At 41.1% G+C, this 144179-nt stretch overlaps 3 protein-coding genes across 5 annotated transcripts; all 3 read right to left on the reverse strand.

The window, feature by feature from the left end:
* Positions 1–21619: 21619 nt before the first annotated feature.
* On the reverse strand, positions 21620–81159 carry lrrk1 (leucine-rich repeat kinase 1). 2 transcript variants are annotated; one of them, XM_062390607.1, is made up of 38 exons: positions 80678–81159; positions 79358–79486; positions 72348–72538; positions 71714–71885; positions 69918–70097; positions 68799–68935; positions 68233–68459; positions 66819–66946; positions 65860–66023; positions 64805–64942; positions 62709–62821; positions 58375–58445; positions 57557–57686; positions 56529–56641; positions 55309–55523; positions 54535–54699; positions 53375–53547; positions 53148–53268; positions 52790–52949; positions 51718–51896; positions 51486–51583; positions 51030–51201; positions 50772–50941; positions 50126–50265; positions 47304–47619; positions 42856–43025; positions 41735–41938; positions 41509–41648; positions 41085–41222; positions 35439–35633; positions 34662–34813; positions 33043–33160; positions 32188–32304; positions 30718–30915; positions 30396–30610; positions 26538–26981; positions 25528–25629; positions 21620–24021 (listed from the first exon to the last, which is right to left on the reverse strand). In XM_062390607.1, the coding sequence occupies exons 2-38, from the start codon at positions 79425–79427 to the stop codon at positions 23844–23846; spliced, it is 6114 nt and encodes a 2037-aa protein (XP_062246591.1). In that variant the 5' UTR covers positions 79428–79486; positions 80678–81159; the 3' UTR covers positions 21620–23843. The 2 variants fall into 2 exon arrangements, with proteins under 2 accessions (XP_062246591.1, XP_062246581.1); XM_062390597.1 differs by having other exon boundaries at positions 55291–55523.
* A 6545-nt stretch (positions 81160–87704) lies between these two features.
* Positions 87705–108697, reverse strand: aldh1a3 (aldehyde dehydrogenase 1 family, member A3). Its single transcript, XM_062390620.1, has 13 exons — positions 108582–108697; positions 108370–108474; positions 107565–107705; positions 105492–105621; positions 103637–103698; positions 98531–98659; positions 97922–98035; positions 95372–95474; positions 93819–94003; positions 91044–91208; positions 90723–90880; positions 89550–89624; positions 87705–89448 (listed from the first exon to the last, which is right to left on the reverse strand). Exons 1-13 carry the CDS (start codon positions 108672–108674, stop codon positions 89379–89381), a joined length of 1530 nt encoding a protein of 509 aa, XP_062246604.1. The 5' UTR covers positions 108675–108697; the 3' UTR covers positions 87705–89378.
* A 22568-nt stretch (positions 108698–131265) lies between these two features.
* asb7 (ankyrin repeat and SOCS box containing 7) lies at positions 131266–140578 on the reverse strand. Of its 2 annotated transcripts, none has more exons than XM_062390632.1 (5): positions 140347–140578; positions 139509–139628; positions 136924–137135; positions 135631–136236; positions 131266–132647 (listed from the first exon to the last, which is right to left on the reverse strand). In XM_062390632.1, the coding sequence occupies exons 2-5, from the start codon at positions 139544–139546 to the stop codon at positions 132508–132510; spliced, it is 996 nt and encodes a 331-aa protein (XP_062246616.1). In that variant the 5' UTR covers positions 139547–139628; positions 140347–140578; the 3' UTR covers positions 131266–132507. The 2 variants fall into 2 exon arrangements, with proteins under 2 accessions (XP_062246616.1, XP_062246625.1); XM_062390641.1 differs by having other exon boundaries at positions 136924–137176; positions 140347–140366.
* Positions 140579–144179: the final 3601 nt, after the last annotated feature.

The raw sequence follows: 144179 nt of genomic DNA on the forward strand, positions 1-144179 counted from the left end.
CTTTCTAGATTATGCTGTGGTGAAACTACTGGATTTGAATGATCTTCTACCCCTTGTGAAGGATGGTCCATTGTTTCCTATGCTAAGGAGATAAGACAGGAAGCACTGCAGCTCCTCTCCTTGGCATCTCAAGAATTCATTAAGCCCTTTTCAAAAACTTCCGGCTCATTTCACTTTAGGAACCCCACTGAGCAAAAACAATGATTAGGCCACAGGCCAGGTGTAAGTGCAGGAGACATCTCAGGACCTTGCTCATGATGGGGGGTGGGTGCATAGTGAATGACCTGGAGGGGCCCTAAGTCCTAAGAGCCCATGAGGTCCTGTTCAAACCTGGTATTAACATTCATCCTGACAGATGTGATCACAAGGGAAAAGGGTTAACTTTGTGTGTGTGGGGCCTGGAGCACTTGCCCACTTCCCTTGATAGTATTCCAGCTCCAGGGACATTCCTGCACTGGTATTCATAACTCACAAACACTCCCCAGTTGTTCAAGGTTGAGCTATTAATTTGAACAATAATCATTATACGGAATATATATAGCTGTGAGAGGATTGTGAGGGAGGGTGGTCAGTAGTTGATCTGAAGCTTGATCCAGGTTGTGTGTACTCTGTGTGATCCCCAGTCCCCTGAAAGACACAGAGCAGCATTGTGCAGCGTATTGACACAAAGCTCTTCTGCTGTGGTCAGCTGTGCTCAGGGAAAGAGTGGAGGGAGGCCGGCTCTCCACTATCAGGAAGCCCCTGCAGGGACAATAAAACAAGTGCTGGGATAAGTCAATACTCTGCTGCGGAGCAGGGAAGCCCGACGGGGCAGGGGGAGTGGGGTGTGGGATGGGGAGGTCAGCAGGGTTTCAACTGAACCCCACTGTAGGGGAAGTTTGATTCATTACAATCATCCTCACTTCTTATCTTGGATGTGACTGCAAATGGTAAATGTATTTATATAGCACTATTCTAGTCTTAATGACCACTCAAAGTTTGTTCCATTCACCTATTCACAGACACATTGAAACAGTGCATCTATGTGCAGCACTTTCTCCGTCACACATCACACATAAACTGTCATCACATCCATCAGCTGCAACTTGGAGATCAGAATCTTTCCTAAGGACTGTTTGGCATCCTTCTGGTTAGAGGACATCTCTCCTCCTGAGCCACAGCCGCCCCAACATTTCTGAATTTCCCTCGGGATTAATAAAGTATCCATCTATCTATCTATCTATCTAACATGCATATTTATTTATTTTCTTACTTGTACATGAGACGTCTCCCCAGTTTTTTTACAAAATATTATTCCTTCATTAATTAACTGAGGTATGAATACATCCTTCTTAAGCAAATCGTTTGTAATGGCTTTTCAAAAGTGCGCAAACACAACACACACACATTGGGTGGCTGTGGCTCAGGAGGTCGGGGGTTCAATCCCTGTTTCCCCATTCTGCGTGCCAAAGTGTCCTTGGGCAAGACACTGAACCCCATATTACCAATGATGGTCGTGTTAGCAGTGTGTGAGTGATGTCTTCAAGAGAAACTACTGCACATAGCTGCACTGTATGGATGTGTGTGTTTGTGAATGGGTTGATAGCAAACCTGTGAAAGACTATGAACAGACCCTTTAGACCGTTACACACAAGCAGTGTATGTGTGTTTGTAATAGAGTTAGAATCAATTTAATTATTCAATATATTGTACTACAGTTGACAGCATCCTAATGTTTTAAATTCAAATGTTTGAAAGCACGGCTCTAAAGGCTTTCAAATGAAGGCCCTCTCTGATCAACACTCTGAGAAACTGACACCTGTCAGCAACAATCTAACACGATCACAGTTTGTTACAGGACTTCTGTCATACACTAAATGAGCACGTCCACTAGTTTGTCCTGCTCTCTCTTTGTTATTAGAACCTGGAAGAGAAACCCATGCTGTGATAATATTCATTTGAAAATGAACAAACTGATCGTCAGTGTTTCACTGGTGAACATGAAAACAGCAGTTAACGGATCAGTCACAGTTCTAGGTTGGTTCAGTCGCTGCAGCTGCTCAGTATTTAAATACAGGGAAATGTAACATCACTGGGGGATTCCTGTAAACAATAATAATCAGTTCTGTAATAAACATATAATGTAATCATATAGAACATATAATCAATCAAACAGCATCACAAACACCACTGAACATAACATGGTTCTCTGAATACAGTAAACCAATAACAATGTTCTCACTCTCTGACAGTAAGAGTAAACAGGCTTCAGCACCTTGTTCTCCCTCAAATGCCATGTCTACATATCGTACCTAATATGAGTGATGATGATGATGATGATGATGATGATGATGGTTTGGTCCCTTCTGGACACCCCTGGAAAGAAGGAAACCCCGTAGCCAGACACATCGCCTTAAAGGCTGTCTCAGACCTGAGCTCATTGAAGTATCACAGAGACAAAGCCACGCATTTTATTCTCTATGTTTTTTAATAAATGATACATATGAACCTCGTCTTAGTAGTAATAATATTAATAAAAAAAAAATTAATATAGCTTCACACTAATATGGCATCATTTATGACAGGAAAGATGTGACCCATTCTAAAATAAGGAATACAATTTCTATCAGACATTAATATAGCATTTACTAGTCTAAAAATCACTTGAAGTAGGCTACTTTGCATTACTGGCCACGTTCACCCGTATCATATCTTATTCAGCTTTTCAAAGGGATTATCTGTCAATCATACATTCACCTACAGTACAATTCGAGTTACAGTGTCTTAGTCAAGGACACTTCAAGATGCAGACTGGAGAAATAGGGGGTCGACCCACAGCCTCTCATGAAGACCAATCGATGGGGTCTATCGCACAGTTAACAGGTGATCATGTCATGTTGAAGACACGCCTGAGTGAAGACTTAAGATATTCCTCTGTGTTTCTGGACAGAGATGCTTGTTTAATTGCTGCAAAACTGAAATAACTCCAGATTCAAACCAGGAGAGCTTTTTCTGCAGCACTTAAGTCTGCAGAGCGGAGCACAGAGAGAACACAGTGGTGAGTAGAAACGTGAGCAAGAACCATGGTTTTATGTGCATCTCTAATTAGACTGACAGAAGCCAGATGAGACCACAGAGGGCTTCACTGTAGCTGCCTGCTGTGCAACTACATCACTAACAAGAGCTTCATCTTTTATTTGTCATTATCCATGGATCAAAACATGCACACACAGACGCACACACGTTTGATACATCTATTTTCTCATCTGACTTAGATGATTTACTTTAAAGACCCCAGATCATCCACGCCATGTCTTCACTTTGAGTCCTCGGCTATGCTTAATCTGCTCCATGAAAACTGCTTTTTAATGGAAACCATGCTCTAACTCTAACTCTGCAGGATCCAGCATCATTCTGTGTTGATGTCCCAACACATTAAGGAGCAGACCAGGCTGACACTATTTTATTGTCTGTCCACCAGAACAAAGGAGACGATGTGTGAAGCATGCATGAATATCATTGTATTAACATAGTGTATTTTTTTTGTCAATCTCATCTCTAGTGGTTTTCGTGACCAGCTTATTTTGCCACATTTCTGCCAAGAGTACCTGAAACATAAGAGTGAGGGGGGAAATTACTCAGCTAAATGTAGGTTACAGTTGAAGAGTTCAACATGATCTTCACAATGACAGAGCATGGAGAACATCTCTAAGCAGTCTAAACTGACCAATCACTGTTCTTGCAATCTGACATTTTTCAGTTACACTTTCCTGGAACATAGCCATCATGTCCTGGTGGAGTTGTAGTAAGACTCTAGTGACCCTAGATACTAGTGAAAAGTGAAAGTATTCAGTCCGACTAATAAACTCTCTTCCTCTATCTAGGCTGTTGTTACAGGATGAAAATGGGTGAAAAACCGCCTATATGTAGTCAAAAGACATACATTACCTCTCAGTCAAAGACACTTAGTTACAACAAAGTATTAGGACCACATTGAAGCCCAACATTTTTTTTAAGTGATATTTTGAGTATTAAGTCATAATATTACAAGAATAAAGTTGTATATGTTATTTCAGAAAAGCAGCGAACACCTCTGTTGAAAGCGTGGAGCATCTTTTAAAACCACACTTCAATATAGGTTTCACAAATAACGAAATACTGAATCTTTTTGGCATAAGCACTACATTATCTTAAGTAACTGTACTATCAAAAGATTGCGTAAGAAACTAGCTCTATTCAGATGAAATAACCACATGGACCAGACAGAAATTGCCTCTTTTGTGGAGCAGGAAGTAGCTGGTATAGTGGTGGACTGTTAGGTGTTTGTTAAAAAATATGAGTCTTACAACAGCAGTTGGCAGAAGCAGGCAGTAAACTGTCCTCTCACCTATTGTATTTCTCTCAAATGTTATGATTTAATTCCCCAATATTTATTCAGGTAACAGTACGACGCTATACTTTTAATATTATGAATTTTTCCTCATCAAAAAATAATTTTGTTCTCGTTATATTAGTCTACAACTTTATTCTTGTACTATTACCAATTTAATCTAGTAATATGACTTTGTTCTCGAAATGTCGAAAAAACCTGTTTAACATAGCCCTAATACTGTTTGTATATTAAATGGTTGTGCAGTCCCTGCTCTATCAGGGAGGTCTCAGTGACTCAAAGCAGCAAAGAGGATTCTTCTGAGGAACAAAAGTCTTGGTAACAAATGGTAACAAAGACTGAAGCACATTTGGAGGCTGGAGTGTGTGACCTGCAGCAGCAAATTACTTATAGCAGAGTAATAATGAGAACTGCCAGCTTAGAAAATGCACTGCACACTTGCATGAAAATAATGGGAATGTTACAGGCTGGCGGCAAAGCAGCTGACACAAGCACAACTTTAGTGCTCTGCTGGAAGTAATGTTACAGAAGGTCTGCGGGCTCTCTAGAAGGACTCGGGCCATCACTGGCTGAGGGCTGGTAGGAAAATCTGATTTGACCTTTGATCCAATTCATTAATAGCCAAACAACCCAGCATCTGTCACACACTCCTAAAGGCCACTTGTGTCACAGAGCCTGTTATCATCTCTAATGGAAGAGGAAATGGAACTGAGTAACAAAATGGATTCAGGTAAGCACAGAGAGAGTTGTGTTGACTGGACTTCATCAATGTGTAGCATCTACATTAAGCGGAGGCCCATGTGAAGATGGGAGGGATTTACAAATAGTTACAGGGGAGATAGCAAATTTTCACACGTAATGCATGAAAAAATCTAACTGTAATCAAATCAAACTGTTATCAATCACAGCGATAATGAGCCATGATAAAGGAACAGTTTGATAGGATGTACGATGTAAAAGGGGCACAGAGCGAGAGAATAGTAGAGCTGAAGAGATGATGCTGTGCTGTGAAGGCTAGAGGTCATGGAAGGCCGGAGGACTGATGCTAGTGTGATGTAGGATGGAAGCTGTCAAAGGCCTGAGGAGAAAGTAAGACAGATGTTAGCATGCTACCAAAGTTAGAGGCCGAGAAGGCAATTGATCCTGAACAATAAATGTGTGAGTGTCTGTGTCTGTCTGTGTCTGTGTGTATGTCTGAGTCTGTCTGAGTGTGTGTCTGTGTGTGTGCGTGTGCGTGTGCGTGTGCGTGTGCGTGTGTGTGTGTGTGAACTGGAATATTTTGCGATGTAACTAATGCAAAACAATTTGGACAAAGGAAAAGCGAATGAGATAGTCATGCAGCGACCGTCAGACAGCGAACTGCAGATAATCTCCTGACATTCTAAGGAAGGACTATATGTGTGAACACAAATGAGTGGGAGGCTCTGGACCATCTCAGGAGTGTCTCTGGCCAGCCCCCATGGTAAAGTCTCTGGAGAATGTCCGTACGAGCCGGAGTGACTTATAGATACCAAAGAGAACGAGAAGGAGAAGAAAAGAGATGGTTTCAGAGTGACAAGCCAAAAGACTGTAGTGAATATCGGACCATATTTCAATCGTTGGTCAGAGCTAAAAGAGGCCAAGGAAAGGAGGGATTCTGGATTCCGGTTCAAAACACTAGTCCTTGCGTACCATGCTGTGAACGGATCAGGTCCAATCTACATCCAGGACATGGTCAAACGTTACACCCCAGCACGTTCACTCCACTCTGCTTCGGCCAATCGGCTTGTTGCTCCCACACTGCAAGCTAAACACTCATCAAAATCATGACTGTTTGCTGTCCTTGCACCTAAATGGTGGAATGAGCTCCCCATCGACATCCGTACATCAGAAAGTTTACACATCTTCCGCCGAATACTAAAAACACATCTCTTCCGACTATACCTTGAATAAAATAATAAAAAAAATACTAATAACTTCTTGAAACTAACACTTTAGTAGCACTTAAATGGCACTTACTTATAGCACTTTGTAGTTTTGCTTTATTTTGAAGAAATGTACTTTCTTGATTCTTGTCGTCCTGGGTCTGTACCCTCGGGGTTGAATGCATTTATCGTAAGTAGCTTTGGATAAAAGAGTTGTAATGGTGTTGTTGTTACAGTAAGTCAGAACTTTGATGGTTTGCTTTGTCTTGTGCCATTTGGATAGAGGTTTGGCAATCCCATGTGATTTGATACATATGCTCGGACATAAACAGCTACTTGCTTGCTGTTTTAGCTTGTTTGCCTGTCCACTGTTCAAAAGTCAACTGCCAGACTCCAAACACTGTGTGAGCATGGTTATGTATCTTAGTTACATTAAATGCCATTTGGCAGACACTTTTATCCAAAGCGTCTTACAATTAGTGTATTCAACATCTATGAGGGGCCATTGAGGCGTTCAGTATCTTTCCCAAGGACACTTCAGAATGCAGATGGAGAAGACTGAGGGTCTTCTTGTTGGAGGATGACCACTCTACCCCCTCTGCCACAGCTGGTAGTTACATTTTTTTTTCAAGACATATATTTAACAAAAGCTATGAGGACTCTGCTTCTGAAGCTGCTGCTTTCTCCTCCAGCAGCTTGTCAACAAATGCGTGTGTGTACAGCTGTGTGCATGCGGAGGTTAGGCTCGCAACTCGTATTTATCACCATACATTTCGCACCCCACATCTATCTGAAGCCCGAGTAAAGCCGAGGGAATTGTGTTGCTTTAATGTTGAATATGCATTTGCCATCAAACATCTTTATCAAACGAGGGGCTGAAAAGGACGACAGGAGAGGTGCTGGCGGGCCTGAGGTTCACTGGCCAGCACCTTGAAGGTTGTCAGAGCACCGTCTTGAAGGGATGAGGAACAAGCCAGAGAAAGATATGACAAGGAGAGCGCCAAGGCTGAATGCTCTCTGTTCATGTTGTCAGGCCTCAACTGTAAATGGTTTTGTATTTATATAGCACTTTTCTAGTCTTGATGACACTCAAAGCGCTTTACAGTACAGTTTTACATTCACACACATATTCATACAGTGCAACTATTAACTATTGTTGTTCTATGAGGGCCAAGTCAGGGTTCAGCATCTTCCCCAAGGACATTTCGTCACGCTGATGGGGAAGACTGGGGATCGAACTACGACCGCTCTACCCCTCAGCCACAGCCACCCTGTGAGATATTGAACTCGAGACCAAATCTGGATCTATGTTTAGAGCTGTTTTACAAGGTGCCCTGGGGCGACATGAACCTAAATACCACTGCCTCCAAAAACCCCCCCAGAATCAGAACCAACTAAAAAGATGAGTAGCAGAGCATGAGGTGTTTAAAACCATTATGACACAAATAATAGGTCTGAAAAACAGACAGACCGAAGTGCAATGAGATTTAAAGCATCCAGTTATTTATCAACTAAGGTTTGCAGATAGATTACAGTAAGCGATATTGCTATTGTTACTAAAGGGTTTTGACAGCATGACAAAGAGAAAGGGATAACCACAGTAGATCTGGAGTATATACCAACATTAACCCGTGGAGGAACGTAGCAGAATGTTATGGAGTAGATATTTCTTCCTGAACTCTCACTGTAGCTTCATTTAAAGAAAACAAAATGCAATTGGATGTGTTACTGGGCTGTTTTCTGATACAACAAACTGCTGCTGGAACCATGAGGATGAATGTCAACTGCTCGGCTTTACCCTTGTCGGTGCCATGGTCTGGTGCTACTGTCGCCAGAGGATTTGTTTTTTGACATTTCACGACATTTGTCCCTCTTTGCCTACATTTCTGCCCAAGTGAGTTAATTTCCTCAAAATAAAGGAGCCTCTCCCTACCGTCTACCTCAACATCCAACTCACCGCTACGCTCATATATATTTTCTAGCCAAACTCAAAATCAGTGTGGTATCAATCATAACCAAACTAAATTGGTTGATTTCTAATGTTTGATTTGTCTTTTCTGAGCTACTGTAGAAACATGGCCGTGCAACATGGAGAGAACCGGCACTTGGTGTAGATAGGACTCATCCAATTCTGACCTGCAGGTCAGAGACAGACTTACAGCATCTGAAGAACAACACTACGCTCACTAACTCAGTGCTGTAAACAAGAGCAGTTCTCAGGTATCAGGACTTTACTTTGGTATTTCAAATGTTTTCCTTGAATCATTTCTCATAGAGAAATCGATTATTTCAACTATAGATTGTTTGTTGTGTTTGGACAACCCCTCAGATTTACCTGGGGTAGAATTGACATGAAATAATGCAATAAATCTGTATGTGTGTATGTTGTTAAATCTTTTACTCACCTGTGTGCTGTAAACAACAATGAATATCTGTAATCAAAGTTACAGTGTGACTTACTGTAACAGGATCAGATGGCGAGGATGGGAGACAGGGCTGGGGGGGTTGTTATGCTGGTTGGTAATGTTATGAAAATAAACACCCCATAGCAGGACAATGCCTCTCTTGTTTACCACATTTGCTTTTTGTTCAGTGTTTCAAGGAGATTTGGCTCACTCATAAGAATAGCCTTTGCACGATACACTGTGTGGGTGTGTGTGTGTGTGTGTGTGTGTGTGTGTGTGTGTGTGCCGTGTGTGCTGTGTGTGGCTGCTTTTGATTATGATAAATCTCTTCAGGTCTAAAATTCTGAGACCATAGTGATACACTCTGTGTGCTTTTACTGCATAGTAAGAGCAAAGCCAAGTTAACCCTGAGCAATATTGCTACAGTGTTAAATATAACATTGCTTACCATAATTATGCAGATGACACACAAGTCTACATAGCAGTGTAGCCAGGTAGCTGCATTCCATAACATGCACTGGATAAGTGATCTGTACAACAACTGAAATAATATTTGGCCCCAAGAATAAAAGTCAGAGCTTATCTTCAAACCATGACACTAAAATCTCAAAGAAAACACATATATTTTGATGAAATAATACACTTAAATTATAAATTTAAGTTGCACACAATATGGTTGTCTTTAAATCACTTTAATGGCTTCAAATGAACGACTAATACACTTCAAACTCCGGTTACTTTTCTATAATACATGAAATTCAAGCATTCTGACCTTCAAACTGATCATGATGTTCCCAATATCAAAACAAGCAAATTGAAGAAGCTTTTTGTTTCTATGCTTTCAAACCTTTATGAAACAAGCTTCCTGAATATCTACAGTCTGTCAAAACTGTCAGTTTATTTAAATCAGGACTTAGACCAGTATTGTTGCAACCTCTTTAAAACTTATTTATCTAATTTGTGTGTCTTTGCTTATGTTTTTGTTGCCTTTACAATGTAAGTTTAAGGTCTTCCTATTGTTTCATTGGAGATGTTTTTAATTATTCCATGTCTCTGCAAAGCACTTTGGAATGTCTTGTTGTATTATCTTTCAAATGTAATTCATTGTCTTCTTAAAGCCTTATTGGTCTAGTGGTGGAAACTTGGACTATGGGCAGGTTTCGTCTCTGGTTCGACTCCACGGAGAGACAACAAAAGACGAACCTGGATTGATCTGTCCAAAAATCCAAGAGTCTCCCTACCCTGTCTAGTGCCCCTGAGCAAGGCACCTTACTCCCGCAACATCTGCTCCCCGAGCGCCGTACATGGTCGCTCACTGCTCTGTGTCTCCTGCACCAGATGGGTCAAAAGCAGAGGTTAAATTTCCCTACCTGCATGAGTGTGCCTTTGCATGTCTGTGCATGTGTTTGGGACTAATAAATGCATCTTAATCATCTTAATGCTTGTGTAAAGCACTTTGAATTGCTTTGTGTCTGAATGGTGCTACATAAATAACGTTGCCGTGCCTCATAATTAAAAAAACAGGTTGGAAATTGGCCCAAAGTAGAACCTTAATGAAACAGAATGACTTTATCCTTGGAAAAACTTTTAAATAACGTATACAGACTTTTATCCTGAGTTAAGTCTCATGCACCGTGACTCCACATGGAAAGTAATAAGAGTGAGAACATCTGTAGGCTACTGAACATTAACTGAAACACAGCAGCAGCAGTGGTTAGGAGGAATAGGAATAATTATTATAATATAAGGGGCAGTAACCATCCTCAAAGAACGACTCCAAGCATGATTCATAATTAAAAAAACCTTTGATCGAAAAGACAGACTTTCTGACTTGGTGCAGGAATGATCTGTTTCAGTCACTGATTACAGTGAGGGACACAGAATGGAGTCAAACTATGATTCCAAGACAGCAAAACAAACAGGGGTAGAAAGTGATGAATTCTGGCAGCACATCCTTTGGTCATCTGAAACCAAAATACATTTGTTTGGATCAGATGAGGTCCAGCATGTTTGGTCTGGACACTTGGTAGAATGTTTAACACACAGTGATGATAGAGCTCCAAAACACACTGAGAGTGAAAAACTGAACAAGTGAAAACACACACACACACACACACACACACGAACAGACGTACCGTACAATTATGTCTCTATGACTTCAGAGGACATGACTTTGATTTACATTACTTCTGGAGACCTACAACCTTGACATTAGATACGACTTGCCTAACCCCAATCCAAATCTTAGCTTAACCTAAATCTAAAATTTTAACATTGGAACACAATAGAACTATTTACATTATGGAGTTTTTTCGTTAACGGAGCAAGATAGGAGGTGATAGGTAACTAAGTCAAGTGAGTAGACACCTGCCACTGAGCCGTCACTCTCTACACTGCATGTGACAGGAACCATTGAGGAAGAGGAAGGAACTCGTCTTACATTATCATATCTGTTCACTTCCTGTCGATAGTCTTCCTGTCCTGGATCGAGCAGTGAGGAAGCTGATAGGCTGTTCAGATAGCTATCCTGTCTGGTGATATGTGCACGTCTCAGATGCCTCATGGACTCAGTGGGTCAGCAGCTTTATCAGCATTCGGGTGCAGCGAGGTCACTTTTCAGGTGTCCCCATACATTGACAGTGAGAGAGACTGAGAGAGTTTAAATGCGCAAGAAATAAAAAAAAATAAGTATTTTTGTGTCGCTGTAAACAACAAAGGGATTTAAGGGTCTGTGTCCACTGGTCATCAGGGTAATGTTGAGTTGGGTTCATAACAGAATGGCTACTGTATAAAAAGAAGATGTTGGGTTTAAAGTAATTTACCTGAATGGATGGATTTACTCCATCAAAAGCATGCAGTTTGTTGCAGTATGGGAAATGTAAAATCATTTTAAAGGTGTCTCATGAGAGTGCCAAATTAAATGGATGGTTTAATAGAAGAGCAGATGGAGTACACCTGCATGTTGTTTATGGCGTTACATTTACAACGAAATAGAGAAGCAATAGACTGATAAAAACTCGTTTTGAACTAACTCTGGAAAAATAAACCAACAAAACATCACCATTTATCTCCCATGTATTAACATGTCTCAAACTGTAACAATGAGAAGATGTCGTAATAACCCTGATTATGATCACACTTCTCAGCCTCCCTGGTAAAGTCTACTCCAAGGTGCTGGAAAGGAGGGTTCGGCCGATCGTCGAACCTCAGATTGAAGAGGAACAATGCGGTTTTCGCCCCGGACGTGGAACTACGGACCAGCTCTTCACTCTCGCAAGGATCCTGGAGGGGGCCTGGGAGTATGCCCATCCGGCCCACTTGTGTTTTGTGGATCTGGAGAAGGCGTATGACCGGGTCCCCCGGGAGAAACTGTGGGAGGTGCTGCGGGAGTATGGGGTAAGGGGGTCTCTCCTCAGGGCCATCCAATCTCTGTACTCCCAAAGCGAGAGCTGTGTTCGGGTCCTCGGCAGCCAGTCAGTTTCGTTCTCAGTGGGTGCTGGTCTCCGCCAGGGCTGCTCCTTGTCACCAATCCTGTTTGTGATATACATGGACAGGATATCGAGGCGTAGTCGTGGTGGGGAGGGGTTGCAGTTCGGTGGTCTGAGGATCTCGTCACTGCTTTTTGCAGATGACGTGGTCCTCATTGGATCATCGGCTTGTGACCTTCAGCACTCACTGGATCGGCTGGCGGCCGAGTGTGAAGCGGCTGGGATGAGGATCAGCACCGCTAAATCTGAGGCCATGACTCTTAGCAGGAAACCGATGGATTACTTACTCCGGGTAGGAAGTGAGTCCTTAGCCCAAGTGAAGGAGTTCAAGTACCTCAGGGTCTTGTTCGCGAGTGAGGGTACTATGGAGCATGAGATTGGCCGGAGAATAGGAGCAACGGGGGCGGTATTGCGTTTGCTTTACCGCACCGTTGTAACGAAAAGAGAGCTGAGCCCCAAGGCAAAGCTCTCGATCTACCGGTCGATCTTCGTTCCTATCCTCACCTATGGTCATGAGGGCTGGGTGATGACCGAAAGGACGAGATCGCGGGTACAAGCAGCCGAGATGAGTTTTCTCAGAAGGGTGGCTGGCGTCTCCCTTAGGGATAGGGTGAGAAGCTCAGTCATCTGTGAGGAACTCGGATTAGAGCCGCTGCTCCTTTACTTAGAAAGGAGTCAGCTGAGGTGGTTCGGGCATCTGGTAAGGATGCCCACTGGGCGCCTCCCTTGGGAGGTTTTTCAGGCACGTCCAGTGGGGAGGAGACCTCGGGGAAGACCCAGGACTAGGTGGAGAGATTATATCTCAACACTGGCCTGGGAACGCCTCGGGATCCCCCCGTCAGAGCTGGTCAATGTGGCCCGGGAAAGGGAAGTCTGGGGCCCCCTGCTTGAGCTGCTCCCCCCGCGACCCGACCCCGGATAAGCGGATGACGATGAAGATGATGATGAAGGATGATCACAGACCTATTATGAGAAAGATAAACTCACAGAACTGAAGAGGAAAAGAGAAACGCTTCAGAACAGTGACAGCAGCAATGAAACCAGGAACCAGCAAGTCTTCTCTCTACTGCCCTCTGCTGTCTGATGGTCCGAGGACAAACCCACATGTACAACCATGAACCATTCATCCATGTGACAAGCATTTAATGGGTTTTCGCAGAGTAACACAGAGATGAGTTCATCCTGTGTGTGTTACAGATGCAGTTGGCCGGCAGTGATCATAATGAATGTGACCCTGGCCTGAGCAGAGCTGGTAGAGTGTGAGCAGCTTCTGGTCAGGGTGCGAGGCCTCATGGGCCCCGCTGTGGGACTTCTGGCCTGAGGAGAGGTTAAACTAGAGCAGCCGCGGACTGAGCATGATTTATTCATATCAGTCCGACTGAGGGCCAAGTCTTCCTAAATGACAAGAGCGTCATTCATGATATTTGCAGTGCCACCGTGTTGGCTGCTGAATAAACTCCTGGCACCAGCGCTGTCATCTTATTTACAGCAGGGCTTGTATGCACGTCCACAAAGATTTCTGTGGATTTTTGTCTTCTCAGGACCCAGGATCATTTCAGGTCTCAGAGTTAAAGCTAAGATTAGTCACTGTATGTTTCCTCATGATTAAATTGGCTCAAACTGATTGAGTTCAGAAACATGTAAGCAGTGCTACTGTATATACAGGAAACCAGCGTAATTAGCGCAGTTGACATGCAACTGGTTATCAATTGGATTTCTGTCTTTCTGGGCCATTGTCAGTGTTGAACTTTCTTGATAACATAAAAACACACTTATCTTATAACTTAGCCTAGCCATGGTTAGCTATTCCACCCCTAATGATGTCATCAGGGTGAAAGCGTCAGTGCACTTTAGATGAGCAGAGTTTGAAGCCCCCGGACCAGTGCATCTGATAGACGAAACAATGACGGCAGGTTTTTCACTGGGCCTCTGAGTGTGTGCCTAGCCTTTATTAAAGGGTTGCACTGGTTTGATTCAAACCTACCCCTCGAGATGAGCTCCACCTTTGATACACTGCACAGAAGTTTGAGCCTACATTACAGGCAGGAGGAATGGAGGAGAAGAGAACACCCTGCCCTCAGGAGAGAAGAAGACCTCACCGTCCATTTGCATTTACTTGATGAAGATTGTAGTGGTTTTTCTGTTAGTGAAAAAGTGTAATAAAACTTTATTTGTCAAAGATGTTGATATTAATAATGACATAATCCAAATATTCTCTTATTGGATTAATCTTCATTGACCCACAGAGTTACCATGAACACAGCAGCAACTGAATCAGTCTAGACCCTGCTACAGAACAAAAGTTAATCATGAGCTATCGTGAGTTCTGCTGTATAGGCTGTATAATATAACTGGGATCAGCTTTCAACACACTTAAAGTGTTGGCCTGTGTCGTCCCACTCGCTGAACTGAAACAGCCCAATGGTGAATTCTCCTCCTGATCCTCCCACTCCTGAACTGGAAGTGCTGTGGCTGTGACAAATACATCAAACTCGACACATTTTAAGAATAGCTGAGCTACAGTTCAGTATCAACCCTTAAATCTCCTGTACCTGATTCATGTGCTTTGACATGCTAACCATCACTCAGCACTTCACGTCTGACATGGTACATTCTACGAGAACAGGTGTTTGGGCTACAGGGAGGGAATGAAGGAGGCACCATTCTTCCCACGACAAGTCAGAGTACTATTAAAAGCAACCCAGTCTCATCAGAAAACGTTCAGTGGCAACGTTGGTCCACTTGGAACGACGTTACCATCTCACAATCTGGCCTCTCAGAGTGTGAGATGGTAACATTTTGTCCTCCCAATGTTTTGCATTGGCGTGTTCTCACGTCACGTGACTCACAAGCTCCCGTCTGCGGAGAGGAAAACATGGCGGATATTCCTTGCTTTTTCAGATCAAAATATAATTTTGTAACTTAGTTTGGGCATAAAAATTCATTCTGACACCATTTCTAGCGAGAAATGTGCTCTTTGCTTCCACAGTCTTCAGCCAGTTCGTGCTTATGATAAATATTTTAGTAGTTATTAGAATGTTTTTAGCGTTGCTATGAGGGTTGCTATGACGCTCTCATGCGGAAGACCAGGTCACAGCGTGGTGTTTAAATCACTGTCCCTGCGTTGTGTCCTTCAGTGATCGTGAATGTTATTCATGTTATATAATATTAATATTTGAGGATGGATTACACCTCTAATGCGAAGGATCCTGCGAGTCTGTTCATACAGAGGCGGGTCCGAGTTCGCCGACGGACCGAGAGCTCGAGCGGACATGACGTGTGGCTTGTAAACAAAACATTCGGTCCATTTAACTCAGCGCTCCGTCATAGCTGGAGCGCTTCCTTCTGTCAGGTAAGTAGTTTATTGTTTTTAAAGATCGTTACGATCTAGGTTTACAGTCCGAGTGCTGAGACAGCGGATGCGGAGTCCGTTGATACACACAATGGATGCTATTCTTCAGCTAATACGCCATTGTTAGCCACATGCTACAGCCCACGGTAGCCTGTGCTACCTGGGAGGTGAATACATGGTTGTGGAAACCAGTTCAAGACGCTTAGCTCATCATTGAGGGACGCTACAATATAAATATAAACATGAATTTGATTTATGAATGCTTTAGATTAATGAGTGTATTTCTCTACCATTACTCCACAATATTAGGTCAATTTGGTTTAATGTATAGTATGCAATATGACAATAATGTTTCCATGGTATGGAGTTGCGATTCATTTTATAAAACAATTGCTATGTTCTGTTTTTTAATCAAGGAGGATCCAAGTGAAGCGACAGGAGTTTCATTAACGTCAATCACTTGGACCGACCAGTTTGTTTTGCTTGATGAAGAGCAGGAAGGGCAGCCTGGAGAGAAAGAGAAGCCGGGTTGAGCCCACTACCATCATCCACGTACCACGAGGAAGATGAGGGAGAGAAATGATCCTACCATTAAAGAGGTACTTTTAAGTTACATACCAGAAACACCATTTTATATAATGTGCCAAATATACATTTTTATTAAATCCCCAAAGTACGCTTGCTGACATACAAGTTAATATCACACTGAAAGAAGTTTGATCAATCATGCTTCCCTGCTGTGATTGTTTAACTGGGAAAACAACTTTTTCCACAGGAAGGCAAGTAAATATAAAGAATACATGTGCAAGTTTTGCTCTGTTATGTATAATGATGAGCCCCATCAAACATAATGTTAGCAATCTTTACACCTTTTAATTTATTCTGATTATTTCTGTCTACATGTGTGAATTTGCCTTCATTAGTTTCAGAAAAGAGCGATGATGTATCGGTCAGTGGGCGCCGGCGGCAGCACGAGACTCTGCAAACTAGTCTGTAAGCAAAGTAGACGAAGGCATCGAGGTTGCGGCCTGCCATCATTGTTATTTTGCTTAAGGGACTGAATATGTTTCATGTAGAAATATTAGCATTTCCCTTATATCTACCAAAACTGCTTGTTTCACAGACTGCAGTTTTGTTTTGATCCGATGTGGTGTGCAAATACAACCGTATCTGCAATGGGTTGTGGGGCATTAACATTTGTAACTCTAATTTTGTTTTGACAGACTGTGAAAAGAGCGTTGAGAACATCACCACTCTACAGGAAGACACAGTCCAGTAATGGGTGTCAGAAGTTCAGTAGTGAACGACAGGTACTCTGGAAAAATGTGTGTCATTGTTGTACAATGTCCTTTGACTCTGTTTACACAAGGTTAACACAAAAAGGTTTGATTGTAATCTGATATTGGTGAGATAACCCTTGATTCATTCATTGTAGTATTAATGTGTTTGAATAAGTCAGGCTGCCGATTACCAGCTACTGATTTGAGTCAAACATCTTTTGCTAACCTCTGTGTTCATTTCTTTAATGTTAAGAATATTTCTCATAAGACCTTATCAGATTGCATTGTGAAACATCTGGGTCACCTAATTTTAGTGTATTTTGGACTGATACACAAACTTGATGTTACACATCTTAAACAATATGATATGGGTGTCCCTAGACAACCAGACCTGTGTGCTTTCCTGTGACTATAAATGACTGGAACCTCAGATAAAGAAATTTATTTTCTGACTTCAATAACTGAGGCATTCTCTAAAGAATGTAATGGGCCCATTCTACTTCAGATCCATTGGATCATTGTGTGTTTATGTTGCTTAAAGCAGAGCATTCACTGCTTTAATGTAATCAGCATCTTATCTGCCGATATCATTGTGTAGAAGTGCAAGGAAATACCAATATGTTATGATCAATGTCATTTATTGTACACAAACATTACTTTAAGGCATCTGCTGGAAATGTTATGATCAACAATTCTCATGCAAATAAGACTTTAAAAACGACACAAATAGTGTTTTGGAGAGGGGGGTTTCAGAGGGAGGGGGCAGCTCTGGAGAAAGGTCTGTCAATCCAGGTCTGCTGCTTGGTGTGATGGAGACATGAGGTTAGCATCAGGAGCGGACGCTGCAGGAGGGACCGTGGAGCTGAGGCACACCTGTACTGCTTCTCTTGAGAAGAACTGAAGGACACACAAACAAACCATAGGGTTAAATTATGAAGATGTTTCCCTCTGATTTTTTTAAAAACATAAACGTCAGACAGGCCGCTAAAAACAAAAAATGCTGAAGCTAACAGCTACCCAACAGCAAGCTAATGCCTTCCTAAGGCTGCCAGGGAGTAGCAAGAGTAGCCTTGTAGCAAGAGAGTGTAGCTAATCACAGCCCTCACAGTTCTTCATCAGTGGAGAAGTACCTCGCCATGTTTTCCTCTTCAGAGGAGTCATCCAAAGACTGTGCTGCTGTTCCGGAATATGTCAGGCCCGCTGCAGCCAGCTGGGATTGAACTCTGAGCATGCAGAGTAGGCCCTCACGTCCCGTCTCAGTCAATACCTCAGTGCTGCCTGAGAATATATGATAAAAAACAAAACGTCTCAATAGTGTGTATACAAACACACATACAGGGCTTTCTTTTCTACAGAAATCTTTTTCCTGAGTTGATGTCTCTGCTTATTGACATCTAGAATGTGAAACCAAATATATTTTTTGGTGTACCCATACAAGATTTCCAATGTAACACCATCAAATCCAATCTACTACACTAACGTTTTAATGCCTCTGCAATAGTGAGTCGTCGGAGGCATTACTGTATGTTTTCGGATTGTCTAACTGTGTATTTGTCTTAAAGTCAAAAGGTCAAGGCCACACTGACCTCATCTTATGGTTTCAGTTGTCAAGAGATTACAGTGTCATTTATATGAGAGAAAATATGTAGAAATATGTAGACGGACACTGCACTGGTTAGCGGAGTCATACAACGCAGTGCGGTAGTTCTAGTGTAGGTTTTTTTAAATAAATGGGTTATCTTTTTTTACAATCTACAAAAAGTTATCTATACATTTGGTCACAGAATGTTACCCAAATAAATTGGCATTAAAGTTGGCATCTTGCTGTCTGGCCAGTCTGACGATGCATCTGAAGCGTCCATCAAGGGCGTTCTGCAGGTAATTTGGATTGTTTGTTTCTTGTGAAGAGGAGAATAACATGAATTCATACCAATATCAGATTACAATCAAACCTTTTTGTGTTAACCTTGTGTAAACAGAGTCAAAGGACATTGTACAACAATGACACACATTTTTCCAGAGTACCTGTCGTTCACTACTGAACTTCTGACACCCATTACTGGACTGTGTCTTCCTGTAGAGTGGTGATGTTCTCAACGCTCTTTTCACAGTCTGTCAAAACAAAATTAGAGTTACAAATGTTAATGCCCCACAACCCATTGCAGATACGGTTGTATTTGCACACCACATCGGATCAAAACAAAACTGCAGTCTGTGAAACAAGCAGTTTTGGTAGATATAAGGGAAATGCTAATATTTCTACATGAAACATATTCAGTCCCTTAAGCAAAATAACAATGATGGCAGGCCGCAACCTCGATGCCTTTCGTCTACTTTGCTTACAGACTAGTTTGCGGAGTCTCGTGCTGCCGCCCCCTGACCGATACATCATCGCTCTTTTCTGAAACTAATGAAGGCAAATTCACACATGTAAAATTAGAGTTACAAATGTTAATGCCCCACAACCCATTGCAGATACGGTTGTATTTGCACACCACATCGGATCAAAACAAAACTGCAGTCTGTGAAACAAGCAGTTTTTTGACCGATACATCATCGCTCTATTCTGAAACTAATGAAGGCAAATTCACACATGTAGACAGAAATAATCATAATAAATTAAAAGGTGTAAAGATTGCTAACATTATGTTTGATGGGGCTCATCATTATACATAACAGAGCAAAACTTGCACATGTATTCTTTATATTTACTTGCCTTCCTGTGGAAAAAGTTGTTTTCCCAGTTAAACAATCACAGCGGGGAAGCATGATTGATCAAACTTCTTTCAGTGTGATATTAACTTGTATGTCAGCAAGCGTACTTTGGGGATTTAATAAAAATGTATATTTGGCACATTATATAAAATGGTGTTTCTGGTATGTAACTTAAAAGTACCTCTTTAATGGTAGGATCATTTCTCTCCCTCATCTTCCTCGTGGTACGTGGATGATGGTAGTGGGCTCAACCCGGCTTCTCTTTCTCTCCAGGCTGCCCTTCCTGCTCTTCATCAAGCAAAACAAACTGGTCGGTCCAAGTGATTGACGTTAATGAAACTCCTGTTGCTTCACTTGGATCCTCCTTGATTAAAAAACAGAACATAGCAATTGTTTTATAAAATGAATCGCAACTCCATACCATGGAAACATTATTATCATATTGCATACTATACATTAAACCAAATTGATCTAATATTGTGGAGTAATGGTAGAGAAATACACTCCTTATTAATCTAAAGCATTCATAAATCAAATTCATGTTTATATTTATATTGTAGCGTCCCTCAATGATGAGCTAAGCGTCTTGAACTGGTTTCCACAACCATGTATTCACCTCCCAGGTAGCACAGGCTACCGTGGGCTGTAGCATGTGGCTAACAATGGCGTATTAGCTGAAGAATAGCATCCATTGTGTGTATCAACGGACTCCGCATCCGCTGTCTCAGCACTCGGACTGTAAACCTAGATCGTAACGATCTTTAAAAACAATAAACTACTTACCTGACAGAAGGAAGCGGTCCAGCTATGACGGAGCGCTGAGTTAAATGGACCGAATGTTTTGTTTAAAAGCCACACGTCATGTCCGCTCGAGCTCTCGGTCCGTCGGCGAACTCGGACCCGCCTCTGTATGAACAGACTCGCAGGATCCTTCGCATTAGAGGTGTAATCCATCCTCAAATATTAATATTATATAACGTGAAACACCACGCTGTGACCTGGTCTTCCGCATGAGAGCGTCATAGCAACCCTCATAGCAACGCTAAAAACATTCTAATAACTACTAAAATATGTATCATAAGCACGAACTGGCTGAAGACTGTGGAAGCAAAGAGCACATTTCTCGCTAGAAATGATGTCAGAATGAATTTTTATGCCCAAACTAAGTTACAAAATCATATTTTGATCTGAAAAAGCAAGGAATATCCGCCATGTTTTCCTCTCCGCAGACGGGAGCTTGTGAGTCACGTGACGTGAGAACACGCCAATGCAAAACAATGGGAGGACAAAATGTTACCATCTCACACTCTGAGAGACCAGATTGTGAGATGGTAACGATGTTCCAAGTGGACCAACGTTGCCACTGAACGTTTTCTGATGAGACTGGGTTGCAACCGTTAAAAGCCATTATTTCTGGAGTTTTAGAAGCAAAGACATATTAATCTTAGTCATATCATCTCAGTGTAGTCCCCTTTGAACATGGAGAGCTTAGTAAAAAAAAAAACAGCATGATAAGTATAAGGCTTGTTTAGAGCTTGAATAAATCTGTTGGACAGTAGCCGGCAGTGTAGACGTGTATTGTGTGCAAAGTGTACAACCTTTATTAAACATAATAACAGATGAGTTTTATACAACACCTTTGTGACACAGTTCTGACTTAACTGACCAATATAATAGATGCTTGGTGCAGGCATGCTGTACACAGATGTTTTCAGTTGTGTAGTTTTCTGTTCATCTGCAGAAAGTTAAGATCATGCATCACATAACTCGTTTTGTAAGAGCTGGGTTATAGATGTGTTGATTTGCTTAATTGTTTTCTCCTCTTTCATGTCTGAGTGAATTGCTGAAATTAATAACATCAGTGGCTACATGTTGAACACATTTCCAGGCATCAGGCTGAAAGCTGGGCCAGGTTTCAGTTCAGGAGGCAGCCTCTTCTGTTGCTCATACCAAGCAGGAGCCATGCTATCAGCTTCCTTCTCCCATCTGTCATCATCCCTCCATCAGAGGTCTCTCTCTCTCTCTCTCTCTGCGTACAGTGCATGAACGCAGAGGAACAGATCAGTAACGTTTCCATATGTCTAAACTCTTCAAACAAAGCACAGATTCATTATAAGAACTTTATTCAGTACTGAATTGTACAGAGATTTGTAACATCTTCTATAGCAATAGACTTTCATTATACATTCTGATTAATAAATACGGTCGGCCTCACTCTGAGGCTGGTACGGACTATATACACTTCTTGACTGGCCACTGTAGAACCGTGAATGTTCCACAAGTCAACAAAACTATTAGGTGAAAAAAATCCCTAAACATTTAAATACATAAAAACAATGTGGGGAGTAATGATCTGCCAGGGTGGTGTTCACACTGGAACCACACAATTAAACAAAAAGTTCAATCAAAGCTCTGTTGTTAGTGGAGCCCTGTGATTTTAATGCTGCCACCAGCAAAATATTAACATTAATATATCCCAAAACAGACCTCGTCTGATCACATTTGCATTAGTCCTGTGTGCTTCATCCTTCCAGGTTAATTTCCCTTCCTCATGTCTTCCTGTGTTGCTTGTTTCACTTGCAGACAGGAGCTGCAGCAGACAATAGCTCAGCAGCAATTGTCTGTTACAGCATCTTATGTGTTAGTCATCTTTGGCCATAATCCTGATGTTTTCATCTGTTTAACTGACGTCATCCCTGTGAGCAGATGTGGTGTTACATTGTACTTTTGCCTGGTGGTGGGTGAACAGATCAGGAAGCAAGAGGAGAGAAGCAATACAATATTTTACAGGTCTTTGACTCGTTCAGCTATAGAAGCAGTTATCAGCAAGCTTCTATAGACATTAAGACCCCCCCCCCTGTTGTGACAGGGACTCCTTTTCTCTAACATCTGTAACACAGTGGGTTTTTCCACAGCAGGTTTCTTTCATTAATGTTTCTGAAAAGCCCAGATGTTCCATGGTGGTATAATCTGATGTTTAATGTCAAACACCATCTCATGGATGAATTTTGGAGATTTCAACATCAAAATGATAGTCTACAAACACTGATGGTGGCTGCAGTAAATTGAAGTCATGCTGATTGTTGTGGTTGAGTTGTTGACACTTGTGGTCCCTAAAGGAGACAGCATGTGTATTTTCTATTCTTTGGATTGAATTGTATCGACCGCCGAGGGGGGCCGACACCTTTTGGACAGTTAGTCTGGCAGAAATATAACTGAATCGAGCAACTGGTGCATCTGTTCATGGCCAAACAAATCAACCACAACATGTTGTTTTAATAAAGAAGAACAGTCCAACATGGCAACACTGAGTTAGTGTTATTTTCTACATTATGTAAAATGTGAACATGCACCAGCCTCTTTCTTCTTCTTCTAAAAACTAATATTTACTAGAGGGACATTTTCAGGATTGGTTGTCCACTGAATATGATGCCAAAGGAACAGAGGAACACACAGGGTCTGATGAGAACCAGCAGCTTTGTTTAAAAGAAAGTGTTGAAACTGAAAGAAGCTGCAAACGACTGGTGTGTTGCATCATGTTACCCAGAATCCAGATGTGAGTTTTCTGCTCACAGGCCACTCTGGTGACAGTGGGAGCTGCGGCTGGCATTCAGATTCATATGGCACAGTTTAAGGCTAAAATATACTGGAAAAGAGAGAAACACTGTGTTCTGATTGTGTGAGTGTCATCCATCCATCAGCTGCTGTCTGTTTCTACTACACAGCTGTTTACCAGCAGTTTAATCCCAGCTCATTATAAAACAGAGAGTACTTGTCCCATAAGAATGTCCCCGACATCCGGTGTCCAGGCAAAGAACATTACGCTGCAGACTAGAGTAGTTAAAAGAAGAAAGACTGAAATAGACACAAAGAATGAAGAACAGAACTGCAGCAGCTGGAATAAGACTCAAACAGTCCAAAACATGTTCAACTGAAATCATAGTCATATTGCCAGACAGCAAATACATCTCGAATCATGACAATGCAACATTAAAACCACTGTGATGAAGCAGAGTCTGTATGAAGGTTTTGTTGTGTGACTCAGCTCAACGCTCTCTCACGTGTGCTCGGAAATGACAGATTTTCCTAATACAGTACTGGTGCTGAGGTATGTAGTGAGGGGATATAACCACTGTGCACAGCTTGAGGCTCAGCCCTTACGGCAGACCTCCTTTACCTCCTCCACCTCCTCCCCCTCCTGCGTTTCACTGATGTCAGCATTCGGCCACCCCCCCTGCTCTGAACACTGGCAGTCTGTCGGCGTGTATTCCCCTCAGCTCGCCCTCCATACAGAGCTGTGATTCTGTGCCTGGCCGTCGCAGCACAACAGCTACCTTCTTTTCCTCATGCTGGTCTCCAAGCGGCCCAGTTCCTCGTAGGACTGGTAGAAGACTTCCAGTTCGTGGCAGCCCCAGCCCCTCCAGACACACAGGCACCACTCCATGTTTTCCTTATGAAAGCCACATACAACTGTGTCCTTTGCCACCACTGCTGCCACCTCCAGGATCCTGAGAGAAAGGGAGAGAAGTAGGGAGGGAGTGAGGGATGCGAAAAAAGAGATCGATCTGCGAGGGGAAAGAGAGAGTGATGCAGAGCGGAGAGGGAGCTTAAGCTGGTGGGACATCTCCGTGCACTGTAATTATCGTTTCCTGGAAACTAGAGGGCAGTTCAAGGAAGCGGCTCGTAGGAAATCCACGAAGGATTCTGAATATACTGTCAGCACTGAAGTTTCTGTTTGTTCAAGAGCTGGTTACGAACTAAACTCCTTCTCTGTTCAAAGGTTCAAAGAACAAGGTTATACACTGTACATGGCACAAGCCTTCTTTTGAACTGAGTCTAATTTATGAAGGCTCTGACACAAAGCATTCTGGGAGGCTTCTGGTGACCCTTTATCCTGAGCCCAGCCACCCATGTATTATACAGAACAACCCTGAATTATGTTCTTCCGTTGTTGTTTCATCTTTCTGAGGTGTGTCATTATCCTTTTCAGCTCTGTGATATACAGCCACGTGATCAGCGCCACAGGCCGGCGAGGCTGTGCGATGTCACAAGGGGCTGGAGGAGACGTCGAGGCCACACGTAAACCAACAAACACATTAAACCATAATGTTACACTTGTATTGGAGTAACACAGCTCAGTCAGAGTGGTGAGGCAGTGTGATGTCAGAACAACATCAGCAGCCATGAACCATAAAGAAGGCCCACAGGCCTCATGACCCCTCCCTTGACCTCCACTATGACCTCTCCACATGTCGCCTCTGTTACAGGTGCACCATGTAATAACTGCTTATTAAGGTCCAAATCTTTTATTGCCAGTTGCTAAAAGGCAGGGCCTCTTTGTTGCGGCTCACACAGAAGTCCTTTCTGCACAGGACCAGCTGCTGGCTGCTTTACAGGAATAATTACAGGCCCAACGAAGCACCATAAGTACATGATGAAGGATCTTTCTAGGCTTTATTGAGGCTGCATCAGTAAATGAACATATAGATCTTTGGCCGCCCTTCCCCAGGGGTGAAGGGCTTTCAGCAGAGCTCTAAGTGGGCTCCAACGCAGGTGGAGGAAAGCTCTCACTCACCTCTAATGTGAATACAGAAGTAACATGGAGCCTGACAACCATAAACAGCAAAACAATCTTAAATGTTATTTGGACATAGAAGGTATTCTTAATGGATCAAATCCATCTCATTAAAGTAAAAGAAGAATAACATATTAAAATATTAAAAACATCATACATAGAGTAGTTAGGTAGTTGGATATCAATAACCAGATTACCTGTATAATCTGTTTAAAGCAAGAAGAGGGCGACTGCAGCACCACTGGGGGTCTAATTCATTTACTAATTCAAAGAGTAAAATCAAGACAGAGATATTGGAAGAATTCATTCCTAAATAGATGGGAAAAGAGTACTTGGCTCAATCAAAAAAAGAGTTGATATTATTAGGGACTTTACTGATTCAAGCCTGTGCAACAATAACTTGAATCCCTTTTCCCGTTTGGACTGTGAATGAACTCACCCTAAAGAGGAACATCCAGGAGGACTGAGGACTGCGATGACACGCCCCGTCAGCTGATCGCCATGTGACTGCATCTCTATGACAATCACATCACCTCCACGCCTGGTGGACAACAAATCACACAGCTCAGAAACACACATACAACTTTTTATTGCATTTAAGTAACAGTGGGTGAAGGACCTGAAGACGCTGCAACAGCAGTTTGATGAATTTAACTTAGTTAATGAGGTAACAGTTTAAGGGTCATGGGACTGTTAAGTATCCTATTTTAATAAAGCTTCTTTTAGTTTTGAGTTAAGTGATGTTGTGTTTATGTTCTGACTATGTTTATGTTTATTTTTCTGTATCTCAGTCTACATTGTACCACCCGAGCCTGCAACCTGATATCTCTTAAAACAATACAACATATTAAAAATTACAGTAAAAATGAAGTCAGTCATGTTATATTAATAGCTCAGTGTATGAATACTGTATAACAGTAAAATATACAAACACATGAGTATCCTCAGCTCAAATTTGTTATAACTGAAAGTTTGGGTTATAGCTCATTACAGTGCAGTGATGTCCTATAAATAGTGATTATTGCTTTTGATTAAGTGGCTCTACAAATGATTACTATCAAGTGACTGAAACGTTGGAAAAATGTTTACAGAAGAGATAAATTCCTCAAGTTTTAAAGGTGCAAGAACAGGAATGTTTCGCTCTCTGTTGATCAGCTTATGTAAATTATTTCACAGCACATATTATTATATCCAGTAAACACAGAACCAGTTTGTATATTTTTCAGTATGTGTTTATGCATTTATTTCACGACTAACACAGTGTACAAGGCTAAGTCTGTAGCTTGTTTACTAAGCCTTAAAAACTCTGATGCTGTAGATGTGTGGTATTAATACCTTTATTTGCCATGTCCTCATTTACACTGCATCATATTTATATTCACTTGCTGCTATAACTCTAAATCGGAGCTGCTGTCTGTCTGGTGTTTAGTAGGTGTTCACTGTTTGTACCTGGGGATCCACAGAGTCCCATTGACAGGCAGCACACTGAAGGCTTGCAGCTGAGGCACTGTGGGGTTCACAGTCTCTGCTGAGTCCGGATCAGGATTGGTGGATGCCTGCTGGTCCTTGGCACCGCCTGTCCCTTCCTGGTCAGCCGACGATGCCACACTGCTGTGGGTGGCTGACGAGCCGAGGTCGACGGTGCTGGAATGGTCTGAACCCGGTGGCTCCAGTGAGCAGTTGGATAATATGGAGCAGTAGTCTGTCAGGGAGTCCTGGTGCTGGATGATCTGAGTGCCCGCCTCCTCACTGTAGATCAATGTCACTTCTCCATTAGTCCATTCCACGTTATCTTCTTGGTCCATGGTCTTTAGGTCAGTGGCCGTCACTGTGGTAACCCCTGCAGGATGCTGCACAGTGAACACATCTCGGAGAGGATTGTTGTCGCTGCAGCTGAAAAAAAACACAGCAAATCAAAACTCTATTATATTTCAATAAAATATAATGTTTCGGAAAACAGAGAATACATATGGAAAATGACGACTCACTGAACATCATTAGTCAGAGTGCAACTTATTCATGAGCATTAGCCAACGTGAAGTAACAGAGCGATAGTTTTACTTGAATTATTCATAGAATAGGATGATAGAGACTGCTAAAGAAACGTCAGTCACTGGGAGGATAACTCAACCAGCCCAGTATCATACAGTGTGTGGACCATCATCAGGAATGTGTCTAAATGTGACATAACTTCTTTAACACATAGGGAGAGCTGGAGAAACTACTAAGAAAGACACAGAGCTGGACTTCATGTAGTAATGTTGTGTGGTGCCCCGTGGGGGCTTGGGTGGTGCTTTTGGATTCATTGTTACAGGGACAGAACCAGTCTATAAAATTCCTCCTCCCTGCTGCACTGTGGAGTGAAGATGAGTCTCTTTATAGAAACTGTTTACATCACATACTGACATTGAATGTACTTATCTTGTAATGAAAGGTTGAGGCCACATTTGTTTATATATTTAATATTAAGTATCTGCATAGTATGCATGTGCTTATTGCCAGAGGTGGGACCAAGTCATTTTTTTGCAAGTCCCAAGTAAGTCTCAAGTCTTTGCCCTCAAGTCCCGAGTCAAGTCCCAAGTCAAGACAGGCAAGTCCCGAGTCAAGTCCAAAGTCAAGACTGACAAGTCTCAAGTCAAGTCCAAGTCCTGCAGTTTGAGTTTCGAGTCTTTTCGAGTCCTTTTGATCACTGAGTAATAATATATTTACACAGATCATGTATGCTTTAAAAATCTGTAATTATTTATTTATTTATTAAAACAAGTGCAATTGAAATTACAGAAAAAAATTGTGCCAACATTGCACTTCCCTATTGCACAATTAACCAGTCATTTTTAACATTTAACTCATATTTTGCAAGAATATTCTTCATTTTAAACCACTCCTACAGAATGAACACATTTGAAAAAACAAGTGCAACTGTAATTATTTGTACAAAAGTGCTAACAACATTGTCCTGTCCTGTGTTTATCTCACCTCATATTGTCTGTGTGTGTGTGTACATGTGAGAAACATAACAAATACTTGAACACAACAATGAACAGGGTTGTGCTTTTTATATGTCAGGGCCCTATGCTGAATTGCATTTGCAAAAGACCAAATTGGCCAAAAGTCTGTCAGTCATTTGTGCACGATGGGGACGTAGTATGATTCCACAAAGTGCACCATTTTGGTGCCCTAAGCATAACTCCTCTATGATTACATTAAATAATCATGAATAAGTACAAACAAGAATAGTCAATCTTTTTTAACTTTTTTTGAGCAATTTAATATATCTCTTGTTCTGCCTTTTTTGTGATATACATGTCTAAAAGGTATCTAATATTTCTATACTGAAATAATATCGGCATTATAATTGTAAGCTAATTTATTTAATGACGTTATTGTTGAGGGTTGATTTGTATTTCCGGTTTTAAGTGGGTTGTTGGTAGTGACTCTTATTTTGAAAGTGGGTTTTAAAGGAAGTGGGTGCTGTGATGAGTGAAGTTGTAAAATGAACGGAGAATAAACGGGTGTGCTGTCCCGAGCGCATGACCTGCTCTCGTGTCCTTTGTCGGCTGAAGCCGGACTTATGATACAACCAAACGCTCGGCTACATAATTATTATAACTATGATGATTTTTCAGTTGCTTTTTTTTTGGTTCCCCCTCAGGACTTGGTGCCCAACGCACAGCGCGTAGTGGGCGTTTTGGGAGCGGCGGCGCTGCACACACACACACAGACGCACACAAACACGATGACAGATACAGAGCGCTCCTTAATAACATACTTTTGAATCTTTGTGTTTTGGGGAAAAGAGCAAGTCTTATCAAGTCAAACGGCTCAAGTCCAAGTGAAGTCACGAGTCATTGATGTTGAAGTCCAAGTCGAGTTGCAAGTCTCTTTACAGTTTGTCAAGCCGAGTCTAAAGTCATCAAATTAATGACTCGAGTCTGACTCGAGTCCAAGTCATGTGACTCGAGTCCACACCTCTGCTTATTGCAATGAAATAATAATAATTGAATAGACAACTTCTTCCATTTCTGGAATTTTCTCTTTGTGTAAATACTTTAAACTCTTTAATGATACACGATACATCATGTTGTTCCCTGTCTTTTATCATCAATTTTGTAAATGTTGTAATTTTGTTAATGTTCTCTGCTACACATGTCATCGATATTTTGTTTCCCCAGTTAAGAGAATTTTTTAAAAGTCATAATAAGAAACTGCTATTCTCTCTTTAAACGTCACTAAATAAAATTTAATAAAATTGAAAAAAGATATACATTTATGTAACATGCTTTTCACTGCATTAATTAAGTAAAAAAAAATGCTGATCATCTTTTTGTATCACCATGAAATAAATAACCTAGTTTTGTCAGTTACTTATTGTAAGTCGCTTTGTATAAAAGCGTCAGCTAAATGAAATGAAATGTAATAGTATAAGATGGTTCATGTCACCAGTGCAGTGCTTGAATCCAGAATCTCCCAATAGCAAACTGAACAAAAAAAGCTTCTCTAAGCCTACTCTTTGAAACACCAGGACCAACTCAGGAGTTGCTTTTTGGAGTCTTAGCTTGTCCCACTCGCAACCCTAATGTTGACGATACCTTTATCACATTTACACTAATAATGTGGATCCATGCTGCACTCACAAACCAGGAGACAGTCTCTTGAACAATGACTGCGCTGATGCCTGATGCATTAGTATTGCAAAAATATAAATAAGAAGATGATGGAAAGACGTGACTGAGGCGGCTCATTCTGACTAGCTGATGCAGGGCTGTTTAAAACTGTGGACAACATTGGATTTATGACACTGATACACTTTTTAGTTGTATGGTGCCAGTGTATTTAATGTAATGTGCTTTGAATGGTGCAAACAGATTACTACTGCAGAGGCTGGTTATAGTCTGGATATTAAAATAAGGGAGGAACGATGGCAGCACAAACCCTAAATCACTACTGTGTGTTTAAAAAAATTACAATTACCAACATGTACATGCAGCCCTCTATTGTACTACATGGAACAATTTCAGAGTAAAATCAAGGATCTGCTAACTCTGGTTCACAGACTATGTAACATAGAGAGTTTCTAAATGACCTGACACATATCTTTGGTATTTCTGCTTTGACATTATTATTAATGAACTAATATACTGATATTGTGAGCTAATCCTGATATATGAAATGGTTGAAAATGACTATGGAGTCACTGGTCTCCAGGAAATTATCTTCATAAAGTCAAAGTATTCATTTAATTTGATCTTCCATCTCAGAACCTGCACCAGATGAGGTGGTAGCCCTGTACGTTAAAGCTTCACTCACCAGTACTTGGCACAGAGCTCATAGGAGGCCGCGTGGTAGAGCAGCAGGGTGTTGATGTGGTCATCAAGGATCCACACGGCCTCCTCTCCCCAAAGACTAAGGCTTGTTGCCATGCATACGATGGAAGACGGCGGGTCGTAGGGTTCCAACCTGTGAACTGCCTGAAGACTCAGACAGTCGATGACCAACAAACCAGGACCATTGGAAAACCATAACTGATAAACACATGGACAGAGACGGGAACAGCAGTTTATTCAGCAACGTAGTGACTTATCAAACTTAATGTCACGTTCAAAAGATTCCTCACTGAAAACTTGCTCACCTGGGAGCCACTGCTGACCAGAGCAATGCTCCTGACTGCGTAGGGTCTCTGCCTGGGATCTGAGTCCTTCAGACCAAACACAGTTTTGTTGATGGTGTGTGAACACAGGTAGGTTTCCCCCTCCAGAGGAAGGTCGTCCACCAGGCTGTACACTGCCACCAGCCCATCGGACATCCCAGCAAACACTCTGCCCAGGCTCTAAAGAGGTGAGGAATAAATATATTTACATGAACCTTTAAACAGTTTTTGCCCTTCATTACTCTTGTCAAGGATAGATGATGTCACACTTTGTGGAGCCCAATAAGGTAACTTGTGAAAATGGGCTATACAATTAAAATTTGATTGATTGATTGAATAGTAAGCTTACAGTCCGAGGTTTACTCAATATAATGTCTTTTGCCTCATTATGTTACTGAGCATTTGTTTACATTAATTTGATTTCCTTCTTCTTTAAACTAATTGCTGTATTAATGTGACATGTAAATTCCAACCAATTGCATTTTACTGTGAAAAACGACAATGCAGTATCATTTAGCCATATCATATCATGGCTAAATTTAGCCTTATCAGTTTGAAGATGTTATTACATTTTATTACTGTCTGGCTCATTAAAATAAACTCCAAGATATCAAACAATCATACAGAATGAGGCGATCACAATACATTGCACTCGTGATACCAGTCATTACAGTTCGGACAGTTGACCCCCTGTAGCACCACCGGCCCTGATAACACCTGGATTCAATCTGGTACACTTCAAAAGGTAACCAGGGTGCAGCAGTTACGACTGGGAGCAGGACTACAGGTCAGAGGGGGCGTGGCAGCACAGACCATAAAACAACTTTTCCCACAAAAGTATTCTGTGGTGCCTCGCACTCACAGTCGTGCTACTGGCAATTAGCTCTTTTAGGGTAATTATGAGTGACAGGTAAGCTTTTACTTCTCAGGGTGGGTGGTGGGGTGGGGGGAGGGCGGTGGTGGTGCTCTGATATGGATGCACAAGTTTATAAGGTGGCCTCTTTTGCAGATTTGAGTAAAAACGATAATAAAAATAAACTCAACAACTTCAAATATCTCACCCAACGGTTTAATAAAATAAATCTTTATTTAATGTCTTTATTGATTGACAGTGTTCAGTTCTGACCTTTGCTAAGCTGGAGGAGTCACAGCTACCTTTATGGAAATGGGAATTTTGATTTTATTCAGACCGACATGAATAATCACAACAATGCAAGCCAGTGCAAAGCAGCATATCATCACTGCTCACAACTGAGATGCTGTAATTCTGCTGCACAAATAAATGACATATGTTTTAGGATGATAATGTGTTCTTTGTTTGCACAAAAATTATCCAATTGAGGCCATTTGTTTTACTTAGATTACTTATTTATGTGCACATTTAGCAAACGACGCAAGTGTGTGTGTGTGTGTGTGTGTGTGTGTGTGTGTGTGTGTGTGAGAACAGCTGACCTGTTCTCCTTCTGGTACAGGGAACAGGCAGGTGATGATGGCAGGACAGGAGAACTGTTTCTGGGGTTGACTGAGTGGGCACATGTCCTTCAGACTGAAGATGAAAACCTCCTGCTCCTGTGGTACAAACACATGCCAGAGAACAATAAAAAAACACTTAAAGTAAATATGTTGTTCATCTTATGTGTAATTTTGTGATCGTTCCTAAAACCATTCTCTGCCATCAAAATCAATGAGATCATCTGTGAACCTTTATATTGAAGTCATGAGTATGTAAGTAAAGTTCTGGGTTACCTGTGATAGGACAACATGGACATAAATGACATAGTACGTTCGAGGGACATCCTTTCAAACTCCCAGAGAAACTAGCTTTTGTGCACAGCCTGGTTCCTGCTGTGAGGAGTGTTTTTCAGCCAACAATCTGCAGCTGCTACACATGCACTACAGAACCAGTCTGTGCACTACTGTCTCTGGGGCTCATTTTTAATCAAAACTTTGGTTCAAAGTTTTTCATGAAATATTTATGTGACAATAACGATCTCTTAAAAGAAGAAAGGTTCTCTACATATCAGACAATTTATCCAAAAGCAAATGTGCACAAATGAGTGAGTTAAATGTGTTCATGTGATTTTAAGTGTATCACACACAATGTCAGCACCCAGCTGTGTGTGGTTAGAAAAAACTCTGTGCTGGCTTCCTAACAGTTCATAAAACAACTGGCTTCCATATGAATAGACAGATAAATAAAACCAAATAATTACAACGAAATCTCCTGGGAAGCTAAATTAAGAAGATATTTGTGCCACAGTCTAACGTTTAGAGGAGCAAGTGTTGGTTCTACGACATGGTGTGTACCTCGGTGGCCATCCACAGAGTGTTGCACATCTTCATCTGACAGCTGATCCTGCCACCTGGACACGACATCCTCTTTACCGCCACCTCGCCCTTCTCCACGTTCACCACACTGTAGTTCCTGCTCAACACACACAGCATCTGGTATGATCAGGCACTGGTTTCAGCTTCTTTGAAACTGTCTATCTCATTGGATTTTCACACACAGCAGTGTTTATACTCAGAATCAACTAGTCAGTTCTGCAGATCAAACATGTCAGGGAATTTTTTTACTGTTTGCATTAATCATCCAGTAGATGTGTCCAGAACTTATGCTTTTGTGGTGAGAGTGGTCAGAGGAGAGAGACCAGACTGGTTGGAGCTCACAGAAAGGCTACAGTCCCTCAAATAACCACAAGATGTTAGGGGGGTGGAGTAATGAATGTATTTCATGTCACACTCTGAGTCTTTAACAACGATCAATCATGGTTTAAATGTCACAGTTCATCGTGCGAGTTCATCTGATTATTTTGACTGACCATGTTCATCCCTTTAAAGCCACAGTTTATTGTCTTCTAATGGTAATTTTAAGCAGGATAATGCTCCATGTTACAAGGTATCATGAACACGACATTTTCAGTGAACATCATTGTCCTCCTCAGTCACCACATGTAATTCAGTAGAACCTTTGCGATGTGGTAGAATAGTAGAATGACAGCATTAATGTGCAGTTGACAAATTATGTTAAACCCGGTTTAAGAGAAACCGCTCGGACAGGACGTTCTGAAGGATACGGAATTGAGGCAGGGATGATTCCATTGGTTGGCCAGTGGTCAACAGTACACCTGGCCTACTATTGGTCTGGAATTTTGACAGGGCTGTTGCACATAAAATTGAACAAAAAATTCAAGAGCACAGGAGAAATCTGAGAGCAGACGATTACAATAGCACAGAAAGCAACACAAGTGCGGAAAAGGGCTGAAGGTGGAGTACAGGAAATCTGTGAGAACTACAAAATATCAGGGTGCAAGCACACAGTTTGAGCAGGAGCAGAGAACAAATGTAAGTGCAAACAGTGGCTTTTTGAGTGCAAGGGCAGGAATTTGATGAAACGTAATACACAATCTGAACATAAATTCAACAAGTCATGCTTTCAAACTGAAAGACCACGCTCTTGAATAAAGAAAGGAACAAAAGCTCCGTAAAAAATCTGCAGAAATGATATGATGCAGTCATGTAAACATTGAACAGAGCCTCAAAAGAAAGTAGTATGGTGTGGTGTTCCTAAGAACCTATATTGGTCAGTGCATATCTACTACTTGCTACTCCTACATTTCTGATGTTTAATAGAGTTTAAATATTCTTAGAGTTCCTGAATTTCACAATGGAAATCAGAGTCCTGGGGAAGAGTCCTTCTGAGGAGGTCCAAGTGAAGTGCAGTTATCCTCATCCCAGTTAATGAGCTGGAGCGAGAGGCTGAGCTGAGGGTTAATGCTCTGAGGGATAAGATCACTATGCAGCCAGCACTGAAGGATTGAATGTAAATATTCAAAACCATAGCAGTAAATAATGGATCTGAGAAGATATGGTACAGATATTATCCACACTGTGATTAGCATATTTACTACATGGTTGAGACAAACCTGTCATCCTTGTCTCCGCTCCAGAACACAGCGCTGTATCCCTGCAGCTGGGACATGAAGAGCTGCGAGTTGCTGTCACAGGACAACACAAACCTGAGGCAGGGGAAGCTGGGCTCCTGCATCTGCCTCACACACTGCATAGCCACCGGCCTCTGCACAAGCACACACACACACACACACAGATAGAATCACAATTTGAACTAGAAACTCCGGATACCAATGCTATGATCAATCATTTCTGTTACCTGGGGAAAGCTACCAATAACTGCAGGGGGAAATTTAAAAGCCCAACGTATTTTTCCACGAAAGTCTAATACCGGAGGCAGTGAAAACTGCATAATAACAGAAAACCTTACAGGGAACTTATCTACTACTCCAGTGGTATTATCATTCTATAGGAATTACATTGTGCAATATACATTTACTTGATAATGATAAGCAGCAATTGATTTACTGTTGACCTATGAGGGGCTGCAGACAAAATTAATACCTCTTTGGTATTGGAGGCACCTTTTCCACTGAATAGGGAGGATTTACTGCTGGGAGTTTCACAATGTCTTTGCATGACAACACTCATAATCCTTTGTTTTCACAACAACATACAACCAAGCTGTAGGTGATGACCCTGCTTCCATGTTCTGGTGAATGATAATTATTCTGGTATGTTTATTATGTCTTTTTAATGGGTTTCCGGCTTCACCGCTATCCTAACCAAACATAGCACAAAGTCTGATCGATTAGTGTCCACAAAAACAAAAAAAAGGCAGGGACACTCACTTTCTCGGGCTTAGTGTCCCAGCATTCAGTCAGCATGCTGTGGAGGCAGGTGAACTGAACCTCCTCTGGACTGCCCAGCACCGGTCGTATGCCCTTAGAAAGTTTCTTGGCTATCTGAAGCTGGTGCTGTCCCAATGCCGGCCTTCGTCCTGACAGCAGCTCATACAGCACCATGCCATAGGAGAACATGTCCACCTTCAGACAGCAATGATGAGGAGAGGGAAAAAAGAAGGAATGTCAAGGTTTGGTTACAGAAGTTCATCACAGGAGGTCGTTGAAACCTCCAGTCAAATATGTATGCAATGTTTTCACACATGAAACACAGCCTTGGGTTGAAATGATGTATGGCTTGGGGTAGGTTATGTAACACATGTCAGGAATGTTGATGTGAAACCAGTGGCGTTTCAACATCAGGGGCACGTTGATGGCACTGTTGTGCAGAAAGCTCAATACATCTGTACTTTGTGGCAAAATATATTTTATTTTATTTTATTTGCATTTTAAGAGCAGCTGTTTAAAGTAGTATTACGTATCCTAAAGGTCTTTATTCAGAGTATTGATGTTGACGTTGATGTGAAGCTATGTGTCTGTATAGGCTAAACAAACACTACATAGTCAAATCATAGCAAACCAAGATGGAACAGAAACAGATACAATATACTGTACTTGTACCAAGAAATTGGGCGACTTTGAGCCTCCACTAATCAGCAGTAGAATACATGGCAGTGGATACATGAAAATGGAAACACTGATTGACAAATAAACAACAGCAACACAACTCTCTTCTTTTTTTCCTATTGTTTGTAGTGGCCCTTGACTCAAATACAAATATTTTATATTATATCCTTAGAATCTATTATCTGAGGCCTGAAATACCCCTGTGGATTCCTGCCCCGAGTGGTCATAGATAGTGACTGCGGGAGTCAGCTTCTCTGGAAATTCACAGAATAACTGTAGAGGTAAACAGTTGTGCAATGCCAAAAACACACAGCTGCTTTTGAGGTGACATCACTTGGTCGTGGCTCCAGATACACTTGAGGTCTGTGGTGTGGTATGGTATGGCGTCACAGGGGCTACTGATAACAATAACATAGTCATAAAAGGACCTTCTCCTGACCTTAGTTTGATTAGTCTAAAATCTTTTCACTGTTAATTTGGCAGACAACGAGACCTTGAACAATATATCTGAAATTCCTGTACTACATAAGCTGCATATTTTCTTCAGATTTTGATTTAGATTTAGCCTTATTAACTTATGTGGCATGATAACATACTGTATTATACCGAGGACAGAAGCTGAGTAGTGGAGTAGATAATCATCACTAGTGCAAAGCTTGAGGTGCCACCGAATTATTTCAGGAGTAGGGATCATAAAATGGATGCACCACTGCTGAATAATCAACAAACTGTACAAATAATTAATATTTGAAAAGGCATCTACGTCCTTTCCCCACTCTCCTATTCACTTGAACATTATTAAAGCCTGAGCCACTGAGCCCTTTTCCTTGTGTTGTTACATAATGGAGCATCTACTCATGGCCAGAACAGATATGAGGAGTTCTTGCATGTGAGGATGGTATAAATATGAACTTGGATCAGAAACCCTGTTATGTTTCACCGAGCCATAGGGCCAAACATTGGCCAATCATAAAAGGGCTGGTTCTTTGACTATCATGTTGTTTTTTTAACAATAAGAGAAAACTATTGCTCAGATATTGAAATTACCTCGATCAACATTAAAAGTCTCTGATGCATTTTAAGACCCAGGGTAACTGGATGATAAGTATGAGGATTGTTTAAGATGGATGACATATGTCAATCTTAACTTGTTAAACCAGGTCTGATGAATGGAGCCCTAACTGCATGATAAATGTTTTCTCTTTGTTCTCAAAAAGGCTGTTAAATGTTGGTATATAGCTTTTCAATTATTTCTAGAACCTAGGGCGACCACAGTTGGTTCGTTGTGGATAAAGACCAACGTACAAATACTTTCATTTCTTTTCACCCGGCAGTCACAGCTGGTTGGCAAGTTACCAGCCATAAAGCTGCTTGTCATTTAGTTTCCTTTTATCCTCAAGTCTTTCCTGCTTGCTCCATCATTATTCTTTCTTCAGCCTTGTCAGCATCTCATTAAAATAGTCAAACCTCATCAAAAAGTAAAATTAACACTCAGGAGAAGAGAGAGGTGTTTGACTGGCTGAGGTCAGCCGACTCAGTGAGAGGGTAAAGGGCTGATGATGGCTTATGGGTAGTTGGTCTGCTCTTTGAAAGCTTCCTCTCCAAAGGCAGGTAGCAGTGAAACTGTAAACCCCAGTGAAGCTAACTACCCTGGGGAGAGGAGAAGCTAAGGACAGTCGGGGTCAGCCATGTCACACAGACAACATTTAATTCTGCCAAAATCTGTTACAAAAAAATTGACTTTGTCAAATGACCGAAAAGTTCTAATCAATTTATTAATTCATTATTAAAGTACTTAAGAAAATGTTAATAATTTATAATATTATTTTGCTTCTGCTTTCTCCAATCACTCAATTTCTTTTTTAATCATTGCAAACTAGATACGTTTTTACATTTTGAAATCTTGTTCAGACAAAACTAGACATTTGAAGACTTTTGGGGCTCTTGTCATAGTTAATTATAGACTATTACCAACAGTACCAATGTGTTTTTAGAATGTGTTCGTAGATAATTCAAAATAAAACTGAAAGCTAGCATCATATATATATTTTTTTCTTTGTTTAGATATTTCCTGTTCCAGTTCAACGGTTGGATTTTTAGGAGTAAAAACTTTTAGCAGCTGAGAGCTCTGGCTGCTGTGTCATATGAAAAAAAAAGGTTCAGGATAATAAGACTGTAAAGGTACAGCAGCCATCATAAAACCTGCATGGGTCTATGGTTTTTCTTCTTCCTTTGCCATTAAAGCAGACATGTGGTACTAATCAGACAGTAAGGCAACATGCTGCAGAGAGGAAGCAGCCAGTCAAAACAATTAGCCCACTAACTGTAAATCCTCTGGCTTGATAAGTACCATTCACAGTGTAGCTGTTTCAATCCTAACACCTTCCGCACAAACATGAGACGGCACATCATCAGATCACAGTCTAGACAGATTCCTGCTGCACTGTAATACTCCTACATGCTGTACTTACACTGCAGTGAGTGGGTTAAACTAATTGGACCATTTCAAAGATCACTCTCTGATATAAATTCTGCATGTGCCCCATGCTAGGATCAAGTGTCTCTATAAAGACTTCCACGCACAGAGCGAGTGGCAGGATGGAGGCTGTGTTGGCAATGATGAGCCCTTTGCAATAAACCCCAGTCGGGTTTATTTTGAGTTAATCCTCCCATCTTCAGTTTGGAATGCAGACCATGTGAGGCATGGACCTAATATAAATATAATGTCTCATGGAAAACGGGGACATTATCAACACTGCCACTAGCAAAGTGCTTAAGTGCAAAAGTAAGTGGACACTTGGCTGATAAAAGTTGCTCTGTGTTGTCTCAACATCAGCTCCTGAGCTCAATCAGGGTTGACTGAGAGTTTACATTAAGATTGTGGTGGCGTCTTCTCTCAGTATGAGGAGTAAGTAGGTGACCATGAAAGTGAAGATGATAATTATGATTTTAAGTTTAAAACATTTTTCAAACTGAAGATTTAAGACATGAAGAAAAGATGATAAAGGTTGATTTGACAAAATCAAGCGTTGGGCCCACTCTGAAAAGGAGGTTTGCATAGGAAAAGTACAACATGTACAAGAAAGCTGGTCCAGAAGAAAGAGTTCTGTGGATGATAAGAAATGATTTGCACCGCAGAAGAAGAGGAAAAACTCAACAATGCTCCCCAGCACGTATGTAGACATGTTGCCAAGAGACCCTTCCCTGATTCCTTGTCAGATTTGGCTGCGGATACCCACATGAAACCAACATACAAGGGGGGGTCCGACCCGTCTTGGAACACAGACCTAGGAGTGTGACGCATGCATTGAAAGTGAAAGGTGAGGGCGGTCGCGCACCGGCTGAGGTGGGATTCCAGCCTCATTGGGCTCCGTGCACACTACCGCGTACCCCCTGAACCACTTTGCGTACCCTGTACTCCAGTTTGGTTTTTGAACACTGTGTCTTGTTTGAGACTAACCGGCAGCATCACAGAACGAGTTCTGATCTCACTGTGCGTCTCTCTATGCGAATGAGTGGGGGCGGAGGCCCGGTACCTGAGTGTGTGTGCTGTCTGGGGACACACACATATTTGCCGCTCCTGGTATTTCATGCTGGCCTTATACGATGATGATTTAACAAATTAACCTGAACAAGAGTTCACTGTTCGTGAAAAATATTCGCGACATGCACAACACTGTACAGGGCGCGGCTGCAGAGCGGCGGATGGCGATCCCTGGCTAGGAAAGATGGCGAAATAACGATTTGTTTACAGTTTCACCGTTAAAGAGATGCGGACGTCAAAACATTAGTTCCGCCTCACATTTCCCCTCCCGGTCGCGCGCCTCACCTGTTATGCCTCTGAGCATAACATTACATTACATGTAATGTAATGTAAATGTAATGAGCCCCACCAGTTTGAGAATCACTGGCAAAGAGTAAGATGGCGGTTTGATTATAATTTTTTTTATTTCAAACTAAATTTTTTCTATTTTTAATTAATCTTCTTTTTTTTATTTAGAACATGCCTTGCATCCGGCGGGCCGAGCTGGACCCCCTGGCGGGCCGTATCCGCCCCTCGGTCCGTATGATTGACATCCCTGCTCTAGACAATGTTTAAAAAAAATAAAGCCTGGGCTGAAATAACTGAGGCGGTGAGTGCTTTGTCCCCTGATGTTTGGACGAGTCATGTACCTGCGTCCCACTTACAGGAGAACAGACCAAAGCAGAGGGGAAAGAGGTTTCAGAGAGAAGCCCCAAGGAGGATAAAAAGTGTTTTTAAAGGGTTGCATGTCCACACACAGTTCTTCCTATAGTGACGTAATTTTATAAAAATTTAGGATGATAGTTTTATCTTGTATCCATTATTATATTTCACATTGAATTTGCTGAAGCTCAAAGTCTAGGGGGAACAAAGATCAGTGACTGTCCAAATGTCTTGATCTATGCAGCTCCTCGTTTATGGAATACTCTTGCAGAAATCAAGGTCAGTTTATCAGCCAATATAAATTGTACAGTGCACGGTCAATAGAAATCAGAGTTAAAATTAGGTCCTAGATATCTAGGACCCTGACCTTTGGCAACCAAAATGAAATCAGGCCTCAACGGAATGTTTGTGCCAAATGTGGAAGTATTCCCTCAAAGCGTTTGAGAGATATCACCTTCACTAGGCAAACATTGTACTTTGTGAGGTCACTGTGACCTTTACCACAAAAAAAGTTAATGTGTGAGTCCAATTCAATATTTGGACCAAATTTGAAGACATTCCCTAAAGGCGTTCATGAGATATCGTGTTCAGGAAAAAGGTATGGACGGACGGACAACCAAAAAACATAATGCCTCCGGCCAATAGGTGTCGCATTTACATAAAAACTCAGGCATATTTAGGGGCCGATAACTGTGTGCCATTGTTGAAACTTGATTGATTTACAGGCTACGTAAAGACATACCATTGAGCACCTGTCAAATAACATGAGTTAGGGTCAGTACCTTCTCGTCATACACAATGCCTGGTCGGATCTCAGGAGCCTGGTAACCTGGAGTCCCCTCAACGCCCAGAGCCCCCTCATGGAAGGATTGTCGAGAAATACCATAGTCAGAGAGTTTAATGTTGATAGGATCCTGCACCTGGAGGAGGGCAAAGGAATGATTAAAACCTAAATTGATAGAAACAAAGTCTATCTGCGACTTTAAACAAATCCTCTTTGTTCAAAGGATTCACTTTCAGATCTCAAATGTCTCTGTCTCGAAGATTTAAAAACTCGGGAGAGCAAATCAAATAGTTTCCGGACTTTACTGTTCTACTCCTGACAAAGTCTGACAAGATGACATGTTATCTGATAAATAGCATACGGTGTATCTGAACATTTTTAATAAACTAAAATAAAAATGTTTTTCTAATTAACACACAGACCTGCAGAGACCACACCAGGATGTTGTCAGATTTAAGGTCACAGAAGATGATGCTCTTCTTGTGAAGGTACGCCAATCCTGCTGCAATCTGATATGCCACTCTGAAGGTTAGCATGTGACCAAGGGGCATGTACTTGGAGCCTACAAATAAAAAACAAATGTTCCACTGGTAAAGAAACAGGCAAACTTCAAGAGGGAAACCACATGATGAATATCCCTGCACGTACCATTGCCTTTGTGCTTCTCCTTCAGCACAGTGTTGAGGCTGCCCAGAGGGGCTAACTGCAGGGCAAAGCAGAGCGGATGGATGCTGATGCCCACCAAGGAAACGATACAGGGATGCTGGAGAGAGTGCAACATACTGGCCTCCTGGCGAAATTCAGAAAAGCTCCGGCAGACATCTGCAGACTGCAGGTGTTTCACCATGGTGTCTAACACAATGAGAAAATGCTGTCCTCAATAACGCAACTAGTTACGCAGGTGTATAAGAAGTCAAAAAGCTACTTGATAAAAAACATTCGGGGTCTGATAGCAGACAAATATTAATTCCTATGATTTCTGCAAGTATGTCATAGATATTATTGCAGTTGGCAGTTTGCAGTTTGAACTTTAATATAAAACTAGGTAAAGTACAGACATAAGGTAGAGTTAACCCTACCTGCTCTGTGAGGTTGTACTTGAGCTAAATGTTTTTTTAGGTATTTTAATGTTGTGTTCACATGTTAGAATTTGCCAATAGGAACTCAAAAGAAAGTTCGGTTGATGGGACCATCATTAGTTTTGCAAGTATTTTTACTTATTATTCTAATGTTTCTTGTTGCATTTAGTAAAAGCTACAGATAGTTTTATTTATTTTTTCTCCAGGCGACCTTATTTATTGATGGCCATCAGGACGTGATCAGTATTTTAACAATTAATGTAAAAAGTGTTTCAGACACAACTAAATTTAAATGTTGATCAATTATGTTTATGAAACAATGAAAATATTACGGCAACCTCCATCCAATAAACTTTTGTTTTCATGAGATTCTTAACTGGAATTGACAAACTACTGAAACAGAGGAAACGATCCACTTGAGGCAAAGACGGCGGGACACATGAGATCTGTACAATGGATACTAAGAATCAAGTCTGTACAAAAATACTCAGCAATCCCTCCAAATTCAGGTTCTGACTGTTTGTCTGGTGTTCTATGGGAAACTCTTCCCACTAAGTTTAACATGTATATAAAATCCTTAAAGGTAGAAGTACGAGGTGTGTAATACTGACTTTTCTTCTGGGATCTTCTTTGCATCAGCTTTTGACAGCAGCTTCTAAAATATTAAAAGAGAAGAACATGCCTTTGTACCTGTGTCGCTGCTAATGGTCTGCTGTCGACACTTCTTGAAGTGAAAGCGTTTGATGGCCACTGGCTGGTCACAATATCGGGCTCGGTAGATGATAGCGCCACTGCCACCCTGGCCGAGGATGTTGCTCTCCTCCTCAGAGTACTCAAGCTGGGCCTTCTCCAGAAACAGCCTAAGACACGCATAAAGTGACACACAAACACAAAAAAAAACACTCTTCATTTCTGAAGTCCCACATCTGGAGTACTGACATTTTGGTCACTTTTTGTTTGCTCTCTCAACCACAGTTGAGGAAATATCCGAGATGGAGTAACAAGAAAAGGTAAGTAGAATTAGACTTGTCCGAAAATATACATGAAGTTAAAATTCTGAACAAACACAAGAACCACAAGACCTCTGAAGACTTACAGTCAAGAATTGTTGATTTACATGAAATTGGAAAGGATGAGGAAGTAAGTTCAAATTTTCATCTGTCACTGTTACACTAACAGTCTATAAAATTAGATGATTCTCTACCTAGAATTTAGTTCCCAACTAAGACGAATAGTGAGATAAAAACAGCAAAAGGCCTTAAGGAATTATTTGACCTATTTAACAGAAGTCTCCTAAAACTATCAATGTGCACTGAAGGTTTGACAGTGCACCTTGATATTCCACAAGGCTTTGAATTCACCATAGTCATCATTGCTGACAAACATCGTGGGGATTTCCAAGAGAAGAACAAACCCAAAATGTTGCGCTTTGCAGAAGAAATTAGCAAATCATTGTGTGTCTAGTTTGTGAGGACTTGCTCACAGTGATGAAGAAGAACAGTCTCAGTGCATCACAGCTGGAAACATGGAGCTACACTGGATGAGTTACAAGGACAAATTCTCTCTCACAAAGTTAACACTCTTCAATGCCATAGCAACTTTCACAAGCAAAATCTGAGACAATGTTACAACGGTAAGTTGAGTGAGCATATAATGAACAAGTTGAAAACTAAAAGAATCTGTTTACACTGTGGAGTTGCTGGAACCAGTAAAAGTTAAGATGTTCCAAAGTGTCAGTTTGTGGCAAAGAACTGTGACGGAGCAGATTACTGATACGGCACAAGATAGTGAAAAAACACTTAATGACGGTTTCAATTGCAACACATTTGCAATTGCACTTAGGCAAATATTTGGAGGAGCTGTTTAACTCTAAAATAGCACAGGCCCATGGAAATGTTTGCTGCAACAGAGAGAGATGTGCTTGCGCAACTGACCGCCGAGCCAACAACCCCCACCCGTAACCCCACATACAGTGTTTCAGAGTGCTACTTTGTGTATGTGTGTATGTATGTGTGTATGTATGTGTGTATGTGTGTGTGTGTGTGTGTGTGTGTGTGTGTGTGTGTGTGTGTGTGTGTGTGTGTGTAGGACACTGAGGCAGATACAATGTTTACTCAAATAGCTGAAGGAGTGCTTGTTACCCTTGAGCCCTGACAATACATCAACAGATGCTGTAACTGGCAACAAATCAGCCGAAACTCATACAGCCAAAGCCCTGGAGAGCTGCTGGCTGTCACATTTAGTGTGTGTGTGTCGGCGTGTGTCAGTGTGTGAGAGTGCATGTGTGAGACAGAAAGAGATAGTGTAGAGAGGTTACATATTATATACAGTGTGAATCCTCCAGCTCCTTCGGAATGTGTCTGGTGGAAGCACCAACACGTCTCTCAAAGCTCTGAGATCCAGTGAGACAGTCCTCCCCACACTGTCACATCTGCCATTAAAGGAAATAATAAACTGTATGCAAGCTCTTTCGTCAATAATCGACTGTTTGACAAGAGTATGTGGACTTACCCCCCAATGATTCAAACAGTTACTGTATGTAAGATTTATGGAATTTACATACACACAGTTTACCAATATATAATATAAAAAATATGTATGTGTTCATCTAACAACACCATTTAGACTAGATGAACATGTTGGTAAGCGTACGCATTTCCCTTCCATAAGTTGGAGCCTTGAAGCCCTGAAGCGGGTTACAGTTAAAGTACACACCACAGTATGTGTGTTAACCTGAATGGTACATCTAGGACATTGGGTACAGTATAATTAGATAGACTACACTGAAAATAAGGGGCCTACCATCACACCACAAGGTCATCTGGACCCTCTCAGTTAATTTTGGATTTCCAGGGGATGTTGTCAACAGCAGCTTAACAGACCACCAGCCAATTAGAGCAACTTAATGTGCAACGCAGCACATAGTGGCAGAAAAAAGCAAACACACTACAGTGCCAAACAGTTTTTGTTCTTCTTTTACAAAAAATAACTTTCTAGATCTGTCACAGGAAAATGCTTCGGTAGCCTTTCTAATCATACTTAACCTGCTCTAAACGGTAGGGATTGTCCCGACCAGTTTCAGGATGGCTGAAAATTGTCTTGTGTCTAGTGTATAAACATGATCTCATAGATTATTATTATTATTATTATTATTATTAGACTATATATGCAAACTTGCATTGAAAACCAGGTATATATAGGTTATATATTCTGAATTGGCTCAAATCGGGTTTATTGGGTGATGAAGTGTGAAGCAAATAAGCAAACAAGAAAAAAAGCTGCTGAGGTCTGGCAGCATATTATTTGGTTGGAACCAGAGTTTTTAGTTTTTTAGTTTGTTTACCCAAATACTGAATAAAGTTAAGAAATCACACAAGAATATGTAAAGAAGCAAACAGCAAAACTGTGACCTGAAGAAGTTTGTCCTCTGTTTTCATAGCCTGACGTTGTCAGACTCACAATTCTAGTCAGAATGTGAGTCTGAGACCACTCCATTGGGCTGTGATTATGGGGCGTTTTTAAACTGACCAGGAAATCACAAATTGGATAGACCTACAACCAATCAGAGCAACGTAGTATATGACGTATGTTAAGCAACGCATTGTGAGTTTTTTACTAACGCCGGGTTCACACCGGACGCTGAAGTGATGCCGAAGCGACGCTTCAGCGCCAAGCCTTAAATAACAGCTGGCTCCATCCACTCCCATGTTAAAACTTTGTGCGGGTCACACCGGAGGCTGAAGCACCGCGCTGCGCCTAGGCTGCCTCGCGCCCTGCAGCGAACGTTTCAGCGTCGAGTCTATTTTTTGCGCTTGACTCCAGTGTATCGCACCAGGAAACACACTGAAAAACGATTTTAAACTATATTGATGACATATTTTATATGATATAAATGATCAAATATGCATCCCATCCTTAGAAGTTCACTTCTGTTGTCCTGGAGTTTTAATTTGACCAATGACATTATTAAATGTCCCCCTCTGCCCATCCACTACAGCCACACAAGCAGTGATACAGATAAAAAGAGAGAGAGAGGGGGCTACGTGTTCTCCACATAGGCTTAAGTGGAGAATACGTAATTTACCCTTCGACACCCGACATTTAACGGAGCAAACAGCGATGTTCTTCAACATGGATGACATTAAATTAATAATTGAAGTGGAGAAGTACAGTGAGTTGTATGATCCTCGGAACATGTTGTATAAAGACAACACCAAGAAAGACAAATGTTGGGATGCTGCTGCTTAATGTTGGAGCAACAAGTAAGTATATGCTTTTAATCTACTGGATCAACGGGTGATATTATTAGCGCTGCCCGGCGGTTCAGCGTCACTTCAGTGTCCGGTGTGAACAGCCAAGCGCCGGCGCGATAGGGATTAGCGCGGTGCTTTGGCGTCGCCTCCACGTTCTGTGTTCCTCTTTCAAAATGAATGCGCTGTCGATGTCTTCTTCTCCAGCGGCAGGCATGTTTGTTGAAAACGAATTCAACCCAAGGGCACTTTGATGACGTTGTTGATTACGTTACCGTTGATCATCTGTCCATCATCGAATAAAGTCCGCCCTGACAATCTGATTGGACCGGATGATTTTGAACCGGGCATAATTTCTCCCCAACGGAGCGACTCCAGACCGAACTTCCCGACCTCAAATGTTGTGGGCGGGGCTAAATTCATCTGGCATCCAGGCTACTTTTTCACTAAATCCACTAAAAAATTGTTGCCGTGTTTGAAAGTAGAAGGAGGAGCAACGAAGACTCAGCAAAAAGCAGCAGAAAAGAATCCTCTGTGAGGAATGACAGAAGATTTCTCCACAGATTGGTGCAAGACTGGTATCATCATGTCCTGAACGATCAAATTGGTTACCAAAATAATAAACAGACATACAAAATGAGAAGAAGAATTTGAACTCACTAATGAGGAGTGTACTGGCTTTTGTTGCAGTGAGATTTTAAAGAGAGATCTTTGGATGGGTGGATCCAGCAGATCTCAGGTGCTATCTTAGGGTCAACAGTGTTTTCATAACCGATAGGAATGAAGGTGAAAACCACTAGAATGAAGTCTTACTGAACCCCAATTATCTTCAGAGTGTGCAGTCCCGAAAACAAAAACAAAAGGGTCCATTAAAGATTGAGAGTTTACCGTGCAGGGAAGTCGGTCATGAAAAGTTCTGGGACTAGCTCCTGCAGCGGGACTGGCTGATCAGGATGCTGAGGACAGATAATGTGCTCCTTCTCCACTGCAGCCAGCACACAGTCTTCCATGTTGAAGTAATGCACCCCTGATTGGCTTCCTCCTCCTCCTTCATCATCCCCTCCACGATCTGGTCTCTCTCTGGCTTTGCCGGGCCGGCTGGGTGGGAGCTTGGCCTGCTTCTGTTGGCCCAGTGAGGCACAGAGAGGGCAGGGGGCGTACTGCTCTATGAGGAGGGTCCCGTCACTCTCACTGGCTGTCAAAGCTACAAGTCACAACAAAGACATGACACATGATTTGGATTTGTTCTATGATAGACTGAACCAGTCTCAAGATTACAAATGGATTACAACTCTATTACAAGTTAGTGGCTTTTTCAATATATAATGACAAATACAGCAAAGACAAAATTACATTTCTAGTTTCTTAGCCAAACCTTTTTTAAACCTCTCACCCACTGCCACCTGAAACTGGCACCAGCTCCTCTCATGACTTTCAAAGGATGAGTGGTACCGACAATTGATGGATAGATAGTACAAACCATTCAAAATGACATTAGTCCCTGTTACTTCCCTATGTCGTACTGACTGTTATGTCAGCACAGAATGGAGAATGTGCCTTAATTTCACTTTAATGTGACACTGAGACCTATGTTAGACTAGCAATATAATATGTGTTGACATGAACTAAAAAAAAGTGCAAATTGTGTACTAAAAATACCTCTAACCTTCTTCCCAAGTGGGGACTCTGTTTCATATCCAGGTAGGTGGCAGGCAGCGAGGTAACTGACCTTTTTCTATCGTTCTCTGAGCAGTTTTTTAGCTGCACATGGCAGGAGTCTGCAAACAGCAGGAAACAGTGACTGGAGCAGGAGAAGTTGGAGGTGCTATTCATCTGCGCTTCATTCTTCAACAACTCACTGAGGTCTTCTTGCCATTTAAAAAATGTCCTCATATGAGCAAGGTCTGGTTTTATATAGATATTTTGGATGAATGATGCTGGTAATGGCTGAGCTAACTGGCAGACATTAAATTCTGAGAATTAGTTTTTTCAGTTGAATAATTGGAATGTGAAGTCACAGCAGCAGCAAATCTTTCCAGAAACGTTGACTCCCAGTGAGTGATACATATTTCAATACTTCATTGAGCACATGGCCCATCACTGAGCCACAGACACAACTATTCAGTGTTAGCTGGTTAAATATGTTTAAAGCAAAATAGCTTTAAGATCATATTTTACAATATAAATCTTACTTTCTGATTTACATAAAACTTGAGATTCTTAATTTGAAGCACATAATATCTTTGCAGAGTAAATAGGGGGAAACTTGAGATTTTGATAATGAGTTGATTAAAAAAATGATATAACATTGCCTCCTCTCTTTGGACCCGCACCAAATGTTGCGATCAGAAGATATCCAAATATAATTGCAAAATAAATCTTATGCAATATGGAGTTATCTGTGAGAAACAGAGTCAGTCTTAAAACAATGCTAGAAATAAATGGATACTATCAAAGTGAAAAACAGTGAAAAAAAGAATGCTTGAAATAAATTTTGAAAGGGGGGATGCTTGGAATTAATTTTGTCACAAAACCACAGGCTGGTATTTGAAACTGTATTTTTTCAGATTATACAAACACAGACATTTCTCCCCAGAGGCCATTAAAAGTGGCGACATTCCACATGCATTTCCTTTGTGCTTGTTGCTACACCACAGAGCTGGATGTGGTGATGCTGATATGGGCCGTGTTAAAAATATCCCTAGTTCTCTTCCACTTAATTTGCAGAGGCTCTGGACAGGATACTCAGGCTGACACTTCCCACAATATTACTCTAAAACTCTGTGAGAAAAAAATCATCTCACTGCTCAGTGGCTGCAACAGAATATACAACTTAAAGCTTGCACAAGAGGAATAATGTAAATATGATGACAGAAAAATATCAAAAGCTATTATAGTAATATTTTAAAAGATCATAGTGGTGTTTAAACTTACATACATATATTGACTCTGATTAGAGATTAAGACATTTTGCTAAATGGAGCCTGAAGAAGGAATATTTTCTATGCAGCTATATCGTACATCAGTGTCCCAATATCAGGATAAAAAAAAGTCTCTGAGAATGGGGGGAAAGTGGGATGATTTATGGAAGTCAATTACAATAAGGTCGGGATGTGTAAGGAAATGGATTCTAATGGTCTTCAAGGAAGGAAACCAGTGCTGCTAATCAAATAGCACAACCGAGATCAAGTCAATTAAGAACTTGTTGAGATGGATTCACATTTAACTTCAGGGTTCGTGCTGATTACATGAACAACTCAGAGCTCAGAGAATCTTGATCACACATTTACTGGGACAAACCAAGGAGTAAATATTGGCCTTCATCTCATAGTTGACAGAGCCAAAAGTTTATATGAATGCTAATGTTGCTCTGTGTCTGCTAGACATCTCAACTGTCTACTCGTCAACCTGGCCCTGAATTATTACTACTGTGAGAAAAAAGGCTCATTCTCTGAATTCATAGACATAAATTTGCAACCAGACAAGTTAAAAGACGAAATCAACGAAAAACAGGAATCACCCGTGCAACTTAAATCTCAGAATTTTTGTGATTTTCTTGCAATTTTACTCTAAGCTTTTTTATTTATTCTTTTATAAACCGAAAATAGCCCTAACACGTCGTTGTACGAACAAGAATATACTGGGAGCGGACCTTGAGCTGCCAGCAGCTGGGTTACTATGTCAACATAAACAGAGATCAGTGCACTGACCTGGGAACCACTGCTCGATCAGAGAGTTGACGTGGTCTGTGATGAAGGCCATGGCAGAGAAATCCCTCATCTCTGACTGGCAGATGATCTTTATGCCCCCACTCTTCTTCCTCTTCCAGTTGACGTCTGAAGACTCCACACTGCAGAGACACAAACACACGTCACCACCTCAATTCCCTGGAAGCCTAAAATGCTTTGACCATATCTCAGCTCAGCCTGTTCACAGCTGCAGGAAACTCTTTACACTGGCTGAAGCAGCTCAACATTTATGTTCTCTTTTCTCTTAGCAGTTAAATTTGCTTTTGATTTTCTTACCACTAAATATAACTCCCCATCACTGTTTACAATAATTGAACTTGCTAAGATTTTAACAGATGTAGGAGATGGACATTACAGGATAATAATCTTCTCTCTTTGCAGTAAAAGGCTTTCAACTTTCTGTGAGGCAAACGCTGAATATGTGAAACTTTTATCATCAAATAAAAATACTGGGGCTTAAAATAAGGGATTGGCTTTCTTAAACTATTCAAACACCATACTATGATGTTTGGTGCAAAGATTACTTTGACTTAACTTCGCTTATCCCGACCAAGAGCTGGCTCTTTTAATTACCAAATACATCCTTTAGCCCGAGCTTTGTCCTGACCTGAGATATCCGCCGTCAAAAGTGACCAGCAGCCCCTCCTTCCAGTAGATGGTCTGGCTGCGCCTCACTCTGAATGTGCTGCAGCGGTTCCTTTGCTGGGTTCCAGCAAAGCTGTAGATCACAGAATTCCTACTGCGCTGGGCCCTGGTGTTTCTTTTAGGCTCAAATGACTGTGCAAAAAAAAACATTTTAGGCCATGAATGAAAACAGCTGATAGTGTATGACAGGTGAATGATGAGAATCTGATGGTTTCAGTACCTGCAGGTCCAGCTCTGTGAGGCTGATAAGCATCCTGGCAATGAACCGCTCCCAAAATCCTGCTGGAACAAAGCTCATCTTGAAGAGGCGCTGTATGGTGTTGTTGACCTGCTGGCGGAACCCGTGGATGTCCATGCCTGGCTTGGGGGGAAGGAGGTGTGGCAGCAGATAGCTACAGAAAGAGAAGTCAAATGAAAACAAATACATATTTACAGAAACTTGTGTATGCTCTCTGCTTGATGCTAGTGCATCAGCTAGCGCCAGATTTTTAATAAGATGCTTGAAGTCATTTAGAAATGGTGAAAGTAGAATAATACGTAAAGAAAAAGTTTGCTAATATCCATGTGTAGTCCCTGGGCTTTATTCCATTATATTTTTTTAAAAGGCAGAGATGGTCAAATGTAGGGGGAAACATCATATGTATAAACTTGGTATCATCTCGTTAGGGGACAATACCTGTTGTTGGCTACAGGCAGAGCAATCTCAAACTTGGCTAAAAACTGGAAATACTGTTCCTCCGTCTGTTGGGTGAAGCCGGTTCCTACCATCAGCATCTGCACAACAGATTTTATATTAGCAGAAGAGGAAGAAAAGAATCTTAAACACAATAACAACCGGCAAATCTTACCTTGTGATATTTTGTTGCATTTATAAAAGTTTTCTAATTTTAAGTTTCTTTGAGTCTCACCCTAAGGTGTTCAGCTTGGATCACTCCATTCCTGGCTACAGAGCGAGAGGACTTGAGGTATACAATCCTCTCCAGGCACTCAGACAGCCACACTGGACACAGGAAATAGAGAGTGCACAGGCCGTGGCTGGTGTCGGGGAAGTGAAGAAGGGTCCCCGTCTCTATCAAGAAGTTAATGGCTGTATGTGAACGAGCAAAAATACAAGGTTTATGCACACCATGTTCATTAATAAAAGTGCTGCTGAGCTGGGAAATATTTAGCCGCAGCATCAGGTTGGTTTGTAGAACAAATTATAATTCTTCTGTCAGTTTTCACCTGAATTTATAAGTAATACGTTTTGGCCTTGATGTTCTTGAGACATTCCTAAAGTTGAGCTAAGTGATTAGATTCATCAGGCTTCATAGACATGTACAGCTGGGTGTCATCTGCGTAACAATCGAAGTGTATGTGGTGCTTTCTGATGATGTTCGAGTTGAAGAGTATCACTATGTTACTTTGATATTTAGCAGTCATTTTGTGACTCAAAAGATATTAGATAAATATATCAATTTTGTTCTCTTTGTTCAATGAACAGACTGGTCAGGTGGTTTGTGCATTAGTTTGATGTGGGGGCGGCAGGTGGAATCTACCAAAAGAAGAGAAATACAATTCCAAGTTTACTTATTTAGATTTTTTGTGCTGTTGTCTCACTTGCTAATGTTTGTCACTAGTGATTTGTTTGATTTGGTAATGATTTAAACATTTGTTTAAAGGTATCTTTGATGGAACTGGCAACTGATTGTTAAAAGTTCTTAGTAAAGTAATTAATTACTTTTGTAATTCATTTCATATTAATTTAATTATCATTAAGAATATTATTTTGTACTTATCTTGTCATTTGCATATTCATAGAGAATTGGGTGGGATGGACTTAGGGATAAAAAATATTTTGAAATATGTAGGAAGATTTCTTTCTTCTAATTATGATTAATTTGTGCCACAGATGAGGATGGCAAACCAAAGGAGTTGCTCCTCAGTACTTTCCGTTGTTTAACAAGTCAAACAAATGATGAGCTGAACAAGTAACATTACCAGTCTGTAAGTCCTCATAGTCTCTGATGTCACTTCCTGGGCTCTGTTCAATGATGCGGTCCAGCTGGACATCAGTTAGATACTGGACATCTCCCTCAGCATCTCGCCTCTGCTTCTCTGCCATCACGGTTTCCTGAAGTGTCAGGTAACTCCTGGGGATCTACAGGAGAAGAGACAATGATAAACATCGGCTTCTGATGGCGTTTTTACAGGAACTTACCTAGAGAAATACTGCAAAAGTCTCTTCGGTACATCTGTGTAAGCCTAATCCACATCACACAGCTGCATCAGTAAGCCACTGGAGATACAAAAAATTCCAATAGTGCAGTGTTGAAGCTGTCAAGGTTTTCTCACTCACCAGCCTGCCGAGGAGTTTACTGCCACAGGCTGAACTGCTGTTGTCTTTCATGGTGAGAGCCACCTGGTAGATCAGCTTCTTCAGCCCCTCCAGCCCCTCCAGAGTCTTACAGGACACTTCACTGAGTACAAAGAAACACACAAATATTTGAATGCACTGCCAGACTCAAATGAAGAATATCCAAACAGAGCTGCTGCTTTTTAATAAGTACAAACAAGTGTGCTTACTGCAGGTGTTTCCAGGTGATGTCAGGGTAGCCGGTGGCTCGAGCCCCTGAAGGCGATCGGCACAGCGCAAGAATGTAAGCTCTCAGCGTGGCCAGTCGCTCAGTGCGAAACTTGGTGTCGATGAGATCTAAATGTGTTCCCACCACTACCACGGCAGAGCTGGGTGCTCGAGCCTGTAGAGCAGAGTAACTAACCATTACTTTGTGTGTATTAAAGAAAAGAAAAAAAATACAATTGGAAAAATAGGTTGATATAAATAACTATTCTTTTTAAGTCACTGTACAAGGTATTTGATTTTATGTATAATCGAAATCAACTTAACCCTGGTCACACCAACAACAGTGTTTGTGGTTTGTGTCTAATGCAAAATGGCTCCTCAGGGTAAGGACCTTACTTCATAAGACTTCATATAGATGGAGAGGATACAGAGCATCTATAGGCTACTGACTACACACTTTAAAACAGTAGCAGAAGTGGTTGGGAGGAACAGAAAAAGACATACCACCAATAACAGAAGGGACATTGCTCATCTATATCCATATATATAAAAAAGAAAGAATAAGAAAGTCTTTGTAAAAAAAATTATGTGATTTCTCAGGACCCAGGCACTGATCAGCCCTCTGCAGGTGATATGGGTCCAAAGTAGAAAGTCAAGATAAAAATGTGACTGGATCATGTCAAACAAGAAATGACGCAACTCTTAATGAGAAGTTCCTTCTGAAACAGATCCAGGCAAAAATAATACAATAAAGTAGCCACACTATCAGAAGGAGGCAAAGTGAAGGCATTACTAAATATCAGTTAGTAATTCTGATTCTATAATTCCGTGATATTATGCAAGCAGTTTCAACGTCATCCAAGTTTTTATACTTCCATTAAATTATAACAGTTTGATATGGTTTATGTGGTCCGACTAACAAATCATTCTCCTTTAAATCAGTTCCTCCCCACTCCTACTGGAAACACACAAAAACCATTGTTCAGCACTGACGACTGTCTGATTTATACAGACACACCCTTCATGCTCTGACCCACTCACACTAAAGAACAGCTGTGTGTGTGCGTGTTAGTTTGTGTGTCTCTGTATGTGTGTGCGTGTTAGTTTGTGTTTCTCTCTGTGTGTGTGTGTGTTTATATGTGTAGGGTAGGGTGTATTTCACCTCAATGTTGAGCAGCCATGTCTGCAGGCTGGCCACAGCCTCCTCTCCTAGAGCCAGGTTCCAGATCACCACATACAGGGCCTTATCGGTGAAGAAACACTGGTTCACAGTGGACATGCTGGCCTGACCACCAATGTCCCACACGTTGAACGCCACACAGTCTTTCTGTGTGTAACAAGATGACAGTGTGATTATGTGACGAGTCAGCAACTAAAAGGGGAAAAAAGGGGGGGGGGGGGGGGGGGGGATCACCCTGAGGTGACTCAGTCTTTTGAAAAGATTATTGTTATTATTTAAGTCCACTCCCTTTTTCTGTCGTAGTTTCCAAAAGACAAACCCACAGACTTTGTATAATAGCTTTATTGAAGTGACTTTATGAGTAAGAAATCCCTATCAAACTGTTAACTGTTTCCTTGATTATTCAGAAAAACAGAAACACAGTTTCTGGAAGGACGACATTAATAAAAAAGACCTTTGAGAACCGAAAATGAAACTCCTTTCAACTCGACTGTGTCTCATATCTGAAACCTGGATATTCATCCAGCAATTATCTATACAGCTTATCCTCGCATTAGTCTGGAGCCAATCATAGCTGACATTAGGCGAGATGCCCAAAACTTGATAAATAAAACCAAACTATATGAGATACCATTAAAGTTTGTGTGTAGGCTTTAAGGATAAGGACTGTTTTCTGCTGTTTAGTTTTTTTGTATTTACAGGTTCTTCTGACAGTATACTCTGAGTATGCACATGTACCAGAGCTGTTTTTCTCACGTTGTTTTTGCCACTGTTCGGTTTTTCCAGCTCCATCATGGAGGTGGAGATGCTGCATTCGTTGGGGGTGAAGGTAGACGCCTTGCCGGACTGTAGGGCCTCAAGAAGGGTCGATTTGCCCTGCCTCGGAGGGCCAATCAAGAGCATCTTCAGCAGTCTACAAGGCTCTGCCTTTCGAAGGTGCGCGCGGAGGAAAGCCAGAACAGACGCAGGACCTGACAAAACCAGAGAGATCAAGATGCTGTTTTCAGGGTGAAAACAAACCAAATACGTGGTGACCTTTCCTCAAAGTTTTAGATACATTTGCATTTTGTACTTGCTTAATATTTCTGTTCTCTAAATAACACGTAGTTCCAAATTATGTATTTATCTATATGACTGCTGCAATTACTCAATACTTTGAGACTTGATAATATATACGTGTATGTTTTTTAATATCTTATACCTAAATGTAATTATTTATATATTATGCATGTTACAGAAACAGCTCAAGAAATGCAACCAGTCAGAATAACAGGCAGGCTAGAGCCAGAACTCCTGGTTGGACACACATTTGGAAGAAAGATATGAATATGAACAATATACTTATTGCGCAGACTGTACATTGTAAAATGTCCATTACATTTTGCAGAGCAACTTTCTAATTCAAATCTGACCCAACTTTAGCTTTTTAGGGTTATCGCCATGCTCCGATAACTGATATAAATTTAATTGAGCTACAAAAATAAATCCATGTTGTAGACTGTAAACTAGTTTTTCTTTACATTCATCAGGGCTCCATGTTAACACTGAGCAGTGGTTTCTGTGTAAACATTCCCTCTGATAACAGGCTTCCAATGTTAGTTCATCTGAGGCTCCAGCAGTCTGAGTTACACAAATTAATTGGTTTCATCTCTCGGTTAAGGTCAGAGATTTCCCTCTTTGTGTTACGGCTGCTTCAACTTAGCTCATCATGGAAACACTATCCAACTTACTGTATTTCTGAACAGAAAAACCCATCACTTACAATGAAAGCCCATTAGAAAGGGATGGCCTAACTTAATACCTAACTGTATGAATAGGAAGAATGATTCCAGCCCACAGAAACAGTTTCAATGCAAACTTGATCTTTTAGGAGACACTTCAAATATTGTGAACTTATATCGTGAGGGATATCATTTTAAGCAAAGCTCTTCTTTCTAGCCGAAACTCCTTTAGAAAAGTCCTGTGTTAGAAAGTACCTTCTTTTCTCACTTCCTGGGAAACATTAGTGATATTGAGGTCTTCTGTGTCCAGCTGCCACAGGTTGGAGAGCCGACCAAGCTCCACTGGAAGCTCCCGGATTCCAGGATTACTGTTCCCAGGGCAGGTGAAATAATAGGGGACAAAGATTCACATTTAAAGAGTTTCTTTCAAAGATTCCTACCCTCCAAGTGCAAGTGTCAGTTTATAATTATTTCCTTTAATCAATTACTTTAATCATCATGTTTCATGGCTCCCATGGACCTTTACTGACAGAGTCAAACAGGGTCCCAAAGCCTCTTTCTAAGAAACAGTCGAAGATGGAGTTACTGCCAAAGTCGTTTTCTGGCAGTAACAGGAAATGTAGATCCATGACTTCCCAAACACTTCAATCATTCTGGGGAGAGTGTAGCGCAGAGCAATGTGATCTTTGTATAAAACAGCTGCAGACAGCTGTGGTAGGACCTGACTCATACTGACTTCATACCAAACAGCAGTTCCCAGTGACTAAACCGATATCAGTTGGGAACCCAAGCAGATGTCATTTGTTTCTTACTGATCTTACTGAATGTTTAATAGACTTTCACCATTTCATTTTTTTATGGTCACGTAATATCCGAAAGTTTTCTTCAGTGTCAACTCCCACAGAGCTAAAAAAAATAATATATATATATATTGAGTATGTATTGAATCAGTATCAGCAGAATGGGTCTGATTATGAACCCTGCTGTCTGCTGCAATGAATCATAGGTGGTAGGGGAAATGTTCAAGCACCCAGATGTTCCAATTTCTTATCTACGGCACTGAGAGAGACAAGAGTGCCCTCTAGAGGAACATCAGACTTAACGCAATGACCGTGCCCTGCACCTCTCAGGCTTCTATTGTCGCTAACAGGAAAGATAAAAACACACACAGATCTAGAGACAGTAGCTCGACAACCATGACACCAGCATTATCAGTGTGGCAGAGGGAGGACAGTTAGGGAAAGCATGCAGATGAAGGTTGGCACGGAGACAAAGGGACTCACTTGGACAGGTAGAGCTCAGAGAGGCTGTGCAGACCACACACTGACTGGGGAACACACTCCAGCTGGTTGTCGTTTAGATAAAGCACTTCCAGTGAATCCCGCAGAATCATGGGAAACTCTATGGAACACACTGCCAAGACAGAGCCGTGCAGGGGGTCACAGCATGCATGCGTAAACACACACCACATGGGTTAAACAGAATAATTTTCGTGATATTAGAGTCGGATTGCAGGTTTGTTTGAGGTGTAGTGTCAGAGATGATTCAGTTCACATGGGAGGGAAGTATTTTCCATTTTTTTTAAATATTTCCCAGTTTTCATAAGAAATTCATATATCAGCAAATACCTAGTAGAATCTAAAGGAAAGAGACATTCTGCATGTTTGTTTTTTTTTAAATAACATGCAAAATAAAAACTATCACAAGGATTACAAAGTAAATATGTCGAGAGAAAGCATCAAGAATGGACCAGGATTGGGCATAAAACAATGATGAAATAGGCAAATACTGTCAAAAAACTATAATCAATATAGTCAAGGGTATGATAAACATAATTCCTTCTGATAGAGGTTAAAGCCTAAATAGTAAACATGTTCAGTTTGTGATACAATTGCAGGGACAGAAAGAAATGCTGGGATATTATTGAATTGAGGTAAATTATTGCATTTAAAAAACTCTTATCAACTCAGTGACTGAAGAACAATATTTAAGCCTTCGATCCTGACATCATCATCACAGTCCACATTGTTATTAGCAAAGAGGACGATGTGATCACAACTTTATGTGGATTTGTAATTAAGGTTCAAACAATCAGATCTACCTGGATCTGGGTCTCTCCTGTTCCATGTAGTCAGGAAGGACAGTCTGCTGGATTTAGGCCCTTCTTCATTTCTAAAAGATACAAAATTGACAAATATGATAGAAATAATAAGGTCTGTAGCCCAAAACCTGTACAGTGTGATTAAAACATACTGTATGAAATGTTACTACACAAGCTTCACTTCTCGAGATTTATCTATAACAGTGACAGTTTTCCTGACATAAAGTAAAACAATAATATTGTGCACAAGAGACTTTTTAAGAATAGTATGATTTATTAAATACACACATCAATCATTTTACTAGGAACACCCGTAAACAGGAACATTTATGAAACTATCCAATCAGCCAGTCATGTGGCAGCAGTGCAGTGTATACAGATAAAGGTCAGGAGCTTTGGTGAATGTTCATGATCTCAGTGATATGATTGTTGGTTTGGGTTTTTCTGAGACTGCTGAGATATCCCACCGGGCATTCCATACACAGGTTTTTCTCAGAATGGAGCCACAACAAAACCACCCAGTGAGTAGCAGCTCTGTTGATGAAGAGAGGTCCGAGGAAAATGGATAAGAATGCTTGGAGCTGACTGAGAGGAATCAATCATGGTTTGAAAGCTACAGTCTTAGTATTTTTGCGCACCATGCTAATCACAGTTCACCATCTTCTAATGGATACTTCAAGCAGGATAATGCTCGACTACTGTCACAAATTAAAAGTTTCCAACTGGTTTCATGACCATGACAATATGCTGTTCCTAATAAACTACTTGGTTAGCATAATGATAAGTATTCTAGGAAAAAGATTATCAGCTGCATTGCAATATCTGGTTCCAAGTTTTAATCATTAAAAATAATGTACAAAAGATTCAGACTGCAGCTTCTCACTTTTGCTGGTTGACAAGACAGATGTGGTGAATTGTTTTTCAAACAGCATGAAACAGCCACGGCTTTCTATTTGACAATAAATCTGTTGGTTTGTGAACATATTGTAGATCCAAATTATTAGGGTAGACCAAGGGTTAAAGATATAAAATGTTGCAGTAAAGTCATTAGATTCTCATCTCATCTCATTTTCATCCGCTTATCCGGGGTCGGGTCGCGGGGGGAGCAGCTCAAGCAGGGGGCCCCAGACTTCCCTTTCCCGGGCCACATTGACCAACTCTGACAGGGGATCCCGAGGCGTTCCCAGGCCAGTGTTGAGATATAATCTCTCCACCTAGTCCTGGGTCTTCCCCGAGGTCTCCTCCCCACTGGACGTGCCTGAAACACCTCCCAAGGAAGGCGCCCAGTGGGCATCCTTACCAGATGCCCGAACCACCTCAGCTGACTCCTTTCTAAGTAAAGGAGCAGCGGCTCTAATCCGAGTTCCTCACGGATGGCTGAGCTTCTCACCCTATCCCTAAGGGAGACGCCAGCCACCCTTCTGAGAAAACTCATCTCGGCCGCTTGTACCCGTGATCTCGTCCTTTCGGTCATCACCCAGCCCTCATGACCATAAGTGAGGATAGGAACGAAGATCGACTGGTAGATCGAGAGCTTTGCCTTGCGGCTCAGCTCTCTTTTCGTTACAACGATGCGGTAAAGCGAACGCAATACCGCCCCCGCTGCTCCGATTCTCCGGCCAATCTCACGCTCCATAGTACCCTCACTCGCGAACAAGACCCCAAGGTACTTGAACTCCTTCACTTGGGCTAAGGACTCATTTCCTACCCGGAGTAAGCAATCCATCGGTTTCCTGCTAAGAGTCATGGCCTCAGATTTAGCGGTGCTGATCCTCATCCCAGCCGCTTCACACTCGGCCGCCAGCCGATCCAGTGAGTGCTGAAGGTCACAGGCCGATGATCCAATGAGGACCACGTCATCTGCAAAAAGCATTGACGAGATCCTCAGACCACCGAACTGCAACCCCTCCCCACCACGACTACGCCTCGATATCCTGTCCATGTATATCACAAACAGGATTGGTGACAAGGCGCAGCCCTGGCGGAGACCAGCATCCACTGAGAACGAAACTGACTGGCTGCCGAGGACGCGAACACAGCTCTCGCTTTGGGAGTACAGGGATTGGATGGCCCTGAGGATAGACCCCCTTACCCCATACTCCCGCAGCACCTCCCACAGTTTCTCCCTGGGGACCCGGTCATACGCCTTCTCCAGATCCACAAAACACATGTAGACCGGATGGGCATACTCCCAGGCCCCCTCCAGGATCCTTGCGAGAGTGTAGAGCTGGTCCGTAGTTCCACGTCCGGGGCGAAAACCGCATTGTTCCTCTTCAATCTGAGGTTCGACGATCGGCCGAACCCTCCTTTCCAGCACCGTGGAGTAGACTTTACCAGGGAGGCTGAGAAGTGTGATGCCCCGGTAATTGGCACACACTCTCTGGTCCCCCTTTTTGAACAGGGGAACCACCACCCCGGTTTGCCACTCCTTTGGCACTGTACCCGACTCCCACGCGATGTTGAATAGGCGTGTCAACCATGACAGCCCCTCAACACCCAGAGCCTTTAGCATTTCTGGCCGGATCTCATCAATCCCTGGGGCCTTGCCACTGCGGAGATGTTTGACCACCTCAGTGACCTCCACCAGGGAAATTGACGATGAAACACCATCAACCTCGAGCTCTGCCTCCAACATAGAGGGCGTGTTATTCGGATTCAGGAGTTCCTCAAAGTGTTCCTTCCAACGTCCGACAACCTCCTCAGTTGAGGTCAACAGAGTCCCATCCTTACTGTACACAGCTTGGATGGTTCCCCGTTTCCCCCTCCTGAGGTGCCGGATAGTCTTCCAGAAACACTTTGGTGCCGACCGAAAGTCCTTCTCCATGGCCTCTCCGAACTTCTCCCACACCCGCTGCTTAGCCTCCGACACGGCAGCAGCTGCAGCCCTTCGGGCCTGTCGGTACCCTGCAACCGAGTCAGGAGTCCTCCAGGATATCATATCCCGGAAGGCCTCCTTCTTCAATCGGACGGCTTCCCTGACCACCGGTGTCCACCACGGTGTCCGAGGGTTACCGCCCCTTGAGGAGCCTAAGACCCTGAGGCCACAGCTAGCCGCCGCAGCTTCAGCAATGGAGGCTTTGAACACCGCCCACTCCGGCTCAATGCCCCCAACCTCCACAGGAATGCCAGAAAAACTCCGCCGGAGGTGTGAGTTGAAGATACCTAGGACGGGGGCCTCCTCCAGGCGTTCCCAGTTCACCCGCACTACTCGTTTGGGCTTACCAGGTCTATCCGGAAATTTCCCCCACTCCCTGATCCAACTCACAACCAGATGGTGGTCGGTTGACAGTTCCGCCCCTCTCTTTACCCGAGTGTCCAAAACATGCGGCCTCAGATCAGAAGACACGATCACAAAATCGATCATTGATCTTCGGCCTAGGGTACTCTGGTGCCAGGTACACTTATGAGCACCCTTATGTTCGAACATGGTGTTTGTTATGGATAATCCATGGCTAGCACAGAAGTCCAATAACAAACGACCGCTCGGGTTCAGATCAGGGAGGCCGTTCCTCCCCACCATGCCTCTCCAGGTGTCTCCATCGTTGCCCACGTGGGCGTTGAAGTCACCCAGCAGAAGTACGGAGTCCCCTACTGGAGCCCCGTACAGGACTCCATTCAGGGTCTCCAAGAAGGCCGAGTACTCTGAACTGCTGTTTGGTGCATACGCACAAACAACAGTCAGAGTTTTCCCCCCTACAACCCTTAGGCGCAGGGAGGCGACCCTCTCGTCTACCGGGGTAAACTCCAACACCGCGGCGCTCAGCCGGGGATTTATGAGTATCCCCACACCCGCCCGGCGCCTCACGCCCTTGGCAACTCCGGAGAAGAATAAAGTCCAACCCTTATCCAGGAGTACGGTACCAGAGCTGAGACTGTGCGTGGAGGTAAGCCCCACCAGATCTAACTGATAGCGCTCCACCTCCCTCACAAGCTCCGGTTCCTTTCCCCACAGCGAGGTGACGTTCCACGTCCCCAGAGCCAGCTTCTGCCGCCCGGGTCTGGTCCGTCGAGACCCCTAAACTTCGCTGCCACCCATGTGGCTGCGCACCCGACCCCAACGGGTCTTCCCACAGGTGGTGGGCCCATGAGATGAAGAGAGGGGGGGTGCCACTAGGGGGGGTGTCATTAGATTGCCATACCCTATTGTCAAGGTATCGAAATGGATTACAGTCCTGTTTTTATCTCAATAGCAATGCTCTTCAAAGCTTATGTGTGTTAAAACTGTGCAAGATTTTTTTTTTACAGACATCCATACAGTTGTTCAGTAACAGCTGACCCCAGCTGACAGTGTGTACATAGATAAAGTGTGAAGTAGTGTATGTGTTTGGACCTACTTGCCAAGCTGGTTCCTAGAAAGATCAAGGGTCCTGAGCTGAGAGCATTTCCACTTACTGGGGGCTGGGAGGGTGACGATACGATTCCCACACAGTCTCAGTGAGACCACAGTCTGATGAGAACAGAGGTGAGATACAGTCAAACATCTGCCTTTCCATTTCCAGGATAGACAGCTGGCACACTGCACCGTAGCTCAAATTCCTGTGATGCAATGAGAACATAAGACATCCTAATCCTACTCACTGTTTGGTTATGTCTGCAGCTACAAGCTAATTATGATGCTATAGCATTGTCTTATTGTTTCTTGTTCTTGAGCCAAATATTCTGAAATATGATGACGCAGCCTTTATAATAATGTTGAAGCAGTAACACCTAGCAAAAGAAATCAAGATGTCTGTGTGCAACTAAAAGTAACTGAGCTTTCTCATTCTGTGGAAGAACAGGATACATATTAGCCGCGAAATACTTGTATTCTTATACTTCCCTTTATTTCATCTTTTTATGGTTGCTATTGGGTTGTAAGAGCAACTAATTCATAAGAGAAGGAGATTTCAGTCTGAAGGAGCCCTCTTGATTAATACATCAAAATAAATTAAATGCATCTATAAATTATAACTTAACATAGTTGAGGCTCAACTACGAGCATGGGCCACTTAATTCAACTGCTGAGGACATGAAGATGCATTAATGTCTCCTCTTGCATTGCTGAAAGGATTGATGTGAAAAAAGCCATTTGGCCTCATTCAGAATTTTTTTGAATTCATACATCTTAAAGCTCATTTAAAGTCCATGAGTTTCCATGGCATATTCATCGAACAAGCCTCTCTAAACAGAAAGTATTGATATAAATCACACTAATTCAGTGAACATAACATAAATTATTTATATGTTCAATTTAGTATTATGTTTTTACATTAAAATAATAAATTGGTTGAAATTAGGGCACTCAAACATGTTTTAGGCCACGGAGAAAAGCAGACAACGTATCCGTACAACTCATTCAAACCATTAATATCGATAAAAAGATTATAAAGATGAGAAAATACACTAACCTGAGAAGAATGAGATGCTTCCTGCTTGACTGACTTAAGAGTTGATCCCTTTTATAAATGTGATTTTGCATCTCTCAGCTTCTGTTGCTTGTTTAACTAGCCTTTCTATTAAAGTGCCAATTCCAAAATTTACAATTTGAATAATAACGTGAGCAGAATATATCTGCATGTAATTGTTCCCTACGTCCAGGTGCTCCAAAGCTGCAGAACACGAACATGAAGTCCCTGAGTGAAACATCAGGCCATCCACACAGCAGCACCGCCATCTGGAGGCTTGTTTGTGTGTTTAAAAACTGATCTTTTAACATTTTCTCTTATTCGTCAATCTAAACCTTTCTGTTTGGAAGGGACTGGTTTTTTTTTGTCATGTGTTAATGCTCTTTAGCTACTTCACAATTATTCCTTGTCATTATTGAGTCCACTTTTGATTGTTTGCTGAACGTTGTGTAAAGAGCTTTTTACAGTCTATACTGTAGAGTGAAGTTCGAAACGTTGTGCTTATCCTACCTGGTTTATTTGCATGGAAGATTTTATGGTCAGTTTTTCATGGAATTGAATTTGCTTTATTGCTCTTCACGTGTGTGGCTTATATATAATGAAATTAATCATTGAATTTCTGTTATTTTTCTATACATAGAATGCAGTCTCTTTTACAAGTTTGTTAAACAATCAACACAATCTTCAGACCCAGTTCACATCCTTTCAAAATAAAAAATTCTGTAAGTCATCAAGATATGAAGCATTACAGCAATGAACATTTTACTTTGAAGACATATTGCTGAAGAGGATTCTATGATCCTATGAGGGCCTGTGTCCAATATGAAAAAAATACAGCTAATTATCAAAATGATCTGGCAGTTATTTGACAGTTAAGGTATGCCCTGAACCTTCTCTCATATTTTTTTTTTATTTGCCTTTGATGTTTCTTAATTTTCAATTTTTTTCATTGCTTTTATTCTGTCAAGTACTGTGTGTGATCGAATATTCGTTTGATTGATCAATTGATATTCAGACATGTGAGAACAGATCCAGATGGTTCTCACCTCCAGTTCGAAGATGTATGAGGGCAGTTCCTTAAGGATGTTGTCAGAGAAGTCCACCTCCTGCAGCTTAGTCCTCCAGAAGATGGAGATCGTGTTTGGAAGACTCTCAATTTCATTGAATGAAGCTTTGCATTGTTTCTGCAGAGTTGGACAAAGAAAAATTATATTTTGTTATTATGTAAAAAATTGACAATAATATATAATTTACTAAATATAGATTAAGAAATATAGACTAACAATCTGACCTACCCAGAATCACCTTCAAAGTCAGTTTACAACAGGGCCAAACCATTAAAGGGCCTATATTTGACACCTTTCTGGGGTGTACTTTGAGGTATTGGTACCGCTAAGATGATATATCAGTGGTTTAAATCCACAAAACACTTCTGGAGCCTCAGGGTTAAACTTGTTAGAGCAGATTCAGGTACAATTGAGGTCAATGGTGTGTCCTTCTTCAGATGTAATAAAACAAAAGAAAAACTGCGTCATTTACAGGTTTTTAAGCCTGAATGTCGTCTGATGAGGTGCATTCAGGGAGCGTCAGGAAATGCTAGCTTAGCCATTTCTGATGGACGTTTAGGCTTAAAACACAATTTTAATGACCTCGCTTCGAGACGAAAATGAATGTTGTGGCTTGGTAACATTTGAATGACACCACAGGAGCAGTATGGAGGCATGTTGTGATTTTTCTGTTGTTTTATTACATCTAAAGACAGTGTAACTACTCAGCTACACTGTTACCCCTGAACTCCAAAAGTGTTTTGTGGAGACAAGAACAATAAATTGATTTGTGCATTATTAGTTACATAGATGTAATTTAGTTGAAGATCTGCCCATACTGAAAGCCAAATTTACACATAAAAAGAGGTACTTCCAACTATTACTAAATGATTATAAAAAGTCATTAAATTAACTCAATTAATATATCAGTAACCATTATATCAAAGAGAATGAACAGATTAAAATAATCTATTGTGACTAAAAGAAAAATCTTTTTAATATCTGCTGATTCAACAAACAGGAAGTGGATTATTATAATTTGTCTGGTTTCTTACCAGTGGACAAGCCCAGGGGTCAGGGAAGCTGCTCAGTTTGTTCCTGCTCACATTGAGGAAGCTCAGGGATTTCAAACAGTGCATCAGAGCCACAGGCAGACTGGTCAGACCGTTATCGGACACGTCCAGCTCCTCTAACTTACGAAGGCCGATCCAGTTTGTAGCTGAAATGAAAGAACACACGCTGTGTCTCAATCCGACCTCGGTGACCGAAGGCCATTCCTCTGCTTTTACTCTCAATAAGTTTGAGTCAGTACATATATTGTCTCACACATTTATGGAAACAATGAATTTACAGAAAGTATTTAAATGGCTGTACCTACAAATATTCATGAACATTATGCAGAGACATGCCAAACCAATCAGGTGATTAGGTGATTATCAGCAACTTCAATCAAAATCCACTGTGATGATGTATTCATTTATAAAAGTATAATTGCCAGGTCCCTAGATGGAATATTGCCCAGCAACTGATGACACTGAGAAAGAATGTGGAAGTTGGTGAATACTGCCAGCATGCAGAACAAAAACAAAGAACCTGACAGCCTCTGCATATTAGTATACTGCTAGCTGTATATGGATATCCAGAAAAAAGAAGGCTGCTGTTCTCTGCTGCATTTGGGACACTTGTTTTTAATTTAACAGGACATCATTATTTCTAAAATCTCTATATAAACTATAAAAGATCTTTGCAGCCTACCACTCATTCTGGATTAGCGCTGTGTTTTCTAGCACTGTGGGTGATACAATTCAGCTGAAAACCACTATACACAGTGCATTCTTAAAGGAAAATGTATATATAAAAATAAGAAAACAACAACTGAGCATCTGCCAGGCAGGTTAAGGTGACTGTTAACTGAAAATATTAACTTTCTCCAGTTCCACTGCATCTCAAACAGGTAAACAATCATGTTTGCTTTGGTCTTCACTAACTAAATTATAACAGAGTTGAAACATACTGTCATGGATGTCGAACAGCACTTTGAGCTGGTTCCTGCCGGCAGAAATTCTCTGGATGTGGATCAGATGGAGAAGTCCGGGGGGCAAACTGGTGAGCTGGTTCTGAGAGAGATTCACCTGCTTCAAACTGAAGAACAGAAAAACATACATTATGTTGAGGCACCTGGTTAGGTTGAGACCTTACAATATCATACAGAAACAAAACAGTTAAAACAAACAAAAACTCCCCATAGACTCAAGATTCCCTGCAGAGGCTGACTGATTTGAGGGAGGCTGGAGAGTTGGCATCCTCACTCCCATAGTTTTGTTAATTGAAAGGCACCTTTGGGTTAGTAAAATCATATTGTTTTCATCATTACTCAGGTTTGGTATCGTCGTCCCTTTGAGTTTAGATCACTCGGTTGAGTTGAGTGTAATTCCAATTTGTGGCTGAAACAAACCACCGAGTTCTTCCTTTATGATTGCCTTCGATCAACGATGCTCCACATCCAAATTATGCCAGGGTCTTACTGTCTTACTTTCCTGCCAGTTAATCTATTAGGGCCCAGGCACTGACAATTGCTCGGATTATAATTATTGCAGCAAAAGGATTGCATTTTTAAGGGGCCTAGACATGCTCCAGAGCTCATGGAGCTACATAGGAAATTCAAAAGTGGTGTCAATTTTCGGTTTCTGGAGTAATTTGAAATTGCTCAGCAGTACCCCCAAAAGCACAGCTCCTTGGTCTCATTTCATCGATATTTACAGGATTCAGTACACACATGTATCGGACGAGAAAAAAAGTCTCAAGGACCAATATGCTAAACCCAACAGGGAGTCAGCCACTTTGAATGTATTATCTATTTTGGCTGATTTACACATTTGATCTAATGATTGATCTAATGATTTACTCATCAGATCAACTTCAAATTTGTTGAGGTTCATCCAAACACCTTGAACCCACACAAAAACACCGTAACACCCACATTAAAAGTTCTTAAAAGGCATACAATCACAGTGCGCCCTAGTGGCAAAAGGAAATTACTTCTTCATTACATATCTTACACTTTGATATACTACTACTCCCGAAAGTGGTGCCTGCAGCCCTAGTGTTTATTTAACATTTGTATTTATTTATTTTGATAGGAGCTACCACTTCCCTCCTTATTCTGATCTCTGTGCATACCTTGGTCCGGTACACATTAGTCTGATCTATTTCTGTTTTTCTTTCCTTTAAATTGTCATTTAGCCAATGAAAATAGCAGTAACAATATATTGATGCACACATCACCATGTTACTCTATACAACTAATTAACTGGAGGAAATCAATCATATCAAAGATGAAGGACACTGACTAGCTTCTACCCTGGGGCTCAGTGGAAAAATATACATCACAGCTGCAGCCAGGCCACAGTACCTCCTGCCATGTGTACCTGGAGCAGATGACCTCCTGAGAGCTGTGAGCAGGAGGCAGCTCCTTCAGCATGTTGTCAGAAAGATCTAGAGTTTGCAGGTAGATGAGGCCCCAGGGCACCACAGAGGGCAGAGCAGTCAGACTGTTGGAAGACAGATCCAGGTGGGTGATTCGTGAGGAGATGTCCATGAACCAATCAAGCTCCAACCAGGGCAGCTGCAGGCCGCTCCAACACACTCTGACAGCCTGCATGCACAAAGAGGAACTCTATCACAAGTGGACAGCTCTTCCAAATATACCGATTTATATATGGCCACCAACTCAATATCAAGACCGAGCAACACATCGATTTTCTCTACGTTTTCTATGAGATTTTATATAAAAGCGTCAGCTAAATGAAATGAAATGTAATGTAATGTAATGTTATCTAAAGGTACTTTACATTGTAAGGTTCAGACCGTTACACATTAAGTTACAGTAATATTCCCACCAAGTTTGGTGAAAATCCGTTCATGTGTGTATGATTGAGCTATATTGTGTAGACCCTCACAGTGGTTTAGAAACAACGACTCCTGCGTTACAAACCTCCTTCAATTCTCCGTGCGATGTTTCCTGGAGCTGGAGTCTGAGGAGGTGTTTGCTGAAGGTTGGATGGTCCATCAGGGTGTAGGATGAGAATCCTGCTCCATTCTGCAGCAGGAAGCGAGCTATCTCCACATTACCTTCAACACAAAACACACTACTTAGTCTCTCTTTCCACTTTGGCAGAGGTTCGTTTATAGTCTTTCACCATGTGCAACAGCAATTTCCCGGAAAAGCAACATCAGCTTATTACAACCCACAATACACACATTTTCACATAGGAGATATTCTATATTCAAGACAAAAAACATCCTTTATATGAGGCTATACAATTCAAGCACAATACCTCATGCTAATCCTCATGCAGTAGTGACACAAGTGTGTGAAATTACATTCTGTAACATAGATCAGAGTGAGTGCCAAGTGTTTCTACAGTAATACTGCTGTGACTGTCAGTGTAACTTTGCATCAGTGAATCCACCTGTAAGAAAGAATTCACATATTACACATATTAACTTTGACTTCTAAGTCATTGTTGTCATTTGAAGGGATCGGTCATCTTTGTGCCTGTTTATAGGCACAAAGAGACAATTTCAACTTGGAGGTAAGTGACACTATAAATTCCTGTACACAAGTTTTTAAGTGTGAAGTCTACTTTCTTTATTCACACGTTATTTCTTTGTATGCCCACTCAAGGCTGAGATCATATTGCAGATTGCAGATCTATGGGTTGTGGGCCTGTGCCACGGTGTCTCGTGTGAGTATAAACTCTTTAAGAGGAAAGATATGGGGTGCTTTCCATTCAGTTATTTATGCTTCCTCTTTTCCTCACTTGTCCCAAAACAGATTGAACTCTACAATCATCAAGGGTGTTCCAGTCCCTTAAATATTCCATGGAGGAGAAGGAGTAGGGGATATAGGGGGAGGACTCATAGATGTTCAGAGTGTGGGAAGGGAGTTGCCGAATTAGTCTAATGGAAGGCATCTATGGAAAAAGCAAGTAAACATTAAATACAGATGTTGAATGTTTTTTAAAGGAACATGGAATTATCAATCAGTAAAGAAGCCTTCTGTTATATGTATAATGTGTAATGTGGCGTGTATACATGTTCGTCTCCCTACCTGCCCGTGCAGCAGCATACAGTGGCAGTCCAGTTACAACAGCAAAGTCATTGCTTTGGATGGCACAGTCCTTGACATCAGCGTCATAGCTGTGGACCAGCAACCGGACCACATCCAGGTGACCCTGCTGGCAAGATGTGGCCAGCATCCAGTTCAGTAAGTCTTTCCTTAGACATGGACCTGAGAGGGAGCCAGAGACTTCTCATAATTCAACCCCTTTTATTAGACCCTCTCGGCCCATCTCTTCCTCCACACCTGCAGTTTATAATTAATTGTGAAACATTTGTCATCTCCAATTTCAGGTCAAGCTTGGTAACATCAGTTAACTTCTCAGACTTGACACAGCTCATCTAGAGTTACAGGTTTTCACAGGCTGAAAAGCAGTGGTGGGAAGTAGCGAAGTAGAAATACTTCGTTACTGTACTTAAGTAGATTTTTCACATATCTGTACTTCATTGAGTACTGATTTTTCCTGATGACTTTTTACTTTTACTCACTACATTTGAACACACATTTCTGTACTTTCTACTTGGTATATATAAAGAAGTGCAAATAGGGTATTGTTAAAAATATATTCTTACTGCTTGTATAACAGAGCAGGTCAAGGATCTCCGGGAGAAGACAAACACATTTGAGGAGTAACCAAATATACTCGAGGCGTTTAAGCTGGGCCTGCGACAGGCCTGACCTTTGGGCTGACCTTTTTGTCGGTCTGTTTCTGTATCTGTCTTACCTGCCTGCCTACCTGATAGAACCTTGCAGTCCCTTTGTACTCAGGATCTTTGGTTGTATCTGAACTGACCAGCCTGTCAGCACTCTCGGTTTTGTGGCCAATTTAGGTTTTGAACATTTCCTTCGTAAACTCCTGATTGTGTAAATAAAATTCCATACATGCACTTATCTCCCTACGTTTGTGTTCCTGCCTCGTTCCACTGAACATATCAGAATATGGATTGAATTTTCGAAAGGCTTGTCCGAGTAAATTCCGATGCTGCCATATGTGGAACCTACGTGTGAATCATTTAAGAACAGAAAGTCACAGGTAAAACATTTCCATTTGTTTCTTCTCTGTACTGGCGCTGTTCAGGCTGTTAACAAAAGAGAAACTATCTTATTTCGTGTGCTAGAACTTGTTTCCCTTTGTTGAATTATCATAAGGGGCATTGTGTATCATTCCTGCTACTGATGAAAGCTCCATTGTTTAGTGATATTTACAGAATTACACTTTGTAAATATCTAAATGACATTTAGTGGTTATACTGTGGTCTATTAGTGTTCTTAGGTAGACACAAGAGGCACTTGAATTTCAGATGCACTAGTTCAATACTATTTGAACCTCAGCATCTGGGGTTCCAAATTTGTAAAATTATACATTATATGTATATTGTTGTTATAATTTCAGTTTAAATAAATCCTGAAGAGAACAATTTGGGGTTGTTTTGTGTCTGTGTAGGCCTACAATAAAAAGCACTTTGCATTTCAAATTTTTGTACTTGTACTTTTACTTTTGATACTTGAGTACATTTCAACACCAGATACTTTTGATACTTAAGTCGATTTAATATGAGCTACTTTAAGACTTTTACTCAAGTCATTCTCTGACGGGTGACTTATACTTTTACCGGAGTCACTTCCAGGTAAGATATCTGTACTTTTACTCAAGTATGGCTTTCAAGTACTTTATACACCACTGCTGAAAAGTACCAACTGACCATTGATTAAAACAATTTTTTACAAATTAAAGGCCTGCCCTGTCTCATATTTTGTGAATGTTGAGCCGTCGCTCTTTCTCCTACCTGGTATAGCATCCAGCAGCTCTTTGACCAGGCTGGTGTGGCCGCAGTAAGCTGCCATGATGGCTGGGTTGCTGTTGGATGGCTCCTGGGGCACCGAGATACGAGCTTCTTTTAGCAGGTAATGCACACTCTCCAGATCACCATGCTGAGTGGCGGCACACAGGAGATGTTCCTATAGATATATAAATATATGTATAAAACACACACACAATGATAGCTGACAGCCTGTCGAATATTAATTTTTTTTATCTTTAAATCCAGCTCTTATTGTTTATGGGAACTTCAATAAACCTGAAAAACATCAGTTAAGGTCTTGACCATCTTTCAGGGATCTGATACAGTGATTCTATCACGGTGTAGCTCACATGTGTTTGTATTCCTATCATAAATTTCTCTTACAATTGTTCGTATAAGAATATTCTCTCTCTCTCTCTTTATCCCACTATCTTTCAATGAGAGCTCATTTTTTTAGGTTGATTTACTTAAACCAGCTGGGTGCAAGTATTAAAAAGCCCTGACCTGCTTATTACAGCATATTACATTAACCATAGTTTTCAGCATGCATAACACATGTTGTGACACTGATAACTACAGCCCAGCCACCACATGTCATGTGTATTTACGGTGTACTCACCCCATTTATCAGGGGCTCCCCTGCACTGCACTCCATGCAGCAGGCTCTCTGAATCAGCTCTCTGGCAGCCATCTCCTCTCCTTCTTTGTATGCTGCCTGGATGTTCTCAAGAGTGAGAGACGGAGCGAGGGCAGAGTGGGCCCCCATAGCATCCACCAACGATGTCTTGGCTCCCATTTCCTCCCCAGAACCTGAGAGCAGAGAGAGACACCCAAGAGAATAGAAAGAGAAGGAATGGGATCATATGGCGTAGTGCAGGTTGAACACATCGTATTACTGTAGGCCTGTTATCAGAAGACACCCAGAACTAGGTCATCTTATTGAAGAACACTGTCCCAGCTGAGTGGATTAGTGCACAATGTTAACGAGTACTAAAAGGTAGAGCAGCACTTGACACTCAACTCACAAAGATATTAGTATTTACAGGCAAATACCAATAAGAATGTCAATATCAAGTTAATACTCCTAATTCTATGTGACTAATGACAGAAAAGACTGCTGAGGGTTTCCATTCAAATACTTAGGGAAGGTTTTTAATATCTTTCGGATTCAAGTGTGAAATCCAATTAAGCTACTAACGGTAAATTAAACCATAAATAAATAAAAAATTCTGTGGAGCTAATACACACAAATAGCTGACCAGAAACATGTGGCTGTGACTAAAATATTTAAATGAACCCGAGCTAGATCTATAGCCTGGTGTTTTTTAATGCCCATAGGGTCAGACCCAAATCATTAAATTGTCATAAAGATCATATATGGGCTTCCATCTTCATGAACTGCATTCGACACTATAAGACATGGGTAGTGCACAGAGGTTGATATCTTTGATCAAAGCACGAATATTTATTTAGTGAAACCATGAACATTGATTTTCATGCAGAACTTCAAATGATTGCTACATTACACAGCTAAGGATAGGTTACCCCACACTGCATGCACTCCTAAATATTCCATATGTTCTACATTGTTAGAAAGTGCAAATTTTAATCACATGTAAATGTTACCTATTGAGAAATTGTGCGATGATTATACCTTTACCTAATTCTAAGAGAAATGCAGGCCAGCAGGATAATAATACATTGATAATGTCTGTCTAGAGACCTTGGCCTGATGATGATAATACATTTATTTTGTGGGCATGTGTGACAACTTCAACACAAAAATGTATATCCAGGCTGTTGAAGAACATGTGTATATAACTATTAATGTACTCTATCATTGAATTAAAGACCATTTCAACTGTGTATGAATATGTGCTTTCAGTGTATGCACATAAGCATTTGGCAAACACATAAATGCTAATGGAGAAGAAATGAATAGCTCCAGTCCTCTTAGCCAGTTTCCTGCTACCATAACTGCAAGATCCAAATTGGATTAAGACTGCCCAAATGATTGCTGTGACAGTGAGTCAGATAGACTCCTTTGATAACACAGATGTTCCCTCCACAGTGAAACAGGAAAAGAGTTGAGAAGTCCACAATCAAAGTGGACTGTTTTCTTAGTCTGACATGTAAGCATAATAAAGCTACTGTAGTCCGTTTATTTTTATTGTTTACGGCTCGTTGTGCTACATAAATATTTCTATAAAATCTTTAAGTTGATTAGCAGACTTAAATGTTGATCTGGACGGAGAGTTGTGATGGACATACTGCTTTTGTTAGCCATTAAACTCAACAAAGAGAAAGGCTTGTTCTTGCTCAGCTTTGACCAGCATTGAACTAATAATTGCTACGAGTAACATCCAGGGAGCTAAGCTACTCAATTGAGTTATCCCACTTCTAGATGTTTGTCATCTCCTGTTATTCCCAAATGTGTAAAAGTGTAAGGATCATTCACTCATTTACAACTCTGACACTTGATGTGACACAAGCAGAGCATGGCCTCAGTTCACCAGTGCACTTCTTCAGGTTATGTTAGTCCTGTGCAAACAGGAATCCCAACATGCATTTTCTCTTCAACTGTAAGAGGTGTGTTATGTTGCTGCACAGAATAAGACTGTTAGTTTAGAACTGGCTTCTGCAAATTGTTGTTTAACAGCATGCTTTTCTTTTTCAGGACTATTGTTTTTACAATATACACTACATAGATTAGAAAACAAAGTCTCTACCTCATTTTATGGATTTAACCTCACCAGCAAACACTTGTTTCCTATTTTAGCTTTGTCTGAGCTCCATGTGCCTGTTTCCTGTAGACCAATGAGTTTATTCTATGAATAATTAATACAAAGAGAGTCTGACCGGGCTGCTGAGGTTACAAGAGAAAGGCTGAGACATGGAAACCATTAGACCCCATGTGCCTCCCATCCACCATCAATACTCCTTCTCACAGCTTCCCCCGACCTGTCTGGGAAAGCTGAAAGAAGACATTGGGAGGGATGAGGCTGCCAACATCTCCTCCAATACTGAATTGTCCTTTCCACTTGTCTATCTGATTTAGAATTCAAAAGAAACACACACTTATGACTTCTGCCACGTGAAAAAACAAAAGTTTCGACTGAAAATCTGTGTTTTAATCAGTGGATGTGATTAAAGGGGAGCAGAGAAAAGAAGAGGAGGAAATCTTTTTTGAGACAAATGAGAGGGACTTGAGCCACAAATTAAACAAAGGATCCTGTTACAGAAAACACACAGACAGAAAACCCTCAAGTAAGGAGAACTGATAAACCAGCTAAGCATGTAACAATCATAAAACCCACTCGCTTTTATATCACAAAACATGAGACCAAGGATAGACATTGCACTAAAAACCGAGGTGACAGACCTGAGTGAATGAATACGAGGGACACTGCAATCATTCTTCATTCAATCTTTTATATTACAGCAAAACTAACAAAGAAACTATGGTGGATTGATGTTGTCACAGTTGTCACACTAACAGTGGCCCCTACACAATCAGATCAGAAAGCGATTCAATCACATCAAACCACATTAGGAGTGGTTCTGGGCTACATGTGTCAACAGTGTGAATGCAAGTCAGTCCTGGGCCACATACAAAGGACCTCCTACTCAGCTGAAGTCCTCTGACACGCAGCAGTTTCACTACGAATCGAACATATATTTTCTCTTATCGTTGATTTGTTTGTAACCACCGCCACAATATCAACACTGTTTACCATGATCAATACTTTCCTTAAATTGATTAAATCTTTCTTCAGAGAGTGATTCAACTTCTTTCTTGCTCACTCTCTGTCACAGACACTGACACACAAAGGGACATCTGACACACTTGTGTACTCAGACTGGGTAAAAACAACATTACGGCTCTATCTTCATATTTGCATATAGTGCGGGGAAGTGAGATCCGCCTGTGTGATCGCACTTCCCCTTGAAATCGGTTCTAGATACATGTCTAATATACTGTATAAGGAGCTGAAAAAAAAAAAAAAAAAAAGGCTTGACACGTCTGCTTAAATAATTCAGCAATAACTTGACTACCAAAAGTACATTTACTGTCGATAGAGAAATTAATTAATTTACTAATCATTGAATCTATTCATGCTGTCAGATTTGCCACATCACACCTACCTGGTCTGGCTCCCAAATAATCGGATAGTCCTTCCAGCCAACCTTTCCATACAACTGTATTGTACATGCCAGGACCCTTTTTGTCTATAGTGCTGCTTCATTCTCATCTGATGTTTCCAGCAGTTTATCTATTCAATGGAAGCAAAAGTGCTACAAATATGTTTTGAGAAAAGCAGTTATCAGAAAAACTGCTGCGAGTATTAGGGAACCTAAGCAGCTTAAGGAGCTGCATAAGCAGCTAACAGAATTTCATTCAAACAAACACTTTTACTTTCATTCTCTCGGTGCTGGACCACAAGAAGGAACCAGTTTCACCATCCACCATGGACAGTATTCAGCACTCACGGACAAAACACACACTGTTGGGCAATCAGTTGGGCAGGAGACTCAGCTCATGTTTGCACCCGATGGGATGACCCTGTATTGGATACTTCAAAAGCACAATACATCTGTATATTTGTATAGTCTTGTTTTGTGAAGTCTGAAGGTTCTGACAGACAGTAACCACTCTCTTTCAGTTTTACGTTTGTGAATGGTGACTCAGTGATCGGGGGGGTCCCAACAACCACACACGGGCTTCTTCTTTCTATGAAGCACTGCAGTTAAGAAGGGACCGCTAACACTGTGTGGCTCTGTAAACAGATGCTGTGTATTTTACATACATTTTGTGTGTTAAGTTTTTATAAGTTACGTTTGTTTGTGTTATTTTTTAGCATACAACCACTGCTTTCATTTAAAAATATAAAGCTTCTCTATCTTTCATGCTCCAACCAAATCACATACTGTTGAGAGTTTAGTAGGTGGATTGTAGCTGCTGAAACAAATGATACAGGTTGAAATATTGCTAGAAGCCACCACTCCCAAAACAGCTCCTTATTATTTTGAAAGATAATGCTAGCAAGACTGTCTCTTTAAAAAATATACTTGCATCAGTGTCACAAACAAAAAAAATAACCTTGAAATGTAATATTTATTTTTGAGGTCACTGAAAAGCCCCTAAAGCAACATTTACTCAGCAAGGACATATCCCACTAAAATCCTCCACAGTGTATCTCACCCACATGCATATGAGTGAGATGCATTCAGAGGAGGGCATCAGAACCAGGTTAATGGTTTCTCATAAACTGCCGACGCAGCATTAATGAGCTCTGCAGAAGTCACCAGATCTATAACATCTTCAGAGCACACTGGCTGATCCAGATATTATAACCATAATCTGGTTCCACAGAGCAGATTACAGGCTCAGTGCGTCCTACATGTGCAGCATATAAACAAGGCTCCATCACCATTTAGCTCTGCCCCTCTGCTTCTCTCTCCTACTAACCTGCTCATAGCGAAACAAAGAATCGTGCTCTTCCTCGTGCCACCATTGCATAGACAGCCGACAGTTTTCTTTTCATGGGTTTCCTTCAACTGCTGCGTGACTGCTCCTTAGCATCCTAACCCATCGTAGTTTCTGTTCTCTGCATGATCTGCCCTCTCTCCCTCTCCCTCTGACTAGCTAAGGAGAGCGGAGGATGGGGAGACAGAGGTACTGAAACAGGAGGAGAAGGGGGGGAGCAGTAGGGAGTGGGGAATGATGCTCCTTTTTTTTAAGAGCGACACCAGCCTCTGAGCTTTCTGTCTCTCTCCCCCTGGCAATGTTCAGGTCTACTGCACACTCACACTATATCTGATGGATCCTATCACCACTTGCAAGTTTCCAAAGAGTCATTACCAAAATGTAAATAAAAAAAAATCTGTGTCCATCAATTTAAACAGGGAAAGGAAGAAATACTTCCTTAAACAACCAAGCTGCAAGACAATTTTCTGCAATTCTGGTTAATAAATAATACTTATTATATAACAAATATATTATTATATATCCATAAATTACTATCGCCTTTCTCTTATCTTTGTTTCAAATTTCTCTATTTGTCCATGTGCATGGTTCCATTTCTTCTCTCTCAGCCTCCGAGATCAAATGACGGCAGCAGACAAAAACCGGCATACACACTCTAATTTTGGTGTTAAAGATATTTAAATGATATTTTTTCTCTTGGGCTCTCTCTGTTTCTAGCTACAGTTTGCAGAGAATTGACTAAGACCAGGGCCTGCATTATAATAATATCAGCCTTTGGAAATGAATGGCTTGCCCAATTTTTGTGGATCAGATATGACAAAAGGCCCCAAAATAGGAAACACCCAAATGTATTACCGGGGTGCCAAATTGCAAGGTGGAAAATTGTGGTTGTGCCTAAATTCGTATATGGACATGAAAGTTAGGCAGACCCTTGAAATCAATTGCAAAATGTTAGTGTGAAACCCCACGATGTAATATGCAATTTTTCAGAAACAGAACACAACGTTAGCGGAAAAAGCAATGGCCCCAAATAAAAGCATGTTATCAGCAATCATCCGTTGTTGCTGTTTCTGTTGTATTCTAATATTCTGACAAATGCCAGGGCTTCATGTGGCTTTCCTAATATTTTGCTCAGAGCAATATCACAGAAACATGTTTAAATTTACAGTCAGTGCAAACTGCCACACAGCCAGGCAGTACCCACAAATCCAGGACCCAGACGCCGTCTTATCTGTGCCAAACAAATCACAGAAAATCATCGAGAATTGTCAACGTTTGCCAGAGCGCTTCTATTTTAACTGATGCAGCTTGTCTAGGGACAGTAGATATTGAGAAGTGAATCAGTAAAAAGTCACTTCACATGGTTTCCTCCTAAAACACCTTCGACACTGCATATACAACATCTTGACAAGACAAGCTGAAGCGCATTTCTCTCACTCACAAAGAGATGTAGCATACGGATATAGGAGGAAAAGAAAGCAAGAGAAAAGAAAGCGTTAAAAGTGATCAGTTATTAAAATGTGTTGAAATTGTTCTAAAAAATTGGCTGAGATTCACTGTTAAGTGAAAGAGGCTTAAAAAAATATATTTATCTAAATTTAAAGACTTTATCTAACATGGATATTTAAAAAAAAGCTTTCTGCAATATATTTAGTTTTTACTTGAGATAAAAGTTAAAAACTAACTTATTTTTACCGACTACTTAATTATAATCCCTCCAGTTCAATGTGAAAACTGACAATAAATACTATTATATAAAGATAACTGTATTACACTTTATTTGATGGTCAGTTGTTGACTACATACAGACATTGAAAAATCTGATATATCAATATATGTTGCAGTGAATCCTAATACTAGGTAGATAGTACGATGCGTATGAAAACTCTTTCTTTGTGTGTTCAGTGAGAGCTGTCTAGCTTTCACATACAGTGAAAGGCAGCTTTGTAGCTATCAGCAATCAGAGTTTCAGTTCTGTTTTTGCTATATTTAAGCAGCGCTGCAGACTCTCTACACATCCATTTATTTCAGTTTACAGTCATAATCTTCATGAATCCTCCTGAAGCCTTTAACATCACACCATGCTGTGTGCAGTGACAGAATTTAGAGTGGGATGGATGAGAAAGAGGCAGATAACTTACTGCTTTGTGGCTCCATGCTGCTGGGAGTATCTCTGGAGTCCTGGGGAAGGCCTACAGACCAGTAAGACATTCTTATTGGAGTCACTGATGAACTACCACCAGAGCAGTGGCATGGATTCAGCCATCACCCTGCAGTGACAAAAACAAAAATCACAAAACCCTGAAGTAAAAACTGAACATGACACATTTCATACAGGAAGGATTTACAGCAGCGCTGCCATGTATATATTTGCAATTAAGTTAGACTAGTTTGCTGTGATAATGCTTGTTTGTAGTTTACTTTGTGAAACTGTAATAAATGACCTGCAGTTGAGCCACAGTAGGTAAAGACCGACTGCTGGGCTCAGTCCTCTGAAGCCTGGAGCTGCACCACAGCTGCTGCACAAAGAGCTGTGCATCTGTTTATTCAAAGTTCAGTGATGCGCGACTCAGTACACAGAACTTGAGAATGAATTGTTGCTGTTGTCATGATCGACAACATCCCTTTTGTTGATAGAGTCCTGCCACATAGCATCGGTTAGCATTGGTAATTGAATTTGACAAATTAAATCATAATTTAGATTAATTCAAAATACTTTAATTGCTTAAATTATATTTCATTATATTTTCAAATTTGAGTAAAATCTAATAATCACCTAGGAGAAATATATAGAAAGATAAGGAGAGCAAGAGAATTTTGTTTGTGTTTCCGTTTGTTGGCATTCACACAAATATTGGCTCTGAAAAAAAAGGTATCACTGAGTAATAACACACAAGCATAACAAATTTACATTTTAATTGCAGCCGTACTAGAATGTTTATAGCAAACTAGTATTTCCAGAATACACTGTCAGTGTTCTAGCCACATATCTTTCCAGAAAAAATAAATAAAACATTAGACCTTCATCCCAAGCTCTGGATCTCTCTATTCAGTTTTGTTTTGTAAACATACAAAATCTCCCCCTCTCTTCCATCCTCTCACACACACGCGTGAATGTGTGGGTGCGTTTCATCCAGGTGGGCTTTACCAACCACTGAGATTAATGTATATGCACCCCCCACTGTCACTTTGACTGCTACCACATAGGCCTACTGTAAAAACTACACGTTTGGAGCGTGTTGTAAAAGAGGAGAGGTTTTAAAATCCAGTGACATTCAAAACTAGTGACACCCATCAAAGAGAGAAAGTTTGAGCACTGAATTACAGCATTAAATCATAGTAACTATGAAGTAATAGGCAGTAGAGTACTGGTGTTTGTCTCCAACCACAACGTCACGTACCGACTCATGAATACATGAGCTGTCACAGTGGCACCAGACAAAATGTGACAATAAACTCACCGCATGCTGGGAGCTCCAGACGGTTCAGCGCAGTAAACTTCTTACAGGCGGAGAGGACTCAGATCAGTGTTGGACAACAGCATTTGACGGAACTTCCTGATTCCGCGATGCAAACTTTCCAATCCACACACGCACAGGCGCTCGCACACACACACACACACACACACACACACACACACACACACACACACACACACACACACACACGCACACACGCACGCACGCACGCACGCACGCACACACACACACACACACACACACGCACCCACAAGCTGTCAGGGCAGACGATGCGAGTCCGAGCGGGACGAACGGATCTTTACTGGCCGTGTTGTTGGAGAGTTTGACACAAACCCAGTTGTCCCAGTCGACTCAGGAAGACCCTCCTGTCTACTCGTCTTTAAACAGCGTCAAGAGCGGACATTATTTATCGCATTAAAATCAAAGCTCATTGGTAGATATCACTTCACTCTACCGCAGTTGACTCTTCTCCCCTCCTCTATGTGAGAGAGCACCCGCCCCCACAATACCTCGGATTGGTTTAGTTTTAGGAACGACGCCTGATGATTGGTTAGTCTTAGGGAATAATATCAGGGTAAACCAATACGAGGCAGAATAGGGACGGTTCTTCTACTGGCTACAGAAATATAAAAGTGAACTCCTCTTGTTTGAAACAAAACGTCCGAGCCCTGCTTTGTACACCTTTCGAACATGCCCAAAAAAATGCAGAAGACATGTTTTCCACGTATTTCCCCATTTGATCCGAGCTGTCACCACATTAAGGAGATAGTTGTTTTTTAATTACACAGCGTCTCGTCTTTCCATCCTGAAGCTGATTTTCATCGTTGCAGAGATGAGGTTGAAAAAGTAGGGCAGTCTTATAATAGTTATATTGTGGCGTGCACTCATGGGTGTGTCCTCTCACCCAGTGGGTTGATGGGTAATGTTAGAGGCTGTAGCTATATATACTTCCCGTATGGGGAACATGTGCTAGTTCTTCCTTGCTACTGAATAAACGACAGTAAACAGTACCTGCGTCTCTGCCTTTCCTTGTCTTGCCACATTGGTGACCCCTTTTTTTGGACATGTTCGAGGTAGAGGAGGATAGTGTCCCTTCCTCATCGGGGGAAGACGTATTTTCTTCCCCGGCGCCCGTGGACCGTGTCTCCACAACGAACAGCTCCGCGGAGCACGTTAAACTGCCGGAGTTTTGGCAGAACGACCCCGCGCCGTGGTTTCTGCACGTCGAGGCTCTTTTCCATCTGCGAGGAGTAACGGCAGACGACTCCAGGTATTTTTTGGAGGTCGCGGCTTTGGACCAGCAATCCACCCGGCGCGTGATGCAGCTCCTGCGAGCCCCGCCGCTGCGCGGAAAGTACGCCGCCCTCATGCAGCTTCTCCTCCGGCGCTACAGCTTATCAGCCGCGGTGAGAGCGGACAAGCTACTGTCGCTTCCCGGTTTGGGCGATGGTTCGGCAGTGGACCTGATGGACGAGATGCTGTCGTTGCTGGGCTCCGAGGATGATGGTTTCCTGTTTCCGCACATCTTTCTGCGCCAGCTCCCGCTGCAGGTGCGCGCAGCCCTCGCCAACTCTTCTTGTTTGGCGGCCGGCGACTTCCGTGGATTGGCTGAGCAGGCGGACCGGATCCTGCTGACTTCGAGGAACGTCTCCGTGCAGAGTGTGGCCGTGGAGTCCTTGCAGCCGACGTTGGAGGACGAGGTTCCGGCATTGACGGCTGCAGTTTCCACCCGCAGACAGTGCGGCCAGCTGTGTTTCTTCCATCAGCGCTTCGGCAGCAAGGCGCGCCGCTGCGTTCCTCCGTGCGCGTTCGAGGCAATGGGGAAAAGGAAGAGCCGGCGCTCGGTAGCAGCCGTGGGCGCTGGCGAGCAAGAGGAGCTGCTGTTCGTTCATGACTCCATATCAGGTAATCAGTTCCTGGTGGACTCCGGCTCGCAGAAGAGCCTTCTCCCTCCTGCAGCTACGGACCTCTCGGCCTGTGGCAGTGGTCCGCGTCTGACAGCGGCTAAAGCCTGAAACATGCTTCTGCGTTTTCACGGGCCCGTAAGCGCAAGAGCCCTTCCGGGTCCCTTACGTGCTTATGTATCCCTCCTTACGTGCTGACGGGTGTCGACCCCCTTTTCTAAAATTTACGGCAAAGCTCCGCAAGCTCACTCAGCCCGCAAGGCTGTGATTGGTCTGCTCTACATCCCTTCTGGAGCTGCATTTCCGGTTTCATGCCCCATAATACCGGCAGAAATCACGGAAGATTTAGAAGAACGAATATGGACCAAATAGAAGAGCACTTGGCAGAAGATATCCGATAGTATGATCACTTGTATAACCTCTCACTGACTGGCGGATTGTCCGCCAGAAAAGGGCTACGAGGAGCCGCAGTGGCTATGTAAATAAACAATCGACGAAGAAGAAAGAAGGCGTCTCTAAGGTCGTCTCGACAAAAAGCATTACTCCGCCTAGTGTTCTGGCGCGGAATTGCTTTGTAAGACGCGCAACGGTTGGGGAAGCATGAATGAAAACGAGTCTTGCGCCACAGCGGCGTGAAAAGACGCAGACGCAGTCGCAGAAGCATGTTTCAGGCTTTAAGGCCAAATTATACTCGTGTTGCACGGACGCACGCATGCACGCAAGACACGCAACACGCCCCTTTCGAGCCCTCTGGCGGCTTGCGTGCGTCCGCCAATTTTTCTAAAGGCCTAATTATAGTCCTGCGACTGCAACCGCGGAAGGCCACGCAGCTGCATCGACGGATCCGTTTTGGTTTATGCTTCCTAAACGTGTTGCGCGTGTTGCAACGCAATTCACCGCCAGAACACTAGGCGGAGTAACTTTTTTTTTTCGAAAACAAAACACACAAAGAAGAGACGTCTTCTTCTTCGTCGAATGTTTATTTACATCGCCACTCCGGCTCCTCATAGCCTATATCTGGCGGACAAATCGGCCAGTCAGTGACGGGTTATACAAGTGGTCATACTTTCGGATCTCTTCTGCCAAGTGCTCTTCTATTTGGTCCATATTCGTTCTTCTAAATCTTCCGTGATTTCCGCGTATTGTGGGGCATGAAACCGGAAACTAGACTCCGGACGGGATGTAGTCAGCCGACCAATCACAAGCCTTGCGGGCTGCGTGAGGCCCGCCTCGTTTTGTCGTATAGTAAGAAAAATTGGCGGACGCACGCAAGCCGCCAGAGGGCTCGAAAGGGGCGTGTTGCGTGTCTTGCGTGCATGCGTGCGTCCGTGCAACACAAGTATAATTTGGCCTTAACTACACGACAAAACGACGCGAGCCTCACGCAGCCCGCAAGGCTTGTGATTGGTCGGCTTACTACATCCCGTCCGGAGTCTAGTTTCCGGTTTCATGCCCCACAATACGCGGAAATCACGGAAGATTTAGAAGAACGAATATGGACCAAATAGAAGAGCACTTGGCAGAAGAGATCCGAAAGTATGACCACTTGTATAACCTGTCACTGACTGGCCGATTTGTCCGCCAGAAATAAGCTAAGAGGAGCCGGAGTGGCGATGTAAATAAACATTCGACGAAGAAGAAGACGTCTCTTCTTTGTGTGTTTTGTTTTCGAAAAAAAAAGTTACTCCGCCTAGTGTTCTGGCGGTGAATTGCGTTGCAACACGCGCAACCCGTTTAGGAAAAACCAAAACGGATCCGTCGATGCAGCTGCGTGGCCTTCCGTGGTTGCAGTCGCAGGACTATAATTAGGCCTTAAAGGCCAGATTATACTCGTGTTGCACGGACGCACGCATGCACGCAAGACACGCAACACGCCCCTTTCGAGCCCTCTGGTGGCTTGCGTGCGTCCGCCAATTTTTCTAACTATACGACAAAACGACGCGAGCCTCAGGCAGCCCGCAAGGCTTGTGATTGGTCGGCTTACTACATCCCGTCCGAAGTCTAGTTTCCGGTTTCATGCCCCACAATACGCGGAAATCACGGAAGATTTAGAAGAACGAATATGGACCACATAGAAGAGCACTTGGCAGAAGAGATCCGAAAGTATGACCACTTGTATAACCTGTCACTGACTGGCCGATTTGTCCGCCAGAAATAAGCTATGAGGAGCCGGAGTGGCGATGTAAATAAACATTCGACGAAGAAGAAGACGTCTCTTCTTTGTGTGTTTTGTTTTCGAAAAAAAAAGTTACTCCGCCTAGTGTTCTGGTGGTGAATTGCGTTGCAACACGCGCAACCCCTTTAGGAAGCATAAACCAAAACGTATCCGTCGATGCAGCTGCGTGGCCTTCCGTGGTTGCAGTCGCAGGACTATAATTAGGCCTTGAAGCCTGAAACATGCTTCTGCGTTTTAACGGGCCCGTAAGCTCAAGAGCCCTTCCGGGTCCCTTACGTGCTTATGTATCCCTCCTTACGTGCTGACGGGTGTCGACCCCCTTTTCTAAAATTTACGGCAAAGCTCCGCAAGCTCACTCAGCCCGCAAGGCTGTGATTGGTCTGCTCTACATCCCTTCTGGAGCTGCATTCCCGGTTTCATGCCCCATAATACCGGCAGAAATCAAGGAAGATTTAGAAGAACGAATATGGACCAAATAGAAGAGCACTTGGCAGAAGATATCCGATGGTATGATCACTTGTAAAACCTGTCACTGACTGGCGGATTTGTCCGCCAGAAAAAGGCTACGAGGAGCCGCAGTGGCTATGTAAATAAACAATCGACGAAGAAGAAAGAAGGCGTCTCTCAAGCCTGAAACATGCTTCTGCGTTTTCACGGGCCTGTAAGCACAAGAGCCCTTCCGGATCCCTTACGTGCTTATGTATCCCTCCTTACGTGCTGACGGGTGTCGACCCCCTTTTCTAAAATTTACGGCAAAGCTCCGCAAGCTCACTCAGCCCGCAAGGCTGTGATTGGTCTGCTCTACATCCCTTCTGGAGCTGCATTTCCGGTTTCATGCCCCATAATACCGGCAGAAATCACGGAAGATTTAGAAGAGCGAATATGGACCAAATAGAAGAGCACTTGGCAGAAGATATCCGATAGTATGATCCCTTGTATAACCTGTCACTGACTGGCGGATTTGTCCGCCAGAAAAAGGCTACGAGGAGCCGCAGTGGCTATGTAAATAAACAATCGACGAAGAAGAAAGAAGGCGTCTCTAAAGTCGTCTCGACAAAAAGCATTACTCCGCCTAGTGTTCTGGCGCGGAATTGCTTTGTAAGACGCGCAACGGTTGGGGAAGCATGAATGAAAACGAGTCTTGCGCCACAGCGGCGTGAAAAGACACAGACGCAGTCGCAGAAGCATGTTTCAGGCTTAACCCTGCAAGACCCAAATATAGAAAAACCTAAAAAAAAAATTATTTGACCTTTCAGATCATGTTGTATGAGGCCTTTGATGCAGAAATGAAAGATTTTTAAAAAAAAAAATGTTTATGTACGTTTTTAGAGAAATGTTGTCTCGCGTTTTGTTGCACCGTCTGATATCCCCTCTGACAGAGGCCCGCAGTTCATTTCGGATCTTTGGTCGGCGCTAGCAAAGTCTTTGGGCACACAGGTTCACCGTACCACTGCCTACCACCCCCAGGCTAACGGTCGCTTAAGGCGTCATTGCGGGCTGCGCTCTCAGATGAAAACTGGTTGGATCGGTTGCCGTGGGTAATGCTCGGGTTGCGCTCGGCTCCTAAGGCTGACCTGGATGCCTCGCCTGCAGAGTTGGTGCTCGGTCAGCCGCTCCGTGTCCCAGGGGAGTTTCTGCCTCAGAGCTCGGCCCCCTTTCCGGTTCCTGTTGCGCGTCCTGCGTCACAGGCCGCTTGTGCACCGGTGCCCGTGCATCATTTTTCTCCTCGGTCTTTCGTGCCAACGGATCTCGCGACCACTCGGTTTGTTTTCGTGCGTCACGATGCTCACCGGTTTCCCCTCCAGCCCCCGTATGACGGCCCGTTTAGAGTGTTAGAGGCGGGTTCTAAAAGTTTCATTCTGGACATGGGCGGGCGCAGGGAGCACGTTTCGTTAGACAGGCTTAAGCCAGCTCATCTGTTGGCCGGCGAAGAGGTGCTACCGGCCCGGGTTCCCCGTCGTGGTCGCCCCCCTTCTAAGACCCCTGTGTTGTTTCCTCCAGTTGTGCCTCCTGATCCTGTGCCTGTTGTAAATGATGTCCCTTCTGCCTGTTCCACCCCTGCGTTTGCGGACGGGGGTCGGCGTAGCCGTTATGGTCGCCTCGTTAAACCCCCTGGAAGGTACTGACTTTTGTCCAATTTCTTTTTCCCTCTGGGTGTTCGGGGGGGGGGGGGGGGCTGTGTGGCGTGCACTCATGGGTGTGTCCTCTCACCCAGTGGGTTGATGGGTAATGTTAGAGGCTGTAGCTATATATACTTCCCGTATGGGGAACATGTGCTAGTTCTTCCTTGCTACTGAATAAACAACAGTAAACAGTACCTGCGTCTCTGCCTTTCCTTGTCTTGCCACAATATAGTTAAATTGTCTCCAGTCAGCACCAATAACCAGTTTACCCAGATTTAATCAACATCAACAGCTTCAGTGTTCCGTCTATTTAACCGGCTTTATAAGGGGCAAATAAAAAAGACCCCCAGCTCTGAGATTTTAAGTTGGATATTTGCATAAAGCACCCTTTCATCCTTTTATTTATAGTTGAGCGAGACTAATCAAACCATTAAGCCTATGTGAGCTCAATATTAACACCTAAATGATTCTTAAAAGTTTTTCTTAAATGTAGCGTTCATTTGTAAACTTCATGAGTAATAAATGTGTTATGTCAGGCCATGCTATATATGTTGTGTTTATGGAATAAAGAGAATGTCCCTTCATATCATGGCAACCAGGTTTATGTGAATCACCCTTCCCCAGATCCAATTTAATTCATGTGTGAATGGATAGACATATTTGTTTATGTATATATCTGTTTGTCTGTCTGTGTGTGTGTGTGTGTGTGTGTGTGTGTGTGTGTGTGTGTGTGTGTAAGATGCATTATTCTAAAGCTGCAAAGAATGGCACAATGTGTTTTTTTTTTATTTTTTATTCAAAGATTCTATTTCAATACAAAACTATCGTGAGAAAAGACAGAAACAGACTTGCTCTTCATGTGAGATAATAAGCAACCCCTCAAACATACATTATATGTTGGTTACACACACACACGCACACACAAACACAAATATATATATTAAAAAAAAGTTGACACTATCCATGGAATGATGGTGTGACATTGTTGTTGTTACACGACTAAGGTATTTACTGGAAAGGTAAATATTACCTTAGAATCACAGTTCCTTCAAATATTTAAAAGGGAAGTTACATTCCCCTCAGCAGAGAGAACATATCATTGTATTATTCATTGTATTATTACACCTGGTTAGAATCAGCGCTCGGAATTAGAAACACAGACGTAGACTTTTCATCCCGCAGATATTAACTACAATTTACAATATATGTATATATATATTCATTCTTTAAACTTCCCACATTATCTCATGTAGGCAGATTTGATTAACAAATAGAACTGATCAAGTGGAATTCTTATGCAAAATCCTCTTTGATTAATCAGTATTGTGCATTTTATGTCACTAGGGAAAGACAGGCAAATTAGAATCACCATTTTTTAACTACTTGAGTATTTTTGAACACTTTGGGGTTTAGGCAAATCAAGACAGTGGACATGACACTGAAAAACCTCAGAGACACCGTCCAATCTCCTAGTCTCCCCAGGGCAGAGGACATGTCCTGGAAATCCAGATGCTTGAAACGTTCCAGGAAGGAAAACTTAACCATGGGTCTGTTTCTCAATAAAGGGCCATACCAGCTGACCTTGATGGTTCATTATTCTCCTTTCAAAGAGTAGTTAAAGATAAAAAAAAAACCATTGGCTTAATCAACAAAAAAAAAGGTCCTTCACTTGTTGTAATCTTATAGTATTTCAATAACTATTGGTTGTCACTTCTGACAAATGGAGAGGGAGTGGATTACAACAAGATACTGAATTATCAGCAGAAACAGACATCACCTAACTTCTTTGGGACCAACAGATAAAGACTTCTCATCATCCACTGGAAGTGATTAAACCTGGTGCAGTGGATGGCTTAAGAAAGATCGTGGAGGCTTTATCAAGTTAGCTAAACTCCATCTGCAGTTTCTTAACTTTTTTTACTTGTGCTTTTTGTTAAATGCAACTTTGTAATCTGGTACTGACTAATAGTAAAACCAAATCATATCTGTCCCATTTAAAGCCAAGTAAATGTTCAATTTATAATTGGAAATATGTCCTTTAGGAATGCTGCATTGTTGTGTGGAACATGTTCAGCTCACCCGCTGTGCTCTGTCTGTTAAGCCAGCAGTTTGTTGACATAAATTATTATCTGCAAATGTACCAGCTGGGCTCATGTATCTATTGGCCTGATAATCAATGTGGGACCAAATCACACTTGGGAAGCACCCAAATAAATTATTGTGAAATATAAAGAAAAATATGAACCTGTGAAATAGAGCATGACCAGTTGTATGTAGTGACATTACTGTAGCTGCTGAGTAAAACCCAGTTAACCATTGGGCTGTGATATACTGTATAGAGTAAGTGTTATACTGGCTTAAACCTGATGTCTCCATTGTGAGCATGACTGAGAAGGAGAAGGGAATGTGGGGCTTGTAGAGAATCGTGTTGTGGCCTGACGGAAGGGGAAGTGATCAGCTCTGGATTTTCCCCTTTCATCTCACATGGTTTCACTCAGTTTGATGGTCACTGCTTTCACCTCTGTGTACTCAGCCAACGCGTACTCTCCACTGAGAGGACAGAGAAAACACATGAGGTAGGTAAGTCAAGGAATAAGCAGTCCACAAGGGAGAAAAAACATAAAACACAAAGATATGGTGATGGTTCTTACAGCTCTCGTCCAGTGCCTGACATCTTATACCCTCCAAAGGGTGTCTGGACGTGAAGGGCGTTATAGCAGTTTATCCTCAAAACAGAAAGAGAGAGAGAGTGATCATTGTGCCCGTCTTTATCGCAGCATAAAGTTGGTCCCATGTGTGCTTTCTTTATACCAATATAACCTGACTTTGTGTTATAATTACTCCGCCCACCAGAAGCCCTTGTCTCTTGAACATGTTGGGGCATTTGGTTGATTGACTGATGCTGTCTTAGGCTACATCCACACCAATTACTGTATATAAAGACGGAGAATATCTGAGCTTCCTTCCACTGTAGCAAAATGTAGCCAAAATATCCTGGATGTGGGTATTGGGATCTTGACACCATGATGAGGTTGATACACACATTCAGGCAATCATGCTATTAATTATGAGTGTCCCCCTGTTTTTTTATGGCAACAAATAACTAATTAAATCAAGTTGTACTGTGGTCTGAACTTCCTATAATGACGATAATAACTATAATAATTTGTTGTATATCTTTTAGTTTAGTGCATGGATTTAAAAGCTTTACTACAGCCAGCCACCAGATTAAGATTAAGATTAAGATATGTTTATTCATACCAAACACATGCACAGACATGCACAACACACCCATGCAATGGCAGGCAAATTCAACCTCTGCATTTAACCCATCTGTGTGTAGGACACACAGAGGGTGAGCAAGCTGTATTGGCTTCATCCTGGAAGCTGTCTTGTTGTCAGTGTGGTTTATATACAGGCCACTTTAGGCATTAATTATGTTTGATATATAATGTCATCGCTTTGAATGCAACTTCAGATTTCATTCAAATTGTTTTCATGTGCTGTTGTTATTGTTGCTTGAGTTTGTTTCCTCGTAGCTGATTAATGGATTGATACATAAATAGTTATGCATTGACACAAGACAACTAAAGACTCTTAAATCCTTTGAGTGAAGATGTTATTTGAATAAGCATAAGAGAAATTGTTGGAGCAAGAAGGATCGTTGAAAAATCAAGAATAATGTCCATTCAGCAGGTACGACCGCCCCTCATAGCACCGATAGTTCACACGTGTTATTAAAATCGAATGGAAATGTGGAATTTAATGAATAAAAGGAACTCAAAGCCTGTTCCTTGGTTTCAGGACAGTGAGCGGGGACTTACCACACAGTGCCAGTCTCCAGGGCTGCAGACACAGACAGAGCTCTGTCGATGCTTGTTGTGAAGACTGCTGACACCAGGCCATATTGTGAGCTGTTTGCTCGCTCTATGGCGTCCTGCTGGCTCTTAAAGCTGAATATACACTGCACTGGACCAAAGATCTGAGAGGGCAAAGAAATAAGTAGAGACCAGTCACACATACAGAGAGGTGAGTTACACTGTGCAAATAAATTCATCTGTTGCTATTTCTAACTCTCAGACACTGACACCTTCCCCTCCCTGTCTATGTCAGCTTTATTTGTTTGTACTGGAATAAGTTGTAACCTCTTCCTTGGCGATGCGCATGTGGTCTTTGACTCCTGTGAAGATAGTGGGTTGAATGAAGAGGCTCTTGTCACCCACAGCGACTCCTCCATACTCCAGCTTGGCTCCCTCCTTCTTCCCACTCTCAATCAGATCCATTATCTTGTCAAACTGCTGTCGGTCAATCTGCAGCCAGCATCAGACAAAGAGGTAGACAAGGGAAGGATACACTTTAATGATATGGGAACAATCTCTACTATGTGGATCAAAATGACAATGACAATTGAGTCGAATATGAATGTCGGGGCTTGCGTATTCTTGGATGACATCACATGAGGAGTATGGACACATGTTGTGTTTTTATGCTGTTTTATTACGTCTGAAGTGTGTTGCTATTGACCTAAATTGTATCGGATTTGGCAAATAAAAGTTTACCCCTTAAACTCCAGAAGAGTTTTGTGGACTCAAACCAACCCACCCCTCCAACGGCATGGCGGTGAGTAGATAATGAGTTAATTCAAATTTTGGGGAACTATCCCTTTAAGAAGGTTTAGATGTCCCAAACCAACCAGTTACTCCCGATCCCCAAAGTCATCTCTCTAGTAAAACCTTTAAAACAATATTTAAAGACACTTCTGATAAAGCATAAACCTTTTATTATTTTTTATCCATGTTTAACTGGAAGGTTTTTCAGATATAGTATTTTTGATGAGACAAAAGATTTCAGCATTGTTCTACTTTGTTAAGTCAAATTTTAATTTATCTGTACTTTACTTGATGAGATTTATTATTAGGTACTTTCAATTTTTATTCCACAACATAAATCAGCAAATATCTCTACTTTCTACTCCTTTTTTTAGAAGGCAACATGTAGAATGTAACATCAGACCTCGTCTCCTGCAGCAGCAGCATCACTGGTGAAGAAACATCTAAAATGGATTTCGAAGACATTAGCTGACATTCTAATGATATCGACCAGGGGTTCTCAAACTTTTGCAAGCCGGGCCCCCTCAAAGCTTGTTAACGGTAGTTTGGGCCCCCGCGCCGCCCGCCACAACCGCTCTCAACTACACCACAATATATAGATAGATAGATAGCTTGGAGACAGTGCTATGCTTGGAGATGGTGGATTGTTTTTGCAGGAGGCCATCACGTTTACCTTTGAAGAAGTCCACAGGCTTCTCTTTCAAGTCAGGGTGTTTGGTGTCAAGGTGTCTTTTTAATTTGCATGGCTTCATGCTGTCATTTACCAGCACTTCAGCACACAAAACACACTGGCTACGAATATGCCTACTGCAAGTCAGGGGCGTTTCTAGGATTGAAAGAAAGGGGGGGCTTAGCCCCTAAGGATGCTGAATGTTTGTCTAACCCTAACCCTAGCCATAACTTCAGGGTCATTGTGAAATTTGACAATACAAATATGAACTTTTCTCAAATGGTCGAGAAATCATTTTCAATGAATTGGATGATATACCGGTACAATAACGTTATGAGGGACACTATGACATTTAGTTTTCACTAGCATTAACTGATTATAAACAACAACATTCTATAGGCACTGATATTATTGTTTTAAAATACTATAGATAGATATTAATGCAAAGAATAGAGAACTGTCGATAGTAATTTTTTACATTTCAAATTTGCTCGTTCACACTCTTGCTCACTGGAGACATTTTCTAACAAAATAGCTAGCTAGCTAGCTAAGTGTTAACATAGCTCATTACAATATTCCCTTTCATTTGCCTCAAGTAAACCTAAATTTAAGCAGGTAACAATCGTTAACAACTACAGAAAATTTCACTCCGTGCATCATTTACTATGAGCTAAACTCCTTGGCTGTAATCCTGCTGTCTTGATGAGAGACATTACTTGGCAGAGTGAGAAAGTCAGCGCAGCAGCGATGCAGACTCCCCAAGGTCCTAGTGTCTGGTCTTTTATTGTTAAGTATGATGAGAGGCTATTGGATTGTAATTTGAAGGGGGAGAAAACATACAAACCAGAAATGCACTCACATATGTAGCATGTTAGTGTTATAAATAACTTGTCCATGTGTAAAACAATAGTTTAATTAAAAAAATAAAAAAATAAAAAAATCCCAATAATTATTTGGGGGGGCTGAAGAACATTTTAGGGGGGCTTCAGTCCCCCACTGAGGGAGCTTTCACTAACCAGTGACAGGTCGTCTATCTTTTAAAAAAAATATTACATTTTTTTTTGTCTCTGACATTGCGCCCCCCCTGGAGAGTGTCCGAGCCCCCCCCCCCCCCCCCCCCCCACACACACACACACACTTTGAGAAACACTGATATAGACTATAGTAGATTGTTACACTATGGAATAGGCTGAACTCCGCAAGTCCTTATACTGCTGTTGTGAAAAGCAAGTACTTACTTTCAGCAAAATGACAAAGTAGTACTTTTACTTTATATAATTTTTTTCTTTGTATTTATACTTGTACAAAATGTTTGAGAACGGGCACTTGTGGAACTACCTCCCATACAGCGAATGAAACAGGTGTTAGCAGACATATTAAACATGAGAGCGTTGAGCAGCTAAATAACCACATATTTACCTCAGTAGATGGTAGAGAACAAAATCCGAGCTAAACTACAGTGAATATTGGACATTTGGCCAGACACACAAAACCACAACATTTTTGCTTTGTTACCCTATGTCAACTTCAATGGTGTAATATTCACAACTCGTTTCACTGCCCCCAAATATTGTAAAACAATCCCTTATTGCAGGCAGCACTTGTTGATTTGTATTCTGTGGTGCTCTGTGTGTTCCTACCTGAGGTCCATGTGATGTCTGCGGGTCTAGCGGGTCTCCTATAACAATCTTCTTTGCTTTTTCTATGCTGCAACGTAGAAACTCTCCATAAATACTTTCCTCCACAAAGACTCGTGAGGCAGCCGTGCAGCACTGACCCTGGTTATAAAAAGCTCCCTTCTGGGTTTCCTCCACAGCCAGCTGCACTGAAGACACACATGCACATACACAAAGGGTTAGATCCACCTCAACATTTCAGGAAACCTTTGGCCTTTTCAGGAGAAAGTTACACCTGTTCATGTTCGGCACCAACCACCAACCCTGAACCTGTCCTGTGTTCGGGAGATCTGATGAGATGGTTGTGGGGTTGTAATTGTAATGTTTTACATCCTTAATGTATTATTTCCTTCGGCTTGTTTGATCTTCTATTTCATCCTCTCAGTCACAATTTGTATTTAAACATAGATGTAGTGCTACGGGAGCACAAAGGAATGACACTGCCATGTCTTTTGTAGAAAAGGAGTAAAAATAATGTTTTCATGTCACATAATCCAATTAAAATTCATGTTCACTTTATTAAGATGTTGAATATACAGTCACTAAAGTATATGTCATGAAGACAGCAAAAAAAAAGATCATGCTCAGAGTGGTTGTTTCAAATGTGGCTTCATTTGTTTGATACATTAAATCAGTCAAAACACAAACTACTTGTTCATTCACACGTGTTGCTTAATGCCACACTCACTATAACATTCTGCATCCATGGAATGGTGTGGGCTGATAGGCTACTAGCTAGCTGGATGTTTGGTTGACTATAGCTTACCATTCGCAACACTTGTAGTGGATTTATGTATGTAAACTGGTCACTGTAAATGGTTAAATAACCTTTGAAACAAGGACTGAACTGTGTGTGAACAAGCAGGCGTGATGTAATACGTGGGCTTCAGTATTTGAACAACAGGCTTACTCCATCTCTAATTTCAATTAAAAATATTGTGGTCAATATTTATTTTGTAACACTTCTCACCAAATGCACAGGATGACATCACCATTCTTAATCCCACCTGCACAGCTCTGAGTGACTAATTTTTGTTTTATTTGTTCTTTTCTCTCTTTTTTTAATGGGGAAACAGCTTTCCACAGAACAGCAACAGACCAAGTGAAATCTCTACAAGATGTGGACAGTCAATCAGAGATTGTGAACCAGACAGCTAATCCCTCTCATATTCCCAGAAGAGTGTGATTTGTGAGTGAATTCTCAGTAACACTTTGGAATGAAGGATATCAACATGACAGCTCATATTGTGATTGTAATCCATGCTGAAACGATCAGAACACAATGTTTGCATTGATTCTTCCATTTCATATTGAAGCTAACGTAATCCTATATATGTCCCACAATGGGGAAATTTGCCCCAATCAAAGAGGATAGTCAAAAAAGACAGATCATTAAAAGTAATAATGAGGAAACATTCAATATGAGTGGAAGGAAATATAAAAAATATAAATGGAATAAAAGTGAGCAGAATACACACAGTGCTTAAAAGAGAGAAATAAAGAGCAAGTTTACTTACAGTTACAGTCAGCAAACACAATGCAGGGGTTCTTCCCTCCCAGCTCCAGAGTCACTCTCTTCAGATTACTTCTGGCTGCTGCTTCTTTGATCAGCTGGCCGACCTGTACACATAATGGTATACAGCAATTAGGGGTCAAACCTTAATGCATTATGGGTATTACCGATAACAAAATCTAAATAATAAGTAACATAACCAGTGCGTCTTCAGGAGTGAGTGTTAGTGCAGGTGTCTAAATCAGGTTGTGATCCAGCTATTACAGTGAAATAAAACTTTGCTGTAACAAAACTGTTATCATGAGTATAAAGTGGTTGGAGCCAATATGTGTGTGTTTTAGTTAACCTTTTTAAGGGGTATTTGGGCTATGCCCAGAGGTGTGGACTCGAGTCACATGACTTGGACTCGAGTCAGACTCGAGTCATGAATTTGATGACTTTAGACTCGACTTGACAAAATGTTAAGAGACTTGCAACTCGACTTGGACTTCAAAATCAATGACTCGTGACTTCACTTGGACTTGAGCCGTTTGACTTGATAAGACTTGATCCTTTCCCCAAAACACAAAGATTAAAAAGTATGTTATTAAGGAGCGCTCTGTATCTGTCATCGTGTTTGTGTTCGTCTGTGTGTGCAGCGCCGCCGCTCCCAAAACGCTCACTACGCGCTGTGCGTCGGGCACCAAGTCCTGAGGGGGCACCAAAAAAAAGCAACTGAAAAATGATCATAGTTATTATAATTATGTAGCCGAGCGTTTGGTTGTATCATAAGTCCGGCTTCAGCCGACAAAGGACACGAGAGCAGGTCATGCGCTCGTGACAGCACACCCGTTTATTCTCCATTCATTTTACAACTTCACTCATCACAGCACCCACTTCCTTTAAAACCCACTTTCAAAATAAGAGTCACTACCAACAACCCACTTAAAACCGGAAATACAAATCAACCCTCAACAATAACGTCATTAAATAAATTAGCTTACAATTATAATGCCGATATTATTTCAGTATAGAAATATTAGGTACCTTTTAGCCATGTATATCACAAAAAAGGCAGAACAAGAGATATATTAAATTGCTCAAAAAAAGTTAAAGAAGATTGACTATTCTTGTTTGTACTTATTGATGATTATTTAATGTAATCATATAGGAGTTATGCTTAGGGCACCAAAATGGCTCGCAGCGGCACTGGGTGGAATCATACTACGTCCAAATCGTGCACAAATGACTGACAGACTTTTGGCCAATTTTGTCTTTTGCAAATGCAATTCAGCATAGGGCCCTGACATATAAAAACCACAACCCTGTTCATTGTAATGTTCAAGTATTTGTTATGTTTCTCACATGTACACACACACACAGACAATATGAGGTAAGATAAATGAGATGAGATAAACACAGGACAGGACAGAAATGTTCATGTTCATGTATTTGTTATGTTTCTCACATGTACACACACACATAGACAATATGAGGTGAGATAAATGAGATGAGATCAACACAGGACAGGACAGAAACTGCTGTGGAACTAGTTAAAATGCAAAATACAATGTTAGCACTTTTGTACAAATAATTACAGTTGCACTTGTTTTTTCAAATGTGTTCATTCTGTAGGAGTGGTTTAAAATGAAGAATATTCTTGCAAAATATGAGTTAAATGTTAAAAATGACTGGTTAATAGTGCAATAGGGAAGTGCAATGTTGGCACAATTTTTTTCTGTAATTTCAATTGCACTTGTTTTAATAAATAAATAAATACAGATTTTAAAAGCATACATGATCTGTGTAAATATATTATTACTCAGTGATCAAAAGGACTCGAAAAGACTCGAAACTCAAACTGCAGGACTTGGACTTGACTTGAGACTTGTCAGTCTTGACTTTGGACTTGACTCGGGACTTGCCTGTCTTGACTTGGGACTTGACTCGGGACTTGAGGGCAAAGACTTGAGACTTACTTGGGACTTGCAAAAAAATGACTTGGTCCCACCTCTGGCTATGCCCCACCACAAGGGAGCAATAACATGTTGATGATTGGTCACAATGGGTTACTGCACATATCCACACAATCACTAACAGCATCCTGGCAGTGGCAACTTCAACAAGGCAGCAAGACGAGTGACAAGGACAAAACTAGGTATTTGTGTCAAGAACTGATTGCGAATCCATTCACTACCGTTGCTTTCAGTATTGGGCCAGTTAGTGGCCACAAAGTGTAACAGCATGTAAGCAGGACTGAAATCAGTTCCCCAAGATAATTCTTGTAATGTTTAAATTAAAAACTAGTTAATATGGTTGACTCACCAACTTAACAACACAACCAACTTTGGATAAATAGATTAATCACATAGCACACAGCTTAATATTCACTTAGTTGTAATATACTGAAACTTCCATCACACAAGTTATAGAATTGACCGGAATCTCTCCAATGCAAAACACAACATAGTCTCACTTGTTGAGAGCAGCAGTGCACCATTCATACAGCTGTTGGATTATCCATCAATACCTAAGTATTTGAGAGTATCTATCGTTCACTTATACATGCACATACCTCAGTAGAACCAGTGAAGGCCACTTTGTCAATGTTCATGTGGCGGGCAATTGCTGCTCCTGCTGTGGGACCAAACCCTGGAACAATATTTACAACTCCAGGAGGGAAGCCTGCCTGAAATGACAACACAGAGAGTAATGTTAATGATAGGAAGCAGCAATGAATAAATGTGTCATATGCAGCAAAAGACGGGTCTCAAACATGTAACCCCATATGACTCCATATAAGCTTGTGGTCATGTTTCAAATCACATGGTATGACTGGGTCATGGTTCAGTAATTATATTTCATTAAGAACATTATATGAAATGTAACTATATTTGACAATTATTTGTGTGTTGGCACTGACAGCTCAGTTGTGGCTAGAAAAAGAAAATGGGCTCTGGGAGTCACTAACTGTTCAGGTTCAGATTTTCTCCCCTTCCGGGTACAGTCACTACCCAGACACAAGAGAGGCAGAGCAGTGTAATCACCAAGAATCATGATTTTCTTTAAGAATACAGGCCCAGAATCTTTTCAGGAAGAGGACTATGAGATCTTTAAAGACTACAGCTCTCTCAGGCCACAGCTTGGATCAATCCCATTGCACATGTTGAGCCTAACATCGGACCTCTTTGATGAGTGATCCAATGTGGAGGGCCGTGAGGGGGGTCTGCTCTGCTGGCTTGATGACCACAGTGTTTCCACAGCTCAGGGCCGGTGCGATCTTCCACATGAACATCAGTAGAGGAAAATTCCACTGACATAGACAAAAAGAACAAAGGTAAGTCAACTGCCAAAACATTTTCAAACGTGTGTACACTTTTTGATGACATAGAAAGTGAGAGGGTTATGGTGAGGGGCACAGTGAGTCAGATAGTCATTATCATTCTATCCCTCACACAACAATGACTACTTAAAGAGCTTCGAGGCCAAATGTGTGGCGATGTACTTTCTTCAGATTTTATAATTTCCTCACATTGCATGTATACAATTACACCATGAATGTGTTCTAGCAGAGACTGAAAGTATGTGACATAATTTCCATTGGAATCCTGCTTCTCTCAATGATCATGTGGTTTTGTCCAAAGGACCTATGTGGGGTCCGTAAATTCAGCGTTGTTTCATTGCCTCATCGTATCCAGTGGTGTGAGTCTTTCTTGGTGTTTCAAGCTTTGGGTGTTGTGCACATTTCAGGCCACAAGAGTGCAGGGCACACTAGCATAATAAGGAAGTGAGCTTGTGGACAGCCTGTGGTGGTATTTGGCAGCGACGGATACATCAATACATAATGTCCAGGAAATTCTTAATCGGGTTCAGGCTGGGGAAACGTGAATGCAAGTCAATGGCATAAATGCATTCGTCATCCGTGAACTGCCTGGCCTCAACGCACATGAGGCCAGGCATTGTCCTGCACCTGAACCCGGGGCCCACTGCACCAGCGTAAGGTCTGACAATTGCTCTGAGGATTACATCCTGCTACCTAACAAAAGTCATGGTACCGTTGGCTATGCCATGGTGGTCTAACCAAACCAATGATACTGGATGATGTTACAGGCAGAACAACGTTCACCACAGTGTCTCCATGCTCTTTCATGCCTGTCACATGTTCTCAGTGTGAACCTGTTCTCACCTGTGGCCCCTGGTAATGTAATATAAACTGATTGAACCAGTTCATTTTGATAGAGTAGCAGCTATTGGGGAAACTTTAAACACTCTCCCAATCAATGGTGTAACTTCACCACAAACTCAACTCACTCACTCACTCTTTAACTTACAAATGGACGTTAGGGATGCAGGACCAGCCAAAAAAGCAAAAGTCTACCAACTAGTGTATTGTATCAACCTTGTATCAACCTTGCATCAGGACAGCAATAGAAATAACTAATTACCTGGAGATTAATTGATTTATTCAAATCAACAAACAAAACACCAGCAGACACAAAGGTGTTAAGCAAAGTTAAGACAAAATCATGCAGGCAGCATGTATAATTTCTAAGGTTAACAGGCTAACAAACAACGATTCCACTGTCTGACTCTGCAATATGAACAAATCTGGCAAACCATGAAAGCGCCAGGGGGTCTCTTCGGACCATTTGCTTCAGTTCGACATGTATGAACAGAATCAATGACAGCAAAAATGCAAGGGCTGCTACAAGGAGCTGCCAAGTCCAGCTGAATATAAAAAAAAATTGTACCAAAGTGTGTATAGCTATAGTAAGCCCAGAGGTGAAAACGTGATCAGACAGTTACCACCCAGACTGATTAAAGCTCAGCTTTGTCACTAAGTATCCAGATGAGTTTTTAGCTCTTTTTAAGGTTTTACACTGAATGTCTCCATTTATATGGCTGGCAGTATGTCTGATAGCGTGCATAAGCTATTTAGGCAGAAAAAAGCATCAATCTTTTGACATGTCAGACTTAAGACTGCAAACATATGGCAATGCACTGCATTCAGTGTGTACCAGTGCAGTACCCCTGTACACACTTACTGCAAAAATATCAGTTTATACATTGTTGGCCAGCAGTTCTGTATGCAGTAATGTAGGCATTGTACCGGGAAGTGGTGGTGATGACAAACCTGGCAAAGTCGGTTTACAAGGGTCTTATCCTCACACCGGCCTCACATCAGGGTGGCCTTTTTTCATGTTCCCCCTAAGGAAAGGGTGGGGAATTTGAACTTCCAGCAGGAGCTAGGACTAGAAACCTCTGAGGGGATTCAGGCATCTGATAAGGACACCTCCTAGATGCATTTCTTCCACGTTTTCTTAGAAGGAGTCCATGGAGCAGACACAGAACACAATGACGAGATCTTATATCTAATCTGGCCTGAGACAGATATTTGGCAGGGGTGTAGCAATCCTGAAACCACAACACATACTAGAATTGTGATACTGGAAGACAAAACCAGGATACCATCAGGTGTGAACCACCACATGACTTAAGACTGAGGTCCAAACCAATGATTTTGGGGGATCATTACACACATTTCACGTGGGTTGATGTTACAAGTGACCACCTTACCAGAAGTTAATTGCTACACAAGGAACCTGGCTTTGGTTAGCCCTTTGAAGTGCTGGGCTATAGTAGTTGCCTGCTTTGTCCAGTTGGAAATCTGGCCTTGACTATGTGGCTACTGAAACAAAGCAATAGGCAGGTGTAAATTCTAGATAATACTAATTGTAAAACACACAAATGTGTTTATGGAAGAATGTGAGATTCTAGGATTCAGATGACCTGACATATGTATTCAAGTTTATATGTAACTGTGACTGTTCTGTACTGATCTATATGGAAAGAATGATAAGCAGCAAACACCGGTACTAATAATGCAAATAACACATGCATCATTAGTGCTTTGGTTTTTCCAGTTAAATCACTTGGATGTTGGTATGGAGAAAATATGCAAGACAATAAAACGAGTTATAAATCATTAGGACTGGAGATAATTCAAAGTAAAAAAATCTGGAAAAATAAGTAATTCATTTTCCAGTTGTTCATTTTTTTGTTGGAACCCATTGGACAAGTAATTGGGCACTCAAACACAAATTAAACAGCAATATATGTGAGTGCTGCATGTTTATTGTTTAGTCATTGTTAACTTTTACAACAATTTGGAAACAATCAGCACCATTAAGGGATCTTTGCATCACTAGTCGGGAGAAAGGTTTCCTGTTTTCCTCTGACAATGACTCATGTGGTGTGTGTGTGCCAGCAGTACTTTCAGTAATTACACAACGATCTTCAGTATAAATTTCACTTTTATGATATAATCTCCTATGTCAAACAACCGCCGTTTTGTTCCTTTGTTGCCAAAGCAACATTAGAGGTTACAGACCTATGTTCAAAGACATAAACTGAATGGCTCTATTCTGTCACGATGTCGAAATTGCACTCTTGTATCTACGACAAAGTGAAACACGATACGGTGAAACCCCAAACACTACCCCACCCTATATCTGACAAAGTTATTATCAAAAGAAGAAAAAACATATATTCCAGTGTGTGAAAGTGAATCCAAGCATCACAGGATTGAGACTGTGTGTTCCTGTAAGAACAGCCCTAAAGGGTTTAGCAGAGACAAGGTCTTGTTTAGGGAGAGCAACGATTAAGATAAGGTTTCTGGTACGCACGGTTTCATTTCATTCTCACATGCACACGGTGCATTTCAAATGAGTGCAGCACTACACATTCATGATCAGTGCTTTTATGGAAAGTTAAGCTGCGGGGGTTTCAATACAGATTCTGGAATAGTATCTCCAAGGCACAGCAACTTCTTTTTCTAACATATCTGTAAGCAGGGCAAGCAAGAAACTAAAAATGGACGTCAATTATATGATACTGAAGTGGCATTGATCTCAGACCAGCTTTTTGTCCAATACTGCCCGTTTGCATTCATTTAGCAATTTACTACCCCATCTACAACTTAAGTTCAGCATTATCAGTCATCTGCTGCCCTGCTTTTTAAACATCACCATCTGCATGGGTTGGATGTACAAAAGTACACACATTTCATTACTGTACATACGTACACTTTTCATGTATCTTTTATTCTAGTGTAATTTTTTTTTACCTACAAGTATCATAATATCTGTTCTTTCTACATACGCATTCTGACAATGTATTGGGTGATTTATTTTAAATTTTTTAATAGTGAGGCTGTAAGTTCCTTGTATTAAACCAAATATACAGTAGACACAGTTAATGACATAATAGGTTGTTACATTAGGAAATCGGCTACTTTAGGCAAGTACTTTCAATTCTAATACTGTAACTTCAAGCATATTTAGAACCTACTTACTTTTATTCAAGTAGAAAAAGTTAATGTGTTACTTGTAGTTATACTTGAGTGTTTTGTTGTCTTTTTATTAGTAATTTTACTTAAGTGAAATGTTTGAGTACATTCTAGCATCTGCTATTGAAAAATCATATCAGCCATGTTTTTTTGATTTGCTTCTTCAATGGTTAAGGTTTGGTCAAGATGAACAAAACTTCTGGTTTATGGTTACGAATGGATCATAACCACGGTTGAGATAAAAAGAACTGTTAATACTAAACAGGTTTTGTACGATTCGGTCGGCAGTGCACAGTGCAAATGATGGAGACACAGAGAGGAGTGTAGATTACTGACAGGGCCGACAACATTTTATAACGTACATTTTTTATGGCCCTAACTTGTATGAAAGGACCCCAAGTGATCACTGTAAGCGGACATAGTGGAGCTGTGCATGGCTCCCTGGGTGTCGGCCCCGGGCTTGGTGGCATTTTAATAAAACTATGTTTTTGGAATGGAAGTAATGAATTAAAAAAATGTCAGTGTTTGCATAGACTACTCCATGTATTAGGTCTATATTAGCAGCAAACTCAAAGCAGAAGGAATTTAACACCATATAATTCTAACGTTTAACCCTTACCCCTATAAAACCAAGTCTTAACCCTAATAACTGCCCATTGAAAAAGTGAGGACCAGTCAAATTACCTAATTTTCCCAAAATGTCCTCACTCTGTAAGGTCTATGCTTAAAATTGTGATCACAAAGATTCAAGTAGAGGAACACTCTCTATAAGTGTATATAGCCCAAAATAGTATGTATTTCATTCCATTTACCATATGCACCCTGTGTATATGTGTTAAATTCAATCCTTTTCACTCTAAGTCAAAGAATCTAAACAGTAATCAGATTTTATATTAAAACATTATTGTTCATAAATTTAAACCAGATCCCCCCTGGACTTACAGGAATGATGGCTCCACAGACGCCAACAGGCTCGTGTTTAGTTAAACACATGAAGCTTTCATCTGTAACAAAAAAAAAAAACAGAACAACCAGTCTGATGTATTATATTGCAAGTTCCACACTTAGAGATCAGACCTGAACTTTAATACTGCCTCATCATAACATATGCTGTTTACTGCAAACTGAGGTGTCAGATCAGAAAATGTTTCACTGTGGCACTGCATGGAAAGACATATGCTGTCATATAATTTGGAGGACCTATTTGTCCTAAATGAAATACTTCAGAAATAATTCACATGATGGTTAGAGCAAAAAATGTTCTGCAAAGGAAACAGAAAGTTTATTTATTTAACGTTACATAATATTTCAATCATTAAATTGTGCTTCCAACAGCTATGTCTATATTAAGGTACAGTGAAGTAACAGCGTCACAAGCAGTGAGTCTAAGTCCTACTCCTTCCGTGCATGTTGTGATCTCTGTTCTATCAGTCAGCCCAGGCACACGTTCATGATAGTGCATGTGAATCCCTCTCTGTGAAACTGTTTGAAGAGCTTTCATTTAAAAAGCCAGATGCTTCCTGCTCCCATCAGCTGTGACACCCAGGTGGACCCACTTTTCAGCCCTTTTTCACACTGCGACGTATTTCATAACACACTGTAAACACACCTGTCACCCAATAGCCCCTAATCCTTAACTACTGATGAGACGCGACAGATCCATTTTACCATGTTTGTATGGCATCTAGCTGAATTGTTCTTATTTCAGTAGCTTTCCTTTCTACACAGGAGAACCTTATTCAACTGTGCTTCTGGTACGCTTAGCGGTCTCATTCATTGGGCTTCCCAATACCATAGTTTGTATGAGCAACAATATGCTGAGAAAATAAAGCAGCCTCTTATTGTGTCCGTATACGCAATAATTCTGCACCTGTCAGCACAATGAATATAAGAGACCATATCTTCTAGTATGAAGAATAAATGGAATGCAAGGGGGAAAATATGTTTCTGTCTCAATCTTTTGACTGGCTTAGTCCCTACTGATAACGATGTTGACTGGAAATTCAAGATAGCAGAAATATAACGTTAAACCTTGTTTCTAATATATTTTACTGTTTGAGTTAAGGTGATACATATCAGGCATTATTTGTTTATTTTGTATGCAAGTCCAATGTACTAAAAATAGTGAGTCAATTCAGAGTCAAGGTTTGAGCCTTTATTAATGTTTCAACCACATAACAGCAATTAGACTGTTCTCCCTTGTCAAATAATAAAAATTACTACTTTGATTTCATCTACATTAAATAAAAGGGATATTAGTTGTTTAGCAGCATTAGCTCTGTCACTAAGGCAGTATAAAACTAGGGATTACTGGCTGAGTGGCTGCCGGTTGGGCGATAACTGAGCCAACGCTGATTGTTAATCCTCACATACTGTTGCACCTCACTGATCACTATCTCACTCTCTTCCTCTTCCTTTTGTCCCGCCATGCCGTGCGTCTCTCACCACCCCATTGGGATTTAATCAGGAGGAAAAGGCAAGCGTGTTTTGTCTATCTGCTGTCCTGCAGCGGCGGACCAGAAGCAAAGCAGGCTGTGACAAGAGGGGGGACGTTTTAAGAGGCTGAATGCGATACCACCCAGGGCTGAGGAAAATCCTCAGAACAAGTCACTTGCTCTGGAGTAATTAACTTGTTTCCCAAGAAAAACAATTTGTCCGGGCCATCACGTACACTACTAATTATCCTGCGCCACTCTTAATTATCTAGATTTATTTATTCATGCGGAAAAATGTTGCATGTCTTTGTGTAGAGCTCGGTTGAAAAAAGAGAGGTTAGAAGCAGATGACACACACTCACCCACAGGCAGACTCTTGCCATGAACCTTGTCAGACCAGCCTGCGTAGTAACGAAGGGTTTTGATGCTGCCGTCCAGGTCAATGAAGAAGGATTGCAGGAAAGGCTTCCCTGTGTCTAGAGTCTCCAGGGTCTGAGGAATCAAGAAGACAGAAGAAACAAAGAAATGTGTCCCTGTTATTGCATAGTTGATGATATAAATATAAATATAATCAGGTTTACATCATATCTAGATACAAAACACAGAGTCTGATCCTACCCAGAGAATCTGGTTAAACTGTTGCCTTGTTTCCAGGGTCTCTGATAATGCTTTCAAGATCTCAACAGTTTATTTTGGTGACATAAATGTTGGACATTTTATCATATTGATATTAATCTTAGGGAGCTTCCAGGCCCATTCTTGCACAGCTGCCCATTAAGTTACTGGTTGCCATTTACAAATATTTTATTATTGTGACTTGATACCGTTCCAGATATAATAACAATTACTGCGATTGTGGTGAATTAATTTAGGGTCTTTATAAAGGGAGTGAGCTGTATGAGGGTGAAGTTGCTGGCAAGGCAGTTTCTATGAGGAGCCAAGGGTGGTGCAGTAAGATTTCAGCCACAGTTGTCCACTGCCATGTACAACTGCAAGAGGCCAATTTGAGCATATAAAACTGAGTTTACAATTATATGACATAATAATGAATATGTCGGAATGTGTCAGACGTGATTTACGACGTATTGTGTAGCCTCCTCATTTCCACCATGATTGCTGGAGTTACTTTTATTTCATTTTGAGAGAAGAAGAGAGAAGAGGCTCTGAAACCACTGTACAACTTCCCTGTACCTTCAAAAGGCCTGAATCTGGACCTTATTTCCTCAAACATACCTGGGACTTTAGTGTAATTAGCCTTAGCCTGCACACTAGCTCTCCAGAGCATGTTTGCAATCAGCAGTCACATGCAATCTGGTATTATTACTTCACTCACATCTGTAAGAGCTCATTTACAGATCTAAGTCTTAAATGCAAGCTGGCAGCTAAACAGAGTGAGAAGGCACAGAAACAGGAATTTCACTCCAAACAATATCTGGAGGAGAGGGAGCGCAACATCACGAGGAGAGGGTGGGGTCACAGTGTCATGATGTCACGCTATATTATAGGCAAGTCCCATGTGAATACATCAATGTCATTACAGCATATGGACAGCTGCAGGAAAATCCCATAGTTTTGTTGCTCATGAAACAGTGATTGCTGTACTTACTGAGATCTATAATGAAAGGTTTGAATAAATCTGAAACACATCTAACATTGGAAAAAGAAACACAGCCTGTGACTGTAATTCCTTAATGATGAATTTTCAGTAAAGATAATGAAGGGTGTTCAGAATGATAAAGAAATCGCTACATACATTTACTAAAGCACTGTAAGCTTTGATGTTCTCCACATTGATATCATATAAGCTTAATTAAATATTTTAAAATATATAATGGTCATCATATATGATGGGGAAAAGTATAATACCCCAAATTATACAAAATACTGTGTTTTAAGTTTTGGAATTTTTTATAATTAAATTTAAGTAACTGCACGATTTTAATTAAAGTTCCAGTGAACAGGATTCAAGTAGACCCAATGGCAGAAATAAATGCAATATTCATAATGATGTTTTTGTTTTGTGTAAAATCACCTGAAAATAATAATCACTGTCCTCCTCAATGGTGCCCATCATGAGGCCCTCTCACATTATCACATTATTTGAAAGCTGCTACAGATTATTCTACACACTAGGAATGGGAGGTCGAGACGAGGGGCATTTTGGTTCAAGTGTGCAACTTAATTGCTAGATGTAACAGAGTCTTTCAAAATTATCCTTTAAGTCATTTACTTCCAGATTATTTCACTAAAGTAGAGCCAACAAGGGCTTCGTCAGGGTTCATCTTTTCATAATAAATGCGCAATTCATCAACCCATTTCATTTGAGTTTAAAAGTTCAGACACATCGGTCACGTTCATCTATGCTGTTAATGCTACAGCCTTCTACAGAAAACACAACATTGCTTTTGTCTAAAAGTTACTGGGAAAGAGCCCACCGCCAGCAGGAGTCTGTCCCTCTCTATCAAGTCGGACAGTTTGAGCAGCAGCCTCCCACGGCTGGACGCATCCATTTTCCGCCATGGAGAGCTTCTCTTCATGGCCGCCTTGGCTGCCTCCACCGCCTTGTCCACATCTTCCTGCATAGGACCACACATGTGTTAAATATGTTTCATAAAGACAGCAACCGGCTATAGTAAACAAACAATCTGACAAATGAACATGCAAATATACCCACAGAATGACTTTTACTAAAAGTTTCAAGGCCAGTTTTCAGTTCTTAACTAGGAATTGGAAACAGTATAAGACTAGGCGAGTGCTTGTATTGATAGCAGGCTGACAATTATTTATGAAATAGCTTGTTTCTGTTGCCATATGTTACCTTTCTTTATGAAAACTGTTCTGAAGCGTGCAGCAAAACGCAAAACCTCATTGTAAAATATATTTTGTGGCTATAAAACTACTTGTCTATAATATCCTATATAAATATCATGTATATACTACTGTCAATAATATGGTGGCTCAATTTGGCAAAAACATGCATATTTATTTAGTTTAGTCTTTAAGGTATTCAAATTCAACAAGTTTGGCAGGAGAAAAATATATTTCAAAAATCAACAAAAAAAGAGCCAAAGCAGCCAATAATCTCTATACAAGTATAATTCACTAGAAACGTGTTCAGGTGTGCTCCATTTTAATAATAATAATAATAATTATTATTATAATTAGTTATTATAATAATAATAATTATTATTATCATTATAGAAAGCCTGGAGAAGAGCAGTTCAGGGGAGGCTTACTTACTTTGTCGGCCTCTTCCACGTCGCAGATCTTGACACCTGTGGCCGGGTTGAAGGTGGGGAACGTCCTTCCCGCGCAGGATGTGTGCCACTCATTGCCGATAAAAATCTGTGGAGCGTGTTTGATGACACGTGATTTTTAACACCAACACATTCAGAAGAAGCTTGTAGGGGTTAAATACCTGGACAGTCCACAAGCCCATCACCATCACTTACCTTGGTGTGAGTGATGTCCTGGACAGGGACAGGCTGAGGCAGGGCAGGGATTCCTTCAGTCACTCCATTCTCTTTTATTCCGTTCTGTGCCATGCTGAGGTCACCTCTGAGTCTGCTCCGCGAGTACCACACCGTCAACTCGTCCTCTGCATTTATTTAGAAGAACGTGGAACTCCTCCCTCCTCACTCAGAGCTCCGCCCCTGTCAAGTATCAGGAGCCCTTATTTGAGAGGGAGACTGCAAACATCCTGCTAGTTCCACCATGTTCATCATGCTCATCATGCTCATCATGCTCATCATGTTTATCATATATATCATATGTATCATGTTCATCATATATTTCTTGTTCATCATATTCATCATATTCATCATATTCATCATATTCATCACATTCATCATATTCATCATGTTCAACATATGTATCATGTTAAGTAGACAGCTCTTAGTTCAGGCAGGAACATGTCCATGATACATTAAAGACACCTTTGAGATCCAATCCCACAGGTCACATTCAGAGGTCTGGGTAAGGCCATATCGTTTTATAAGAGTGACCACAAATGTGTCCTGGGCCACATTAAAGGATCACCTCAGCTGTCGTCCACTGACCGACTACAGTTTCATAATGAACCAAAAGAGTTTCACATTGTGTGGACTTATTTTTTCTCACACTCTCACATGAGTAAAATCCTAATTTGTGGAGACATAAACACAACACATTGATTAACTCAGCCTTCTCTCTCTCTCTCTCTCTCTCTCTCTCTCTCTCTCTCGCTCTCTTGTGATGGAATGACTTGAGAAATGTAAATACCAGGTCTGAACAGGGCCAGAGAGTCAAGAGTAAGATTTGACAGCTGAATTATTTGGCCAAGTCACTGGTCCTGGCAATGAAAGTAATTAGACTGAATTTATTCTGCTGCACAGTGTTTACATCGCAACACAGCTGCTTTGATCTGCTCCTGCTGCTTTGACTCACACTGACTGCAGGCTGCTCATCAACCTTGCAAAGGTGTTATCAGTTGTGATGTTTCTTGCAAAGTTGGTTTTTGCACCTGGGTCTGGTGAAGTTGAATGGAGCTGAACACATGCAAACAAACGTTTTGTTCTTGGGGACAAAGCTGCTTGCCTGCTCCAGACTTGCACTCATGCACAGGCTGCTATTGTTTCCCCTTCATCGGTTCTTGTCACCCTTTATGTCAAAGTTTAATTAGGACAACAGGCTTTCACAGGCTCATTTCTCACTTCAGCAAGTTTCTAACACTTTCTAATGAGAGAGAGAGTCAAAGGGATTGACTGAGGGGAGAGGAGAGAGACCCAGAAAGGGAAAGAGAGAGAGCGAGAAAGAGGATAAGGCGGGCGTATGTGTGTGTGTGTGTGCGTGTGTGTGCGTGTGTGTGTGTCTGTGTCTGTGTCTGTGTCTGTGTCTGTGTGTGTGTGTATGTGTGTGTGTGTGTGTGGGGGGGGGGGGGTCAACAGGAAATGCAAAACATTGGCTCATGCAATTATCAGGAACCTGTTCTGGATTGGAAGAGTGGTTGTCTCTAAAAGTTGAGGGATTAACTGCAATTGAACACAGCCTTCATAAATTACAGGGATTTTTTCAAAGCCACTGATGCACCAGTTCAGTTGGATTGTACTCAGGCAATTAACAAGAAGAAGATTTAGACTTGGGTTTATTTTTATTTTTAAAAGCAAACATACATGTGTTTCTCAGATGCTTCTCTTAATACTCTGGTAAAACAATATTTATCTTCCTGTTGCTTCCCCTGAAATTAACACACCTGCTACCTTTAGTCAAAACCCTACCTTGTCTGGTGCTTAGCGCCCCCCAGTGTCTAAAAATATAGATGCAAATATAACACATGATAATCAAACTAAAGAAATAACTCCTACATACATATAGTTTTAATTCTTAAATAAATTGATTGTTTCAGTGAATATTGCAGGGAGCAGGATTTTACATGTGGGATTGAGAAAAAATGGAGCAACACTTGCAAGCTAGTTCAGGCAGCCAACTCAAACTGAACTGTGATCATGTGACCATGTGACATACCTCACTCTGCACAACTATCGATGATACCCACCCTATAAGGTGGTCTATTTAAGCTGAGAAAATGTCCACCTGTAGGATCTGATGGGGGTCACAAGTATTGGCTCATCACTGCTTAGTTGCAGAAAATGAATGAATGAATAAGAAACAGCAATAGTAAATGTAAGAGCAGAAATGTATTTTCTTGGATGACGTGGATAGTAGGATTTAATGTTGGGTTGGCTCTTAAAGCTAAGGTTGGTTATTCAGGAAAATCTAGCTAGAGAAGTGTACAATAAAAAATGTGCAACCTATAACTCTCATCTCTACTTCAGGGACGAATGTCTCCCCGGCAAATAACTCTGGTCATGTACAGTTAGAGCAAAGCCAGCTTGCACATGTCGGTTAGTGACAGACAGTTTAGCCAATCGATCATCTTATACAGTTCGAAGGAAATGATAGGATGTGCTTACTACAGTCGTGCGACGGGCTCGGACACGTTTTTCTTTTTTAAATGATTAATTATTGATGGCTAACAGGAAGTGAAGAGGATTTCAACAGAAAACTACCTTTAATTACAAAAAATATAATATATATATATATATATATATTAGCATTTTGATTCTTTAATCTCAGGGCCTAATTTGGAGCAACTAAAAGACCCAGAAAGTTTATACACAGTATTTGTTCCACACTGCTTCAGCAGTGCAGATATACAAAAATACAACAATAATGACAGTCTTCAACTCCAGCTGGATGTCATCTTAAAGGTATATGCAGCTTCAGATATTTTAAAATGGTGGCTGAAGTAAAATGCTGAAGTTCTTCACCAATCAGAAATCTTCAGCACTGCAAGCCCCAGCCCATACGTTCCTGTACTACAAGAAAGTAATTCAGCCCAAGCAGGGACTTCTAAGGGGCTAATGACATGTCCATTGAGCTAATGTTGATCCTGCTCAAATCCCTGCAGTTGAAATGTAGCTATAGAATATTTATCCTTTTAAATGGTCTATGGTATTCTATCAAATACTTACTTATATAAATAATAAATATGATTCTCGACTACATTATGTATACATTACAGTAACATTAGTGTATTGTAGTGTTGTGGTTTTGTTTGTACGATGCATAATTTCAGACTCTTTTATCATCAATATGTGTAAAGCATGTTAGGTAGTGACCATTGAATACCTTGTTTGCTAAACTGATCATTTCATGAAAAGATGCACGAACAGTTTGAATTAAATGATGAACATACACATTGCTCTGGTGCCTAAATATGATGCTAATAACCCAATCCGATGCAGTCTTGATTTGTGTGTTGTTAGAGACTTTGAGCCCAAAAATACAAGTAAAGCAGTTTAATAAAGTAATTTATTACTATGAGCTTTTTAAACTAAACCTAAAGTATGCAGGCAAAGGCTCGAACCCTAGATTGCATTAAAATATTTTCTGAACCGTCAGATTTAAATGTTGTACATTTTTGGTGGCCATGTTATTAAGAATCGCTGAAGCAGAAAGTCCCACGATGTGTCCCATCCTGGACACAGTAACTGGGAAATACAGCAGGTGGTTGCTCTGCAGTCGTTGATATAATGTTTACGAAGAACATTCAGTCCTCTGTGTTGAGAGTTAGCAGATCATCCTGTCGGTGGAAAGTGGAGTCAGGTGACCTCTCTTCTTCCAGGCTTGGTTGCTCGGGCTAATTGGCACTGCACACCTTTTAATGATAGTCAAGTGTTCTCCTCTCCGCAGGCTTCAATGCCAATTACAATCACTACACACATAGCCTAATTGCAGCATTATGTCTTGTAGATAATGTCTTATTGGACACACCATCGTTTATCTTTCATTTGAGTCATCGGACTCAGTTCAGGAGAATTTGATGAACCTAGAGATAAAATTAGGGTAAATCGTGTGTGTGTGTGCAAACTGATGTGTTGGGGTAGCCAACACATCAAAAATATCTTGATTCGAAGTGTGTGAGTGTTTTTTACATGCCACTGCATGCGTTATGGTCTTGTGGTGCCGGTCTCAAAGAATGTACAGAGTCTACTGCACATTCAAATGGTCAGGGAGATATGATTAAAAAAGGACACAGTAAGTGACTTCCCCAACATAATGTTTACAACACTATTTGCTCCATAGCTTATTCTTCTACATGGTGTTGCTCGTGTCAGTTGTTTTGTGTTGGTTTAATAGGTTTCACCTTAGACTGTCCATGAAGCAGATGATTGGCTTATTGGAAGAGGGACGGGGTATTTAATAAAACCATCATCTTCGGTTGTACAGTCTCCTACACTCTCAAGTGGTTCATCTCTGACTTAGCTTTTTGTTTTTAAAAAACAACAATTAGCAAGAATAAAGACACTCAATCAAAGCAAGAAGTTTCTATACCGGAAAACACGTGTATCTTGTCCATGTAGGAGGTGAGTGCAGCAATGACATAGGAGACAAGTCAGGTGAAGTTAAAACAAGTTGTCAAATTTGTGATGTATAACACCTGCAAGCCATGTAATGCAGTACATTTGTGTATTATTATTATTCTCTGTTTGTGGTGTTGTTCTTATTTGCACATCTACAAATAGTGAAAATAATCATAATGAACTACAGTGATAACATAAGACAAAATATATGATATACCACATTTTGGTACAGCCTCAAAACAAAATAATCTGTGAATTTATAAGAATTTCAACAAAGAACTAAAGTGATTACTACAAAACTACCAATCATTTTAAGTTGTGGATGTAGGACTCCTGACAGCCCTGGTCTAAGTCATGATTTCATTGTGAATCTGCTGTCCTGGAATCAGACTCAGGACGATCTGATCGTCAAAACAAGCTCCAAATGATCTGACTGTGACCGATAAATATCACTCTTACCTTATGCTGCTCTCCCTTTAAACTTTTATAAACTTTCCTATGCCTGTCTATTAGTCATCTGCACTTTGAGGCACATTGCTGCAGTTGGACGCACACAGAGTGCAAAACCGACAGAGGGGAGGGGGAGAAGGCCAAAACAATTCAGATTGAAAAAGAATCACAGTTAGAGAGAGAACGAGAGAGGAGGAAAGAGGGAGGGAGGGAGAGTCTGAACTACTGAGATAACTCTGTCCAGGTGTTCAGAGCCAAACAAAGGCTCTTTTCAGAGCACGATGAGAACGCACTGCTCCTCCACTTTTTGCAAAATATACAAGATAGAAAAAAAAGGAGCACAACCAAGGCAGGAGCTTATATTGTGATTTGGTACCAAAATATGCACCAGGGAGCCTCACTGCTGCCAGTAAACAAGAGCATGAGCTGGGAGAGAAAAGTGCTGAGTTCACAACTGTGAACTCTGACAATACATGAATTGTGTTAGATTACAGTATGCCAACTCCTCAGTAAGGAAAGTAGGTATTGGCTGTCCTAAAAGTCGCTAGATGTCGCTAAGTGACGTCATCGCCTATTTTGCATAATGTAATGGTCACTATAGGAAGTACTTAAAGTGAGAAAAAAACACCCTAAATATGTTTAGAACTTAAAATAAGCTATCTTCTACAGAAGCGTATTACATTCACTTCACAAAAAAATGAATCTGTTTTTCTGGGATAAATATCTCGGAAATTCCGAGACAAATGGCCAAAAAAATTGAAAATAAAAGTAAATGCAATACGCTTCCGTATTCTTCTGTTGATTCTTTTTTTTTTTATCTTAACATTGAAATAGGCCTTCACTTCTCAAAATAACTTGGGGTGGAACTTCTAGCTCTAGATCCAACCCTCCACTTTTGATGTGCGCCGTAGGATGATGTGCGCCGCAAGATGATGTGCACCGCAGGATGATGTGCGCCGCTGCAGGATCATATGCCTGCAGAATGATGTGCACTGCAGGATGATGTGCGCTGCAGGATGATGTGCGCTGCAGGATGATGTGCGCCGCTGGATGATGTGTGCCGCAGGATGATGTGCGCCGCAGGATGATGTGCGCTGCACGGTGATGTGCGCTGACTCACCGGCTGCTTTTTAACAGTGGAAACAGTGAAAACACAGAGTTTCTCTGGTCTCAGCTGCTCAGAAATCAGCGCCGCAGCTTCTTGATCAGAGCAGAAGCTGCAGTTGGTTTCTACCGAGCTTCAGTATCTGTGTTCGCCTCCAATCTGACCTCCTCTCAATTTTTGTTTTCATATTCCCCAATAAAAATATATACGATTGCATGTATGTTGTTTTTATTTATTTTAAAATAGGGTACTTCTTATTTCATACATTTCAAATATGGGGAGGACTCAAATAGCCCTACATAGATCTGTGTTTAATTTATTTCAAAGTAGGCCGATACTTGCCTGTGTACTTTCTTCTCCTCTTCATAAGCGTTTGGTGTTTTCCTTTGTTTTTTTTATCGTCGTTCTATAATTTCATAAATGCAACAAACTATAGTTTAGTATAGTATAACTTTGAAGTGTATATACAACTTAATTAGCTTTGTTATCAAATATGTTTTGCGGCCCGAGACAAATTTTATTTGGGGGAAGAGGGGGCAAAATGGCTCTTTTGATAGTAAAGGTTGCCGACCCCTGCTATAGACCTATGCTAGGTGGGATATCAAATGGACAACCTAAGTACTGCACGCTAGACTAAAACTAAGAAGGATAAAAATGACTAAATGTGACTAAAACTAATATGCATTTTCGTCTAAAGACTAAGATTAAGACTAAATCAAAAATAGCCGCCAAAATTAACATTGCTTTAAATGAAAATGTACGGTAAAGTTATTCCCAGGCAATGTCCTGCTCTGGGATCAATGAGCTGACAGCATATTCACACGAGTACAATGATACAGAATACGCTCATCCCATTGGTCGAGGAGGTACTGTTGCTCGTGGAGAAGATAGTGGAAGATAAGTAAGTATAAGGAGAAGATAGTAGAAGACAACAAATCAGCATGGGGGACAGTGACACAGATGCCGACACTGCTTTAGACAGAAATACATAATGTGGTATTGAGCTGTTGAGTTCATGATTTTTTTTCTTCCTCAACGCTGCTCGTTGAGGACAGAAACTGCAGCACCAGAAAGTCTCCAATATCACCAAAAAAAGTCGCTAGATTTGTCGATAGTAGCTTTTGAAAAAAAAAAGTTGCCATGAGTGTTTGGAAATTCGCCAGATTTAGCGACAAAGTCGCTAAGTTGGCAACACTGAAACTGGTTGTCATGTTTATGTTGAGGCGGCGGGAGTGTTGTCGGCAGCTGCTGAATGTAACTAATAAAGTAACTTGTAATCTAACTTAGTTACTTTTCAAATCAAGTAACTTGTAAAGTAACTAGGTTACTTTTTAAATCAAGTAATCTGTAAAGTAACTAAGTTACTTTTTCAAAGTAACTGTGGCAACACTGCACACACCATCTTCATTAGCCACAGCATCCAATGTGTGTGACACAGTGACAGTGTGCGACAGAGGGTGTAAATGTGTGTGTGTGTATGTTTTATATTTATATATATTTGTATATATTTGTTTTTGTAACACAAACAGATAAATACAGGAGCCTCGAGATGCAAATAAGTTTTTTATTAAAGTTATGAAAATGATTTAGAAGTTTCATTGCGAAGCTCATCACTACTCCCTTGTTAAAAGGACAAAAACTATTTATAATTTGTTCCATGTTATTTCTTTTAAATATCAGCCAGCAAGAAAAATATATAAATGGAAGGTTAATGCAGGATTCAAACCCCAGTTTCCTTGGATAAATCATGTGTTTTCATCCACCACCACCTGCTGTGTTGCTATTTATTACCCCAGCTGTTTTGCAAAGACATCTCTGACAGAAAGAAATCACCTGAAAGAAAAACTAAATAAAAAAAAAAGATACATAACATCTGTGGATCTGTGGATTGGTTTATTCGATAACTAAAGCTTCATGTGTTGAGAGTGTATAACGTAGAATGTAGATATTTGTTTGTACAAAGCACATCATATTCTACATACAGAATAATAAATGTGTCCTTGCACTGAGGGACGTTTCCAGAATTGTCTTCAAATGGGAGCCATGTAATATATTTCTTTGAAGGTGCTGGACAGTGAGGTACAGAAACTCAACCACATACAAATACAATGTAATGTAATCATGATAATATGTCCAGAAGGTTTTTAGGTTATATTCAACAAAATGTTGAAGGTAACTTTGGTTTTCAGAAGAAGCAATCGCTCACCGGAATGGAAAGTTTTTACCCAGCGTTTCATCACTAGCGCGGGCCTCTGCATCAACATCCATTCAGTGCAGGGACTCTGTGGGCTCAGCTTGCACAGGGATATGTGCCTGCCTGGCGGCCCTCTGTCATCCCTCCCCGTCTCAGCTGACAGAAGTGAGATGGCAGTCTTTTGATGTCACAGAGAAATTCTTACCCCTGGCTGTTTCTCACCAATTCACTTCAGGCCAGCTAGCTACCCAGTCTGTTATTAGGAGTGAGAGAATGCTTTGTGTTTCCAGATAAGACCAATTTGCAAGTCCATTCATGAACTGCTCAGATATAGAATCTCTCATCACTCTTTATAATGGGCAGTAGATTAACTTTCCTACCTGATGGCATCTCAGATATTTGACTGTACGCTTGGGTAAGACATTTCCCCCCCCCCCGGAAACTATACGTTAAAGGTCTATTTGACTATAATGCTGAAAAGCAGCTGTGGAGAAAACTTTTCTCACATTACACTGACAGGATTTCTTTGGACAAAAGATAGATAGATAGTGCGACCCGGATAGCCGACTGAGAGCCTTATACCTCTTTCTCCAGTCAGTCCCATAGTATAACATCTGCAGGAGCTGATGTGGGAACACAGCAGGAGATCTTTCTCAGAATTCCCCAAGAGCGAATGGAGACATTGTGATGAATTTTCTAAGATGCGACACATAAAATGGAAATTAGAAATTAAATAAATATAGGGCTGACACCAGTGTTGATGTGCTGTAAACAAAAACAAGTGATCTCCACACTGCAATGAATAGAATAATATGTCCTGCCTCTATATGATGCGTCATTTCTCACCTTAACACTCGTGTTGTGAGCAGAGAATCTCCTTCCTGCCTAATTCAATTGTGAAAGGCAAACTCCAGAGAAAGCTTGTACCCAATTCTCTGGACATCCTCCGGACGTTATGTCTGAAAACGGCTCATGACATTATATTGTCTTATTTTCATTTCCTGGAGATGTATTCTTACCTGGAGCCTAACTGATACGTGCATAACCTCAACCCTACCTTCAAACCTAACCGTACAACATGTCATCATCACCTTCAGCTTTAATGATTGACATTATAAAGACTTGCCTTTCTTCTCCAAAAAGGGAAATAAAGTAAGGTGTGTTAACAGATCTAAGTCCCCAGAACAAGAGTAATACACACACACACACACACACACACACACACACACACACACACACAAAGAGTGTGCCACACTCGGGGCTGTATTTCTCTGCTGAGAAATGCAATGCTTTAATGGTAGTGCCACAGAGGACATATCACCTGTTCTCCTGTTGCACAGAAATTCTCAGAGGCTACTTGAAGTACACAGCTCCAGTGGAAACATTCTGTATTTGTGTCGAATCAATACGCTCTATTGTGTGGAAACTCAGAGCAGTTCTGTGAGAGACTCCCAGAGCATCTAGGATGGCTGGCCGGCTCTCCTCTGCTGTTCAGGGAAGCATGAGGGGATCCTGCACACAGTGTGGTCTGTCTGCACACATGCAGTAGTCATCTCTCTACCCGTTCCCTCTTCAGTAAAGCTTTATATTTTATCAACCCCAAAAAATCTTATAAAGGAAAACATACTTCCTTTAAAATCTAGAATCCAAATTAAACATATATGGAGAACATTGGTGTGCTTAAATGAATAGTTTCATGGCGTCTTGGATGTGGAGATATGATTAATAAGTAAAAGACAAAATAAGGAAATATCTAACTGTTTGTACTGTTCAAATAAGGTCTTGTCCAGGATACACAAATGGTTTTCAAACATGTCTTGAACTTGTGGTGAGCTGTCCTAGATGCTATGATGGATTTCACCTGTTGCTTTTATTGTTGCTAAAATCAGGGAGAAAATATTGTCCATATAGTTGTCAGTACAGCTTTAAAAAACAAAAAACTTTGTTTCATTTCATCCAAAGAAATCAAACTTAGGTGGGCAAAATATGGTAAATAGTAAGTGGATTATTGTAGTCTAAAGGATGTGGGGTTCGAAGTGCTAATGGACGACCCTCTCTACCTCCTGAACTTGATTTTTTCAATTAAATTAAACACACTTCATTTAGCCACAGCTAGCATTAAGCTAGCTCCTACACACCATGTCATGCTTTTACCTACTTGTTCTTTAGGTAAATCAGTTGTTGAAGTGGAACAATGTCATACATTACCGTAGAACGTCCCTCAGGGGAATCTGTGTGTGTTTATTCATGATCATAGTGATAGAAAGAATAACATGTAGAGGAAGGCATGAAATTCCAGTTCCAGAAAAGAGCTAATTACTTTGAGGGCAATTAGTGTTCACTAAGAGAAGAGAAAAGAAAACATCAAGAGCTCTTAATGTGAACAAAGATGAGAAAGGAAAAAGAAGAAGAGTTTCTCATTTTTATTTAGAGTCACATGTGAGGCATTTGTGCTCGGCATTGATGGTGGCGAGGAAGCCAATTTGATTCAGGAAGCCCTGGTCAGATTTGAGAATCTGCCACTTAAAACTGTTGTTTTGTTTTCTGACTTTGCTCTGTGCTTTTACAGTGTGTGGATGAACAAAAGTAGAAGTTTAAATGGGCTCTGCAGGAAAAGAAATGTTGAGCAACTTCTTCCTTCCTTTATTGAAGCTCTCTGCTTTCATTCAGCCATTCAGCCTGCTTTGGCCCTGTTCAGAAGGTTCTTAAGGTCTATTTTGGACCATTTAACACAATAGATATACAACAGTGCCCGCTAGACAAAAATAACTGGCACTTTTACAATGCATGTAGTGTATTCAGTTTAATTATAGATTGGATCTGGGGTCAGATAGGCAGAAAAAAGGAAGTGCATGCTAATGTTCCATTGTACTATTTAAATTCCAGTATCAGGACTAATAGTATCACAAATGGACAGGGTACCTCCTGGCTCCAAAACATATGCAGCTAATGAGACGGTTTGATGTGCTCTGGGAGGCAATTCTTATATACAACAAAAAAACTCAGACAAAGAAAAGGGAAATGTTTCTGCATAAAAATTAAAAAAATTATGAAATAGTAGACAAATGTTCCCTTCTGCCTGAATGCATGTGTGTGCCACATCAGAGTCAAAAAGACATGAAGCCATTACAATAATTGCCGACAAGCATCATTGCATCCATGAAAAAATAAACGTTATTTTCGCACAGATAAACAATTATTTTTTTAGGACAAACAGTCACAGTGATCTTATTTATATATTGTTATGCTATGTGACATTTGGGTTCACTAATTAAGCATGCTCCTAAACAATTCAAACTGCCCCTGGTCTTATACATAGACTGCATATACTGTAAAGATGGACACATCCATCTTTGTGGAAATGGGCCAAACTAAAAAGTTAAAGAACTTGAAATTGAAACCAGAACATATACATAAATTGGCCAAAAAAATCTTAAGTTAGCTTTGTACCTATGGTTTAGTTACATGAAAGCAAAATACACTCTGTATATGGTATGGTTGAAGTATGGCAGATACAACTTGCTATAAAATAATTCTATAGAGTAATTCTAGCGTTGGCAATGTGTTAATTGCCAGATGAAAGGCAAGCCAGCAGCGTCCACTGATAAGAGATAACCAGTGACCAAACAGCACAACGCGGCATACAGGGATTCTACCAGTTCTCATGATTCTCAGTGACCTGTTCTTGCCTGTTGAGGCCAACTACCTCTATATGAACAAGTGTAAGAATTATACTCTCGAATGCAATCTAAATAGTGTGGTATCACCGGAGGTTTAACCACTAAGAAGGGTGTAGGGCAGTGCATCACAGAAGATTATTAATTAACAAAAAGTCTCTCCCGAAGCAAAAACATAAAGTTCATCAAACTATAATTATAAGTCCTCCAGTGCCTTCTGGGAGATGCAGTCCTCCCGACAGCCATTTTGTGGGGAGGTAGAAACTCCCAGGGTGAGGCACATAATGCCCCTCTATAACCCGCCCTTTTGTGATGCCACAATAGCAATTCAATCGGTTCTCTAATCCAAATTCTCCCCAATCCAGAGTTCCTCAGGCCATGCTGGGGTTCAGAGTCCCCATAAAGGCCCCATAAAGGTAGGCATATACAGTGTCATTTTTCTGCATGGTACAATTGCTCAAATAAAAGTCCTAATTTTGTTTTTGTTTATAGTGATTCTATGGTTCTATTCCTAAGCAATTATACAAGGAGGTCAAAGAATACGCTCACCATCTCTTAGCGATGGGTAAATATACTAGCCTGGATGCCAGACTAACTTAGCCCCGCCCACAACATTTGAGGTCGGGAAGTTCGGTCTGGAGTCGCTCCGTTGGGGAGAAATTATGCCCGGTTCGAAATCATCCGGACCAATCAGATTGTCAGGGCGGGCTTTATACGATGATGAACAGATGATCAACGGTAACGTAATCAACCACGTCATCAAAGTTTTCAACAAACATGCCTGCCGCTGGAGAGCTGAGATGTGTAGATGCTGCCATTGAGTCTGTTTTAGAAGACATCGACAGCGCATTCATTTTGAAAGAGGAACAGAGAACGTGGAGGCAACGCCAAAGCACCGCGCTAATCCCTTTCGCCCCGGCGCTTGGCTGTTCACACCGGACACTGAAGCGACGCTGAACCGCCGGGCAGCGCTAATAATATCACCCGTTGATCCAGTAGATTAAAAGCATATACGTACTTGTTGCTCCAATCATACAACTCACTGTACTTCTCCACTTCAATTATTAATTTAATGTCATCCATGTTGAAGAACTTCTCTGCTGTTTGCTCCGTTAAATGTCAGGTGTCGAGGGTAAATTACGTATTCTCCACTCAAGCCTATGTGGAGAATACGTACCCCCCCCCCCCCTCTCTCGCTTTTTATCTGTATCACTGCTTGTGTGTCTGTAGTGGATGGGCAGAGGGGGACATTTAATAATGTCATTGGTCAAATTAAAACTCCAGGACAACAGAAGGGAACTTCAAAGTATGGGATGCATATTTGATCATTTATATCATATAAAATATGTCATCAATATAGTTTAAATCGTTTTTCAGTGCGTTTCCTCGTGCGATACACTTGAGTCAAGCGCAAAAAATAGACTCGACGCCGAAACGATTGCTGCACGGCGCGAGGCAGCCTTGGTGCAGCGCGGTGCTTCAGCCTCCGGTGTGACCCGCACAAAGGTTTAACATGGGAGTGGATGGGAGCCAGCTGTTATTTAAGGCTTGACGCTGCGCTGAAGGGTCGCTTCGGCAGCGCTTCAGCGTCCGGTGTGAACCCGGCGTTAGTAAATAACTCACAATGCGTTGCTTAACATACGTCGCATACTACGTTGCTCTGATTGGTTGTAGGTCTATCCAATTGAGCGAAGAGGAATTTTATTTCCTGGTCAGTTGAAACACGCCCCATAATCACAGCCCAATGGAGCGGTCTCAGACTTACATTCTGACTAGAATTGTGAGTCTGACAACGTCAGGCTATAAATATACATCTCTTTGTGGTGCAATATTTGCGAGTAGGAACACTTAAATCCAGGTATGAATTCATGACAGGCTTATAAATAAACGACCCAGATTGACGTCACTTAAATATACGTCCGGTTCTGTGCGTACCTTATTTGGCAATTTTGGGGCCCACAAGTGGTTTTCAATTCTTGACAAGAAAAAAAAGCCTACTATGAGATGAGATTATTTGCAAAGACATTGCATTTGAAGGAGACACAGAGGGCTATGTCACCAAATATTGCAGTAAAGGGAGCCAATGGTTCGAAAAAGCAGACCACCTGTGGGAAATATCGTTTCAAGCTCTCCACTAAAGTTGTACATCTGGAAGCAAGCTGGCATTTGTCATCGTGGTCCAATTCAATGGATTCTCGTGCCACTAAGAACCAATCTTGAAAGACAACCACTGAAATGAAATTACTTCATACAGAGATTTGGCAGCCCATTTTAATCATGATCACCATCATGATCATGTGTGGCAATTTGAAAACCAACTCTTCAAGACACTGGAACAGTTGACAGGAGTGGGTGATTCTCAAACATGATAATTACATTCCCAGGTCAATTCTGTGGAGAGATTCACTGCTACACTGTTACAGATGTTAAGGACACTTGAGGAAGGATCAGTCAAAGGAAAATCTGCCTCAAATTGTGTGTGTGTGATTGCACAAAACATTAAGCAATTGGGTTCTTGCGTTGTATCTCTTCTATGCCCCGGCGCAGGTCAGCCCATCGAGTTATCTGTGCCCTGCTGAACATACTAACTAAATGACATGCCAACAGACCTCCCATTACATTTACCATCACAAGCTGCTACCATGAACAAAAGAGAAACACAAATATGCAAGGCCCAGAAAGCTGTCAGATGTGATCTATAACAGTAATGGAACAGTCCCCACAAGCAGGATTACTTTTGAATGGGAAGTAAAAATGATGGCACGGTCAGAAGTAGACCACCCCGCTGACACATGAGGATTCCTACCTGGTTTGCCCACATGAATCCAGACTGTTAGGGTGCCAAAAAAAAAAATAGTTATGGAAGAGATACTAATGGTCAGTCAAAAAGAAAAAAGAAAACAACAGACAGAAATTGGATGTTGAATTGATTCTAAATCTGTAGCATCTGCCAGGTTCCATTACCAACAGTGAACTGAATTTGTTATTTTATTCACTCAATGATGTGGATACGAATGTTCCTACAACATTGTGAAGTAAACACGATTTATTTAATAGCCAGGTTTGCATATATTTTAATTGTTCATTATTTCTACAAAATTATTTTAATGATGATTTGGACACTGAGCAGACAGACTTTGCATACAGCAGCCATATTGAACTGCAACAACCTTTTCCTGTCGTGCTTAACCTCTGTTAGGGTCATTTACCTGTTGACACTACCACATGCCCAGTTACAACATAAAGCTGTTGTCCAAACATTCTTAAGTTTTAAAATTGTTTGATTCTTTAAATCAAATTCGTTTTAGCTGTTATGCACATCCACCTGTGTGGAGGAACATGAGGTAGCCTCGAGGCAAGTTACACACTGAGGTGAGTGATACGATACGTATTAAGTCACTTAAACACATCTGAACATGGGTGTGATACATTGTTGTGTTTTGGTCTGATGTTCCATGGGGGAAATAGTTTGCCGTGGCAGAGCAAGTTTGTAAACACTGGCAAACAAACTGCACGCAAAGTATTAAGGAAGGGAAGACTTATACTTTAACTCTAAAAATATAATTAAAAGCTAAAGTTTAAATCATACTCTCACTAAATATCGTAACTTATGAAATCTTAAACGTGGAAATCTGTAGAATAGCCAGTTTCTAGAACCAGTTGTTCTAGAAACAAAAACATTAAAAACATTATCTAAAAACATTAAAGAGAAAAGTGTGTGTCGTACACCCAACAATGGATGTGTAAGCAGGGATTTTCATCATCGCCTAATTGTTGGCAACAACTGTGTGTGTGTGTGTGTGCATGTTTCACCTTCCTGTTACACTGGGTCATGCATTCAAATTAGTGTAGGTCAGGTTCGTGCGTGCAGCCCACAGGCAGACTATCTTTGACCTTTCTACTACATCTGGAAGATGGTCATATGAGATCATTATGGAAATTATTATGAATATTTACCCCATTAATATTGATAATTAGCCGATTTAAACTCACTCAATACAGGTGCAAACTAGCTTTTACAGCTAATCATGGCATATTTACATTGGTTGTAATATTGATGTTGATCAATGTGCATGGTCCCTGATTCAAAAATACATAAATAATAAAATAAATAAATAATATTTAAGTGTTTTTAAAAGTTTTGCATTACTTTGTCATCAGACTCCAAGAATGTATCTATGCATGTTCTTAAATTTTAAACTTTGAACTTTTTTAACGTTTTAATACCTCTGCAGCTCAATCTTACAGATAATTACTGATAATGAATTTACTGTTATTCAAAATGTGACAAAACTCAAAGGGCATTACTTTAAACTAGCCACATCAATTCCATTCAGAATCAGCGTCCATGGACCCGTCCACTGACCCCATCGAGCTGCATGTTGCATCAATCCAAATCTCCAGCATTATTCCTTATTCCTTCACCACCATCGGTGTCTAATCTCAATTGGGGATGATGCTTTGCCTGTTTAAATCACAGGTAACCATATGGTTACAGGTAACTAGCTGCTATGGGGCTGCAGTCCTGGACTCCAGCAGGCCTACAAGAGATATGACAACAATGTCCATAAAATGATGAGAGAAATGAAGGTTATATATATGATTTTAGAGGACTGGATGTGTGAGGCTGAGTTAGAGCAGGAAACAGTGGGATGGCAGCATGAGGGGATCCCTGCACTGCCCCCCCCCCCCTTCCTCTTCTGTCCAAGCTTCTTGTGCATCTGGCATGAAGGTGAAGTGCTTAATAAAATGGTGCAGCTAACAGCTGGTTATGGTAACCAGGGGATGGTGGCCATCAGAAAGAGCCCCTTTGTTTTCTCAACGATCGGCACAAGGCGGCCAAATGTCACAGAGTTGACCCCTGATAGATGCTTGTCTCCTGAACCGAGCAAAAAGATAAAGAGTTCCTTGACAAAACCCAGTGGAAATGAGCCAACGTCGGCTCCTGGAATGCCTCCTAATTTCCTGGAGAACAAATATGGTTTCATTAATCCTGCAACAATAAAGTACAGTGACAGTAAATTTATAATTTAAGCAACCCGACCTTGTTTGAATTCTGTATGAACTTCAAAATGAGTTCTAAAGAAGCTACATTCCTCAACAAAACACTCCGAGCAGACAGTGACCTGTATGCATTTCAGAGAGATTCAAAAAGGAAAAGCATACATTTTTTAAACAGATCATGGTTACAATCTAAAATGATGAACCTCATGTATTCCGATCCTCCTGTGCAGGAAACTGTCCACACTGATCAGTGGTGCTAGATGTGTGGCAGCCTTGTGATCATATATAATGTGATCATGATCATAGGGGCAGAGCCTACAGGTTTAAATGTGACTAACTGACTGACTGAAGAGTTTTTCCATTGGCCATTGTGCTTTTAAAATGAACTGGCATCTACAAGCACTGTGGCCCACAAAGACTTTGTCTCTTATCAGATCCCTATGGCAACAATAAAAAAAAAAAGATGTTCCCCTCCCTATTCGTATTATTTAAGTGACTGCAGGACTCATAGATGTGGATAAGTTTCTCTGAGTGATAGTAAGAAAGCATATTTGGCTGAAATCACAGCACAAAATCAGGATTTCAGCAGAACAGCTTGAGAATGTATTGACTGCTGGTCAACGTGTAGGATTAATAGGCCCCTATTTATTTTTCTTCAATGTGAATTCATACAGTAGAAGAGAGTAGAGAGAGTCGGAGAGAAGCATACTGTGATGGTCCTTGACAAGTCTGGGACTCAGTTGCAGAAAAGAAGCTCGGGAGACAGCAAGATAAAGTATGAAAATCAAACTTTACTTTAAATGTCCATTCAGGGGTAAGGCAAAATCCAAAGTCATAAATCCAGGCAGAGTCAAAAAACAGGTAGTCAAAAACAGGTAGTCAAAAAAAGGGAGGAAAAGCTGGAGAGAATGTGCACACGACAGAGACAATGACAATCTGGCAGAGGGTGAGGGGAAACACAGGGTACAAATAGGGAGTGCTTAATGGCAAACCAGGTACAGGTGTATGGGGAAACCAACAGAGAGTAAAGCTAGACACAAGACACAAAAAACACGGACAACAAAATAAAACAGGAAGTGAATACAAACAAACAGACTGAACAGATGTTACACATACAGATAGAAGGCAAAACCAGCTCATACAAGGCAGAATGAAAATATGTATCAGGAATAAATGAAAATGTATTTATAGCAACATTTGCAATGACAGCAGCTCCACAAAAGTTTTCTATTATGCCTTCAATTTGGCACAGCCACATACGGTCCAGTCATAATAGCTTTTTACCTATCATTGTTTCATATGTTCCCTGCACCGTATGGTTATGTCTTGTTTTCCCATTTTCGCCGGATACTAGACTTGAATGTAGTGATGCAGATCAGGATTGACAGAGCAGCCACTAACCATTGAATAAACCTGGAACTTCAACGTGGAATCAACTATGAGCTGTGTCCAAATTTAGCTCCAGGAACTTGTCCTCTGATGGAGCAGTGAGCAGTGAATGGAAAAGCTTAGACAGAACCTCAGACAATGGATACATGTAGCGATATGTGACATGTGCTGGAAAGGGGCAATCTGATCTCAAGCTCCTCACCAATCAGTGCGTCTGATGTTTGGTGCTGGGCATGCTATGCACAGTGGATTCACCAGAGCCATCTGCTGCTGCTGGATGGGAGTTAAGTCTGACAGCTGGAAAAAATATACTCATACTGATGATTAATCACTGTGGCTCATAATTCTCCAATGTAGTAATTTATAACATCCGATGATAAAGATGATAGTATTTTCCAATTGGTTTAAGCCATTGACTGTTATGTCAACAGACTGGTACTCTATTCAGACACGATAGAAAGATATTTGGCAGTGTATTATTCTGCTGTTGCCTGGAGAAAGGAGCTCAGTTTCTCAGGTTACATCACTGAGAAACCTACAGGACCATGCAAACATGTGAATATAATAGAGTTGCATGAATAGTTTTGCACAAACCCATCATGAATGATACAGGCGAGTATTTGATTCAGGTGGGACACTAGGGAGGAGCTGTATCTGATATGCGAGGAAGGAGCATATTGATATTTTTAGACAGCACACAGAGGTGTACAGACAAAGCTACTATTGTTCCTGCTGTCTGAAGGCTCACTGGCCCACAGAGGGATGGCATTGTCTTATCATGTAACGCTACCAGTGATCTTGTCAACGATAGCACCCTCTGTTTGGTAAAGTAAGACACAAGTATATCACAGCCACTATTAGGTCACCTCGGCTCCGCGCAGGGCTCGACTCAGTACCGCTGAGAACAAATGGAAGTGAAAGCAGAAACCACCTCTTTTAAGACAACATTCCTGAGCAGGAGAACAGAGAGAGAGGGTAGAAGGAGAGAGGAGGGGAAAGCCTGAGCAGGGATGTTGCTTGACAAAGTGCCATTTTCTGAATTTCTTGTTGCTTTTTTTATTTTTTGTGAGGGGGGGGGGGCAGTTAAAGAGTCCCACTCGTGCAAAGCCATCCTTTGAAATGTAACACCCTGGTGCTGTGCCGCTGTGAGGGGAATGACCTGAGCAGTCAGCCTTTGTGCTGATTATTACCCATTATTACTTATGACACAGCAGGAGGAAATTATAGTCAGATTATTTCCCAAATCCTTATCAAATGGTTCCAAAATATGTTCCATATGTGATATGTAATAAAAAGCCATTTTTCAGACTGCTACGACCTTCCCCAAAGGCAGCGACGTAAGTATCCAGCACCAGCGATCACAGCACACAATCTCAACAGTTGATCTTCCAAGCAACAGGAGCCACAAGGCAGAGTTATCATTGAACCCCTCACCGACCAGCATGACGACAGTTCACTGGACCCACAAAAAGCAACATAGAAGACATCTTCTTTCTCTCCTTCCATTGACTTGGAAACATAACTGGGCCTCACAAGGAAAAAGACAACACAGCTAAGATTGTTTAACTAGCAGTGTATTGTATTGATAATGTTCAATGTATTCACTGAGCATTATTGCTATGTCTGTTATTTATTAGTATGTTCCAAGGTCAAAATACTATCACAGTACATTCAATAGATCTCTTCTTTATCCAACCTCTCTTCTAACCTATTTGGACTTACCATCTCAAATTGGTCGGACGCATGCACGCACACACACACACACACACACAATAATGCTAATGAGGTCCTATATTCGACCATTAATAAATGTATCCGTAGTAATCCAACAAGTCGAACCCTGACAATTGTGTTTCTGTGTCGAATGACAGCGAATAACAGCGTGTCAACACAGTTCCTAAGTGGAGCACGATTAAAGCGCAATAACAGTTTGATCATGTACATCTGTTTAGAGTTGTAGCTGTGATATTAACGGCAGAAATCTGACACTGAAACATAAATATAAACATACTCAGTAAGTAATTGCAGATGGACTGTCATTAACCCATTGAGTTATGTATAAATTCCTTTACAGTGTCTTTGAGACACAGCAGAGTCCAGAGCTCAGTTGCTTATATTATATTATAATCAAATAACAAATACATTTAGTAATGGTTTAGGGAATTCTCTTCCTGTAAGAAAAACATTCTGATGACTTCTCCTGCACTTGAGGTGATTATTGATCCATTGTGATAAAGTCAGACTTGACAATAAGCTGGTTGCTTGTAGGGTGCAATGTCATGCTGCAAAAACACCCCCGCACACACAAAACAAGCAAACAGTTGAAAACCAAGAAACAATAACTTACAGTTTATTCCCACATTTGTTTTGTTTGAGAATCTGCATATTATGTACATTCAGTAGTTAACGGTATGAAAGATTTCCGAAAGCCACATATGTCGATGTATGAAGTGTTTCCCTGGCTGTGACGACCAATGGTCTGCTGAGGAACTGATTGGAGAAGGCAGTCAATTCACACACAAAATACTAAATCAAATCCAATCGAACCCACACCAAGGTTGAGAAAGATGGACCATATGGAAGAAGAAGCAGAACTGAAATGACAAATACACTAAAAGTCTTCAATGTTCACAGCTGCTTAGATGTGCAATACTGCAGTGTCACAATGAGTGAGGCAGGGAGGACGCTGCTTTAGGATTTTGGGGATTTAGAATGTATCAGTACCAGTAATAGTCCGTTCACCTTGATTAAAACATTACCATAAACTACTTCAGGGACCAACATCAAAACCAGGCAAAAGAGCAAAACTCACATTCTTAAATAAGTGTTGAGCTAGAATTTAGACCGGTTTACTCCGGGGGCTCAACAAGAGCAACTAAAACTTTGTGGCGGAAAGTTTGGAAATGTTCAGCACCAAAATGTTTTGATGTCAATGCAGGCTGGCAAGTGGTAATGACTAGAACAACACAATCCAAGCTGCTCTATTGTCGTGCTTGGTGCTGGCATTGGTGTATATAAGCATATAAAGAGACTAACGGTTGTCTCACTGACACTCGCACCTACTCAAAACTAGCCCCCGGGGTTCACATGGGGGGACGGGATACAGACAAAAACGTGTGTCCTTCAGTAAATCCGGTCTGATCCAACCGAAAGCTTCATGATCAAATGGTTTGCCAGGTGGAACTCAATAGAGGTAAAGCTAGGAAAAAGAAACGCGGGTAGTTTTTCAAACCTGTGGTTACAATATCTGCTCACATTATGTGTTCAAAATGCAGAAAAAAAAGAAAATTTCAGCAATGAAACACATTTGAAAACATGGCATGAATAGATAGACATGCTTATGTGATATTTATGTGTATTTTCATGGGTGCTTTCAATTCTCTATTGGACAGTGTAATCTATGTCTGTTTTATGATTGATTGTTGGGGCCCAGGTGTAACATCATCATTCTCAGACGTTGGATCATAGTTTTGGATTGAAGGTGTCCTGTGGAGTTTTTGACCTCTGCTGCCTGTTAAGTCTGTTTTGTGCATAAACACGCATATGACCCACATTAGATAGAAAGATCCACACTATTCCACTGGCAGCTGCACTAATGCTAAAAAAAAAAACAGTAATGCACCATCAACTGCAAATAAATGAAAAATTGCTATCTAGTAAAAACAGACGCAAACAACTCATGGTATTCAAACTATTTCTGTTTTTATGTGTAGGTGGAAGGAAATACACTTGAACTTTTGTTAGACCGTAATATGTTAAAGTGACTAATATGAATGTAAATATTTGTGTCTTTGAGTTGTTGTAAATTAAAAGGGCACCTAGATTTAACCAAATTCCTTTCAGAACTGTCTACTTTTGTCATTTCCAAGGGCACAGGAGGGATACACATTCAGGGTCCTTCATATTCAGAGCTAAATTTAAAGCAGAAACCTTTACAACAAAGTGGCACTGTATTTAGTCTCTGAAGAGGCTTTGATGGACGCAGCCCACTAAATTAGACACAAGAGTGTTAAATACCAGTTAAACAAATCCATGCCACTCCTCTGACCCCGTACTATTTATGGTACGACAACAAGTATTTGTCTCAGTTTAGCTGCATACAAAATCTAATACAAAGGTGCTATGTCAAAATTAAACATGAACATTAAAGTGACATTTGTAATGGATTTGTTAAGATTTTAGGGAAAGCAACTTTAGGTGCCACATACGTTCACGATGCAGTACACTTGCCAAGGCAAATAAAGGTATATTCTTGTTGTTTGAGTATTTATTTAGACCCCTACAATTTTTTTTTTTTATGTCAAAATGAAAACTTCACAGTATAATCCTCACAACAGAGTAACATTGCTGCCATAGAAATAAAAAGAGAACACTTCCAAATTGTTCCTGCACAAAATAACACCAAACAGATCATAATATTATAAATCCAAACTTTAAATACATTAAGAATACCAGAAATAATTGCTTAAATAAATTCTCCAAAAATATCTGTTGTACATATTTACATAGACTGTAGTGATGGTTTGTCAGTTTTATCCAAAGCAGACTATAAACTGTTATTCTTATTAAACAACACCGTCACAGAGTGACTGTGGTGCTTTCAGAACAGAATCTAACTCACAGTGCACTCACTTCAAACTGAAATGTTCTACATATAGTTTAGAAATGTAAAACGCAACTTGATCGGTGCTTGATCGTTACTCAACTCTTGAGCTGTTCAACCATGACATCAATCTAAAATCTCTTCTCAGCCTTCTGTTGATACTTAATGCAGTTCCAAACAATAAGCAGGGAGATGGAAGGACCTTTTGTTAACTTTCACTTCAGCTGACATGCCATTTAATGTTATGTTGTCACTGTACAGATTCAGCCCAGTTTTTAACTCCAACACACCCTCCACAAATTTTAGGCAAATTTGACAGTAGAGCAGAGGTGGATTTCCACATTCTGGCACGTTGTGGTTTGCTGTTGTTAGTGACGGATGATTGATATAAGAGAACAAATGGGGATCCACCTTATTTCTTGTAACACTGCCTTCCTATGTCCACATAATTTAAGAGCTACGTTCAAATACTATTCATCAACTGTTTCTTTATGGGACATATCTGTCAATGGGCACAACCCCAGATTAATTTGCTTCATAAGTTATTGAAGTCATTGGAGAAGCTGGTGTTGATTGAAACCAGATTTTAAAACAAAAATCAGACTGTACCTTGTAGATTTTAAGTAGCTCAACACTTTGTGATTCTGCACAATAAAATATCCACAGGTCCAGTCTAACGTCCTAGAGGGGTAAATAAATTAAAGTATCTTCATATAAAGTACAAATTTGATGACAATCTGAGCCAACAAGGATAGCATTGTGCACAGTAACATAAACAGAATAGTATCTGCAGTCAATTATTGTTTATTTCCCCCCAAAAAAACAATAATTGTTGCTCACACAAGCCAGCTCTATTTCCCTCCTTCAGCAACCGACTTTAAAAAGGCCGAAATGGATGAGTGACGTGGTAAACTATTTGTGAAGAGTTGAACTGGACAAAAACAGGATCTCGACCTTCCTTCAGCATGTAAGGAACAGACATGTGGACGTGCAGATTGCATAGTCTTCAAAATTAATAGCAGTCACTCTCTCCTCTTCTGTTGTTCTTTCCTTCACACATTGTCAAACTTATGTTTTAAATAGTCTTTCATAACCTTTGCAATTGGTAGATCCTCCAGGAACTTCAAGCTCTGAAGGCCGATGCAGTGACGGATTTTTATTCGACACAAGTCTTGCAGAGTCCGTGGTTGTCCTGAAAGAGGAATGAAAAAGTCATTACATAGAGGATTTCCACCAGAGGAAGTTCACTCCATTCAGGCCCATGTTATCCCATGTTTGCTTATGTGTTCAAGTCAACATTGGTGTTTATTTCTGTCAAACAAGATCCAGAAATTAGAGTAATGGAAAACCAAAGATAAGTGCTCCACCTAATTTATTGTGTCACTATGACGTACAGTAGTTTTTCTACTGGTGAGCGCTGCGACACACTGACCATCAGCTGCATCTTCATTTGTGTGTATGTCTATGACTAAGTATGCCATGCTGTGTTTCATCAATATCTCTCTGCAGCGTAAGGTTATATGTTGTATCCTGCCTCTGCCTGCTGCACCACCCCTCGCCTGAATCCAGCTGCAAATTGAATGCTAGTGTGAACTCTTATTAGCCGCGAACCCCTTGCTGCATTGTGCATGTGTGAAAGGCAAACTGCAGAGCTAGTCCGGACAGAATTCTCCGGAGATCCACCAAAGGATATGTCTGAAAACTGCTTATGAGAGATGCTGCTGTTACACATGCACTGCAGCCCTGAACTTTTCTATGCATTACCAAGAGGAGATGTTTGTGTGAACACAAATGTCCAATAAGTTGAACCTAAGAACAGATGGATTGCAGAGTCAGTGTGATGTGTGATAGGGAAGATGTGGAAACAATTAAAGGTGATGGACTCCGTAATCCAGAAAAAGACATTTCAATCCAATGCTTGCATAATTTAATTCAGTGGGATAGCTTCAGCAGTGGAGCCCCAGGTTGTGTTTTACAGACTGTTCAGATTAAAGATAGTACAGTGAAAAGGGGTTGAAAGTTATCACATATGACCTTTCTAATGAAACATAAATTGTCTTTGTCAGTCACATGGATAGAAGTTTGGGCTCCCCAAAGTAAACTAAAGAAAGTCCAGACCAAAGTATTAGGACAGTTACACATTTTGTTGTTTTTCCGGTTTTAAGTGCTGAAGAAGAGAACCCAAAGAAAGAAAATATTAAATTGTCCATATACTTTGTCTGTGCTGTATTTTGTAGTGAAAGAAGTAAATACAAACGCTGCAGCAAGAGACATTAAAAAAGTTAATACACTGAATGTCACTAAAAAAGAGAAGGTTTCAGCACCCTACTGAGTCAGTACTTGGTACCACCCCCCTGCCAGCTGTGAAGCAGGGTTGTGGAAATATTCTGCTTCGAGGTTGCGTGGCAGCGACTTGTACAGGAAACACAGAGGAAAGAATGGATCCATTAAATATCAGTGAATTCTAGACGCAAATGTCCTGCAGACAGTCGAGACACTGAAACAGAGACAAGGCTGGCTTCAAAAAAATGTCAATGATCCAAAGCAGACGTCAAAACCATCTGTTGCTACAGCTGAATGCAGAAGATCAGGCACATATGGACAATTAACCTAATCTGTTGATTTCTGAAGTGAAAAAAGATTAAATACAATGTTCTGTTGGTGGCGAACTAGGATTTTTCAAGTATTTTTCACAGCGTTTTTTTGACATTAGAAAAGCACAGGTATGATTCATAACATTCATGATGTTCAATTGTCGTTCAAGGAACTATCCGCAGTAGTACAGACAAAGCCTGAACTTAACTTAAAGGGTCAGTGTGTAGAATTGCACAACACAGTCCATAAGTCACTTTGAAAATGTATATTTATATGTGGAGTGGTTATCTTACTCGTTTTGGCTGTTGAAGAGTGCTTATTTATGTAGCTCGTGTATGGTTGTTCTAGCGCACATTTAGTTATTTCTTTCATTGTTGTTGGTTAAGGGTTTAGGTTTGTCAGTATGCAAAAACTAGCTTTAGGTCAACAGGCTGCCAGATTAAAAAGATATTGAAATATCTGCAATTTTTTCATCATTCATGGATTTTAAAGGTCCACACATCAAGACTTAGATGAAGCTTTGCATGAGGACAGCTGTGAAGTTTATGTCAGAGGAACCAACTAAGAGTGCAGCTGCTGAAAGAGCTGGGGGTGCCTGTCATTGTGTGTGGGATGAGATTTTGTCATACGAGTTAATCCAGGAGGTGGAGGTGTAATCAATAACCCAGCAGTTATGTGATCAGGCTGATGGCTCAGAGTCTCTGAAAGGACTTCTGTGAATCAGTGCACAGCTCTTTGATATCTTTGATATCAAACTTCAGGGGGCAGGAATGCAGCCATTGTTCCTTCCAAATCAGAATGCTTCAGGTAACGTGCTCTCCTGTTCTCTGACCTGGGATTGTTCTCTGACTGAACACTGGTCATTATAGCCTTCTCAACTTACAATAAGAAAGATCTATCTTACTAAACTTGGACTCTTTTTCTAAACCCCACCCTCTATAACAGATATCTTTTCATAGATAGGGACATTAACTTTTCACTGTGCTATACTGCATTTGCTAACATGCATGCAAGACTGGCTAGTACCGATGCTTACTAATATAGTGGACACAAAATGCAGTTATTGAGGCGACATCTCCATTATATGAATTCATTCATTTTTAAATGGAGTTGAAGGGATTGATCTCACATTTACAAATAGACAAATGCCACCTGTGAAATATATTCGGATCCAGTTCCAGAGGCTATTATTTTAAGTACCAAATGAAAATGTGTTGACACAAATACCTCAATGGGGTACTTGTCCACTTCTCTCTGATGAAAATAAACGCACCAAGCTAGTGTCACATTTTGACAGAAAGAGAGAAGATGTGGCCTCTTCCAAATTTCGCAGGAAGGAAGAGAATGAGTAACAGAGGAATGAATGATGGGGTCAAATCCCACAAAGATATGTTACCGTAAAGAATTGTCTGCTTGATACAAACAAATGACTCACACCTTCTGTTAATCTTATATGTTGAGCTTTTTCTATCAGTTAAATTTAATTGATTTCTCCTAAGACTTTGAAATGATTATTATGATCATCATCATTTTTGTTGACCCTTTTCTTCATGTGTATGTTGTATGTAGGTTTGACTTACTGGTGACCTCCTGCAGGAAGTCCAGACAGGGCCGGCTGATTCCTGACATGTTAACGGACACAGCTACAGGTGTCTGCCCTTCATAGTTCCTGGTATTTGTATTAGCTCCATACGTGTAGAGCATCTGGGCACACAATACATCATCCCTGAGGGCAGACAGGTGCAGGGGAGTCTGCCCATCTTCAAGACGTCCAAGGTTTGTGTCCGCTCCCCTCTGCAGGAACATGCGGCAGTACGAGTGATTGCCTTTGATGACAGCATACCGCAGCAGAAAGCCATTCTGAATGTCAATGTTGGCACTGTGGTCCAAGAGGATCCGTACGCAACTGGAACGCTCACGGATGATGGCCAACTGCAGCGGCGTGGTGCCTTTATCGCTCAGTGGGTCCACCTCGGCCCTGAACTCGAGGAGGAGGCGTACGAAAGAGTCTCGACCGTAGTGGGCGGCCACATGAAGCGGCGTCCAGCCGTCATTGCTTTTTGCATTTATAATGTCACTGCGAAACTCGGATTCCAGCATCAGTCGAGCGATCCGTGCTCTGCCATGCATAGCAGCATAGTGAAGTGCTGTGAAGCCACCTATGAAGTCCTTCACTGTGGGGTCAGCTGCACAGAGGAGAGAGGAAAAGATAGGAAAGTCTATTACAGTAGGGGTTGTGCTTTAAGGCTGGGGCTGAAGGTGCCCTCTAGCTAATGTGCCCTAGCTTCATTATCACACTTACAGAAATCAGAAAAATTAAACCTTTAAACCTTTACAGGGTAAAAGCTTTAAACCTCTTCTGACTGTTAACATCGGTTTCAAATGGTGGTAGATTGCATCTATTCAGATCAAGCGACAGGACATAGTATCCTGGGTATTTTATGTTATTTTTCTTCAGAGGGAAATTGTATTTAAAGAACAGTTCATCTGTGCTACTAATGGCAACTGGAGAGAGTTCCAGAAAAGTGGCTAAAGTTTTCCTGATCACAAGAATTGTATTAAGTGATAATATGAATGTGTTGAGACTGCAGCTTTGTATGCTGCCCCCAAGTGTCTATAACAAGACAAAACACATTAAGACAGAATTAGCCCCTTAAGACCTTGGCAGTTTTTGTTGTTGTTAATTTTAATTTCAAACTGAAAAAAAGATGATTAATTCAGTTATAGCCCCACAACTATCAGGCCTCAGGATTATAAATAGGAGACATGAAGAATGACAGATAATGAATAGCAAAATCAAGTACAGTAATGCCCTCTAGTGTTCACACAAGAAAACCTGACATGGCATGATGCTCGATGAGAAAGCCTCTTACCTCCATGCTCCAGAAAGACTCGAACACATCTCTCTTTTCCTTTGGCAGCAGAGAAGTGGAGCAGAGTCCAGCCGTTGGCGTCACGGATCTTCGGCGAGTATCCTTGCTCCAGCATTCTCCTGACAGTGCAGACATCCCCAGCTGCCACTGCAGCCTGGATCTGCAGCTCCTCATGAAGCTCAGGGTTCCTTCTGCAGTGATGGTTCAGCATCCTGTCAGATTTCGTAAGGGAATGTTCATCTGTGCCTAACCGCTGTTAGGGAAAATCAGTGAATACATTTTGTATGCCTCAGGGAAGTGGCTGGGTCTGTGAAGTGAGTCTGACATTTCTAACTCACCTGCCAATTGTATTGGATTTGGCTGCAATGCTGTGTACCCCTGAAACTACAGAAGTGATTGTGGACTCAAACACTTCACCCACCCCTCCATTGGCAAAGTGGTTGGTAGATAATGAGTGAATTAAATTGTTTCTGTGAACTATCCATTTAAAGCAGAGTTTTCAAAACTGCAAATCCAAATTATTATAAACTCACCAATTCTGGTGGTACTGATACCTACAGTACATGTTTCCATCTGATCTAATCTAATGATAACATTATTGGTAGGTAGCAATTTTAATCATTAAACATAACCACTTTCAATAAAGATGTTTTTCTCAAAAAGAAAGGGTGAAATGCCAATAGAGCTGATTCTAAGATATTGGTAGGTCTTGATATTTGGGCTGATCTGGTTCGATTTTAATGGATCTCTATTGGAACATATACCTGATGTAAATTAGATTCTTTCTTTATTTAAACTACACTGTGTTTAGTCAACCTCCAACTGCTGATACTGCAACAATCTCCTTTACCAGAGCAGGACTCCACAGTGCAAGCTTTTTACTACTTATGTGAGTGAAAATTATAATTGTGTGAATGTAAAAATATCCACATTGTTTAAAACTGAGTTGAGGCAACCATCCAGGTAACAGCTGCACACCTTTAGCCGATGCTATAGTTTTCACTGAAATTAAATTGACTGGTATTCTCTGTGAGCCAGTGTCCAAAGAAGCTTTGTGTCGGTAGTGAGGGACAACTTAACTTCAGTCTGTGTATTTCCTGTTCTAACAAAATCTAGTCAACATGACTTTTACATGGGTTTACCATGGACATCACATGACTTCATAGGGGAGATGACACAGAAAGCAAGTGTCAGTCAGAAGTTCCCACTTGGAATATCATAACATATTAGTGTTAAGGATATAAATCTGTCATAAATAAGACAATGTTCCTAATTGTTAACAAATTATGTTTTGGATGTATGTCAAATATGCATTGAGATGTTGAAAATGTGTTTTAGGGTTTTTTCATCCCACCTTGTTGTCCAGTAATCTGGGAGAGTCATTTAAGTTCTCTAAATGGGAAAACATGCATTTAGGGACTTCCTGAAGTAAATAAACAGACTAAAGAGATGTAGAATGTAAAATGATTGTCTGGTCAGCTAATTGGCACACAGCTCAGAGCGTAGGAGGGGCAGCTGTACACGTGTTTGTGTTTGTGGGTTTCTGCACAGAAGTGGAAGTGGACTTTGAATTGATGCAGAGCCTGAACAAAATTGATTCATGTTTTCTGCCTAGTTCATTGTTTTAGCGGTTGTCCAGCACTGAATAATTATAACTAGTGCTACTACAGACTCTTATTAAAAGCTCCAGTCGTCCAGAAGCAGAATCTCTTTCTAACTCTGCTTCCATCTCTCTCCTTTGACCTGCACTCACTTTACACTTTAACAAGTTATTAGGGCACGTACAGGACTGACGTTTAGTTTGTGTTTGAGTCGATCTAGAGTTTATGAGACACATGTTTAAACCTGCTACACAACACGAGACGCGCACAGTCAGGACATCAGGGTTAAAGTGACCAGAATGATTCAGAGTCATGATCCGACAACATCAATTAATAACTATTTTACAATATAGGACTAGATGTTGAATATACCATGTGATCATCAGTTTGTGTGTGAAGAGGGAACACACGCACGCACACACGTTACTCCCACAAAACGATGTTTAAACTTCATTGTTGCAGAAGAAGCGACAGCCGAAATTATCCAGGAACATACGTATGAATTCAGTAGGTTTTTATAAAGATTAGTTCTAAATGTTAGTGATTAGAAACATCATAGGAGCAGAGTCACTTGTTGACCTGCACAGAGTTATGTGCCTCAGTGCAGTGGCGCTGATTTGATTTATATCGTGATATAAAAACAAATTCATGATGAGGTTTTTTCTTATATTGGCCAGCCCTTACCCTAATGTAGACACCCACTGCAGTGTAAACAAAACCATGTGCTCATAAGCTGTCCAGGTACATTTTGGAGAACATCCTTAAACAAAAGGGGCAGCTTTAACCACAGGCTCTGAAGATGCAGCAGCAGAGTTTCTACATGAATTTGAAGCCTGACTTATACCACAGCTAAGCTGAGGAGAGAACGGCAGCCCTGATAAATTCAGCTAACTTGTCTTTGTAGGAGAAATTAATTATTTTCATTCAAATACTTGAATTTAGAAAAGACTGATGGTATGAAAAAGAGATATAAAGCGAATGTACCTTTTGACCAGCTGGTAAGATGGACTTCTCTTAGTCATATCGGAGCTGCACCTGTGATGATGCCCAGTGAGGGAGCCTGAGAGGGAGAAAGGAAGGCACCTCTGTCTTCACTTGTGATTCCTGCAACACAAAAACACTTTCACTGTTAGTAATGCAGCAAGAATATAAGATGATACGGTATGCTCAATACTGTCAGAGATTATCTGGACATGTGGTGTATGTACAACCAACAATACTAGTAATGCGATAGCAGTAAATGACTAGAATGGGAAGTGACACGTATGTTCTAGCTGTTTCTAACTGAAACAGCTCTGGTCTTCATTTTGAAGACATGTTAAAAGGCTGAAGACAAATGGCTAAAACGTTGCAAAGAGACAGAGATGTGAACAGGATATCCGCTCATCACACCCAACACTGTATTTACCTTCTTCTATGAGCCGGTGGGGGAACAGCAGTGGACAATGGAATGGCTTTATTTGCTAACATAAGCAACAATGCAAAGCACGAACAAGTAAACTATATCGACAACTAGCTAAACCTAAGAGCAGCAGCCGTGCACATGATGACAACTCTTCACACACACTACAGGACATGTAGTTAATGTGACATTGTGACACGGAAGCTCTCGTTGAGACCCTGTTATGGTCCAGGCTGGAGGCTAACGCCAGCAAGCTAACAAACTCACTAGCGCTAGCTCGCTAGCTAGTGCCGACTTTTTGTCACAGCACAGCTGGTCACACATAGACCGCGACAGAGTGTGTAAGGACCTTACACGTCACTCTGCACATGTACTGAGGAAAAACAACAACTTTAAACAAGTGTAAAAACAAAGATTTACTTGACAGACGCCGAGTCGACGCTTCACTTGGCCAATCAGCTTCCAGATGGGCGGAAGATTCAGAGCAGCATAATTCACTCCCTTCAGCTGTGAGCCAGCACCGAGCAGCAGTGATGTCCCCAGGAACCTCGGTGTGTGTCCGCTGCTGCGATCTTCACCATCATCTCTCTGTGGAACAACCTGGTTTAACAACAAAGTGTCTCTCTGTGAACCTCAGTGACCCAGCAGCAAAAGCAACTACACTTCCGACTGCCAGTTTTCACAATAAAAGCATTAAAGTATACTTCAGCTTTGCAAAAAGGAAACTGAGAACAATATTCCTCTGTGAGAAATGTTGGTGCTGACCAAAACATTAGGTGCACTATATACATATGTGTATGTATTGGGGTCATATAAGACTAAAATCGCATCTGTCTTCGTTCCTATTAGACTATTATAAGTCAGCAGAAATCTAAACAGACTTGCTATTCCGTATAGGCGTCATTATCATATGTAATTTATTTATATATATACTGAACTGACATTTCTCTGTGCAGATCGAAACTGTTATAACTATCCTGGAACTTTTATTTGATATTTTATTGTCTTCCAACAGAATTTGTCATGACGAACAGATCCGTTTGTCAGTGGAGTTCCAAACGAAGCCTGCCAGGGATACTACTCTCTGAAAACGATTTCACTTTTGCCAAAGCTTTTAAGATTGCTCTCAGCTAGAAGCATCATATCACACGGAACATACAGACATAATTCCCACATCTGCCGTTACAGAGGGCTAGAGTTTAGCTTAAAGCTTGTAATGGGAGTTGCATTCCTGTTTTTGGGCAAATCACAGCCTAAGAGGGTCAAACTACTGATTTGCCACTTATAATTGTTGAAGGTAATTGGTCAACTTGTGTGGCAGAAATGGCTAAGGAAATTCAAGCTAAACTGGCAGCAGATTGTTAAGATAAATACGTGGAGAATAGGGTGGCCAACTCCCTTTAAAATCAATAAGGGACACCTCATTGGCAGGGCCGGCCGACCCAATTGCCGTCACCCTTCCTGGAGTGGTGAATTCTTTAAGCCCCTTTTTTTGTGAGTGAAACGATTTTTTAACTAACTTGACCCTGAATTGAATTAGACATTTTTGAGTGACATGAACACGTGGAAAAAATATTATTATCCAGCAATACACTTTAATAATAAACTAATTCATTAACTGAATAAAATAAGATTCATTCTTAAACAGAAACCTGTCTTGCTTAACTTAAAACTGTATACATTAATATAAAAAAATAGACAGAGCGGATCATCCATCCTGAAATAGTGCATATTTTTTTGTGCAATAATAAAAGTGCAAACAAAATGTCTGTAGAAAAATTGTAAACATATTTGTGCCTCAAAGGCCAAGACTGTAGGCTACAGTTGTAGTAATACAGGAAGAAAAAAAATCATGAACTCAACAGCTCAATACCACATTATGTGGAGATAGCCTACTTTTTCCACTTGTATTTCTTTCTAAAGCAGTGTCAGCGTCTGTGTCACTGTCACCCATGCTGCTTTGTTTCTTCTACTATCTTCTCCTTATACTTACTTATCTTCCAATATCTTCTCCGCGAGCAACAGTACCTCCTCGACCAATGGAATGAGCGTATTCTATATCAGCTTACTCGTGTGTGAATATTCTGTCAGCTCATTGATCCCAGACCAGGACATTGCCTGGGAACAAGTTTACCGTAAATTTTCATATAAAGCTGTGTTAATTTTGGCAGCTATTTTTGATTTAGTCTTAGTCTTAGTCTTTACACGAGAATGCATTTTAGTTTTAGTCACATTTAGTCATTTTTATCCTTTTTAGTTTTAGTCTAGCTTGCAGTACTTAGGTTGTCCATTACATATCCCACCTAGCATAGGTCTATAGCAGGGGTCGGCTACCTTTACTATCAAAAGAGCCATTTTGCCCCCTCTTCCCCCAAATAAAATTTGTCTGGAGCCACAGAACATATTTGATAACAAAGTTAATAAAGTTTTATATATGCTTAAAAGTTATACTATACTAAACTATAGTTTGTTGCATTTATGAAATTATAGAACGACAATAAAGAAAACTGTTGACCTTTTATGCAATTTTTACCAGTTCCAACAAAGGAAAACACCAAACGTTTGTGAATAGGCCTACTTTGAAATAAATTAAACACAGAACTATGTAGGGCTATTTGAGTCCTCCCCATATTTGAAATGTATGAAATAAGAAGTACCCTATTTTGAAATAAATAAAAACAACATACATGCAATCGTATATATTTTTGTTGGGGAATGTGTGTGTCCCATTAAGTCGCTCTTCACCTCCGCCTCACTAACAAACACCTCGATGTCATTGTCAGAGAGTGGTTGACTAAGTCACAATTTTTTTTTTTAACATTATCGTATAAGGCCGTCATGAAGTACCAGGAGCTGGCGAGTGAGTGAGTGTGTGTGTGTGTGTGTGTGTGTGTGTGTGTGTGTGTGTGTGTTTGTGTGTGTGTGTGCTCCCAGATAGCGCACCGGTCCCGGGACTCCCCCTTCCACACCTCTAGTGTGGAAAATGGTGAAACTGAACCCTTTCAGGACCCTGAAAAAAAAGAAGAAAAGTTGCTCTGCCAGAGTGTCTCTTTTGGCTAATTTTGCTGGTCCCAAGCCCGGATAAAGGAGGAGGGTTGGACGTAGAGCTAGCAATGCCGCCCCACTTAAGTGCGGCGCACATGATCCTGTAGCGCACATAATCCTGCAGCGCACATAATCCTACGGCTCACATCATCTTGTGACGCATATCATCTTGCGGCGCACATCATCCTGTGGCACACATCATCACCGTACATCATCATCATCACACATCATCGTGCTGCGGACATCTTCCTGCGGTGCACATCATCATGCAGCGCATATCATCCTGCTGCGCACATCATCCTGCAACGCACATCATCGTGCGGCGCACATCATCACCTGTGGCGTGCACATCATCATGCTGCGGTGCAGCGCACCTCATCGTGAGGCGCACATCATCCTGCTGCGCACATCAACTGGGGCGCACATCTGCGCACATCATCCTGCAGCGCACATCATCCTGGGGCGCACATCATCCTGGGGCTCACATCGGCACACACATCATCCTGCAGCACACATCATCCTGCGGCGCACATCATCCTGCGCATCTCATCGTGTGGCGCATATCATCCTGCTGCGCACATCATCCTGCTGTGCACATCATCCTGCTTCGCACATCATCACCGCACATCATCGTGGGGCACACATCATCCTGCGGCGCACATCAAAGGAGGAGGGTTAGACTTAGAGCTAGAAGTTCCACCCCACATAACAGCCTTTTGATTAAATTTGATATTCTAACATTTAACAATACAGGACAAAATCGATTTATGTATGTGGGTCTAGATACAGCATTAAAGTCATGAAGATATTTTGAGAAGTGATGGACTATTTCAATGGCAAGATAAAAAAAAAGAATCAACAGAAGAATACGGAAGCGTATTGCATTCACTTTTATTTTTTATTTTTTGGGCATTTGTCGAAATTTACGAGATAATTATCTCAGAAAAACAGAATAATTTTTTTGTGAAGTGAATGTAATACGATTCTTTGGAAGAAAGCTTATTTTAAGTTTTCTAAACATATTTAGGGTATTTTTCACTCACTTTCTGTGACCATTACATTATGCAAATTAGACGATGACGTCATTTAGCGACATCTAGTGACTTTTAGGACAGCCAATAGCTACTTTCCTTACTGAGGAGTTGGCAACACTGACAGTGAGATCAGAGCTCGTTCACGTGGAGCAGCCGCTCACTGACTCACCGGCT

The sequence above is a fragment of the Platichthys flesus genome, chromosome 1 (genome assembly GCF_949316205.1).
Source record: "Platichthys flesus chromosome 1, fPlaFle2.1, whole genome shotgun sequence".
In the NCBI taxonomy this organism is placed as follows: domain Eukaryota; kingdom Metazoa; phylum Chordata; class Actinopteri; order Pleuronectiformes; family Pleuronectidae; genus Platichthys; species Platichthys flesus.

Coding starts and splice junctions, on each gene's coding strand:
- asb7 (XM_062390632.1), bottom strand. CDS start 139,546: ATGACTAAGAGAAGTCCATCTTACCAGCTGGTCAAAAG. Junction 137,136..139,508: donor TCTTACCAGCTGGTCAAAAG/GTACATTCGCTT, acceptor GAAATCTGACAG/GATGCTGAACCATCACTGCA. Junction 136,237..136,923: donor AGTCTTTCTGGAGCATGGAG/GTAAGAGGCTTT, acceptor TCCTCTGTGCAG/CTGACCCCACAGTGAAGGAC.
- aldh1a3 (XM_062390620.1), bottom strand. CDS start 108,674: ATGGCACAGAACGGAATAAAAGAGAATGGAGTGACTGAAGGAATCCCT. Junction 103,699..105,491: donor TGGCAAGAGTCTGCCTGTGG/GTGAGTGTGTGT, acceptor TTTTTGTTACAG/ATGAAAGCTTCATGTGTTTA. Junction 98,660..103,636: donor TCTGTGGAGCCATCATTCCT/GTAAGTCCAGGG, acceptor TGTCTATGTCAG/TGGAATTTTCCTCTACTGAT.
- lrrk1 (XM_062390597.1), bottom strand. CDS start 79,427: ATGTCTTACTGGTCTGTAGGCCTTCCCCAGGACTCCAGAGATACTCCC. Junction 72,539..79,357: donor CAGCATGGAGCCACAAAGCA/GTAAGTTATCTG, acceptor CTCTGCTCTCAG/GTTCTGGGGAGGAAATGGGA. Junction 54,700..55,290: donor ACGTGAGAAAAACAGCTCTG/GTACATGTGCAT, acceptor TGTTACACACAG/AAAGACTGTGTGGCGTTCAA.